The 139603-nt window shown below is 48.7% G+C and overlaps 6 protein-coding genes and 1 pseudogene across 14 annotated transcripts in view; 3 read left to right on the top strand and 4 right to left on the bottom strand.

Moving 5' to 3' along the window:
- The window catches only part of LOC148107890 (galectin-12-like), a 10602-nt gene extending 5500 nt beyond the window's left edge, over window positions 1-5102 (top strand). For 3 of the 5 annotated variants that reach the window (XM_087854969.1, XM_087854972.1, XM_087854967.1), the window contains 3 exons: window positions 525-613; window positions 3562-3715; window positions 4257-5102. In XM_087854969.1, coding sequence (XP_087711095.1) covers window positions 525-613; window positions 3562-3715; window positions 4257-4403 — 390 coding nt within the window. In that variant the 3' untranslated portion in view covers window positions 4404-5102. The remainder of the gene's footprint in view (window positions 1-524; window positions 614-3561; window positions 3716-4256) is intronic. The other 2 variants (XM_087854970.1, XM_087854968.1) reach the window with 1 other exon arrangement.
- A 13508-nt stretch (window positions 5103-18610) lies between these two features.
- LOC123794535 (phospholipase A and acyltransferase 4-like) lies at window positions 18611-26229 on the top strand. The gene is made up of 4 exons (XM_045800705.2): window positions 18611-18763; window positions 21948-22056; window positions 23044-23312; window positions 24681-26229. Exons 1-4 carry the CDS (start codon window positions 18755-18757, stop codon window positions 24777-24779), a joined length of 486 nt encoding a protein of 161 aa, XP_045656661.1. The 5' UTR covers window positions 18611-18754; the 3' UTR covers window positions 24780-26229.
- Window positions 26230-36366: 10137 nt separating this feature from the next.
- Window positions 36367-43752, bottom strand: LOC123794534 (phospholipase A and acyltransferase 4). 2 transcript variants are annotated; one of them, XM_087854966.1, is made up of 4 exons: window positions 43068-43167; window positions 40307-40415; window positions 39051-39319; window positions 36367-37676 (listed from the first exon to the last, which is right to left on the bottom strand). In XM_087854966.1, exons 1-4 carry the CDS (start codon window positions 43164-43166, stop codon window positions 37578-37580), a joined length of 576 nt encoding a protein of 191 aa, XP_087711092.1. In that variant the 5' UTR covers window position 43167; the 3' UTR covers window positions 36367-37577. The 2 variants fall into 2 exon arrangements, with proteins under 2 accessions (XP_087711092.1, XP_045656660.1); XM_045800704.2 differs by lacking the exon at window positions 43068-43167 and adding an exon at window positions 43600-43752 and having other exon boundaries at window positions 36368-37676.
- A 14064-nt stretch (window positions 43753-57816) lies between these two features.
- LOC123794533 (galectin-12) lies at window positions 57817-67441 on the bottom strand. Of its 4 annotated transcripts, none has more exons than XM_087854965.1 (9): window positions 66827-67441; window positions 64859-64947; window positions 64519-64732; window positions 63582-63701; window positions 63023-63061; window positions 62370-62396; window positions 61750-61838; window positions 58648-58801; window positions 57817-58106 (listed from the first exon to the last, which is right to left on the bottom strand). In XM_087854965.1, the coding sequence occupies exons 2-9, from the start codon at window positions 64897-64899 to the stop codon at window positions 57960-57962; spliced, it is 831 nt and encodes a 276-aa protein (XP_087711091.1). In that variant the 5' UTR covers window positions 64900-64947; window positions 66827-67441; the 3' UTR covers window positions 57817-57959. The 4 variants fall into 4 exon arrangements, with proteins under 4 accessions (XP_087711091.1, XP_045656657.1, XP_045656656.1 ...); XM_045800701.2 differs by having other exon boundaries at window positions 58648-58798; window positions 66621-67436; XM_045800700.2 differs by having other exon boundaries at window positions 66621-67320.
- A 6798-nt stretch (window positions 67442-74239) lies between these two features.
- Window positions 74240-93090, top strand: PLAAT5 (phospholipase A and acyltransferase 5). The gene is made up of 7 exons (XM_087855214.1): window positions 74240-74330; window positions 75010-75145; window positions 76515-76623; window positions 79510-79618; window positions 81876-82138; window positions 83629-85975; window positions 88819-93090. The coding sequence occupies exons 1-6, from the start codon at window positions 74240-74242 to the stop codon at window positions 83719-83721; spliced, it is 801 nt and encodes a 266-aa protein (XP_087711340.1). The 3' UTR covers window positions 83722-85975; window positions 88819-93090.
- Window positions 93091-96310: 3220 nt separating this feature from the next.
- LOC148107888 (organic anion transporter 7-like) lies at window positions 96311-100791 on the bottom strand (annotated as a pseudogene).
- Window positions 100792-109463: 8672 nt separating this feature from the next.
- Window positions 109464-136327, bottom strand: LOC123789794 (organic anion transporter 7-like). Its single transcript, XM_045793719.2, has 10 exons — window positions 135645-136327; window positions 134811-134914; window positions 123902-124056; window positions 123256-123424; window positions 122369-122492; window positions 115594-115709; window positions 114160-114374; window positions 112678-112786; window positions 112011-112214; window positions 109464-109638 (listed from the first exon to the last, which is right to left on the bottom strand). The coding sequence occupies exons 1-10, from the start codon at window positions 136044-136046 to the stop codon at window positions 109578-109580; spliced, it is 1659 nt and encodes a 552-aa protein (XP_045649675.1). The 5' UTR covers window positions 136047-136327; the 3' UTR covers window positions 109464-109577.
- Window positions 136328-139603: the final 3276 nt, after the last annotated feature.

Here is a 139603-nt window from a genome sequence, read left to right as displayed (position 1 = left end):
ACCTCCCTCCTGGGTCACCTGGTGGGAAATGCCCTCAGCATCAAGCTTCCCCCTTCCTTCATAGACACCTGCGGGCTGCAGTGGGCCAGGCAGCTTCAGGCTGAAACCCCAGCCTCGTTTTACCTTTTCTCCATTTATTCTGCATACAATTATTTGCTACTCTTCTGTGCCAGGCCCGGTGCCGGCTCTAGGATAGAGGGACCAGCCAGTCCCAGCACTCCAGTTGCTCGCAGGCTGGTGGGAAGACAGACCGGTGAACAGGACATTACAGTTCAGGGTGCAGCAATGGGGGATGTGTCTGGTGCTCCTGGGCCCCGGGAAGGGGGGCGGCCACTGAGCTCAGCCCTGAAAGGCCAGGGAGAGCCGAAGCCTGCGGTAGATGTTTGGTGAATGAGCAGAGCTGAGTGTCCTCTTGGCTGCGGGCCTTGAGGCCGACTTACCAGCCCCAGGGCTCCCCTGGGGGCAGCCGCTCTCCCCAGACCCCTGTGTGCCCCCCTTCTCAGTCATCTCCCCTCTTCCTACAGGAGCTGCCCTGCTCGCGTGCCCTCCCCCGGGGTCTCTGGCCCGGACAGGTCATCGTACTGCGGGGGCTGGTCCTGCCGGAGCCAAAGGAGTGAGTATCCAGATGGAAGGGAGGGAGAGGCAGCTCTGATGGAACACGAGCTCTACAAGCGTCCCCTCTGCCATCTCCAACACCGCTGCCCCATCGTGGAGCTTGTGGTTGGAAGGGTGCTCAGTGCTCAGTCCCACCAACTGAGCACTGGTCGGTGCTCGGTGCTCAGGCTCCCCCCGCAGCCCTGACAGCCCCAATTCTGGGAGTACCTTCCCCGCCTGTCCCTCTGGTCAGGCCAACCAGCCTCTCATCGCAGGTGCCAGCTCAGGCCTCCGGAAAGGTCCTTTAAGGGCTCAGGCTGAGACCCAGAGAGAGAATTCAACCTCCCAGGGTGACAGAGTGCCCTAGTTTCCGGCGGGGGCGGGGGGAGGCCCAGAGCCAGGCAGGAGGGGCTCAGAGCCACACACCAACTACCGGGACGCTGCCTCACCTCTCCCACAGGGGGCGCTCCTGCTCAGCTTCCCCAACCTGCAGGCTCCAGGCTGCTTTCGCTTTCTTTTTCCTTCCTTTTTTCCTTCTCCCCTCTCCTTCCTTCTTTCCCTCCTTTCCTTGCTGGAATTGCGTTGGATGTCGTGACTTTTCTGGGCCAGGTCGCCTGGGTCTCACTTCTGCTGAGGACACTTACTGCCTCTGTGCCCCTTCAAGGAAGTTACTTTTCCTTTCTGTGCCTCAGTTTCCTCGTGTGTAAAAAGAGGTAATGATTAGTGCCAGCTTCGGGGGTGGTCTGCATGCTTAGAACTGGGCCAGGCGCATCGTAAGCGCTCGACAAATGTCATCAAAATGGTCTCTGTGGAGGGGCAGGAGGGAAGGGAATTGCCCTGTCTTCTTCTGTTTCGGTTTTGTTGTCTGGAGTCACTGACCTCACTAAACTCTTGCCCTGCCTGCTCTTTCTGGAGCGGTCCTGTGAATTCTGGAGCAGGCATGCAGCACAGCCCCGGGCAGCATGAACCTCCAAAGCCCGGCACAGCGGGGCTGGGGTCTGGCTTGTGCCTCTTATAAACTGTGTGGTCTTGGGGAAGTCACGACACCTTTCTGAGGCTGGAGTCCTGAGTTTCCCCATCAGAATAAAAGGAGAAAGATCATCTCAGTCCTAGAGGGAAAATGAAAAAGTTCCCAGGGGTAGAAAGAACACTGTCCCCCCAAAAAACTTGGGAGACGTGACACCAGGTTCATGTCCTAGCTCAACGTCGAATGGTTATTATTAGGGACGCGGCAGGTGACTTAACTGCTCTCTCTCGGGGACCATGAATTCACACGCCCTCCGAGGTCGGACAGGTGACATAAATAGTGAAGCCCTGGTTGGGAAGGGAACTTGGAAAGAGTATTTCCATAAAGCCACTCAGGCCGGACCTTCTGATTATTTTACAAAGAGAAGCTGGAAGCCATCTTTCATATAAACTTTCCCAGTTTGGGCACGTGGTATTGCTTTGAAGTTGAAGAACACTGTGGATCCGCCAGGACATTTCTACAGGGCCACTTCCGCCACAGGCCGCCAACATCAAGACTTGGCGTTCAGCCAGCCCGCAATAAATGCTGTTACTGTTGTTTTCTGGAAGCGACTGTGGCTTGAATTGGACAGAGGGAGTAGGAGTTGGAGGGCAGGGAATTCGTCTGCATTAAAAATCCGAACTTCCCTCTCCATCCTTCCTCGCAAGCACCGGGCAGGTGGGCGGCTGCACCTGCTGAGAGCCAGCACGGAGCTCCGCTAGGGCATCTGGAAGGAGTCGGTTACCTGGCCCAGGGCTGTGCTGGACAGGGATGAGGTTGCGGGGTTGGGAGTTGGGGGCGAACACCGAGGCCTCCAGGAGTTCCAGGCCAGTGGGAAGGGCATGGGCTGGTGCTAGAGGCTCCGTGCGGTGCACTCTCCAGGGCCCCTGCCTTCCAAGCTTCTTCCCAGTGGTGAGCCCTTGCTGGCTCCTTCCCAAAGCTGGAAAATGTCTGCGGCATCCTCCTAGAACACATCCAGCTGGAGTCCCTGAAAGACCCGCCCAGGGCACACTAACGCCCCCTTTTACCCCTGCCCTTTGCCTCCCGGTCTTCCAGCGATCAGGCTCTTATCCACCTCTTATCAGGCTCTTATCCTCGGCTTCCTGCCGAGGTCTCAGGCAACAGTTGAAGGGGTGTTGTTTCAAAGGTGACTTTGGAAACTTCCTGGACATAAAACAGAATCCGGCTGCCTTATGAGGGGTAGGTGCCAGGCAGCAGAAAGGCACCCAAATCTGGAGCCCTGCACTGTTGCCAGCCCGAAGCCCCGCAGCTATTACTAGTGACAGGGCCAGCCACGTGACTTCCTGTCCTCGTCAGTTACACGGGCTGCTGAACCTCAAGGCCCAGGATTTCTGGGAGGGCTCCGGAAATCTACTGTGTGCCAGGCACTCGCTCGATTCCACGTACATTATCTCCTTTGTTCCTTCCGTGGCCCTATGAGGGAGGTATTGTATTCGAGAGTGACATTTGTTACACATGCCCGGTGCTGTTCTAGCACTTTACACAGGACGACTGGTGAGGCAGGTACTCTTCTCCCCATGCTACAGATCAGGAAACTGAGGCACAGAGACGTGAAGTGACCTCCCCAAGGTCACAGGACTGGAAAGAGCAGAGCAGGGTTGAAGCCGGGTAGCCTGGCTCTAACCCCCACGCTATTTGCAAAGCACTTCAGGCGATACCTAGCATATAGCACCCAATAAATGTTAGTTACTATTAATATAATGCTCCCCATCTCGAGGAGGGGAAAAGGAGGCTCAGGCAAGGTAATGTGCTCCCCAGGGTCCTCCGGCCAGTGGGTGGCAACGTGGGGATTCAGTCTCGGGTGTGCCTGAGACTCGCTCAGGTGTCCCCACCCCTCTGAGGTGCCGAATCTTCCAGCTGCTCTCCCACATCCATCCCTGAGCCCAGGATCCAGCAGCCACGGCTCAGAGGAGTCAGGGAGCCCCTTCTGCCCCTTCTAGCAGCTTCACATTGAGCCTGCGGGACCAGGCCGCTCACGTGCCCGTGACGCTCAGGGCTTCCTTCGCAGACAGAACCCTGGCCTGGATCTCACCCTGGGGGTGCAAGAAGCTGATCTCGGCCCCCTTCCTCTTCTACCCGAAGCGATTCTTCGAGGTCAGTCAGAGCCAAGTGGCCCGGTCCCTCCGGGGCGGGGCACAGAGCAGCATTCCCATGGGGAGACAGGGGTGCATCCTAGGGATAGGGGGGCAGAGGATGTGGGGCTGGGAAGCCAGAGCCCGCCAGGAGAAGCAGACTTCCACGCCATGGCTCTCAACCCTCCCTACGGCTGCCAGCGATCCCACTTCCAAAAAAGGGATTTAATTAATCAAAGCAGACCCTGGCATTAGGGTTATCAAAAAAAAAAAGCTCCCTTTTAAGGACTCCCAAGTGCAACCAGGGCTGAGAACCAGTGCGCGAGGGCAGGCGATGGGCACAGATGGTGAAACTGAGGCCCAGGGCTGGGCTGATCCTTGTGGAAGGTCGCAGTGATCTGGTGACAAGCTGGGTGCCCCAGTCCTGTTCTTTCCCACCACCAGGTGCCCCGTGGTCCCGGTCTTTGTGACCCTGAGGGGAGGGCTCGCTGGGTGGGGCGACAGGCAGGCGGTGGACCGTCCGTCTGTCTGGAAACCTGCACACCCCTCCCGGCCTTTCCCAGGTGCTTCTCCTGTGCCAGGAGGGAGGCCTGAAGCTGGCGCTCAACGGGCAGGGCCTGGGGGCCACCAGCCTGCGGCAGCAGACCCTGGAGCGGCTGCGGGAGCTCCGAATCAGTGGCAGCGTCCAGCTCTACTGCGTCCACTACTGAGGAGTGAGCCGGGGATCCCGCCAAGGAAGGGAGGGGCCCACCCAGGCCCGGCGCCCCTCGGTGCGGCTCCACTCTCCTCCCTTCCTGGAACCGTGTGCCTGTCACCACCACCTGAGTCTGCAGGGGCTTTGGGCCCCACAGCAGAGGGGAGGCCCCAGAGCGAGAAGGCTCCTCAAAGGCAGTGGCTCCCTCCGCCAGGAGCCTGGGACTTGGCTCCATCCTTCCTGCAGGGCTGAGACAGTGGGCAGGTGGAGCAGCCCAACAAGGACAGTGGCTGAGGGGTGCCCGGGTGGCTCAGTCAGTTGAGCATCCGACTCTTGATTCTGGCTCAGGTCAGGATCTCAAAGTCATGAGATCGAGCCCCGCATCCAGCTCCGTGTTCAGCAGGGAGTCTGCTTGAGATTCCTTCCCTTCCTCTCCTCTGTCCCCCCCTCCGCCCTTGCTCTCTCCGAAATAAATAAATAAATAAAATCTTTAAAAAAGAAAGGAAAGAAAAAAACTGCGATTAAATTGGGTATTAAGCCCCAGTTTGGGGACTCAGTCTAAGTGACACCATTTGGGGTCACTAAAAAGTGACACTTTTTTAGCCACCTCAATAAACTCAACTTAAAGAAAAAGACTAATCCAGAGGGGTGCCTGGCTGGCTCACTTGGAAGAGCGTGTAACCCTTGATCTCAGGGTCATGAGTTTGAGCCCACATTGGATGTAAATATTACTTAAATAAATAGAAACTTAAAAAAAAAAAACGAGTAGTCTGTGGAAAGTAAGAACATGATAATCATTCAGAGCTAGTTCAATTAATTAATTTATGAAACGATTAGAGAAAGAATCTTGCTTTCATTACTTAAATATTAAAGACACTCTGTTAGAAGTGAAGTCAAAGCTGAAATACGTTCCAAAGCCATCTCCGGGACTGAGACACAAACACTTTCAAAGTCAGATCAGCTCCTTCCACCCGCAGCCCCTCCCTGACCGTACATTTCAGACATCTGGGGAGTTTTTAGAACATGCTGGTTCCTGGTCCAAACCCGAGACCGATGAAATCAGAATGTCTGGGTGTGGGGCCTGGGCCTCAGAATATTTTAAGAGCTCCCGGGAGATTCTGACATGGAGCCAGGTTTGAGAATAACTATTTCAGGCCTTGAAGACTCTGGAAATTCCCATACCCTTTGACATATGAAATATCTCCAGGAAAGAAGGCGCCTCCCGCGGGGCCAGCACAGCCCTTGGTAGGGACTAGTGACCAGACAGCTGAGAGCCAGGCTTGAAAGATGGGACCCAGCCTATGGGAGGGCAGGGTAGAGGGGAAGATAAAGTAGCAATGCCAGAGAAGGTGGGGACACCCCAAATTAGGGAGGCAGGACCCTAGTACATACCAAGAGCAGGAGGGAGAGTAGAGAACGTGGCAGACTCAAGGTGACGGGATCTATGCTGATGAGCTTAAGGTAGGCCCCGGGACCTCTCTGAGCCTCGGCTCCCTCCACTGCAGAAGGGGGATGGTAAGTCATCGCTCTGATCGCCCCACAGGGCTGTGAGGCTCACATGTGAGCAGCCCTCTCCGTTTTCCTGCACTTTCCCACACATTCCATTCCGGTAAAAACCCTGTGAATGTAGACAGGATAAGGAGGAAGCGAGGCAGACTGGCCCAGTAGCTTATCAGAAATCACAGAGCTGGGCTGAGGATGCCAGAGTTGGAAGCAGCCCTTCCCGTCTCCTGGTCGGTGCAGGCTCTCGGGGCTCTCCGCCGACTAGCCCCCTGAACTCGGTTCCCGAAGCACACAGCCTGAGCTCAAATCCTGCTGCCTGCACGAGCTTAGACGTCCCGGCTTTGGGCAAATTCCGCGTGTTCGCATGGAGAGGTACGGGCAGTCACATCAACCGAGCGGGATGGTGGTGAATTTATAAGTCAAAATTACTTTAAATGCCTCATACTGAGTTGGAACTCAATGAATGGTGGCTCTTGCTGGAAATGTGAGAAATGCCATGCTGCCCCCCCCGCCACGTTGCCAGCATCCCCTCCCCCAGCACGAGCAGAACCCTAGGAGATGGGGCCTCACACCCAAAGTGTGTCACCTATGGGGACATATCTCAGATGGGTGACGAAGTGCTCACCATTGCTTTCCAGAAGTGTGGACGTCTTCATTCAACGATCTCTCCCTCACAGAACTGATGACCTTGTGTGGACCTTGTCCACACGCCGGGTGGGGGGAGCGGGTTGTTGACCTGGTTGCTTTAAGATGTAAAGAACTTACTGGGAATCATAGACAGATGCACTCTCGACTCTGGGGGAATCGCTGTGGCACCAGGAGTTGGAAGCAGAACTCACAAATTCTGGAGAGCCAGGCTGACACTGTGCCGACCGTTTTGCAAACAAGTTCTGTTTGGGACCCAAGCAAGGGCTTGCCAACAACAGCGACAACAAAAAACACATTCCGACTGATGTACAACAAATCCCATCCTGTAGAGAATAAAGGTCCAGAGTCTTTTTATTTCCAAAGAATCCAAGGTACTCAGTAGGAAAGAACATAGTATTACGAGTCCGTAGGCACACGCTCGGGCTTCTAAAGCCAACAGCTGATGTTTAAACAGAAAATCCTTCCCTGCTTGCAGGGGCCATGTTCCCGTCTCCCATGTGGATGGCCCCGCGCTCATAGCCACTCCGAAAATTCTCAAGCAGGTGTCTGGGTCTGGAACTTGGCCTGCTCCGCGGTGCATGGGAAGAGCAGCGATGTGCGAGCGCTCGTCGCGGGAGGGATGCCCAGCCCCACTGTCCCTCTCACAGGGCTCCCTTCGGGCAGGCGCTAGACACTGGAGTCTGGGAAAAACGACCTGCTCTCCCACCCCAAGTCGTGGAAAAGGAGGGGGTGTCCCGGGAGTACACATTCGTTCAGATGTGTGTTCACACGCACGTGCGTGTGGGGCTGTGTTTCTGCATGTATGTTGTCGTGACACCATATGTCCCAGCATCTTTCCAACGTGTCCTAGCACCGCGGCCAGCCAAGGCAACATTGGGAAGTCCATGCTGAGCCCCTTTCCTCCTTGCAGACTGACTAAGGGCCAGCACACCCCACCCCACCCCGCTCATGCTGTCCATGACGACGTCGAGGCCCCTTCTTAGATCCTCTCCTGGCCTCGGGCTGCCTTTCTATCTTGGCTGATGTCCTGACAGCCAGCTTGGCCAGGGAGCAAGAACTCGTGCGTCACACAGCTGTAGGAAGTGGGGTGGACTTCTGCCAGCCAGCCCTCCCATCCACACAACCTGAGGAAGAATCGTTGTCCTCCCTCGTTCAGAGGCAGGAACCGGGCTCCCGGACTGCAGTGATTTGCTCAAGGTCACTTGTGTGAAAAGGCTGAGCTGGGTCTCTCCTCTGCTCACATCTCCCACTAGTGGCCCCATGGCCCTGTCTTCCACACCCCGCTCCTTGTCAGTGTTCGACCCAGGACGCCCCAGCTGCAAGGATCAATGCCTTTTCTGTTCCTCTTTTGCCTACATTCCTGATCTAGAGAATGATATCCTGCACTCCAACCCCTCATTCCAGGTTTCCCAATCCCAAAAGAGGGCCAACCTAAGTCCACCATCTCCCTCACAACCCCTTCCCTCCAACCCACCTCCAACTCTGCCCCCGGCACCTGTGTTCAGCCACAAAGTCCAGTCAATGCTAACTCCAGAAGTTTCTCCTGAATTCTCCTCCTCGTCCATCTCCCACCCTCTGACTTGGTTCAGTGCAGTCGCCATCCCTGCCTCTGTGACCCCCACAGCCTCTTGACCAGCCCTCCTGTCTCCTGTGCCTGCTACCCCACATCCAGTCTCCCCAAGACCCATGGTGGCCTTCCCAAAGGGCATATCTGGCCATGACCTTCCCATGGCCTCAGGGCACGGGGCACGCACTTTGGGCAGCTCACAGGTGCCCAACCCTCCTGACCAAACCTTCCTCAGCCCTCCTCACCCTGGATGCCCTCTGCCCCCGGGCTGACTGGTTTGCCCTTCTCCTCACCACAGAGCTGGCTCCTGCCTCCGCCCCTCCGCACAGCTGGCCCTCCAGTCGTCTTGCCCACTCCTCCCTCCTCTTCTCCGCCACACCGCCCAGCCCTCTCTGAGCAGCTGCCCTCGGCACCCAGCCTGGCTCAGCGGCTACTCTCTGGGTCCCCAGGCGCTGGGACCTGCCCCTCCCTTGGCACGGATCACGTCCTGCGGGGATCCCTGTGTCTGTCTGCACCTCCCTCTGCACTTCGAGCTCCACTGGGCAGGATCCTGGGTGCTGCCCCCGGCCCCTTCCTCTCCAGCAGCTATGATGGGCCTGGCCTGGAACGGGGCCGAGGGAATCTACATGGAAGAGGGGCTGGAGGATGAGCGGGGCCAGGACCCGGGGCCCAGCTCCTCCCCTCTCTCGGCCAGGGCACAGCAGGTGCAGGAGGGGCAGACACAAGGGGTGTATTCACTTCCTCTCTAAATATAGAAGACCACAGCCGGGGCGCTGCCAACAGGAACCAAATTCGGAGCTTGTTCTCTATCTGGATGAGGAAACGGGGCAGTTCCCTTCCAGGGCTAAGCCAGATGGCCTTTCTTTCTCCAGATTATAAAATATGCCTTCCAGGAATTATTCCGTTTCCTGGAGTAAGTGTATAAATCTGGCAGTGTCGTCCGGCGGTGTGCCACTGAGCTGAGACCCGGCCTCCTGCAACGTCCACGCGGCAGAGAGGGGGCTGCTGGGACTGGGTGCGTCACAGCCTGGGCAAGACTGGGCTGCAACTGAGAGGAAAGACCGTGGAAGGAAGGGGAGGGACAGAGGTGCTGTTGGGGGGAGTGAGAAGCTCCAAACCCTGGCCAGGAGCAGAGGCAGGCAGGGTGGGGATTAGTTCACCTCCCCGAGCCCCAAGGCTTCCCCCCTAGAGGCTCCTTTGTGAACTGAGTGTGAGCAAACTGGGCCCCCAAGGCCCAGACAGACACAGCTTCTAGAACAGGGAGCCAGCTCCCTTCACATATCACTCACCGTGCCTCCCCTCCTTACACGCCAGGCGTGCAATCGAGTCCTGTGGACACAGACAGGAGGTAGCCCCACAGCAAAGACCTCATAGCCCCCCAGGGAAAGCAGACTTTCATATAATAACGGAATTTTCACACGAGTTTTCAAAATAGCAGCTGGTACCCCCTCTCCCCAAGACCAGCAAAGCAGACCGAGGGAGCCAACCCACTGTAGATTTTCCCTTGGAAGCAAGAGGACTGGGCGTAGACATCAGGAAGGGGAGGCTGAGCGAGGCTGGCACCTGCTGGTTTCCTGCCCCGCCTTCTAGATGAAGTCCGAGAATACCGCTTCTGGGTTCATTCTGCCCTGCCCAGGGTCAATCACGCACTAACCAAGCAATGAACAAAACTCTGAAACCCAAGAAATGACCATGATGGCCCATCACCCAGGGACCCCTGACACACAGAAGCAGAAGAGAAATAGTGCCCCTGGGCAGTCATTGTCGAAGCCAGCACGACATTCCTGACTCCCCCACCTGAGGATTTCATCAGCGATGCAGTGCTAACGAGCGACCCCGAGAGCTCGGAGGCTTAGCACGACAAACGCTTCCCGTAACCTGGGGGCTGGGGGTCCGCTGAGATTCTTCTGGGCTCCGCTGAGTTTGCCTCGTGGACTTCAGGCCTCCAGCACCCGGGTTTCAGGCCGGGATCCCGGCTGAAGGGGCAGCCTCTAGCTGGGACACGTGTTCCTCGTGACCGAGGGCTCACGAGCTGAAGCTGAGCCTGACCACGTATTCTTACTTAAACCTTCTGCTCGGATGTGGGAACGGCCATGGGCGCTCCTTTGCTCCCCTTGGCCACAGCAGATCCCACGCCCAAGCCTGATCAGTGAGGAACGTGGACAAGTGACATGATAATGGCAGGGAGATAGAAGCTATTACTGTGACGGAGCATAATGGGGGGAAAAGAATCCCATCTACCGCAAGGACATTCTTTCCACAGCCCTTCAGAAACTGAACTCTCGGGAAGTGTTTAGCTGGAAGGGACTGGAGAGTGACAGGTGGAAGGCATGGCATCCACAGCAAAAGCACAGGTGGGATCTAGGTTAGGTTCTTTGGGGCACAAAGTATTCACTGCATTCACTGGAACATCTTTAGCTAAAAGTAACAAAGTTAAACTACAATGGATTCAGCAGTGAGGAGATATTACTATCCCTTGCTTATCAAGAAGTCAAGAGATGGGAACATCCACGGAATCAGCCTGAGACGCAGGAAGATACATCTGGATCTCTACAAATGAACATCTCCAGCGCTGAGTATTGAGGTACTAAGCGGGGAGCCATGAAACCGCGCACAGATTTCGGAAGATAAACGGAAGGGGGAGGGAGCCGCTGCGTTCAGGCGGCGGGAAGCGGTAGCCACCTGCACAGGGGAGCGGGCGGACTCGCGGACCAGCACCCGCGAGAGAGCAGCCTGAGACCGTGAGCCAGGAGCACGCGCCACCAGACTGAAACGGAGCTCCGGTGTGCTCACTGGAACCAGACTGAGACTGGGAGCTCCAGAGCGCGCGGGGGCGGCTGGTGGCTGGCGGTGTTAGAAACACAAAGGACAGAGACGCGCCGGCCCTGGAAGTGAGGGCTGGGACGCTGGGTGTGGGGCGCACATCCCAGGACGCTGCAGGGTTGAGCAGCACCAACAGAAACAGAGTTAAAGTGACCAGAACATCAGTGGAGAAAGGTCCGCAATCCCTCTGTTCTGAGACAGAGGCTGAGATTCGGCCACTGCTGCTCTGACTCTCAGAAGAGGCACAGCAAACCACCAGGGAAAGCCGCCAGAGAACAAAAGCCTGGAAATACCGGCTCAGAGAGTGCCCATCCCCATCCCCCCTCGCAGGGGACACGGAGACTCTACCCAAACAGGGTTGCCTGAGTATTGGCGCGGCAGGCCCCTCCCCCAGAAGGCAGGCTGAAAAATCAAGAAGCCCACATCCCTAAGATCCCTATAAAACAAGGGCGCACGGCCTGGGACCCAGTCAATAATTTGGGCTCTGGACAACCCCGCAACCTCTCCTCATCAGAATGATGAGAAGGATAAGTCCCCCTCAGCAAAGAAAAGACAATGAGTCTGTGGCCTCTGCCACAGAACTAATGGATATGGATATAAACAAATTATCAGAAATGGAGTACAGAGTAACAATGGTCAAGATGATGTGTAGACTTGAAAAAAGTATTAACGAAAATGTTAAGGAGAATATAGAATCTCTAAGGGCAGAAATGAGAGCAAATCTGGCAGAAATAAAAATTCTATGAGCCAAATGCAGTCAAAACTAGAGGCTCTGATGGCCAGGGTCACTGAGGCAGAACGTATTAGCAATTGGAGGATGGGTTAGTAGAAGAAAAAGCAAAAATAGAATCTGGACTTAAAAAAATCCACGCCCACAAATGTAGGTTATGGGAGATCACTGACTCAATGAAACGATCCAATGTCAGAATCATCGGCATCCCCGAGGGGGTGGAGAAAAACAGAGGTCTAGAAGAGATATTTGCACGTCATAGTGCATTTTGCAAATATTAGATCCAAGGATACAGTATTGAAAGCAGCCAGGGCAAAGAAATTTCTCACGTACCAAGGCAAAGGTATCAGAATTACGTCAGACCTATCTACACAGACCTGGAATGAGAGAAAGGGTTGGGGGGGCATTTTTAAAGCTCTTTCAGAGAAAAACATGCAGCCAAGGATCCTCTATCCAGCAAGGCTGTCATTCAGAATGGGTGGAGAAATGAAGACCTTCCAGAATCGCCAGTCATTGGCCAATTTTGTAACCACGAAACCAGCCCTACAGGAGATATTAAGGGGGGTTCTATAAAAGTAAAAAGGCCCCAAGAGTGATACAGAACAGGAAGTCACAATCTATAGAAACAAAAACTTTACTGGCAACATGGCATCATTAAAATCATATCTCTCAGTATTCAGTCTCAATGTAAATGGCCTAAATGCTCCCATAAATGCCACAGGGTTGCAGATTGGATAAAAAGACATGACCCATCCATTTGCTGTCTACAAGAGACTCATTTTGAACCTAAAGATACATTCAGACTGAAAGTAAAGGGATGGAATACCATCTTTCATGCCAATGGACCTCAAAAGAAAGCTGGGGTAGCAATTCTCATATCAGACAGATTGGATTTTAAACTAAAGACTACAGTTAGAGACACAGAAGGGCACTATATTATTCTTAAAGGATGTATCCAACAAGTGGATATGACAATTATAAACATATATGCCCCCACCAGGGGAGCAGCAAGATACACAAGCCAACTCTTAACCAGAATAAAGAGACATACAGATAAAAATACGTTAATAGTAGGGGACCTCAACACTCCACTATCAGCAATAGACAGAGCACCGGAGCAGAAAACCAACATAGAAACAAGAGCTTTGAATGCCATACTCGACGAGTTGGACCTCATAGATATATATAGAACACTACACCCCAGAACCAATGAATACTCATTCTATTCTAATGCCCATGGAACATTCTCAAGAATAGACAATGTTCTGGGACACAAAACAGGTCTCAAACGATACCAAAAGATTGAAATTATCCCCTGCATATTCTCAGACCACAATGCTCTGAAATTGGAACTCAACCACAAGGAAAAATTTGGAAGAAACTCAAACACTTGGAGACTAAGAACCATTCTGCTCAGGAATGACTCGATAAACCAGGAAATCAAAAATCAAATTAAACAATTTATAGAGACCAACAAGAATGAAAACACAACGGTCCAAAACCTATGGGACACTGCAAAGGCAGTCCTAAGAGGGAAATACATAGCCATCCAAGCCTCACTCAGAAGAACAGAAAAATCTAAAATGCCGTTTTTATATTCTCACCTCAAGAAGCTGGAACAGCAACAGAGGGACAGGCCTAATCCACGCACGAAGAAGCAGTTGACCAAGATTAGAGCAGAAATCAATGAATTAGAAACCAGAAGTACAGCAGAGCAGATCAACAGGACTAGAAGCTGGTTCTTTGAGAGAATCAATAAAATTGACAAACCACTGGCAAGACTTATCCAAAAGAATAGAGAAAGGACCCAAATTAATAAAATTATGCATGAAAAAGGAGAGGTCACGACCAACACCAATGAAATTGGAAGGATTATTAGAAACTTTTATCAATAGCTATATGCCAATAAATTAGGCAATCTGGAAGAGATGGAGGCCTTCCTGGAAACCTATAAACTACCAAGACTGAAACAGGAAGAAATTGATTTTTTAAACAGGCCAATTAATTATGAAGAGATTGAGTCAGTGATAAACAACCTTCCAAAAAACAAAACTCTAGGCCCGGACAGTTTTCCTGGGAATTCTACCAAACATTCAAAGAAGAAATAATACCTATTCTCTTAAAGCTATTTCAAAAAATAGAAACAGAAGGAAAGCTACCAAACTCATTCTATGAGGCCAATATTACCTTGATCCCCAAACCAGGCAAAGACCCCATCAAAAAGGAGAATTACAGACCGATTTCCCTAATGAATATGGATGCCAAAATTCTCAACAAGATCCTGGCTAACAGAATCCAACAGTACATTAAAAGGATTATCCATCATGACCAAGTGGGATTCATCCCTGGGATGCAAGGGTGGTTCAACATTCGCAAATCGATCAGTGTCTTAGATTTTATCCAGAGGAAAAAGCCAAAAATCATATGATTCTCTCAATAGATGCAGAAAAAGCATTTGACAAAATACAGCATCCTTTCCTGATTAAAACCCTTCAGAGTGTAGGGATAGAGGGTACATTCCTCAATCTCATAAAAACCATCTATGAAAAGCCTACAGCAAATATCATTCTCAATGGGGAAAAGCTGGAAGTCTTTCCCTTAAGATCAGGAACACGACAAGGACGCCCACTCTCGCCACTATTATTCAACATAGTACTAGAAGTCCTTGCAACAGCAATCAGACAACAAAAAGGGATCAAAGGTATCCAAATCAGCAAAGAAGAAGTCAAAACGTCTCTCTTCGCAGATGACATGATACTCTACATGGAAAACCCAAAAGAATCCACTCCCAAACTATTAGAAGTTATAGAGCAATTCGGTAATGTGGTGGGATACAAAATCAATGCTCAGAAATCAGTTGCATTTCCATACACGAATAATGAGACTGAAGAAAGAGAAATTAGGGAATCCATCCCATTTACAATAGCACCAAAAACCATACGTTACCTTGGACTTAACTTAACCAGAGACGAAAAGGGTCTATATTCTAGAAACTATAAATCACTCTTGAAAGACATTGAGGAAGACACAAGAAGATGGAAAAATATTCCATGCTCATGGATCGGAAGAATTAACATAGTTAAAATGTCCATGCTACCCAGAGCAATCTACACTTTCAATGCTATCCCAATCAAAATACCAATGACATTTTTCAAAGAACTGGAACAAATAGTCCTTAAATTTGTATGGAACCAGAAAAGGCCCCGAATCGCCAAGGAACTGTTGAAAAGGAAAAATAAAGCTGGGGGCATCACAATGCCGGATTTCGAGCTGTACTACAAAGCTGTGATCACAAAGACAGCATGGTACTGGCACAAAAACAGACACATAAACCAATGGAACAGAATAGAGAACCCAGAAATGGACCCTCAGCTCTTTGGGCAACTAATCTTTGATAAAGCAGGAAAAAACATCTGGTGGAAAAAAGAGAGTCTCTTCAATAAATGGTGCTGGGAAAATTGGACAGCTACATGCAAAAGAATGAAACTTGACCACTCTCTCACACCATACACAAAGATAAATTCCAAATGGATGAAAGACCTCGATGTGAGACAGGAATCCATCAAAATCCTAGAGGAGAACATAGGCAGCAACCTCTACGACATCATCCACAGCAACCTTTTTCATGACACATCTCCAAAGGCAAGAGAAACGAAAGAAAAAATGAACTTGTGGGACTTCATCAAGATAAAAAGCTTCTTCACAGCCAAGGAAACAGTCAAAAAAACTAAGAGGCAGCCCACGGAATGGGAGAACAGATTTGCAAATGATACTACAGATAAAAGACTGGTATCCAAGATCTACAAAGAACTTCTCAAACTCAATATGCGAGAAACAAATAAATAACTCATAAAATGGGCAGAAGATATGAACAGACACTTATCCAATGATGACATACAAATGGCTAACAGACACATGAAAAAATGTTCAAAATCATTAGCCATCAGGGAAATTCATATCAAAACCACACTCAGATACCACCTTACGCCAGTTAGAATGGCAAAAATTGACAAGGCAAGAAACAACAATTGCTGGAGAGGATGTGGAGAAAGGGGATCCCTCCTACATTGTTGGTGGGAATGCAAGTTGGTACAGCCACTCTGGAAAACAGTGTGGAGGTCCCTTAAAAAGTTAAGAATTGAGCTACCCTATGACCCAGCCATTGCACTACTGGGTATTTACCCCAAAGATACAGACGTAGTGAAGGGAAGGGCCATATGCACCCCAATGTTTATAGCAGCATTGTCCACATTAGCTAAATCGTGGAAGGAACCGAGATGCCCTTCAACAGATGACTGGATTAAGAAGTTGTGGTCCATATATACAATGGAAAATTACTCAGCTATCAGAAAGAACGAATTCTCAACATTTGTTACAACATGGACGGCACTGGAGGAGATAATGCTAAGTGAAATAAGTCAAGCAGAGAAAGAATTATCATATGATTTCTCTCATCTATGGAACATAAGAACTAGGAAGATCGGTAGGGGAAGAAAGGGATAAAGAAAGGAGGGTAATCAGAAGGGGGAATGAAACATGAGAGACTATGGACTCTGAGAAACAAACTGAGGGCTTCAGAGGGGAGGGGGGTGGGGGAATGGGATAGGCTGGTGATGGGTAGTAAGGAGGTAACTTGCATGGTGCACTGGGTATTATATGCAACTAATGAATCATCAAACTTAACATCAAAAACCAGGGATGTACTGTATGGTGACTAACATAATATAATAAAAAAATAAAAATAAAAATAAACACCTTTAAAAAAATTAAATGGAGATGAGACCGATTAACAGGAGAAAATCAAATTTAATTTTGCGCATATGGGGAATCCACACAGACATGGAAATTCCAAAGTCAGGCAAAATGAGGTATACACGTCATTCTGAACTAAGGCAGGGAGGGGTCTGGGTCTGAAAGAAGACATGTGCTTCATCGGAAGCTCTGAAAAAGTAAATGTTTGGTAAATAAATATTTGCAGGACCTACCAGAGACAATGGGACACAGAGGACATTGATCAAACAGGCGTTGCTAGGCTCCTCCCTGTTCACCATACCTAGCTCATAGTATAATGCACTTATCTATGCGATAGCTCTCCTGCTGGAGCAGGACTCCTCATAAATTCTCTTAGGCATTTGTGGGAGAGGCAAAGAGCTCTTTCTGAATCTACTCCTGAATCTGATTGCCTTTAACTGAAAAATAATCTTCATGCCAAGGTGGCCCATCTTAGGACAGCCTGTCTTTGGCCCCTCCAGACTTGTAGGCTCCTTTTAGAAATAACCCTCACTTGGAAGCGGCGGGTAGTGCTGGCCAAGGCCAAGGCCAAAGGAGCCAATAGACCTTGGACCGTCAGGAGCTCTGGTCCAAAGAACCTGGAGCCCGGGGATGATGTTGGCAGAGGTGATGGCCTTCCTGAGCCCCCCAAGCGTAAGTTCATTCTCATGGGATCTCTGCTCACAGCAGCAAGCCTCCTGTATTCTCTGCCAGCCGCTGAGTCAATGCCCCCGCTTTTCCTGCAGGATCCCGTAGGGAACCGGTCTGATTGTCTGAAAACCCGCGCCAGCCTCTTTGCACCTTTCTAATAAGGCTGTTGTGACAGTGCGTGGGATGTAGGCGAGCGCATCTTACGTGCTGTTGGCCTAGCCAATGGCCATCTCCCCGTCCCCACCCCCACCCCACACGGTCGCTCACCTTCTCCCAGGCGCACAGAGCCCTGCTGTGCACGGGGCAGCAGGAGCCCCTCCGCAGCTCCACGGGATGTACCGGGAGTGGTCTGAGCCTGCCAAGGAGGCCCTCGATTGGTTTAGGAGAAGAAAGGTGACCCAGGTCCGGGCAGTGAAGGGCGGGAGTGAGACCGTCAGGGGATGATGGGAAAGCTTTTACTCCCAGAAACCAAGAGGCAAGCGATAGGTGGTACAGTCGGTTGGGTGTCCGACTCTTGGTTTCAGCTCAGGTCCTGATCTCGGGGTCATGATATCGAGCCCCGTGTCAGGCTCCAAGCTCAGCACAGAGTCAGCTTGGGACTCTGTCTCCCCTTCCTTCGGTCCCTCCCCCCATGCTCACCCACAGGCATGCGCGCTCTCTCTCAATCAAATAAGTAAATAAATCTTTAAAGAGAGAGAGAGAAGTGATGAGCAACATCTCCCTTCACTGCTTTTGGACATTGCCAGGTGAAAATGTGCCCCTTGAGCCTGCTGCAGCCACAGGGGACGAAGGGGGCCAGGCTCCAGGTGGCTTTGAAACGGTAGCAGGACTAATTCCATCTTGAATTCGGTTTGCCTTGAACACGTCTCCCTCCCTTGTCGGTCCACAGTGGAACTATTTGCACACTGAAAGCCCGTTGGGGGAACTAGCTGACCTTTAAATTGTAATGGGAGCACTGAATTAAGACAGAACACACTGCACAAAATAAACCAGTCAGCACTTTCTTGCATGTCACTCCTGAGCCTTAATTACTATGAGCTTATCGTAATCAATTCCGTTTACAGTTTCTTAGGGAACTTGAAGAACCTGGCCCATGTTTATTGAAGACGTTTGATTGATTGGTCAAGCCGTGGTGGAGCTGTGGCTGGTCTCTTTTCCGTTCCTCTTCTCCTTTTAAAGCCCTGCCTGCATGGATACGGGACAGTGGTTTTTTGGGGACATCAGTATACCATCGTCTCGGTTTGCCGGCTTTCTTGAGAAAAATCGCTTTTCTTGCCCCAACACTTTGTCTCTCTCCATTTATTGGCCTGTCCTGCAGTGAGCAGATCGGACCCGGGTTCAACAACAAGCCACAGTGATTCTGTCTTTTGAGTCACGTAAGCACCGGCGCTTCCATTTAGAGCAAATGTTTAGTATCCCTGGGGGAAAAATGTTTATGTGGCTCCTGGGTGACTCAGCTGGTTACCAGTCTGACTCTTGACCTCAGATGAGGTCCGCATCTCAGGATCAGGAATGTGAGTCCTGCTTTGGACTCCAACCTGGGTGTGGAGCCTACTATAAAAAGAAAAGATTCGTCTGTGATAGTTTTTAAATAGTATCAAAAGGAAAGTGAAAGCAAAACTCTCAACTTTGGTATAAAAGTCGGTCCACATGTAGCAGGACAGCAGACACGACCATGGCTGAGGTAAGCCCCTGGAACTTTCTATTTGCGGCTCTCCAGCAGCAGGGCAGCCCCCTCCTGTAAAGGCCTGAGTCTGGGTGTCTGGTCTGGGCCACACTGAACTCCAGAGTTTGGAAAGGCTTTTGAAGGAGGTTATGGAAAAGTCTTGGGTGTTTCAAAGTCCCTATTCCTGCAGCACAGTGAGGGCTTCGGTCCCAGTGAGCCTCCCCTCTCATCTCAGCATGGGGGGCTCAGGGGCTCTCGGGGAAGGAGCTGTGGCTGCCTGGGGGCTTGGCCCGCCTGAGCTGGGAAGCACCTGGTGTTTGGGCCGAGGGGGGTGACCAGAATTGGGGATCCCCAATGTGCCTGTCTCCCTCACTGGGAGAGTTCAGTGCCTGCTCAGTTCTCTCCTTCTCTCTCCTCTTCCCTCTTTGGCATCTGTCCTGCCTCGGTAAGGATGCTTCCATTCCAGCTTTCTGACTCCGGATCTCCCTTCCTGTCGGCCCTGATACGCAGATCCACAAAAGATCCAGGCAGAGGCAGGTCGGACTCCGTGGTTCGTGTGCACTGAAGGGGAAGGAGTTGAACTCAGGCAATTCGGGGAAATGAGGCCATTCTGGGAAGAAGCTGCCCACTCCGCACACCTGAGGGCCTGGGGTGGGGCCAGGGCCTGATTGCTGCCAAAAGAAATCCGCCTTTGTTGCCTGGGCAGCTTCTCCTCCTCAAGGCGGGGCCCGGGGTCACATTTGATCGGCCACCAGCTACTGTGCAGGGTGTCTGGCCCTGATCCTAGCCAGACGTTGACGCTCAGAGTGAAAAATCCCCTTTTGATTCCCCCATGGCGACCATCCCTGTGCCTGCTGTGCCCTGGCCGAGAGGGGAGGAGCTGGGGCCCGGGTCCTGGCCCTGCTCATCCTCCAGCCCCTCATTCACGTAGATTCCCTTGGCCCCGTTCCAGGCCAGGCCCTTCACAGCTGCTGGAGAGGAAGGGGCCGGGGGCAGCACCCAGGATCCTGCCCCAGTGGAGCTCAAAGACCAGAGGGAGGTGCAGACAGACACAGGGATCCCCGCAGGATGTGATCTGTGCCGAGGGAGGGGCAGGTCCCAGGGCCTGGGGACCCAGAGAGTTGCCGCTGAGCCAGGCTGGGTGCTGAGGGCAGCTGCTCAGAGAGGGCTGGGCGGTGCGGGGGAGAAGAGGAGGGAGGAGTGGGCAAGACGACTGGAGGGCCAGCTGTGCGGAGGGGCGGAGGCAGGAGCCAGCTCTGTGGTGAGGAGAAGGGCAAGCCAGTCAGCCCGGGGGCAGAGGGCAGCCAGGGTGAGGAGGGCTGAGGAAGGTTTGGTCAGGAGGGTTGGGCACCTGTGAGCTGCCCAAAGTGCGTGTCCCATGCCCTGAGGCCACGGGAAGATCATGGTCAGATGTGCCCTTTGGGAAGGCCACCGTGGGTCCTGGGGAGACTGGATGTGGGGTAGCAGGCACAGGAGACCAGGGTGGGAGTGGGGGTCCAGTCAAGAGGATGTAGGGTCCGGGCACCTGGCTAAGTCAGAAGAGCATGTGACTCGTGTTCTTGGAGTGGTGAGTCGAGCCCCATGTTGGGTGTGGAAATTACTAGAATAAATAAAATTAAAAAATAATAATAAAGGCTCAACTTCATGGAGTGGGGTCAGGTCTCAGATTCAGGCGCAGAGACTGCCCTGATGAATTCAGAGGGTGAGAAGTGGACCAGATGAATTCAGGAGAAAGTCCGGGGTCGGCCTTGGTTGTTGGATGCTGGCATGACCAAGAGGACTAAGGAAAGCTGACCACGGGTCTCTGGTTAGGTGGCCTGCACTGAGAGGGAGCGGTGTGTGGTTTGCTGAGGGCAGGCCCAGAGAGGGAGAGAAACTGAAACATTCTCAAATCAGATGCTGTGGCCCCCTGGGGTGACGGTGGGGGACACTGAGGAGCAGGAAAGAGGTGTGGAGGGGGAGGGAGGCAGGGAAAATCACGGGGAGAAGGGGCAGCTCAGCTGAGTGCTCTTGGCCAAGCCCCTCTCTCTGATCTTCAGTTGCCCACCTGAGCAATGGGCTGATGCTTCCTTCCCCTGGGGCTGCGGGAAAAGTGCCCACAGAGGCGAGCTTTGTGCACGCTGGGTGTAAGCCCCCAGGGCCGGAAGCTGCCAGCCCTACAGAGCCTCGGGTCCCCTCAGGTTGCTGTCAGCTCGTGTCTGTCATGTTGGCACCTCCAAGGGCGGGTGTCCTGGGACTGGAGGGGATGGCGTCTGAGGAGAGGCAGGTGTCTGTCGCGGCCGTGGACAAGGAGGGCCAAGAGGTGTGACGAGGACCTGCGAAGGGTCGAGAAGCTGGTGACTCTCCTCTCTGACTGCTGGGGAGGGGTCTGGGGCTCCCAGGCTCCGCGAAGGGGTTTTCATCCAGGTGGTCAGGTCCACACTCTCAGGAGCAGGTGTGCAATGCGCCTGCACACGCACACTCACAGCCTCGGTGTGCACCTGCATCTGCCCGACACACACACGCAACCCCAACGTATACACACACAGATGTGCGCCTGCGTACGCCCGACACACACGCAACCCCAACGTATACACACACAGATGTGCGCCTGCGGACGCACGACACACACACGCAACCCCAACGTATACATGCGCAGATGTGCGCCTGCGTACACCCGACACACACACACACACACACACACCACCCCAACGTATACACGCACAGATGTGCGCCTGCGTACGCCCAACACACACACGCAACCCCAGCGTATACACACGCACAGATGTGCGCCTGCGTACGCCCGACACACACATGCAAACCCAACATAGACACTCACGTAGTTGTGCATGGACAAGGAATACTACACTCAGAACACACATACACCACATGTGCATACACACACTTGTGTTCCCTCACCCACACCCTGTACAACACGAGTGCACACATACATACATAATAATACACGCACGCTGAACAAATCTCCACTCTCCCGTTCCACAAGGTCCATTTCTCCAGGCTTCCAGCCCCCGGTTCTTCAGAACCTCTCGAAGTGACAGCAGGATGAGGACCCCACAGGGGCCAGGGGGGCCCCTCCCACTGCAGGCTCTCACCAATGATGAACATCACGCAGTGGGGCCCCGGCCAAGCTGCAGGACCCCAGCTGGGCTCTTGAATGTTGCCTAGAAGGCTGCCTACACCATCCTGGGTTTTTGTGTTGCAGTTTGGTGAAGAACCCAAGCCCGGAGACCTGATTCAGATTTTCCGCATTGGCTATGAGCACTGGGCCATCTATGTGGGAAATGGTTATGTGATCCATCTGGCTCCTCCGAGTAAGCGCTGTTGGAAATACTATTTTCAAAATATTTGGTACCATCATGAGAACAATTAGAGGAAAGAGCTGAGCCAGGGAAACCTGACTCGGTTTCTCCCTGAGCTTTTGTGAGCAGACCGTACATCCATACCCCGCTGAGTAATTGAGCGGAGTCCCATAGGTCTGCGGGCGGGAAGTCACGTGGAATGCACATTCCAAGGATGGGGATGAGATGAGGAGCCTCTGATTGCTGGAGACCAGCTCATGGTCACTGGTGGTCACATTGCCTGGATGACCTCCCCACCACCAGTATTCTGATTTTCTTTCTTTTTTTTTAAAGATTTATTTTTATTTATTCGACAGAGATAGAGACAGCCAGCAAGAGAGGGAACACAAGCAGGTGGAGTGGGAGAGGAAGAAGCAGGCTCATAGCAGAGGAGCCTGATGTGGGGCTCGATCCCATAACGCTGGGATCACGCCCTGAGCCGAAGGCAGACGCCTAACCGCTGTGCCACCCAGGCGCCCCAGTATTCTGATTTTCAAATGGAGATAATATATACCTCAAAAATTAAGAGGTGATGAAGTAATACATGGAAAGTAAACAGTGTGTGATCAAATAAATTGGATCTCTTTCTGAAATGCACACATGCACAAAATTGAATAAATAGTAAATATTTGACTATCACTGTTTATAGTGGCAAAAATCTTTGAACAACCCAAATGTTCAATAATAGAGCTGGATCAGATCGATGACCCATATCCCTGTGATGGAAGACAATGCCACTGCGTATGCAATCATGCCATTCTCTGACTTGAAAAAATATCCACAGCCTGTTCAGTAAAAAGAACAAAATCTGAGAATGCTCCAATCGCATTTGTGAAAAGACAAACATCAGGGCCTCAGTAGAGCACTCCCTTGGTTCTCTTCCTCGTCCCGCCCCTTCTCCCTCCCTGTCTCGCCTTCCCCTGCAGCTCCCCGTGACCATGGTGGTGTCTCTGATTCCAGGTGAGTACCCAGGGGCTGGCTCCAGCAGCGTATTCTCTGTTCTGAGCAACAGGGCGGTGGTGAAACGGGAGCGCCTGAAGGATGTGGTGGGGGGCTGCCGCTATAGGGTCAACAACCTCTTGGATGACAAGTATACACCACGACCTGTGAACCACATCATTTACTCTGCAAAGGCGAAAGTTGGTCAGGAGATAGAATACAGTCTTCTGCGCAGGAACTGTGAGCACTTTGTCACCGACCTGAGATATGGTGTGCCCGAGTGCAGACAGGTAAGGTCCTCTTTGAGACGATCCGTCTCCCTCCTGGTGGTCCCCTTGGGGTGGCGGTGACCAAGCTGTGCAGGCAGAGGGAAGAGTCACCATGCCACACTAGCTGGGAGTCAGGAGGTCTGAGCTCAACTCTTCAATCAGCCTCTGATGCACGCGGCTCTGTGGACAGGTCACTCCCTCCCTGGGCCTCAGTTTCCCCATGTGTGGGAGGAGGAGTTGGATGGAGGACCTCTGGAGGCCTGCCAGCTGACCTTCTAGGATCCTTCACCTCTAGGATCCACACTAAAGGCAGCTCTTGATGCCCCGAAGGGATGTCAGGAAGAGTGTGGGCCAAGCCAGCACCATGACAGCTCTCCTAAGGCCCCGGAGAGCACTCAGGCAAGGGATGCTCAAGGTCCATGGGCCTGTGTACGAGCTCAAGGATTCGTTTATGGAAGATCTGGGGCACAGCTTCCATGCCCACCTATTCTGGCTTCCACGTTTCTTGTCCCCAAAACGCACCGCTAATAAGTGGCAGAGGCAAGATTCCGACCCCAGCTGTCGTTCTCTGGAGTCCCCACTCCCTACCCCCGAACTGCAGCACCTCCAGGGCTAATAATTGAAGGTAGAGCGACACCACCACTCTGAGTTGTGTCATTTCTTTAAGAACTCCTAAAGAGCACCTCTGTGCCTGGCAGAACCAGGTGTGGGGGATGCAGCGAGGAACAAGACGAGTGACACACGTGAGGTCCTTGCTCTCCTGGGGGGCACAGGTGTGACATGGGAAGATTCGAGAGCCGTTCCTGAGCCACCTCGCACTTGCTGCACGGGCTCCCTGATGGCCGCAGGCTCTCAGCCATCCCACCTGCATCTCCTGGGCCTTCCCACCCCGCGCTCTGGGGATTCAGGTGCTTTAAATGCCCAAAAGTGGTTTGAGTTGCCTTCAGGCCCACGTACAACCCTGGCCAACGGGCTCCATCCAGCGGTTCTTTTCCCTTCCAACCCTCTTCTCCCCGTTTCCCTGCCAAAGTTTGTTGTTGTTGTTGTTGTTTTTAAAAATTTTATTTATTTATTGAACAGAGAGCGAGAGAGCACGAGCTGGGGGAACAGGGAGAACAGCAGAGGGAGAGGGAGAAGCAGTCATCCCCTGAGCAGGGAACCTGATGCAGGGCTTGATCCCAGGACCCTGAGATCAGGACCTGAGCCGAAGGCAGACGCTTAACCATCTGAGCCACCCAGGCGCCCATCCCTGCCAGTATCTGTAGACTCCTGAGTTTGTCAAGTGGGCCAAGGGGCCCGTGAGTTCCCTTGAGCTGAATGTTCTTGTTGAATGTACAGCCTGTCTTCGGATTCCTGACAGAGTGTGACCTCCCCTCCACTCTCCTGCAGGTCAGAGATGCCGTCGTGGCGACTGGCATCGCAGGAGCGGGCTTAGCACTCGTTGCCGCCTTTGCACTCATGGCAAGAAACAACAAGCAGAAGCAATAAGCTGAGGGGCCCGTCCGGTCAGCAGGGACTTTACACATGTACGGGGTCTGGTTGGGCCAGAGCTTTGGTTTGTGGATTTCATTCAGTTTTATAATAAGGCTTATTTTTACAGAATAAAATAAAGCCCAACAGGGGAGCCCTTTACTGGAGGAAACTCAGCAAGAACTTCCTGGTGTGAAGTCTGTGGAGGGCGCGGCTGGGCTCCGGGACTGGCCACACCAGGTGGCGCCCTGGGCCTTCGGTGCTTTTCTCTTGCTTTCTCTCTGGGGCTGTGTTCCTGTCTTGCAGGAGCCCGTCCAGCTCCAGCTATTTCAAGTCGTGGGTATTTCTGGGTGTGGGGAGACGGGGGAGCAGGGGGAGACACGCGGCCCTGGCTGAGAGGCAAGCACAGGAACCATCAGACAACCAGGACCCTTGGCCTGGAACTGGAGGCAGCCGGCTTCTCGACTCCGCGGCTGGAGTCCGTAAGTTCCGCAGAGTCAAAACCAAAGCTCAGCCAAGCTCTTCCTGGAGGAAACTCAGTCTCATGAAGTCCTCTCCTTCTCCCTCAGCTCTGCACACCTTTCCTCAGCCTCGTCGCGTCCACCCCCAGCCCTCCTGCTTCCTCTCCACGTGGGCAGCTTGCAGACACACACACACAAGTACAAAACCCACGCTCTCTCTGTGTAATTCTGAAATCCAAAAAGCTCTACAAACCCAAGTTAGGCGGCAAACTCCCTTGAAGGAAAACCCGCCTAGAACGGATCTGAGGCTTTTCGTAAGCTTCATGTACCCCATTTCGTGACTCGGTCACGCCTCTCACTGCAGAAACAGCAGCATGTTTCCTTAGGAGCAAACACCTGAGCGCCCATTCCCATCCTTGACCTCATGCACCATATTTTCTATCGGAAACCCAAAAAATATCAAATCCCAAAACACACGTAGTCTCAAAGGGTTTGCGTGAGCCTTGTTGTCCCATGTTTCTTATTTCCTGTAGAGATAGCTAGGTGTTTACAAAGAAACAGAACACAAAGGCTATATTCAAACCTGATATGTGGTTACCTTGGGGACCGGGAAGGGGGACTTCAGTTTTAACTGAGGCGTCCTGAGTGTTTGCAAGAACGACATCATTTCTTATTGCATGGAGCACTGGGCGTTATACGCAAATAATGAATCATGAAACACGACATCAAAAACTAAGTATGTACTGTATGGGGACTAAGCTAACAAAATAAAAATTATTATTAAAAAAAGAAAGAACAACATCATTTCTCATTTCATCATATTACGCTATTAACTCTTAAAAATACAGAAACGACCAGAGTGACAGATGTCATCTTACTAATGATAGAGCTAAATGCAGCCTCTAGGAAGAAGGCATAGAGGGAAGGAGGGTCTCCACCAGGAAACGCTATTGGAAACAGGGTCTTCACAGAGGTAATCCCGTTAAGACGAGGTCATCAGGGTGAGCTCTGGCCAACATGACTGTGTCCTTATCAGAAAAGGTAACACAGGGACGCCTGGGTGGCGCAGTCGTTAAAGTGTCTGCCTTCGGCTCAGGGCAATATCCCGGCGTTCCGGGATCTAGTCCCACATTGGACTCCTCTGCTGGGAGCCTGCTTCTTCCTCTCTCACTCGCCTGCTGTGTTCCCTCTCTCGCTGGCTGTCTCTCTGTCACATAAATAAATAAAAAAAAAATCTTTAAAAAAAAAAAGAAAAGGAAACGTAACACAGACACAGGGAGAAGAATGCAATGTGAAAAGAGACACATAGCTGGCTGACAGAAGCCGAGACTGAAGGCCTACGGCTAATGCCAAGGAACGCCGAGGACGGCCAGCGAACCAGCAGGAACGAGGACGGGGCAAGCACAGACTCTTCCCCACAGGCCAGAGAGGGTGCGGCCCTGTGGACAGCTTGAGTTCTGACGGCTGGACTCCGGAACCGCGAGACCATAAGGCTGTGTTGTCTGAAGCCCCCTCGTCTGTGGTACGTTGTCACAGCAGGCCTCACACAGCACCCGGGCCTACTCAGCGTGACCTCTCACTGACTGACAACACGGTCTACCTCAGACGTGAGTGTGTCTACAGCTCGGGGTCCACTGCCTCACACAAGCTAGTTGTCCAAAACAACGTGCAAGAGGAAGGAGCCTAGAAAGAAGTTTCAGGTGACAAGGTGTCAAACTCAAGTTTTGACGGAAATGTTTCAGGAGCAACAGCTCCCAACCCCGGGGTCGGGACACCAGAGTAGAACCACAAGTTACAAAGTGTAAGCCAAAGTGAGGAATTCTTTTCTTTGCTTTTTAAAGGAATTGAGGTTAGACCTAACTCACAGTAATCCCCATAATAAATGACTCTCTCATCCCGGTGCATGCTGACCTGTTTCCTTTTTTTTTTTTTTTTTTGAATGTAAAATGTTAATTTATTTTTTTTTATTAATAATGATTTTTTATTATATTATGTTAGTCACCATACAGTACATCCCCGGTTTTCGATGTAAGGCTCGATGATTCATTAGTTGTGTATAACACCCAGTGCACCATGCAATACGTGCCCTCCTTACTACCCATCACCGGTCTATCCCATTCCCCCACCCCCCTCCCCTCTGTAGCCCTCAGTTTGTTTCTCATAGTCCATAGTCTCTCATGTTTCATTCCCCCTTCTGATTACCCCCCCTTTCTTTATCCCTTTCTTCCCCTACTGATCATTCTAGTTCTTATGTTCCATAGATGAGAGAAATCATATGATAGTTGTCTTTCTCTGCTTGACTTATTTCACTAAGCATTATCTCCTCCAGTGCCGTCCATGTTGTAGCAAATGTTGAGAACTCATTCTTTCTGATAGCTGAGTAATATTCCATTGTATATATGGACCACAACTTCTTAATCCAGTCATCTGTTGCAGGGCATCTCGGCTCCTTCCACGATTTAGCTATTGTGGACATTGCTGCTATGAACATTGGGGTGCATATGGCCCTTCTCTTCACTACGCATGCTGACCTGTTTCCTGAACGTCAGTGGGACGGGGGGATCAGAAAGGCGTGCCAAGACTGGGGGGAGGTTAAGATGGCGGAGGAGGAGGGGACCCTAAGCTCACCTGGTCCCTGGAATTGAGCTCGATAGTCGGGAACTCGTTCTGAACACCTGCAAAACCAATCGTGGATCTGAGAAAAGAAACGGGGCAAACCTACAGATAGAAAAGTGACCACTTTTGCGAGGTAGGCGGTGTGGAGCCTTGAATCTGGGGTGACATGTTGGAGGATAGGGCAGGGGAGGTAGCGCTGCTCTTTGGAAAAGAAAAGATTGCAGTCCAGCTCTTTCATTTAATTTTTTCCCGTGTGGCATGTCCACTGCATTAGACGGCGTCAGGAACGGTGAGGGAGAGGGGGATGCTGTCCCTCCACCTGCCCCTTACCTGGCCAGCCCCCGTCTGCGCTGACGGCCCACCCGTGAAGGGAAAGGGGGCCGGCACCTGCGAGGGGCCTGCTGTGGCCCCGGAACCAGCTCTGTGAGCCGGAGCTTGGCCCCCGCGGTGGCAAATCAGCTGAGCGGGCACCTCCCTGCCCAGTTGGCGCCTCACGGTAACCACGGAGACGTCTGAGCGCCTGCGCGTGAGCCACGGCCCCAGGCCTCCCCCTCGGCTGCTGACCAAGCAAACCTCAGACCGATTCCGTCGCAACCGAGGCACCGATGCCACACGTGCTCCCCGAGGAGGCAGCGAGCCCCATCCCGCCTGCTCTGAGCTCAGAGAGGAGATGAGGAGAGGCCAGGCCCTGGGCGCTCGCCCGGGTGGCCCAGCCGGGGGGAGTCTGACTCTTGACTCTGATCAGGTCTGGATCTCAGGGTCGGGAGTTGGAGCCCCGCTTTGGGGTCCAAGCTGGGTGTGGAGCCTACTTTAAAAAGAAAAGATTCCTATGTAGCAGTTTTTAAATAGTGTCCGAGGGAAAGTGAAAGCAAAACTCTCAACTTTGGTATAAAAAAATCGGTCCACATGCCACAAAAGACCCCACCATGGCTGAGGTAAGCCCCCTGGAACTTTCTATTTGCGGCTCTCCAGCAGCAGGGCAGCCCCCTCCTGTAAAGGCCTGAGTCTGAGTGTCTGGTCTGGGCCACACTGAACTCCAGAGTTTGGAAAGGCTTTCGAAGGAGGTTATGGAAAACTCTTGGTTGTTTCAAAGTCCCTTTTCCTGCACGACAGTGAGGCCTTCGGGCCCAGTGAGCCTCCCCTCTCATCTCAGCGTCGGGGGCTCAGGGGCTCTCGGGGAAGGAGCTGTGGCTGCCTGGGGGCTTTGCCCACCTGAGCTGGGAAGCACCTGGTGTGCGGGCCGAGGGGGGTGCCCAGGACTGGGGAAGTGAGGGGATCCGCAATGTGCCTGTCTCCCTCACTGGGAGAGTTCAGTGCCTACTCAGCTCTCTCCTCCTCTCTCCTCTTCCCTCCTTGGCATCTGTCCTGTCTCAGTAAGTATGCTTCCATTCCAGCTTTCTGACTCTGGACCTCCCTTCCTTTTTTCCTTTTTAAGATTTTATTTCTTTATTTGACACAGAGAGAGAGCACAAGTAGGGGGAGCTGCAGACCAAGGGAGAGGGAGAAGCAGGCTCTCTGCTAAGCAGGGAGCCCGAACCGGGACTGGATCCCAGGACTGTGGGCTCATGGCCTGAGCTGAAGGCAGATGCTTAACTCACTGAGCCACCCAGGTGTCCCATGAATCTCGCTTCCTGTCGGCCCCTATGTGTGGACACCCACGGTCCAGGCAGGGGCGGGCCAGACTCCGTGGTTCGTGTGCACTGAAGGGGAAGGAGTTGAACTCAGGCAATTCGGGGAAATGAGGCCATTCTGGGAAGGAGCGGCCCACTCCGCACACAGGATGGCCTGGGGTGGGGCCAGGGCCTGATTGCTGCCAAAAGAAATCTGGCCTTTGTTGCCTGGGCAGCCTCTCCTCCTCCAGGCGGGGCCCAGGGTCACATTTGATCGGCCACCAGCTACTGTGCAGGGTGTCTGGCCCTGACCCTAGCCAGACGTTGATTCCCAGAGTGAAAAATCTTCTTTTGCTTCCCCCATGGTGACCGACCCTTGGCCTCCTGTGCCCTGGCCGAGAGAGGGGAGGCGCTGGGCCCGGGTCCTGGCCCCGCTCATCCTCCAGCCCCTCTTCCATGTAGATTCCCTCGGCCCCGTTCCAGGCCAGGCTCTTCACAGCTGCTAGAGAGGAAGGGGCCGGGGGCAGCACCCAGGATCCTGCCCCAGTGGAGCTTGAAGCACAGAGGGAGGTGCAGACAGACACAGGGATCCCCGCAGCACGTGATCCGTGCCGAGGGAGGTGGCGGTTGGGCCAGGCTGGGCTCATGGTCTACGGGCCAATGTAGGAGGTCACAGGTTTGCTTATGGAAGATCTGGGGAACAGCTTAACCCCCTCCCACCCTTCCAGGCTGCCACGTTTGTCCCCAAAACACAGCTAGGAAGTGGCAGAAGCAGGATGCCAACCCCAGCTCCTTCTCTGGAGTCTCCACTCCCCACCGCCGAGCTGCAGCACCCCAGGGCTCCAGGTGCAGGAGACTGAGTGGATGCAGGCCCCAGAGGAGAGGAGGGTGAGGACGGGAGGAGCAGGTGTGAGGAGGGAAAGGAAGATCTTGGATGTGGTTGGCGATGCGTGGCCATTAGAGCTCCCGGTGGCGATGTTGAGTTGCAGTACGACCTCGGAGTCTGGAGCTCAGAGCTGAGGTGGGGCTGGCGACAGAAGTTTCCAGGCTGCAGGGTGCAGCACTCAGTGGACCCAAACTTCGCTTCCCGTGGCCACGGTTTCCGGAAGCGTCTCCTCAGCTTCTGCTGCAGCCCCTCCCTCCACAGGGCTGCAGTGTGGCCCAGACTGCAGAGCAGTTCCCAGGCTCAGCCCCGGAGCTCTGCTGGACCCCAGACACAAAGCACAGGCCTTCCTCCCTTCCCACTGGTCAGGAACAAATGGGGTCGCCCAGCAAACTCGCACAAAAGGATACCCCCCGCCCATCCGCTCGTTGTCAGAAGCCCAGACAAGACCACCACGCAGAGGCCTCCTGGAATCCATGTCTCCCAGGAAACGGGTCCCCGTGACTCAGCCAGCACCTTCCTGGGAGAGGACTCTGGGCTGGCAGCTCTGAGGGGGGGAGAGGGAGTGTAGCCTCCAGGCCCCTGGAAGGGAGGGAGAAGCTGCCTGCACTTGCCTGGGATGCTGACAGGGCTCCTCAGGTTCAGGCCACACCTGCCCTGACTTGGGGATGGGCCGCCCTGGCGATGAGCCTTCTAGGCCTGTTTGGAAACTTTCTTTTGGAGAGGTGATCCCCAAACCAGGGACAGCCCGAAGGAGCCACAGATCTGTGGCGGCAGAGACCCGTGCTGACACCCCAGGGCTCCTCTGTCTGCGGGACCCTCGCCCTCGGGCCACCTAGGTTCTGTCTCCCCTTTCCCTCTCTCACCGGCTCCTGGATGGGCTGATTGTGCCAAGTCCAAAGAGTCAGTGAGTGTATCTGCACAAAGGGCTCCACCCTATTTTTATAGACTTCTGAACAGAAAGAAGAAAGGGACATTCATTTTCACGTGGTGGGTTCTCCCAGCAATTTCGAGCTGAGTGACCTTGGGGAAAGCTCTTGGCTCTCAGAGCTTGGGTCCCGCCTTCTCCGGGATGGGGGTAACGAGCTCTTCCCAGTGGTGTTGTCCGGATTCAGTAGGGTCATGTGGAGAAGTCACCCCCCAGGTGTCTGGTGCCCAGCTAGTAGTCAATGGATGGTCTACATCCTTCCATCAAGACTCACCACTCTTGTCACGACACATCATTCATTTTACCGTCGGGCTGCCAAAAAACCCAAACGCAACCACTGAATTCTGTCCCTCCGTACGCACTACCACCTGGCGCTCGAACCCCCTGACTCTGCGTACACAGTTCCCACATCTTCCCGAGCCCCTCCTTCACTCAGTCCACATTTAGCTTTCTCTGTGAGCTCCCAGTCTGGTGCTCATCGTCTGTGAGGAGCACGTGGACGTGTGCTCACTTTCCCTGCCGAAACTGCCAGGGCTCCAGCTGCCCCTAGGTTGAATGCTGAACGTCAGCCACCTCGATTTTTAGGGCAGTGGAACTACTCCGTACGAGGGTGTAATGATGGGTACGTGTCATTACACACTTGTCCAGACCCACAGAGCGTACAACCCCAAGAATGGACCCAAAGGCGAACTGTGGGCTTTGGGGCTTTATGATGTGTCATAAGGTGCAGAGAGCTCCCGCACACCCCTTGCTCGCCCCGTGCACAGCCTCCCCCACTATAAACATCCCTCAGCAGAGGGTCCACTGTTGTTAGGGCTGATGACCCCACACTGCCACAGATCTGTGGCTCCTTTGGGCTGTCCCTGGTTTGGGGATCACCTCTCCAAAAGAAAGTTTCCAAACAGGCCTAGAAGGCTCATCGCCATGGCCGCCCATCCCCCAGTCAGGGCAGGTGTGGCCTGAACCTGAGGAGCCCTGTCAGCATCCCAGGCAAGTGCAGGCAGCTTCTCCCTCCCTTCCAGGGGCCTGGAGGCTACACTCCTCTCCCTCCCTCGGAGCTGCCAGCCCAGAGTCCTCTCCCAGGAAGGTGCTGGCTGAGTCACGGGGACCCGTTTCCTGGGAGACATGGATTCCAGGAGGCCTCTGCGTGGTGGTCTTGTCTGGGCTTCTGACAACGAGCGGGATGGGCGGGGGTATCCTTTTGTGCGAGTTTGCTGGGCGACCCCATTTGTTCCTGACCAGTGGGAAGGGAGGAAGGCCTGTGCTTTGTGTCTGGGGTCCAGCAGAGCTCCGGGGCTGAGCCTGGGAACTGCTCTGCAGTCTGGGCCACACTGCAGCCCTGTGGAGGGAGGGGCTGCAGCAGAAGCTGAGGAGACGCTTCCGGAAACCGTGGCCACGGGAAGCGAAGTTTGGGTCCACTGAGTGCTGCACCCTGCAGCCTGGAAACTTCTGTCGCCAGCCCCACCTCAGCTCTGAGCTCCAGACTCCGAGGTCGGACTGCAACTCAACATTGCCACCGGGAGCTCTAATGGCCACGCATCGCCAACCACATCCAAGATCTTCCTTTCCCTCCTCACACCTGCTCCTCCCGTCCTCACCCTCCTCTCCTCAGGGGCCTGCATCCACTCAGTCTCCTGCACCTGGAGCCCTGGGGTGCTGCAGCTCGGCGGTGGGGAGTGGAGACTCCAGAGAAGGAGCTGGGGTTGGCATCCTGCTTCTGCCACTTCCTAGCTGTGTTTTGGGGACAAACATGGCAGCCTGGAAGGGTGGGAGGGGGTTAAGCTGTTCCCCAGATCTTCCATAAGCAAACCTGTGACCTCCTACATTGGCCCATAGACCATGAGCCCAGCTGGCCCAACCGCCACCTCCCTCGGCACGGATCACGTCCTGCGGGGATCCCTGTGTCTGTCTGCACCTCCCTCTGTGCTTCGAGCTCCACTGGGGCAGGATCCTGGGTGCTGCCCCCGGCCCCTTCCTCTCTAGCAGCTGTGAAGGGCCTGGCCCGGAACGGGCCGAGGGAATCTACATGGAAGAGGGGCTGGAGGATGAGCGGGGCCAGGACCCGGGCCCAGCGCCTCCCCTCTCTCGGCCAGGGCACAGCAGGCCCAGGGACAGTCGCCATGGGGGAATCAAAAGGGGATTTTTCACTCTGGGAATCAACGTCTGGCTAGGGTCAGGGCCAGACACCCTGCACAGTAGCTGGTGGCCGATCAAATGTGACCCTGGGCCCTGCCTGGAGGAGGAGAGGCTGCCCAGGCAACAAAGGCCAGATTTCTTTTGGCAGCAATCAGGCCCTGGCCCCACCCCAGGCCATCCTGTGTGCGGAGTGGGCCGCTCCTTCCCAGAATGGCCTCATTTCCCCGAATTGCCTGAGTTCAACTCCTTCCCCTTCAGTGCACACGAACCACGGAGTCTGGCCCGCCCCTGCCTGGACCATAAGTGTCCGCACATAGGGGCCGACAGGAAGTGAGATTCATGGGACACCTGGGTGACTCAGTCAGTTAAGCATCTGCCTTCAGCTCAGGCCATGAGCCCACAGTCCTGGGATCCAGTCCCGGTTCGGGCTCCCTGCTTAGCAGAGAGCCCGCTTCTCCCTCTCCCTTGGTCTGCAGCTCCCCCTACTTGTGCTCTCTCTCTCTCTGTCAAATAAAGAAATAAAATCTTAAAAAGGAAAAAAGGAAGGGAGGTCCAGAGTCAGAAAGCTGGAATGGAAGCATACTTACTGAGACAGGACAGATGCCAAGGAGGGAAGAGGAGAGAGGAGGAGAGAGCTGAGTAGGCACTGAACTCTCCCAGTGAGGGAGACAGGCACATTGCGGATCCCCTCACTTCCCCAGTCCTGGGCACTCCCCTCGGCCCGCACACCAGGTGCTTCCCAGCTCAGGTGGGCAAAGCCCCCAGGCAGCCACAGCTCCTTCCCTGAGAGCCCCCGAGCCCCCCACGCTGAGATGAGAGGGGAGGCTCACTGGGCCCGAAGGCCTCACTGTCGTGCAGGAAAAGGGACTTTGAAACAACCAAGAGTTTTCCATAACCTCCTTCGAAAGCCTTTCCAAACTCTGGAGTTCAGTGTGGCCCAGACCAGACACTCAGACTCAGGCCTTTACAGGAGGGGGCTGCCCTGCTGCTGGAGAGCCGCAAATAGAAAGTTCCAGGGGGCTTACCTCAGCCATGGTGGGGTCTTTTGTGGCATGTGGACCGATTTTTTTATACCAAAGTTGAGAGTTTTGCTTTCACTTTCCCTCGGACACTATTTAAAAACTGCTACATAGGAATCTTTTCTTTTTAAAGTAGGCTCCACACCCAGCTTGGACCCCAAAGCGGGGCTCCAACTCCCGACCCTGAGATCCAGACCTGATCAGAGTCAAGAGTCAGACTCCCCCCGGCTGGGCCACCCGGGCGAGCGCCCAGGGCCTGGCCTCTCCTCATCTCCTCTCTGAGCTCAGAGCAGGCGGGATGGGGGCTCGCTGCCTCCTCGGGGAGCACGTGTGGCATCGGTGCCTCGGTTGCGACGGAATCGGTCTGAGGTTTGCTTGGTCAGCAGCCGAGGGGGAGGCCTGGGGCCGTGGCTCACGCGCAGGCGCTCAGACGTCTCCGTGGTTACCGTGAGGCGCCAACTGGGGAGGGAGGCGCCCGCTCGGCTGATTTGCCACCGCGGGGGCCAAGCTCCGGCTCACAGAGCTGGTTCCGGGGCCACAGCAGGCCCCTCGCAGGTGCCGGCCCCCTTTCCCTTCACGGGTGGGCCGTCAGCGCAGACGGGGGCTGGCCAGGTAAGGGGCAGGTGGAGGGACAGCATCCCCCTCTCCCTCACCGTTCCTGACGCCGTCTAATGCAGTGGACATGCCACACGGGAAAAAATTAAATGAAAGAGTTGGACTCCAATCTTTTCTTTTCCAAAGAGCAGCGCTACCTCCCCTGCCCTATCCTCCAACATGTCACCCCAGATTCAAGGCTCCACACCGCCTACCTCGCAAAAAGTGGTCACTTTTCTATCTGTAGGTTTGCCCCGTTTCTTTTCTCAGATCCACGATTGGTTTTGCAGGTGTTCAGAACGAGTTCCCGACTATCGAGCTCAATTCCAGGGACCAGGTGAGCTTAGGGTCCCCTCCTCCTCCGCCATCTTAACCTCCCCCCAGTCTTGGCACGCCTTTCTGATCCCCCCGTCCCACTGACGTTCAGGAAACAGGTCAGCATGCACCGGGATGAGGGAGTCATTTATTATGGGGATTACTGTGAGTTAGGTCTAACCTCAATTCCTTTAAAAAGCAAAGAAAAGAATTTCTCACTTTGGCTTACACTTTGTAACTTGTGGTTCTACTCTGGTGTCCCGACCCCGGGGTTGGGAGCTGTTGCTCCTGAAACATTTCCGTCAAAACTTGAGTTTGACACCTTGTCACCTGAAACTTCTTTCTAGGCTCCTTCCTCTTGCACGTTGTTTTGGACACCTAGCTTGTGTGAGGCAGTGGACTCTGAGCTGTAGACACACTCACGTCTGAGGTAGACCGTGTTGTCAGTCAGTGAGAAGTCACGCTGAGTAGGCCCGGGTGCTGTGTGAGGCCTGCTGTGACAACGTACCACAGACGAGGGGGCTTCAGACAACACAGCCTTATGGTCTCGCGGTTCCGGAGTCCAGCCGTCAGAACTCAAGCTGTCCACAGGGCCGCACCCTCTCTGGCCTGTGGGGAAGAGTCTGTGCTTGCCCCGTCCTCGTTCCTGCTGGTTCGCTGGCCGTCCTCGGCGTTCCTTGGCATTAGCCGTAGGCCTTCAGTCTTGGCTTCTGTCGGCCGTCTGTGTGTCTCTTTTCACATTGCATTCTTCTCCCTGTGTCTGTGTTACCTTTTCTGATAAGGGCACAGTCATGTTGGCTTAGGGCTCACCCTGATGACCTCGTCTTAACGGGATTACCTCTGTGAAGACCCTGTTTCCAATAGCGTTTCCTGGTGGAGACCCTCCTTCCCTCTATGCCTTCTTCCTAGAGGCTGCATTTAGCTCTATCATTAGTAAGATGACATCTGTCACTCTGGTCGTTTCTGTATTTTTAAGAGTTAATAGCATAATATGATGAAATGAGAAATGATGTTGTTCTTTCTTTTTTTAATAATAATTTTTATTTTGTTAGCTTAGTCCCCATACAGTACATCCTTAGTTTTTGATGTCGTGTTTCATGATTCATTATTTGCATATAACGCCCAGTGCTCCATGCAATAAGAAATGATGTCGTTCTTGCAAAAACTCGGGGTGCCTCAGTTAAAACTGAAGTCCCCCTTCCCGGTCCCCAGAGGTAACCACATATCAGGTTTGAATATAGCCTTTGTGTTCTGTTTCTTTGTAAACACCTAGCTATCTCTACAGGAAATAAGAAACATGGGACAACAAGGCTCACGCAAACCCTTTGAGACTACGTGTGTTTTGGGATTTGATATTTTTTGGGTTTCCGATAGAAAATATGGTGCATGAGGTCAAGGATGGGAATGGGCGCTCAGGTGTTTGCTCCTAAGGAAACATGCTGCTGTTTCTGCAGTGAGAGGCGTGACCGAGTCACGAAATGGGGTACATGACGCTTACGAAAAGCCTCAGATCCGTTCTAGGCGGGTTTTCCTTCAAGGGAGTTTGCCGCCTAACTTGGGTTTGTAGAGCTTTTTGGATTTCAGAATTACAGAGAGAGAGCGTGGGTTTTGTACTTGTGTGTTGTGTCTGCACGCTGCCCACATGGAAAGGGAGCAGGGGCCTGGGGGCGGACGCGAGGAGGCCAAGGAAAGGTGTGCAGAGCAGAGGGAGAAGGAGAGGACTTCATGAGACTGAGTTTCCTCCAGGAAGAGCTTGGCTGAGCTTTGGTTTTGACTCTGCGGAACTTGCGGACTCCAGCCGCGGAGTCGAGAAGCCGGCTGCCTCCAGTTCCAGGCCAAGGGTCCTGGTTGTCTGATGGTTCCTGTGCTTGCCTCTCAGCCAGGGCCGCGTGTCTCCCCCTGCTCCCCCGTCTCCCCACACCCAGAAATACCTACAACTTGAAATAGCTGGAGCAGGACGGGCTCCTGGAAGACAGTGAACACAGCCCCGGAGAGAAAGCTAGAGAAAAGCACCGAAGGCCCAGGGCGCCACCTGGTGTGGCCAGTCCCGGAGCCCAGCCGCGCCCTCCACAGACTTCACACCAGGAAGTTCTTGCTGAGTTTCCTCCAGTAAAGGGCTCCCCTGTTGGGCTTTATTTTATTCTGTAAAAATAAGCCTTATTATAAAACTGAATGAAATCCACAAACCAAAGCTCTGGCCCAACCAGACCCCGTACATGTGTAAAGTCCCTGCTGACCGGACGGGCCCCTCAGCTTATTGCTTCTGCTTGTTGTTTCTTGCCATGAGTGCAAAGGCGGCAACGAGTGCTAAGCCCGCTCCTGCGATGCCAGTCGCCACGACGGCATCTCTGACCTGCAGGAGAGAGGAGGGGAGGTCACACTCCGTCGTGAATCCGAGGACAGGCTGTACATTCAACAAGAACAGCCAGCTCAAGGGAACTCACGGGCCCCTTGGCCCACTTGACAAACTCAGGAGTCTACAGATACTGGCAGGGATGGGCGCCTGGGTGGCTCAGATGGTTAAGCGTCTGCCTTCGGCTCAGGTCCTGATCTCAGGGTCCTGGGATCAAGCCCTGCATCAGGTTCCCTGCTCAGGGGGTGACTGCTTCTCCCTCTCCCTCTGCTGTTCTCCCTGTTCCCCCAGCTCGTGCTCTCTCGCTCTCTGTTCAATAAATAAATAAGATTTTTAAAAACAACAACAACAACAACAACAACAAATTTTGGCAGGGAAACGGGGAGAAGAAGGTTGGAAGGGGAAAGAGCCACTGGATGGAGCCCACTGGCCAGGGCTGTATGTGGGCCTGAGGGCAACTCCATCCACTTTTGGGCATTTAAAGCACCTGAATCCCCAGAGCGCGGGGTGGGAAGGCCCAGGAGATGCAGGCGGGATGGCTGAGAGCCTGCGGCCATCAGGGAGCCCGTGCAGCAAGTGCGAGGTGGCTCAGGAACGGCTCTCGAATCTTCCCATGTCACACCTGTGCCCCCCGGGAGAGCAAGGACCTCACGTGTGTCACTCGTCTTGTTCCTCGCTGCATCCCCCACACCTGGTTCTGCCAGGCACAGAGGTGCTCTTTAGGAGTTCTTAAAGAAATGACGCAACTCAGAGTGGTGGTGTCGCTCTACCTTCAATTATTAGCCCTGGAGGTGCTGCAGTTCGGGGGTAGGGAGTGGGGACTCCAGAGAACGACAGCTGGGGTCGGAATCTTGCCTCTGCCACTTATTAGCGGTGCGTTTTGGGGACAAGAAACGTGGAAGCCAGAATAGGTGGGCATGGAAGCTGTGCCCCAGATCTTCCATAAACGAATCCTTGAGCTCGTACACAGGCCCATGGACCTTGAGCATCCCTTGCCTGAGTGCTCTCCGGGGCCTTAGGAGAGCTGTCATGGTGCTGGCTTGGCCCACACTCTTCCTGACATCCCTTCGGGGCATCAAGAGCTGCCTTTAGTGTGGATCCTAGAGGTGAAGGATCCTAGAAGGTCAGCTGGCAGGCCTCCAGAGGTCCTCCATCCAACTCCTCCTCCCACACATGGGGAAACTGAGGCCCAGGGAGGGAGTGACCTGTCCACAGAGCCGCGTGCATCAGAGGCTGATTGAAGAGTTGAGCTCAGACCTCCTGACTCCCAGCTAGTGTGGCATGGTGACTCTTCCCTCTGCCTGCACAGCTTGGTCACCGCCACCCCAAGGGGACCACCAGGAGGGAGACGGATCGTCTCAAAGAGGACCTTACCTGTCTGCACTCGGGCACACCATATCTCAGGTCGGTGACAAAGTGCTCACAGTTCCTGCGCAGAAGACTGTATTCTATCTCCTGACCAACTTTCGCCTTTGCAGAGTAAATGATGTGGTTCACAGGTCGTGGTGTATACTTGTCATCCAAGAGGTTGTTGACCCTATAGCGGCAGCCCCCCACCACATCCTTCAGGCGCTCCCGTTTCACCACCGCCCTGTTGCTCAGAACAGAGAATACGCTGCTGGAGCCAGCCCCTGGGTACTCACCTGGAATCAGAGACACCACCATGGTCACGGGGAGCTGCAGGGGAAGGCGAGACAGGGAGGGAGAAGGGGCGGGACGAGGAAGAGAACCAAGGGAGTGCTCTACTGAGGCCCTGATGTTTGTCTTTTCACAAATGCGATTGGAGCATTCTCAGATTTTGTTCTTTTTACTGAACAGGCTGTGGATATTTTTTCAAGTCAGAGAATGGCATGATTGCATACGCAGTGGCATTGTCTTCCATCACAGGGATATGGGTCATCGATCTGATCCAGCTCTATTATTGAACATTTGGGTTGTTCAAAGATTTTTGCCACTATAAACAGTGATAGTCAAATATTTACTATTTATTCAATTTTGTGCATGTGTGCATTTCAGAAAGAGATCCAATTTATTTGATCACACACTGTTTACTTTCCATGTATTACTTCATCACCTCTTAATTTTTGAGGTATATATTATCTCCATTTGAAAATCAGAATACTGGGGCGCCTGGGTGGCACAGCGGTTAGGCGTCTGCCTTCGGCTCAGGGCGTGATCCCAGCGTTATGGGATCGAGCCCCACATCAGGCTCCTCTGCTATGAGCCTGCTTCTTCCTCTCCCACTCCACCTGCTTGTGTTCCCTCTCTTGCTGGCTGTCTCTATCTCTGTCGAATAAATAAAAATAAATCTTTAAAAAAAAAGAAAGAAAATCAGAATACTGGTGGTGGGGAGGTCATCCAGGCAATGTGACCACCAGTGACCATGAGCTGGTCTCCAGCAATCAGAGGCTCCTCATCTCATCCCCATCCTTGGAATGTGCATTCCACGTGACTTCCCGCCCGCAGACCTATGGGACTCCGCTCAATTACTCAGCGGGGTATGGATGTACGGTCTGCTCACAAAAGCTCAGGGAGAAACCGAGTCAGGTTTCCCTGGCTCAGCTCTTTCCTCTAATTGTTCTCATGATGGTACCAAATATTTTGAAAATAGTATTTCCAACAGCGCTTACTCGGAGGAGCCAGATGGATCACATAACCATTTCCCACATAGATGGCCCAGTGCTCATAGCCAATGCGGAAAATCTGAATCAGGTCTCCGGGCTTGGGTTCTTCACCAAACTGCAACACAAAAACCCAGGATGGTGTAGGCAGCCTTCTAGGCAACATTCAAGAGCCCAGCTGGGGTCCTGCAGCTTGGCCGGGGCCCCACTGCGTGATGTTCATCATTGGTGAGAGCCTGCAGTGGGAGGGGCCCCCCTGGCCCCTGTGGGGTCCTCATCCTGCTGTCACTTCGAGAGGTTCTGAAGAACCGGGGGCTGGAAGCCTGGAGAAATGGACCTTGTGGAACGGGAGAGTGGAGATTTGTTCAGCGTGCGTGTATTATTATGTATGTATGTGTGCACTCGTGTTGTACAGGGTGTGGGTGAGGGAACACAAGTGTGTGTATGCACATGTGGTGTATGTGTGTTCTGAGTGTAGTATTCCTTGTCCATGCACAACTACGTGAGTGTCTATGTTGGGTTTGCATGTGTGTGTCGGGCGTACGCAGGCGCACATCTGTGCGTGTGTATACGCTGGGGTTGCGTGTGTGTGTTGGGCGTACGCAGGCGCACATCTGTGCGTGTATACGTTGGGGTGGTGTGTGTGTGTGTGTGTGTGTGTCGGGTGTACGCAGGCGCACATCTGCGCATGTATACGTTGGGGTTGCGTGTGTGTGTCGTGCGTCCGCAGGCGCACATCTGTGTGTGTATACGTTGGGGTTGCGTGTGTGTCGGGCGTACGCAGGCGCACATCTGTGTGTGTATACGTTGGGGTTGCGTGTGTGTGTCGGGCAGATGCAGGTGCACACCGAGGCTGTGAGTGTGCGTGTGCAGGCGCATTGCACACCTGCTCCTGAGAGTGTGGACCTGACCACCTGGATGAAAACCCCTTCGCGGAGCCTGGGAGCCCCAGACCCCTCCCCAGCAGTCAGAGAGGAGAGTCACCAGCTTCTCGACCCTTCGCAGGTCCTCGTCACACCTCTTGGCCCTCCTTGTCCACGGCCGCGACAGACACCTGCCTCTCCTCAGACGCCATCCCCTCCAGTCCCAGGACACCCGCCCTTGGAGGTGCCAACATGACAGACACGAGCTGACAGCAACCTGAGGGGACCCGAGGCTCTGTAGGGCTGGCAGCTTCCGGCCCTGGGGGCTTACACCCAGCGTGCACAAAGCTCGCCTCTGTGGGCACTTTTCCCGCAGCCCCAGGGGAAGGAAGCATCAGCCCATTGCTCAGGTGGGCAACTGAAGATCAGAGAGAGGGGCTTGGCCAAGAGCACTCAGCTGAGCTGCCCCTTCTCCCCGTGATTTTCCCTGCCTCCCTCCCCCTCCACACCTCTTTCCTGCTCCTCAGTGTCCCCCACCGTCACCCCAGGGGGCCACAGCATCTGATTTGAGAATGTTTCAGTTTCTCTCCCTCTCTGGGCCTGCCCTCAGCAAACCACACACCGCTCCCTCTCAGTGCAGGCCACCTAACCAGAGACCCGTGGTCAGCTTTCCTTAGTCCTCTTGGTCATGCCAGCATCCAACAACCAAGGCCGACCCCGGACTTTCTCCTGAATTCATCTGGTCCACTTCTCACCCTCTGAATTCATCAGGGCAGTCTCTGCGCCTGAATCTGAGACCTGACCCCACTCCATGAAGTTGAGCCTTTATTATTATTTTTTAATTTTATTTATTCTAGTAATTTCCACACCCAACATGGGGCTCGACTCACCACTCCAAGAACACGAGTCACATGCTCTTCTGACTTAGCCAGGTGCCCGGACCCTACATCCTCTTGACTGGACCCCCACTCCCACCCTGGTCTCCTGTGCCTGCTACCCCACATCCAGTCTCCCCAGGACCCACGGTGGCCTTCCCAAAGGGCACATCTGACCATGATCTTCCCGTGGCCTCAGGGCATGGGACACGCACTTTGGGCAGCTCACAGGTGCCCAACCCTCCTGACCAAACCTTCCTCAGCCCTCCTCACCCTGGCTGCCCTCTGCCCCCGGGCTGACTGGCTTGCCTTTCTCCTCACCACAGAGCTGGCTCCTGCCTCCGCCCCTCCGCACAGCTGGCCCTCCAGTCGTCTTGCCCACTCCTCCCTCCTCTTCTCCCCCGCACCGCCCAGCCCTCTCTGAGCAGCTGCCCTCAGCACCCAGCCTGGCTCAGCGGCGACTCTCTGGGTCCCCAGGCCCTGGGACCTGCCCCTCCCTCGGCACAGATCACATCCTGCGGGGATCCCTGTGTCTGTCTGCACCTCCCTCTGCTCTTTGAGCTCCACTGGGGCAGGATCCTGGGTGCTGCCCCCGGCCCCTTCCTCTCCAGCATCTGTGAAGGGCCTGGCCTGGAACGGGGCCAAGGGAATCTACGTGAAAGGGGGGCTGGAGGATGAGCAGGGCCAGGACCCGGGCCCCAGCTCCTCCCCTCTCGGCCAGGGCACAGCAGGCACAGGGATGGTCGCCATGGAGGAATCAAAAGGGGATTTTTCACTCTGAGCGTCAACGTCTGGCTAGGATCAGGGCCAGACACCCTGCACAGTAGCTGGTGGCCGATCAAATGTGACCCCAGGCCCCGCCTTGAGGAGGAGAGGCTGCCCAGGCAACAAAGGCGGATTTCTTTTGGCAGCAATCAGGCCCTGGCCCCACCCCAGGCCCTCAGGTGTGCGGAGTGGGCAGCTTCTTCCCAGAATGGCCTCATTTCCCCGAATTGCCTGAGTTCAACTCCTTCCCCTTCAGTGCACACGAACCACGGAGTCCGACCTGCCCCTGCCTGGATCTTTTGTGGATCTGCGTATCAGGGCCGACAGGAAGGGAGATCCGGAGTCAGAAAGCTGGAATGGAAGCATCCTTACCGAGGCAGGACAGATGCCAAAGAGGGAAGAGGAGAGAGAAGGAGAGAACTGAGCAGGCACTGAACTCTCCCAGTGAGGGAGACAGGCACATTGGGGATCCCCAATTCTGGTCACCCCCCTTGGCCCAAACACCAGGTGCTTCCCAGCTCAGGCGGGCCAAGCCCCCAGGCAGCCACAGCTCCTTCCCCGAGAGCCCCTGAGCCCCCCATGCTGAGATGAGAGGGGAGGCTCACTGGGACCGAAGCCCTCACTGTGCTGCAGGAATAGGGACTTTGAAACACCCAAGACTTTTCCATAACCTCCTTCAAAAGCCTTTCCAAACTCTGGAGTTCAGTGTGGCCCAGACCAGACACCCAGACTCAGGCCTTTACAGGAGGGGGCTGCCCTGCTGCTGGAGAGCCGCAAATAGAAAGTTCCAGGGGCTTACCTCAGCCATGGTCGTGTCTGCTGTCCTGCTACATGTGGACCGACTTTTATACCAAAGTTGAGAGTTTTGCTTTCACTTTCCTTTTGATACTATTTAAAAACTATCACAGACGAATCTTTTCTTTTTATAGTAGGCTCCACACCCAGGTTGGAGTCCAAAGCAGGACTCACATTCCTGATCCTGAGATGCGGACCTCATCTGAGGTCAAGAGTCAGACTGGTAACCAGCTGAGTCACCCAGGAGCCACATAAACATTTTTCCCCCAGGGATACTAAACATTTGCTCTAAATGGAAGCGCCGGTGCTTACGTGACTCAAAAGACAGAATCACTGTGGCTTGTTGTTGAACCCGGGTCCGATCTGCTCACTGCAGGACAGGCCAATAAATGGAGAGAGACAAAGTGTTGGGGCAAGAAAAGCGATTTTTCTCAAGAAAGCCGGCAAACCGAGACGATGGTATACTGATGTCCCCAAAAAACCACTGTCCCGTATCCATGCAGGCAGGGCTTTGAAAGGAGAAGAGGAACGGAAAAGAGACCAGCCACAGCTCCACCACGGCTTGACCAATCAATCAAACGTCTTCAATAAACATGGGCCAGGTTCTTCAAGTTCCCTAAGAAACTGTAAACGGAATTGATTACGATAAGCTCATAGTAATTAAGGCTCAGGAGTGACATGCAAGAAAGTGCTGACTGGTTTATTTTGTGCAGTGTGTTCTGTCTTAATTCAGTGCTCCCATTACAATTTAAAGGTCAGCTAGTTCCCCCAACGGGCTTTCAGTGTGCAAATAGTTCCACTGTGGACCGACAAGGGAGGGAGACGTGTTCAAGGCAAACCGAATTCAAGATGGAATTAGTCCTGCTACCGTTTCAAAGCCACCTGGAGCCTGGCCCCCTTCGTCCCCTGTGGCTGCAGCAGGCTCAAGGGGCACATTTTCACCTGGCAATGTCCAAAAGCAGTGAAGGGAGATGTTGCTCATCACTTCTCTCTCTCTCTTTAAAGATTTATTTACTTATTTGATTGAGAGAGAGCGCGCATGCCTGTGGGTGAGCATGGGGGGAGGGACCGAAGGAAGGGGAGACAGAGTCCCAAGCTGACTCTGTGCTGAGCTTGGAGCCTGACACGGGGCTCGATATCATGACCCCGAGATCAGGACCTGAGCTGAAACCAAGAGTCGGACACCCAACCGACTGTACCACCTATCGCTTGCCTCTTGGTTTCTGGGAGTAAAAGCTTTCCCATCATCCCCTGACGGTCTCACTCCCGCCCTTCACTGCCCGGACCTGGGTCACCTTTCTTCTCCTAAACCAATCGAGGGCCTCCTTGGCAGGCTCAGACCACTCCCGGTACATCCCGTGGAGCTGCGGAGGGGCTCCTGCTGCCCCGTGCACAGCAGGGCTCTGTGCGCCTGGGAGAAGGTGAGCGACCGTGTGGGGTGGGGGTGGGGACGGGGAGATGGCCATTGGCTAGGCCAACAGCACGTAAGATGCGCTCGCCTACATCCCACGCACTGTCACAACAGCCTTATTAGAAAGGTGCAAAGAGGCTGGCGCGGGTTTTCAGACAATCAGACCGGTTCCCTACGGGATCCTGCAGGAAAAGCGGGGGCATTGACTCAGCGGCTGGCAGAGAATACAGGAGGCTTGCTGCTGTGAGCAGAGATCCCATGAGAATGAACTTACGCTTGGGGGGCTCAGGAAGGCCATCACCTCTGCCAACATCATCCCCGGGCTCCAGGTTCTTTGGACCAGAGCTCCTGACGGTCCAAGGTCTATTGGCTCCTTTGGCCTTGGCCTTGGCCAGCACTACCCGCTGCTTCCAAGTGAGGGTTATTTCTAAAAGGAGCCTACAAGTCTGGAGGGGCCAAAGACAGGCTGTCCTAAGATGGGCCACCTTGGCATGAAGATTATTTTTCAGTTAAAGGCAATCAGATTCAGGAGTAGATTCAGAAAGAGCTCTTTGCCTCTCCCACAAATGCCTAAGAGAATTTATGAGGAGTCCTGCTCCAGCAGGAGAGCTATCGCATAGATAAGTGCATTATACTATGAGCTAGGTATGGTGAACAGGGAGGAGCCTAGCAACGCCTGTTTGATCAATGTCCTCTGTGTCCCATTGTCTCTGGTAGGTCCTGCAAATATTTATTTACCAAACATTTACTTTTTCAGAGCTTCCGATGAAGCACATGTCTTCTTTCAGACCCAGACCCCTCCCTGCCTTAGTTCAGAATGACGTGTATACCTCATTTTGCCTGACTTTGGAATTTCCATGTCTGTGTGGATTCCCCATATGCGCAAAATTAAATTTGATTTTCTCCTGTTAATCGGTCTCATCTCCATTTAATTTTTTTAAAGGTGTTTATTTTTATTTTTATTTTTTTATTATATTATGTTAGTCACCATACAGTACATCCCTGGTTTTTGATGTTAAGTTTGATGATTCATTAGTTGCATATAATACCCAGTGCACCATGCAAGTTACCTCCTTACTACCCATCACCAGCCTATCCCATTCCCCCACCCCCCTCCCCTCTGAAGCCCTCAGTTTGTTTCTCAGAGTCCATAGTCTCTCATGTTTCATTCCCCCTTCTGATTACCCTCCTTTCTTTATCCCTTTCTTCCCCTACCGATCTTCCTAGTTCTTATGTTCCATAGATGAGAGAAATCATATGATAATTCTTTCTCTGCTTGACTTATTTCACTTAGCATTATCTCCTCCAGTGCCGTCCATGTTGTAACAAATGTTGAGAATTCGTTCTTTCTGATAGCTGAGTAATTTTCCATTGTATATATGGACCACAACTTCTTAATCCAGTCATCTGTTGAAGGGCATCTCGGTTCCTTCCACGATTTAGCTAATGTGGACAATGCTGCTATAAACATTGGGGTGCATATGGCCCTTCCCTTCACTACGTCTGTATCTTTGGGGTAAATACCCAGTAGTGCAATGGCTGGGTCATAGGGTAGCTCAATTCTTAACTTTTTAAGGGACCTCCACACTGTTTTCCAGAGTGGCTGTACCAACTTGCATTCCCACCAACAATGTAGGAGGGATCCCCTTTCTCCACATCCTCTCCAGCAATTGTTGTTTCTTGCCTTGTCAATTTTTGCCATTCTAACTGGCGTAAGGTGGTATCTGAGTGTGGTTTTGATATGAATTTCCCTGATGGCTAATGATTTTGAACATTTTTTCATGTGTCTGTTAGCCATTTGTATGTCATCATTGGATAAGTGTCTGTTCATATCTTCTGCCCATTTTATGAGTTATTTATTTGTTTCTCGCATATTGAGTTTGAGAAGTTCTTTGTAGATCTTGGATACCAGTCTTTTATCTGTAGTATCATTTGCAAATCTGTTCTCCCATTCCGTGGGCTGCCTCTTAGTTTTTTTGACTGTTTCCTTGGCTGTGAAGAAGCTTTTTATCTTGATGAAGTCCCACAAGTTCATTTTTTCTTTCGTTTCTCTTGCCTTTGGAGATGTGTCATGAAAAAGGTTGCTGTGGATGATGTCGTAGAGGTTGCTGCCTATGTTCTCCTCTAGGATTTTGATGGATTCCTGTCTCACATCGAGGTCTTTCATCCATTTGGAATTTATCTTTGTGTATGGTGTGAGAGAGTGGTCAAGTTTCATTCTTTTGCATGTAGCTGTCCAATTTTCCCAGCACCATTTATTGAAGAGACTCTCTTTTTTCCACCAGATGTTTTTTCCTGCTTTATCAAAGATTAGTTGCCCAAAGAGCTGAGGGTCCATTTCTGGGTTCTCTATTCTGTTCCATTGGTTTATGTGTCTGTTTTTGTGCCAGTACCATGCTGTCTTTGTGATCACAGCTTTGTAGTACAGCTCGAAATCCGGCATTGTGATGCCCCCAGCTTTATTTTTCCTTTTCAACAGTTCCTTGGCGATTCGGGGCCTTTTCTGGTTCCATACAAATTTAAGGACTATTTGTTCCAGTTCTTTGAAAAATGTCATTGGTATTTTGATTGGGATAGCATTGAAAGTGTAGATTGCTCTGGGTAGCATGGACATTTTAACTATGTTAATTCTTCCGATCCATGAGCATGGAATATTTTTCCATCTTCTTGTGTCTTCCTCAATGTCTTTCAAGAGTGATTTATAGTTTCTAGAATATAGACCCTTTTCGTCTCTGGTTAAGTTAAGTCCAAGGTAACGTATGGTTTTTGGTGCTATTGTAAATGGGATGGATTCCCTAATTTCTCTTTCTTCAGTCTCATTATTCGTGTATGGAAATGCAACTGATTTCTGAGCATTGATTTTGTATCCCACCACATTACTGAATTGCTCTATAACTTCTAATAGTTTGGGAGTGGATTCTTTTGGGTTTTCCATGTAGAGTATCATGTCATCTGCGAAGAGAGACGTTTTGACTTCTTCTTTGCTGATTTGGATACCTTTGATCCCTTTTTGTTGTCTGATTGCTGTTGCAAGGACTTCTAGTACTATGTTGAATAATAGTGGCGAGAGTGGGCGTCCTTGTCGTGTTCCTGATCTTAAGGGAAAGACTTCCAGCTTTTCCCCATTGAGAATGATATTTGCTGTAGGCTTTTCATAGATGGTTTTTATGAGATTGAGGAATGTACCCTCTATCCCTACACTCTGAAGGGTTTTAATCAGGAAAGGATGCTGTATTTTGTCAAATGCTTTTTCTGCATCTATTGAGAGAATCATATGATTTTTGGCTTTTTCCTCTGGATAAAATCTAAGACACTGATCGATTTGCGAATGTTGAACCACCCTTGCATCCCAGGGATGAATCCCACTTGGTCATGATGGATAATCCTTTTAATGTACTGTTGGATTCTGTTAGCCAGGATCTTGTTGAGAATTTTGGCATCCATATTCATTAGGGAAATCGGTCTGTAATTCTCCTTTTTGATGGGGTCTTTGCCTGGTTTGGGGATCAAGGTAATATTGGCCTCATAGAATGAGTTTGGTAGCTTTCCTTCTGTTTCTATTTTTTGAAATAGCTTTAAGAGAATAGGTATTATTTCTTCTTTGAATGTTTGGTAGAATTCCCAGGAAAACTGTCCGGGCCTAGAGTTTTGTTTTTTGGAAGGTTGTTTATCACTGACTCAATCTCTTCATAATTAATTGGCCTGTTTAAAAAATCAATTTCTTCCTGTTTCAGTCTTGGTAGTTTATAGGTTTCCAGGAAGGCCTCCATCTCTTCCAGATTGCCTAATTTATTGGCATATAGCTATTGATAAAAGTTTCTAATAATCCTTCCAATTTCATTGGTGTTGGTCGTGACCTCTCCTTTTTCATGCATAATTTTATTAATTTGGGTCCTTTCTCTATTCTTTTGGATAAGTCTTGCCAGTGGTTTGTCAATTTTATTGATTCTCTCAAAGAACCAGCTTCTAGTCCTGTTGATCTGCTCTGCTGTACTTCTGGTTTCTAATTCATTGATTTCTGCTCTAATCTTGGTCAACTGCTTCTTCGTGCGTGGATTAGGCCTGTCCCTCTGTTGCTGTTCCAGCTTCTTGAGGTGAGAATATAAAAACGGCATTTTAGATTTTTCTGTTCTTCTGAGTGAGGCTTGGATGGCTATGTATTTCCCTCTTAGGACTGCCTTTGCAGTGTCCCATAGGTTTTGGACCGTTGTGTTTTCATTCTTGTTGGTCTCTATAAATTGTTTAATTTGATTTTTGATTTCCTGGTTTATCGAGTCATTCCTGAGCAGAATGGTTCTTAGTCTCCAAGTGTTTGAGTTTCTTCCAAATTTTTCCTTGTGGTTGAGTTCCAATTTCAGAGCATTGTGGTCTGAGAATATGCAGGGGATAATTTCAATCTTTTGGTATCGTTTGAGACCTGTTTTGTGTCCCAGAACATTGTCTATTCTTGAGAATGTTCCATGGGCATTAGAATAGAATGAGTATTCATTGGTTCTGGGGTGTAGTGTTCTATATATATCTATGAGGTCCAACTCGTCGAGTATGGCATTCAAAGCTCTTGTTTCTATGTTGGTTTTCTGCTCCGGTGCTCTGTCTATTGCTGATAGTGGAGTGTTGAGGTCCCCTACTATTAACGTATTTTTATCTGTATGTCTCTTTATTCTGGTTAAGAGTTGGCTTGTGTATCTTGCTGCTCCCCTGGTGGGGGCATATATGTTTATAATTGTCATATCCACTTGTTGGATACATCCTTTAAGAATAATATAGTGCCCTTCTGTGTCTCTAACTGTAGTCTTTAGTTTAAAATCCAATCTGTCTGATATGAGAATTGCTACCCCAGCTTTCTTTTGAGGTCCATTGGCATGAAAGATGGTATTCCATCCCTTTACTTTCAGTCTGAATGTATCTTTAGGTTCAAAATGAGTCTCTTGTAGACAGCAAATGGATGGGTCATGTCTTTTTATCCAATCTGCAACCCTGTGGCATTTATGGGAGCATTTAGGCCATTTACATTGAGACTGAATACTGAGAGATATGATTTTAATGATGCCATGTTGCCAGTAAAGTTTTTGTTTCTATAGATTGTGACTTCCTGTTCTGTATCACTCTTGGGGCCTTTTTACTTTTATAGAACCCCCCTTAATATCTCCTGTAGGGCTGGTTTCGTGGTTACAAAATTGGCCAATGACTGGCGATTCTGGAAGGTCTTCATTTCTCCACCCATTCTGAATGACAGCCTTGCTGGATAGAGGATCCTTGGCTGCATGTTTTTCTCTGAAAGAGCTTTAAAAATGCCCCCCCAACCCTTTCTCTCATTCCAGGTCTGTGTAGATAGGTCTGACGTAATTCTGATACCTTTGCCTTGGTACGTGAGAAATTTCTTTGCCCTGGCTGCTTTCAATACTGTATCCTTGGATCTAATATTTGCAAAATGCACTATGACGTGCAAATATCTCTTCTAGACCTCTGTTTTTCTCCACCCCCTCGGGGATGCCGATGATTCTGACATTGGATCGTTTCATTGAGTCAGTGATCTCCCATAACCTACATTTGTGGGCGTGGATTTTTTTAAGTCCAGATTCTATTTTTGCTTTTTCTTCTACTAACCCATCCTCCAATTGCTAATACGTTCTGCCTCAGTGACCCTGGCCATCAGAGCCTCTAGTTTTGACTGCATTTGGCTCATAGAATTTTTATTTCTGCCAGATTTGCTCTCATTTCTGCCCTTAGAGATTCTATATTCTCCTTAACATTTTCGTTAATACTTTTTTCAAGTCTACACATCATCTTGACCATTGTTACTCTGTACTCCATTTCTGATAATTTGTTTATATCCATATCCATTAGTTCTGTGGCAGAGGCCACAGACTCATTGTCTTTTCTTTGCTGAGGGGGACTTATCCTTCTCATCATTCTGATGAGGAGAGGTTGCGGGGTTGTCCAGAGCCCAAATTATTGACTGGGTCCCAGGCCGTGCGCCCTTGTTTTATAGGGATCTTAGGGATGTGGGCTTCTTGATTTTTCAGCCTGCCTTCTGGGGGAGGGGCCTGCCGCGCCAATACTCAGGCAACCCTGTTTGGGTAGAGTCTCCGTGTCCCCTGCGAGGGGGGATGGGGATGGGCACTCTCTGAGCCGGTATTTCCAGGCTTTTGTTCTCTGGCGGCTTTCCCTGGTGGTTTGCTGTGCCTCTTCTGAGAGTCAGAGCAGCAGTGGCCGAATCTCAGCCTCTGTCTCAGAACAGAGGGATTGCGGACCTTTCTCCACTGATGTTCTGGTCACTTTAACTCTGTTTCTGTTGGTGCTGCTCAACCCTGCAGCGTCCTGGGATGTGCGCCCCACACCCAGCGTCCCAGCCCTCACTTCCAGGGCCGGCGCGTCTCTGTCCTTTGTGTTTCTAACACCGCCAGCCACCAGCCGCCCCCGCGCGCTCTGGAGCTCCCAGTCTCAGTCTGGTTCCAGTGAGCACACCGGAGCTCCGTTTCAGTCTGGTGGCGCGTGCTCCTGGCTCACGGTCTCAGGCTGCTCTCTCGCGGGTGCTGGTCCGCGAGTCCGCCCGCTCCCCTGTGCAGGTGGCTACCGCTTCCCGCCGCCTGAACGCAGCGGCTCCCTCCCCCTTCCGTTTATCTTCCGAAATCTGTGCGCGGTTTCATGGCTCCCCGCTTAGTACCTCAATACTCAGCGCTGGAGATGTTCATTTGTAGAGATCCAGATGTATCTTCCTGCGTCTCAGGCTGATTCCGTGGATGTTCCCATCTCTTGACTTCTTGATAAGCAAGGGATAGTAATATCTCCTCACTGCTGAATCCATTGTAGTTTAACTTTGTTACTTTTAGCTAAAGATGTTCCAGTGAATGCAGTGAATACTTTGTGCCCCAAAGAACCTAACCTAGATCCCACCTGTGCTTTTGCTGTGGATGCCATGCCTTCCACCTGTCACTCTCCAGTCCCTTCCAGCTAAACACTTCCCGAGAGTTCAGTTTCTGAAGGGCTGTGGAAAGAATGTCCTTGCGGTAGATGGGATTCTTTTCCCCCCATTATGCTCCGTCACAGTAATAGCTTCTATCTCCCTGCCATTATCATGTCACTTGTCCACGTTCCTCACTGATCAGGCTTGGGCGTGGGATCTGCTGTGGCCAAGGGGAGCAAAGGAGCGCCCATGGCCGTTCCCACATCCGAGCAGAAGGTTTAAGTAAGAATACGTGGTCAGGCTCAGCTTCAGCTCGTGAGCCCTCGGTCACGAGGAACACGTGTCCCAGCTAGAGGCTGCCCCTTCAGCCGGGATCCCGGCCTGAAACCCGGGTGCTGGAGGCCTGAAGTCCACGAGGCAAACTCAGCGGAGCCCAGAAGAATCTCAGCGGACCCCCAGCCCCCAGGTTACGGGAAGCGTTTGTCGTGCTAAGCCTCCGAGCTCTCGGGGTCGCTCGTTAGCACTGCATCGCTGATGAAATCCTCAGGTGGGGGAGTCAGGAATGTCGTGCTGGCTTCGACACTGACTGCCCAGGGGCACTATTTCTCTTCTGCTTCTGTGTGTCAGGGGTCCCTGGGTGATGGGCCATCATGGTCATTTCTTGGGTTTCAGAGTTTTGTTCATTGCTTGGTTAGTGCGTGATTGACCCTGGGCAGGGCAGAATGAACCCAGAAGCGGTATTCTCGGACTTCATCTAGAAGGCGGGGCAGGAAACCAGCAGGTGCCAGCCTCGCTCAGCCTCCCCTTCCTGATGTCTACGCCCAGTCCTCTTGCTTCCAAGGGAAAATCTACAGTGGGTTGGCTCCCTCGGTCTGCTTTGCTGGTCTTGGGGAGAGGGGGTACCAGCTGCTATTTTGAAAACTCGTGTGAAAATTCCGTTATTATATGAAAGTCTGCTTTCCCTGGGGGGCTATGAGGTCTTTGCTGTGGGGCTACCTCCTGTCTGTGTCCACAGGACTCGATTGCACGCCTGGCGTGTAAGGAGGGGAGGCACGGTGAGTGATATGTGAAGGGAGCTGGCTCCCTGTTCTAGAAGCTGTGTCTGTCTGGGCCTTGGGGGCCCAGTTTGCTCACACTCAGTTCACAAAGGAGCCTCTAGGGGGGAAGCCTTGGGGCTCGGGGAGGTGAACTAATCCCCACCCTGCCTGCCTCTGCTCCTGGCCAGGGTTTGGAGCTTCTCACTCCCCCCAACAGCACCTCTGTCCCTCCCCTTCCTTCCACGGTCTTTCCTCTCAGTTGCAGCCCAGTCTTGCCCAGGCTGTGACGCACCCAGTCCCAGCAGCCCCCTCTCTGCCGCGTGGACGTTGCAGGAGGCCGGGTCTCAGCTCAGTGGCACACCGCCGGACGACACTGCCAGATTTATACACTTACTCCAGGAAACGGAATAATTCCTGGAAGGCATATTTTATAATCTGGAGAAAGAAAGGCCATCTGGCTTAGCCCTGGAAGGGAACTGCCCCGTTTCCTCATCCAGATAGAGAACAAGCTCCGAATTTGGTTCCTGTTGGCAGCGCCCCGGCTGTGGTCTTCTATATTTAGAGAGGAAGTGAATACACCCCTTGTGTCTGCCCCTCCTGCACCTGCTGTGCCCTGGCCGAGAGAGGGGAGGAGCTGGGCCCCGGGTCCTGGCCCCGCTCATCCTCCAGCCCCTCTTCCATGTAGATTCCCTCGGCCCCGTTCCAGGCCAGGCCCATCATAGCTGCTGGAGAGGAAGGGGCCGGGGGCAGCACCCAGGATCCTGCCCAGTGGAGCTCGAAGTGCAGAGGGAGGTGCAGACAGACACAGGGATCCCCGCAGGACGTGATCCGTGCCAAGGGAGGGGCAGGTCCCAGCGCCTGGGGACCCAGAGAGTAGCCGCTGAGCCAGGCTGGGTGCTGAGGGCAGCTGCTCAGAGAGGGCTGGGCGGTGTGGCGGAGAAGAGGAGGGAGGAGTGGGCAAGACGACTGGAGGGCCAGCTGTGCGGAGGGGCGGAGGCAGGAGCCAGCTCTGTGGTGAGGAGAAGGGCAAACCAGTCAGCCCGGGGGCAGAGGGCATCCAGGGTGAGGAGGGCTGAGGAAGGTTTGGTCAGGAGGGTTGGGCACCTGTGAGCTGCCCAAAGTGCGTGCCCCGTGCCCTGAGGCCATGGGAAGGTCATGGCCAGATATGCCCTTTGGGAAGGCCACCATGGGTCTTGGGGAGACTGGATGTGGGGTAGCAGGCACAGGAGACAGGAGGGCTGGTCAAGAGGCTGTGGGGGTCACAGAGGCAGGGATGGCGACTGCACTGAACCAAGTCAGAGGGTGGGAGATGGACGAGGAGGAGAATTCAGGAGAAACTTCTGGAGTTAGCATTGACTGGACTTTGTGGCTGAACACAGGTGCCGGGGGCAGAGTTGGAGGTGGGTTGGAGGGAAGGGGTTGTGAGGGAGATGGTGGACTTAGGTTGGCCCTCTTTTGGGATTGGGAAACCTGGAATGAGGGGTTGGAGTGCAGGATATCATTCTCTAGATCAGGAATGTAGGCAAAAGAGGAACAGAAAAGGCATTGATCCTTGCAGCTGGGGCGTCCTGGGTCGAACACTGACAAGGAGCGGGGTGTGGAAGACAGGGCCATGGGGCCACTAGTGGGAGATGTGAGCAGAGGAGAGACCCAGCTCAGCCTTTTCACACAAGTGACCTTGAGCAAATCACTGCAGTCCGGGAGCCCGGTTCCTGCCTCTGAACGAGGGAGGACAACGATTCTTCCTCAGGTTGTGTGGATGGGAGGGCTGGCTGGCAGAAGTCCACCCCACTTCCTACAGCTGTGTGACGCACGAGTTCTTGCTCCCTGGCCAAGCTGGCTGTCAGGACATCAGCCAAGATAGAAAGGCAGCCCGAGGCCAGGAGAGGATCTAAGAAGGGGCCTCGACGTCGTCATGGACAGCATGAGCGGGGTGGGGTGGGGTGTGCTGGCCCTTAGTCAGTCTGCAAGGAGGAAAGGGGCTCAGCATGGACTTCCCAATGTTGCCTTGGCTGGCCGCGGTGCTAGGACACGTTGGAAAGATGCTGGGACATATGGTGTCACGACAACATACATGCAGAAACACAGCCCCACACGCACGTGCGTGTGAACACACATCTGAACGAATGTGTACTCCCGGGACACCCCCTCCTTTTCCACGACTTGGGGTGGGAGAGCAGGTCGTTTTTCCCAGACTCCAGTGTCTAGCGCCTGCCCGAAGGGAGCCCTGTGAGAGGGACAGTGGGGCTGGGCATCCCTCCCGCGACGAGCGCTCGCACATCGCTGCTCTTCCCATGCACCGCGGAGCAGGCCAAGTTCCAGACCCAGACACCTGCTTGAGAATTTTCGGAGTGGCTATGAGCGCGGGGCCATCCACATGGGAGACGGGAACATGGCCCCTGCAAGCAGGGAAGGATTTTCTGTTTAAACATCAGCTGTTGGCTTTAGAAGCCCGAGCGTGTGCCTACGGACTCGTAATACTATGTTCTTTCCTACTGAGTACCTTGGATTCTTTGGAAATAAAAAGACTCTGGACCTTTATTCTCTACAGGATGGGATTTGTTGTACATCAGTCGGAATGTGTTTTTTGTTGTCGCTGTTGTTGGCAAGCCCTTGCTTGGGTCCCAAACAGAACTTGTTTGCAAAACGGTCGGCACAGTGTCAGCCTGGCTCTCCAGAATTTGTGAGTTCTGCTTCCAACTCCTGGTGCCACAGCGATTCCCCCAGAGTCGAGAGTGCATCTGTCTATGATTCCCAGTAAGTTCTTTACATCTTAAAGCAACCAGGTCAACAACCCGCTCCCCCCACCCGGCGTGTGGACAAGGTCCACACAAGGTCATCAGTTCTGTGAGGGAGAGATCGTTGAATGAAGACGTCCACACTTCTGGAAAGCAATGGTGAGCACTTCGTCACCCATCTGAGATATGTCCCCATAGGTGACACACTTTGGGTGTGAGGCCCCATCTCCTAGGGTTCTGCTCGTGCTGGGGGAGGGGATGCTGGCAACGTGGCGGGGGGGGCAGCATGGCATTTCTCACATTTCCAGCAAGAGCCACCATTCATTGAGTTCCAACTCAGTATGAGGCATTTAAAGTAATTTTGACTTATAAATTCACCACCATCCCGCTCGGTTGATGTGACTGCCCGTACCTCTCCATGCGAACACGCGGAATTTGCCCAAAGCCGGGACGTCTAAGCTCGTGCAGGCAGCAGGATTTGAGCTCAGGCTGTGTGCTTCGGGAACCGAGTTCAGGGGGCTAGTCGGCGGAGAGCCCCGAGAGCCTGCACCGACCAGGAGACGGGAAGGGCTGCTTCCAACTCTGGCATCCTCAGCCCAGCTCTGTGATTTCTGATAAGCTACTGGGCCAGTCTGCCTCGCTTCCTCCTTATCCTGTCTACATTCACAGGGTTTTTACCGGAATGGAATGTGTGGGAAAGTGCAGGAAAACGGAGAGGGCTGCTCACATGTGAGCCTCACAGCCCTGTGGGGCGATCAGAGCGATGACTTACCATCCCCCTTCTGCAGTGGAGGGAGCCGAGGCTCAGAGAGGTCCCGGGGCCTACCTTAAGCTCATCAGCATAGATCCCGTCACCTTGAGTCTGCCACGTTCTCTACTCTCCCTCCTGCTCTTGGTATGTACTAGGGTCCTGCCTCCCTAATTTGGGGTGTCCCCACCTTCTCTGGCATTGCTACTTTATCTTCCCCTCTACCCTGCCCTCCCATAGGCTGGGTCCCATCTTTCAAGCCTGGCTCTCAGCTGTCTGGTCACTAGTCCCTACCAAGGGCTGTGCTGGCCCCGCGGGAGGCGCCTTCTTTCCTGGAGATATTTCATATGTCAAAGGGTATGGGAATTTCCAGAGTCTTCAAGGCCTGAAATAGTTATTCTCAAACCTGGCTCCATGTCAGAATCTCCCGGGAGCTCTTAAAATATTCTGAGGCCCAGGCCCCACACCCAGACATTCTGATTTCATCGGTCTCGGGTTTGGACCAGGAACCAGCATGTTCTAAAAACTCCCCAGATGTCTGAAATGTACGGTCAGGGAGGGGCTGCGGGTGGAAGGAGCTGATCTGACTTTGAAAGTGTTTGTGTCTCAGTCCCGGAGATGGCTTTGGAACGTATTTCAGCTTTGACTTCACTTCTAACAGAGTGTCTTTAATATTTAAGTAATGAAAGCAAGATTCTTTCTCTAATCGTTTCATAAATTAATTAATTGAACTAGCTCTGAATGATTATCATGTTCTTACTTTCCACAGACTACTCGTTTTTTTTTTTTAAGTTTCTATTTATTTAAGTAATATTTACATCCAATGTGGGCTCAAACTCATGACCCTGAGATCAAGGGTTACACGCTCTTCCAAGTGAGCCAGCCAGGCACCCCTCTGGATTAGTCTTTTTCTTTAAGTTGAGTTTATTGAGGTGGCTAAAAAAGTGTCACTTTTTAGTGACCCCAAATGGTGTCACTTAGACTGAGTCCCCAAACTGGGGCTTAATACCCAATTTAATCGCAGTTTTTTTCTTTCCTTTCTTTTTTAAAGATTTTATTTATTTATTTATTTCGGAGAGAGCAAGGGCGGAGGGGGGGACAGAGGAGAGGAAGGGAAGGAATCTCAAGCAGACTCCCTGCTGAACACGGAGCTGGATGCGGGGCTCGATCTCATGACTTTGAGATCCTGACCTGAGCCAGAATCAAGAGTCGGATGCTCAACTGACTGAGCCACCCGGGCACCCCTCAGCCACTGTCCTTGTTGGGCTGCTCCACCTGCCCACTGTCTCAGCCCTGCAGGAAGGATGGAGCCAAGTCCCAGGCTCCTGGCGGAGGGAGCCACTGCCTTTGAGGAGCCTTCTCGCTCTGGGGCCTCCCCTCTGCTGTGGGGCCCAAAGCCCCTGCAGACTCAGGTGGTGGTGACAGGCACACGGTTCCAGGAAGGGAGGAGAGTGGAGCCGCACCGAGGGGCGCCGGGCCTGGGTGGGCCCCTCCCTTCCTTGGCGGGATCCCCGGCTCACTCCTCAGTAGTGGACGCAGTAGAGCTGGACGCTGCCACTGATTCGGAGCTCCCGCAGCCGCTCCAGGGTCTGCTGCCGCAGGCTGGTGGCCCCCAGGCCCTGCCCGTTGAGCGCCAGCTTCAGGCCTCCCTCCTGGCACAGGAGAAGCACCTGGGAAAGGCCGGGAGGGGTGTGCAGGTTTCCAGACAGACGGACGGTCCACCGCCTGCCTGTCGCCCCACCCAGCGAGCCCTCCCCTCAGGGTCACAAAGACCGGGACCACGGGGCACCTGGTGGTGGGAAAGAACAGGACTGGGGCACCCAGCTTGTCACCAGATCACTGCGACCTTCCACAAGGATCAGCCCAGCCCTGGGCCTCAGTTTCACCATCTGTGCCCATCGCCTGCCCTCGCGCACTGGTTCTCAGCCCTGGTTGCACTTGGGAGTCCTTAAAAGGGAGCTTTTTTTTTTTGATAACCCTAATGCCAGGGTCTGCTTTGATTAATTAAATCCCTTTTTTGGAAGTGGGATCGCTGGCAGCCGTAGGGAGGGTTGAGAGCCATGGCGTGGAAGTCTGCTTCTCCTGGCGGGCTCTGGCTTCCCAGCCCCACATCCTCTGCCCCCCTATCCCTAGGATGCACCCCTGTCTCCCCATGGGAATGCTGCTCTGTGCCCCGCCCCGGAGGGACCGGGCCACTTGGCTCTGACTGACCTCGAAGAATCGCTTCGGGTAGAAGAGGAAGGGGGCCGAGATCAGCTTCTTGCACCCCCAGGGTGAGATCCAGGCCAGGGTTCTGTCTGCGAAGGAAGCCCTGAGCGTCACGGGCACGTGAGCGGCCTGGTCCCGCAGGCTCAATGTGAAGCTGCTAGAAGGGGCAGAAGGGGCTCCCTGACTCCTCTGAGCCGTGGCTGCTGGATCCTGGGCTCAGGGATGGATGTGGGAGAGCAGCTGGAAGATTCGGCACCTCAGAGGGGTGGGGACACCTGAGCGAGTCTCAGGCACACCTGAGACTGAATCCCCACGTTGCCACCCACTGGCCGGAGGACCCTGGGGAGCACATTACCTTGCCTGAGCCTCCTTTTCCCCTCCTCGAGATGGGGAGCATTATATTAATAGTAACTAACATTTATTGGGTGCTATATGCTAGGTATCGCCTGAAGTGCTTTGCAAATAGCGTGGGGGTTAGAGCCAGGCTACCCGGCTTCAACCCTGCTCTGCTCTTTCCAGTCCTGTGACCTTGGGGAGGTCACTTCACGTCTCTGTGCCTCAGTTTCCTGATCTGTAGCATGGGGAGAAGAGTACCTGCCTCACCAGTCGTCCTGTGTAAAGTGCTAGAACAGCACCGGGCATGTGTAACAAATGTCACTCTCGAATACAATACCTCCCTCATAGGGCCACGGAAGGAACAAAGGAGATAATGTACGTGGAATCGAGCGAGTGCCTGGCACACAGTAGATTTCCGGAGCCCTCCCAGAAATCCTGGGCCTTGAGGTTCAGCAGCCCGTGTAACTGACGAGGACAGGAAGTCACGTGGCTGGCCCTGTCACTAGTAATAGCTGCGGGGCTTCGGGCTGGCAACAGTGCAGGGCTCCAGATTTGGGTGCCTTTCTGCTGCCTGGCACCTACCCCTCATAAGGCAGCCGGATTCTGTTTTATGTCCAGGAAGTTTCCAAAGTCACCTTTGAAACAACACCCCTTCAACTGTTGCCTGAGACCTCGGCAGGAAGCCGAGGATAAGAGCCTGATAAGAGGTGGATAAGAGCCTGATCGCTGGAAGACCGGGAGGCAAAGGGCAGGGGTAAAAGGGGGCGTTAGTGTGCCCTGGGCGGGTCTTTCAGGGACTCCAGCTGGATGTGTTCTAGGAGGATGCCGCAGACATTTTCCAGCTTTGGGAAGGAGCCAGCAAGGGCTCACCACTGGGAAGAAGCTTGGAAGGCAGGGGCCCTGGAGAGTGCACCGCACGGAGCCTCTAGCACCAGCCCATGCCCTTCCCACTGGCCTGGAACTCCTGGAGGCCTCGGTGTTCGCCCCCAACTCCCAACCCCGCAACCTCATCCCTGTCCAGCACAGCCCTGGGCCAGGTAACCGACTCCTTCCAGATGCCCTAGCGGAGCTCCGTGCTGGCTCTCAGCAGGTGCAGCCGCCCACCTGCCCGGTGCTTGCGAGGAAGGATGGAGAGGGAAGTTCGGATTTTTAATGCAGACGAATTCCCTGCCCTCCAACTCCTACTCCCTCTGTCCAATTCAAGCCACAGTCGCTTCCAGAAAACAACAGTAACAGCATTTATTGCGGGCTGGCTGAACGCCAAGTCTTGATGTTGGCGGCCTGTGGCGGAAGTGGCCCTGTAGAAATGTCCTGGCGGATCCACAGTGTTCTTCAACTTCAAAGCAATACCACGTGCCCAAACTGGGAAAGTTTATATGAAAGATGGCTTCCAGCTTCTCTTTGTAAAATAATCAGAAGGTCCGGCCTGAGTGGCTTTATGGAAATACTCTTTCCAAGTTCCCTTCCCAACCAGGGCTTCACTATTTATGTCACCTGTCCGACCTCGGAGGGCGTGTGAATTCATGGTCCCCGAGAGAGAGCAGTTAAGTCACCTGCCGCGTCCCTAATAATAACCATTCGACGTTGAGCTAGGACATGAACCTGGTGTCACGTCTCCCAAGTTTTTTGGGGGGACAGTGTTCTTTCTACCCCTGGGAACTTTTTCATTTTCCCTCTAGGACTGAGATGATCTTTCTCCTTTTATTCTGATGGGGAAACTCAGGACTCCAGCCTCAGAAAGGTGTCGTGACTTCCCCAAGACCACACAGTTTATAAGAGGCACAAGCCAGACCCCAGCCCCGCTGTGCCGGGCTTTGGAGGTTCATGCTGCCCGGGGCTGTGCTGCATGCCTGCTCCAGAATTCACAGGACCGCTCCAGAAAGAGCAGGCAGGGCAAGAGTTTAGTGAGGTCAGTGACTCCAGACAACAAAACCGAAACAGAAGAAGACAGGGCAATTCCCTTCCCTCCTGCCCCTCCACAGAGACCATTTTGATGACATTTGTCGAGCGCTTACGATGCGCCTGGCCCAGTTCTAAGCATGCAGACCACCCCCGAAGCTGGCACTAATCATTACCTCTTTTTACACACGAGGAAACTGAGGCACAGAAAGGAAAAGTAACTTCCTTGAAGGGGCACAGAGGCAGTAAGTGTCCTCAGCAGAAGTGAGACCCAGGCGACCTGGCCCAGAAAAGTCACGACATCCAACGCAATTCCAGCAAGGAAAGGAGGGAAAGAAGGAAGGAGAGGGGAGAAGGAAAAAAGGAAGGAAAAAGAAAGCGAAAGCAGCCTGGAGCCTGCAGGTTGGGGAAGCTGAGCAGGAGCGCCCCCTGTGGGAGAGGTGAGGCAGCGTCCCGGTAGTTGGTGTGTGGCTCTGAGCCCCTCCTGCCTGGCTCTGGGCCTCCCCCCGCCCCCGCCGGAAACTAGGGCACTCTGTCACCCTGGGAGGTTGAATTCTCTCTCTGGGTCTCAGCCTGAGCCCTTAAAGGACCTTTCCGGAGGCCTGAGCTGGCACCTGCGATGAGAGGCTGGTTGGCCTGACCAGAGGGACAGGCGGGGAAGGTACTCCCAGAATTGGGGCTGTCAGGGCTGCGGGGGGAGCCTGAGCACCGAGCACCGACCAGTGCTCAGTTGGTGGGACTGAGCACTGAGCACCCTTCCAACCACAAGCTCCACGATGGGGCAGCGGTGTTGGAGATGGCAGAGGGGACGCTTGTAGAGCTCGTGCTCCATCAGAGCTGCCTCTCCCTCCCTTCCATCTGGATACTCACTCCTTTGGCTCCGGCAGGACCAGCCCCCGCAGTACGATGACCTGTCCGGGCCAGAGACCCCGGGGGAGGGCACGCGAGCAGGGCAGCTCCTGTAGGAAGAGGGGAGATGACTGAGAAGGGGGGCACACAGGGGTCTGGGGAGAGCGGCTGCCCCCAGGGGAGCCCTGGGGCTGGTAAGTCGGCCTCAAGGCCCGCAGCCAAGAGGACACTCAGCTCTGCTCATTCACCAAACATCTACCGCAGGCTTCGGCTCTCCCTGGCCTTTCAGGGCTGAGCTCAGTGGCCGCCCCCCTTCCCGGGGCCCAGGAGCACCAGACACATCCCCCATTGCTGCACCCTGAACTGTAATGTCCTGTTCACCGGTCTGTCTTCCCACCAGCCTGCGAGCAACTGGAGTGCTGGGACTGGCTGGTCCCTCTATCCTAGAGCCGGCACCGGGCCTGGCACAGAAGAGTAGCAAATAATTGTATGCAGAATAAATGGAGAAAAGGTAAAACGAGGCTGGGGTTTCAGCCTGAAGCTGCCTGGCCCACTGCAGCCCGCAGGTGTCTATGAAGGAAGGGGGAAGCTTGATGCTGAGGGCATTTCCCACCAGGTGACCCAGGAGGAAGGTCACTCACCAGGCTGGGGCTCTTCAGCAGGAAAGGCTGTCAAGGGGAGAAAGAAAGAGAAAGGGGACATAGAAACCATGCGGTGTTTGTTCAGTGAAGGAAAGCTTCTCAGTATTATTATTAAGAACTGGGGGGATCTGGGGCTTGTCTCTCTCAAACGCAACACAGGTGAACGGTTAGAGTCCCGGGGGGCCCCTCTTGGATTCAGCAGACACTAGGTCTGGAAGAACGGGGAAGAACAGGACAGAGGGTCTGGCATTCACTTATTGTGTGGCCTTGGGCCTCATCTGTCCCCCTGTCCTGCGGGCTGACCCTGGCTGCCTCTGCCGGTTGCTGAGGACAGAAAGCTGCAACTTGGCAGGATCTTCCGATAGGAGTCCTGGGGCTCTGCCCATCCTGGGCAGCAAGCCCACCCCGTCCATCTTCCCAAGCTGGCCCCAGCTCGGGCTGCCAGAGGAGAATCCAGGCTTGCCAGCTACCGGGGGTTGGGGGTGGGGGACAGGATCCATGGCAACTGCCCAGTGAGGGAAGGGCAGCTGGCTTTCGCCAACTTGGGCGGCAGCCCCGTGACCGGCAGGTCCAGCCGGGGGAGATGGGAGCCCCGGTGGCTCAGCTAGTGTGGCCGGAACCACAAGGGACAACCTTGCTCCCTGGAGACTCACGTATCCAACCGGGTACTCGCTGCCGCCCTCTGCAAACGGCTGTCAGGAAAGAGGAAAAGCATCACGAGGGGTTCAGGCCCGCTGCAGGCCCTGTGAGTCATTCCCGGAGCTCCCGCCCCCTGCCCTTGCCCGGGAGGTGGGCAGAGGCTCGCTTTGGTAGCTCCTCATTCTCCCTGGAAGCCTTGCCGGCCGTTCTCAAGCCTGGCATTTGAACATGCGGATTCCTAGGCCCCTCCTCACACGTGCTGATCTGAAGGTCTGGTGGCAGGTCCTAGAAATCTGCACTTTTAATAAGGCGCTCTGGGGCGAATGACAGAGCTAGCTGCTGTTTGGGCCCCATGGCTCCAGGTGCGCAAGCGGGTCACCTCCTGGCCATTGCTCTCGGGTCCCCTTCGGTGGGCACCCTCTGCACCCCACTCGTATCCCACAACTTGCTGGATCCCCTCCACCTTGGGTAAAACGGGTGTGACAGGGCCTGCCTGGGGCAGCGGGGTGGGGGGTCCTGGGCCCGCCCAGGCACCAGGGGAGGACAGGGGCCGTTGCCACTCAGGGAACTCACGCTGATGTTCAGGAATCCAACGGCCTCCACCAGGATGTCACCAAATATGCCCAGGGTGTCCACACGAGACAGCGGGAGCCGGTAGCGGTAGTGGAGAAAGTGTTGTCCGTTCACACTCACCTGGAAGGACGGACAGACAGACAGCTCAGCAGCACTGAATCCGCACTAACGTGCCTGGCGTCGCTGGGCGCTCTGACCTGAAATGTCCCTCGTTTCACTTCAGACCCACTCTGAGAGGCAGGCACGTTGGACAGACGAGGTGCCCAAGGCTTGGGGAGCTTCCGGGACCTTCCCAAGTTTGCCCAGCTGGCCTTGGAACCAAAGCCCCTGTCACTCTCCCTCTGCCCCTGCCATGGCACTTGCCCACACCATCCCTCTGCAGCAGCCTCAGCCCCAGGAGAGGAAATGGGGGTTCAGGAGGCCGATGACCCCTCCCCCCTCCCCCCACTGCCTGTTCCCACCAGCTCCCCTTTCCCCTGGAGAGGTCGAGGTCCTGGCATCTTCCTGGCAGGAGTTCCCATCCACGGAGAAAGGCTTGAAGTGGAGGTCTCTGTCCCTGCGCCCCGCCCCCCTCCACTGAGGCCCAGAGATGGGGAGGATGTGAGGATCCGCCCCATGAGGACCTACCCAGCGGATATTTAGGGGCTAGAACAGAGCCCAGCATATTGCAGGCGCTCTTGAAGAGCTTGCTAGGACGATGGCAGTGGGGGCCTCCCCAGGGCCAGGCGCGGGAGACCTTTCTTGCCACCCCGGGTCCCAGGCCACGTGGGCCCCAGGCAGCTTGGGACGGGGCTGGGCGGCTGCTCTGTCCTCTCGGTTCTCAGGCTCTCCCGGCGGGTGACACCCCTCCTCAACAGTGACGTGGGGATTTCGGCAGAAGGAAGGAGCAGTGGAGGGATGCAGGTCCTAGACACAGACGCCCATCCCTTCCCCTCACCTTCATCTCCTCATTTCCGAAGAGAAAGAGGATGAGGAAGGGCGCCCCTCTCTGCAGGGGCAGACGGGGCCACCGGGCCTCGGCCTGCCAGCGCTCCAAGCGCAGGGTGTTGCAGATGACATGCGGCTTGCTGGTGTGGAAGCGCGGGTTGAAGTGGATGGCGATATCCGGCCGGGGGTGCAGGCTGCAGCCGCACTGAAAGTCCACCTGGAACCTGGTGAGAGGTGCTCTCGAAGGGGCACCCCTGGTCGGGAACCCCGAGACCCCGAAGGCAGAGAGGAGCCTCCAGCTCGATGCCGCTGGGGCTGAGCTCCAGCTCCCGCGCGGAGCACCCCCTTACCTGTGTGCCTTTAGAGGGACCACTCCCTGTAGCATGACCATCTTGCCCGCGCGCAGGCCACCGAAAATTGTCGTGACATAAGGAACCACCTGAACAAGGGGAGAAAACTAGCCATATGCGGCTGGAGAATAGGTCTTACGAGGGAGCCCCGTGCCAGGTGGGCAGGTGGGGAGGGAAGAACAAGAAAACTCCACTCTCCTGCCCCAAACAGAAAACGTCCTGATGGGGAAATACTGGGGTTCTCTTCCACCTTCTCCCCTTTCCCAGACTCTCACATGTCAAAGCCACATTGCCCTGGGGAAGCCAAGTTCAGCTCCATCGCCCACTTAGAACACCAGCCCTGCCCCTCTCCCTAGCTCCTTGGGCTCTGTGAGACTGGCCCTGGCCTCCAGAAGCCTGGTATCAAGATCCTGATGACTGTTTACTGGCTGGAACCCAGGAACTGGGGGGGCGGGGAGGTGGGCAGAAGGCTGGACAAGTTGGGACCCTGATACGGACGCCTGGAGAGACACCCAACAATGGCCCCGCCTACCTTCCCAGGCTCACCTCGCCCCACACAGAAGCTGTGCCCAATTCCTAAAGCGCAACACACAGGTTTACAGCTCCCTGCCTTTTCGGGGCGCTTCCTCTGCTCTCCCTCGGCTCTGTAAGATCCAACTGGACTTTCAACGTCCTCTGACACCTTCTCCAAGCGCTGCCTGCTACGGTGACTGCGTTTTTCCTTCTCTCCCCTGTGTTCCCAGGACACTTCACTGGCATGGCTAGCTTGGCCATTGGCGGGCTCATGGGGAGACCAGGGGGCTGGCTGTTTCTGCTGGAGGCACAGGCCACTTGGAGCAGAAGCCCTGCCTTTCCCTTCTGTGCTCAGCGCCTGGCCTGGCACAGCGTGGGCTCTGCATAGGTGTTTGCGGAACGATTGTGGATGTGTCCCAGGTGTATACGGGTCGGCATAACACAAGACTGCCTTCCACGTGTTGTCCGAACCATCTAGAAGGAGCTGAGCCCCAACAGTGCTGCCCTCTAGGTAGGAGCTCGCAGCCTGCAAAGCGAGGAGGGGCTGCAACCTGGGCAGCTGCTTCGCCCCATTACTCAGGCACCTGGGGAGGTGCCGGAGCTCCTGGCTGTCTGAGGGCCCACAGCTCAGCCAGGCTCAGCACCTCAGTCCCTCCCACTTCCCAGGCTCTAGGACTGGCTGGTAATATTTGCGGAGCTGATGCAGCTCTCCCGGAGGGAGAGGGCCAAGTCAAGAGAAAGTGATAATTAGCGTTCATTAATGAGAGGGCAGAATACGCTGGGCATTCAGCCTCCTGTAAAGCAAGGCCAGACTTCGGAAAATCCGCGTGAGGGGAACCCACACCCAGCCCCCCGTTGGAGGTTCCAAGCTGACTCTCTTCCAGGCTGGAGATGAGACCACCCAAGATGCTCAGTGCCCCCCCACCCCAAGGATACTACACAGTAGCCCCGGATCCTCCCAGCCCCCCGCCAGGCATTAGCAGCACAGCTCTGACTCCAGGCTCTATTACTTTTAAAATGTAAGGACCCTGTGAGCCCATCATTCTCACCCAGGTGGGAATTAGCTGCTCAGCCACTCCGCTAAGCTCAGGAGGGCCTTCCAGGTCCATGAGCAGGTGTCGGGGGAGCTGGGCCCAAGACCCAAGGCCTCTCCACCCACCGCCTGGGAGGAGTGTGAGTCCAGCTGGAGTGGGGGAGCGGTGGGGGGGGGGCTGAGACCTGGAGGTTCCAGACCAGAGTGGCTGCTCACCGGGTGGAAGACTGGCGGCTGCAGGATGAAGGGGTCAGGAAGTGGGTCCAGTTTTTCTCCAGGTGACATGGGGCGTGGAGCGCCTCCAACTCAGCCTGCAGATCCAGATTCCAGGAGCCCTGGCCCTGCCCCCACTGGCCGGACTTGCCTTTCCCAGCCAGGATCTGAGGGGCCAGGGCAGCAGCTCCCCCAGCTGTTCGCCTCACCTGCGCCCAGCAGGGTTCCAGTGCCCCTTGCAGCAGGCGTGAGAGGCAGGTCTGGGCAGCGGTCCGCCCCTGGTCCACACCCCAGATCCGGTCCCACCAGCTGGCCTGGGGCTGTCAGCAGAAATCCGGGTCCAGGAGCCAGAAGCTTGAACTAAGCAACTAACTAACCAGCACCCCGGCCTCCAGCTGCACTTAGATCTGAAGCACGGAGCTGTTGCAGAGGGAGGTTAGAGGCAGGCTCTTTTAGGGCCTGCAAGGGTTTGTGGTTTCCTGGGCTCCCATCGGAGCCCTCCCCAGTCAGAGGCCCCAGTGGTGGCACACGTGGGCAGGTCCCAGGAGAAGCCCCGCCCCAGCTGCTTGGATATCATGGGGTGGCTACTGGTTCCTGACTCCCCTTCCCACCTGAGAGATTTTCATTCCCCTGGCTTCCGTGCCCGTTCCCCCACTTTTCTCCCTTTTACATGATTTCTAGTCCCCTGAGGCTCCATTTCAGCTTTAGCTAAAAATGCCAGGGCCCAGCTGCGGTCACCAGAAAGGAGGTGGAAGATGGTGAGGAAGGGGCTGGAAGAGAGGAGGGCCCCCCCACCCCGGAGGCTCAGAAGAGGCAGCGAGGTTCAGTGGGCCATATACTCCACCCTGAAGGTGACCCGAGTTCTCGCTCAGCCTCTGCTCTAACATGCTGTGTGCCCTGGGCCAAGTCACTTGCCCTCTCTGTGACTCCCTTTGCTCAGCTCTGTATTGAGAGGGTGACTCCAGAAGAGTGTCTTCACAGGAGGTCTGTGTTAGGGGTGGGCCCAGGTATCTGCCTTTTAATCAAGATCCCCCAGGATTCTTTGGACTAGCGTCGCTCCAGTTCTGGCTCAAATTCCAGTAAAGCCTTCCCTTTAAAAGGCAGCACAACCCCTCAACTTTATCCTGATTTGGGAGGTCCCAGGATCCGAGCACCCTGTCAGACTTGGAGGCAGGGAATTCCTGGCAGCACTCCAGGCTGGACAAAGGCTCCAAGGCCTGGGGAGCTGAGGGAAGAATAAGGCTGCTCTGATGGCTAGGCAGGTGCAGGGTCAGCTCTGGGGAAAAGCATCTGAGCCGGGCCTTCTCAAGTGTGGCATCAGTGAGGCCTGGAAGCTTGTTAGAAATGTGTCCTTCTGGGCCCCACCCCAGACCTAGGAAAGAGGAACCTCTCTGGCAGGGGGGCCCAGGAATCTGCATTTTCGCATACTCCCCAGGTGATTCTGTTGCATATCGGTGTTTGAGAAGCACTCACTGACTTAGGCTTTAATGGGCAGGGCTTGGGGTACAGAACCAGGAAGTTTGCTCAGGTCTTGCTGGGTAGGAGGAGCTGGGCTGCAGATGGTGCTTTGTGTGGGGAAATTCGATCTTGGTGCGGTGCGTTCAGACAGAATAATCTACATACCAAGGAGGAGAAACCAAGGTGGAGAATCCCATTGGGCAAGGCAGGGGGCCCTGCCCTTGGGAGGCAGGCCTGGGTCCTGGTCCCAGCCTCACAGTGCCCATCTTTAGGCCCGAGGCAAATGTGCCCTGCCCCCCTCCCCAGCCCAGCCTCAGTCTTCAGTCTGAATCAAGGCAGGAGGTGGCATAGCAAAATAGCACCGACTGGGCTCTTTAAACACACATGTTCATTTTCTCACACTTCTGGAGGCTAGAAGCCCAAGATCAAGGTGTCCGCAAGGATTTTTTTTTCCTGAGGCTTGCAGAGCGTTGCCCCTTGATCTGTGTGTTTGTGTCCTAATCTCTTCTAAGTAGACCAGTCATATGGAATTCTACCCCTATGAACTCATTTGACCTTAATCACCCTTTTTAAAAAGGCCTATGTCCAAATATAGTCTCATTCTAGTTCCTGGGGGTTAGGGCTTCAACATCTGATTTTGGGGGGCAGAGCACCATTCAGCCTATAACAGAGTAATAGCTATATCTGGTCTCACCCTGGCACCCCAAGACCGTTGCAGGGGTCAGGAGTGGGGGCTGACTAGGCGGCGAGGCAGGAGAAGGAAGGAGGTGCTGCATTTCATTTCTCCTGGCCCCAGGTTTTGACAGCTGGGAGAATCTGGCAGGGCTTAAAGTGTATCTCCAGAGCTTGTTGAATATGGAAGGTTCCAGAATCAGGGAGGGCCTTAGTGTCTGTTGGTCTGCCCAGGGGTGGGAGGGGGCAAATCCCTCTTCCTGAGCCAGAGGGAGGCGAACTTGTGGGAGAAGGGAAAGGGCTGATGATGACCCTGACCCTGACAGGACGGGGGATTCCCCTGCCCCAGGCTGGTGCCCCCCACCCCACCCCAGCTCCCTAGACCTGGGCTTGTCCCTCAGAGTGCTGATCATAACTGGTCATTATACATCTAAGAATTGTCTAATATTTGTCTCCCCCTCCCCCTACTTTCTGACGATAAATTCCATGAGGGCAAATTTATACTTAACCCTCAGCAGCAAGCAATGCCTTGCTCGGTATATTTAAAGCACTTGCTCAGGGACGCCTGGGTGGCTCAGCCATTAAGCATCTGCCTTCAGCTCAGGTCATGATCTCAGGGTCCTGGGATCGAGCCCCGCACTGGGCTCCCTGCTCGGCACGAAGCCTGCTTCTCCCTCTCCCACTCCCTTTGCTTGTGTTCCCTCTCTCGCTGTCTCTATCAAATAAATAAATAAAATCTTAAAATAAATAAATAAAGCACTTGCTCGGTGTATTTAAGGAATGAATGATTGGGAGTCGTGGTTTCTGGCTCCTATGAGGCCACCAGCTCCTTCTGTCTCTCCTCCAGCAGGTGTGGAGTCCTGGCCCAAGCATACACTAGGCAGGTGCTCTTCTCACTGGCCACAGATCCTGACTGAGGCAAATTTATCTATTTATCTATGAGTAACCAATTAGTAGCCAGGGAATCATAATCTGCGGTCGGGAATCTCAGGGTGCCCCCCTCTCCCCCATTCTTTGATCCAGCAACTTCTTTCCCTATCCCTGCTCCTGAATGGGTGTAACTCTGGGCCTAGGGAGAGACTTATACCCAGATTCACCTACTTTGGTCTACATCTTACCCCCTTCATCTATCTGGTTCCCTTCTAGGTCACTGGAGAGTGTCATGGATCCTCTTTCTCTCGGGACAAGTTTTGCACCACCCTGGAACAGAGTGTGAGCAGAAATCCCGGACAGGAAGAATCAACAGAACTGGATAGCTGGCTGATGAGAAAGAGGAGGGAAAGGGGCCAAAAAAAAAAAAAAAAAAAAAAAGCTTCCAGCATCTTGAACCAAAGGATTGGAAAGAGTCTGGTGTACTAATGGAAAACAGAGAAGCTGCAGGTATAATCTGGAGGGTGGGAGCTGGCTAATTCCAGTCAGGACCATTTTGGAGGAGGGGGACGGTGCAGGAAATGGCCCAGACAGGGGATGTTTAGTTCCTGAACATTTGTTAGTTTATATGTTTCTAGGAATTTATCCCTGTCTTCCAGATTGCCCAATTTGTTGGCATATAATTGTTCATAATATTCTCTTATAATTGTTTTTATTTCAGTCAGCATCTGTTGAGGGAATGAAGGTGCTGTGGCCTGAAAGCATGGTAATACACTCTGGAGAGACAGTTTCAACTTATTTGGATGCTCTTCTGCCCTGGGAGGGAGTTTTTGTGGCTGCGGCCATTTTGTATGACGAGGCGTTGTGGTCATTACAGGAGGGGCAATCACTCTCGCTCTCAAGCAGATTTCAGTCTAATTGGAGAGAGACCACATACCAATAGGACAAAGCCAGCTGCTTTTTATTTACCTTTATCCCCCCAAAGAGATCGAACCATCTGAATGGAAATACTGTAAAATGGGGGAAGAGCAAGCATCACCCGTAACCTCAGTAGGCTAACACAACCCTTCTCATTCTTTTGATGTTTATCCTATGAACCTTCTTCCCTCCCCCACGGAACATAAGTTTATGGACGAATCTCAACCAAAAACGTGACGTAGCTTGATTTTTTTCCACCCACGGCTCTTGACCATGTAGGTTGACTCTTTCTTTCCTGCTGGGTTCCTGTCACTTTGCCATCACTTTTGGTTACTGAAAGTCAATAGAGTTTAGCACTGGTCATCAATGTTGGTGACACCATAGAAAGAAACAGAAGCAGACATATTTACTTCCTGGAAGGGCGACTGGGGTCCTCATCGGGGCACCGTGAGAGTCAGAAGTGAATCACCAAAGATCTTCATGACAGGAGCTCCAAAGGGCTATGTTTTAAGAAGAAGAAAGATGACCTCAGAGGGAAGGTCTGCAATGCAGGAAGGAGTGATGAGCAAAGGTAGTGGCGAGCAGGCAAATCTATACCCGTGTCTGTGTAGTATATGAATGGTGATAAAGGGAATTCAGGCTTTAAAAAAGGGTAAAATTAAAAGAACACAGGAGAGGAAGACAGGGGCGAGTGTTCTACGTCCTTGCATTGTTGTAGAGGGGTGTTTAAGATATTACTTTTAGACTTTGAGTATGCATGGTAAAATTTCAAGGGCAATAAAAAAAAAGAATAGAGTGTAAACTTCCAAAAGAGTAGAGGGAAAAATGTAATATACCAAAGATCAAAACTTCATGGGGGGTGCCTGGGTGGCTCAGTCGTTAAGCATCTGCCTTCAGCTCAGGGCGTGATCCCAGCGTTATGGGATCGAGCCCCACATCAGGCTCCTCTGCTATGAGCCTGCTTCTTCCTCTCCCACTCCCCCTGCTTGTGTTCCCTCTCTCACTGGCTGTCTCTATCTCTGTCAAATAAAAGTAAATAAAATCTTAAAAAAAAAAACAACTTCATTGAAAGATGTTAAAGAAGACCTCACAACCAGAGATAATATGTAATCAGTTGGCAGATTCCATTTTGTAAAGATGTTGAAATTGCCAAATTGATATACCGACTCAATGTAATTTCAATCAAAATGTCAACAGAGTATTTTGAGCAATTTAGCAAGCTAATATTTATGGAAGGGCAAAAAGCCAAGAAGCTTCTGTGGAAGACTAAGGGGATGGGGAGAGGAGTCTGGAGAATTCCATATATCAAGATTTATCCTAAAGATAGAGTGATTAAGATCACATGATAGGAGCACAAAGACAGACACATTTACCAATGGAGTAGAATATAGCCAACGATTTTCTTGCTCATTCACTAAAGCCTGACACATGACAGAGGTGGTCTTGCTCATTCCTGGGGGAAGAAGAAACTATGAATATGCCAGGCTGACATAAATCATATGGGGATTATTCATATGGGGAAAAATCAATTCCAGGTAGTTTAAATGAACAAGACAAAAGTTTAAAAGTTCTACAAGAAAAGATAGAAGAATAGTTTTCTGACTTCAGAGCAAGAAAGAACTTCATGGCAAGACACAGAGTGCTAGCTACAAAAAAGGGGACTGATAAGCTCTACTTCATTAAAGTTAATAGCTTCTCTTTATCGGGAGACTCCATAAAGAAAGTGAAAAGACAAACCATGACCTGGAAGAAAATACGTGTAAGCAAACACGACTGACAAAGGAGAGCGCCAAGAACACATACACGGCCTCAACACGCTAACAAGAAAACAGCTCCATCGAAAACTGGGCAAAAGACATGAACAGGCACTTTTTACAAGAGGAAATCTAAATGGCTGATACATATATGTAAAGGTTTCAATCTTAGTGATCAGTGACATGCAAATTGAAACTTCCAGTAAGACTTCTTAGTAAAATACTAGTTCTATCCATTTACCTGGAGAAAGCAAGCATGACAGTACTAAGTGCTGGAGAAGATGTAAATCCCCAAGAATGCTTACACATGGCTGCTAGAAGTGAAATTGGCACCATCACTTGGGAAAATGTTTTAGTATTCTGTTGTAAAGTTGAATATTTACATACCTTCCCAGGTACTAAATTCTGTAGAATCTCTTGTGTGCATCCGTCAGGGCACAATTTGGGTTCTTTTCAATAGTTTCTAATTCCAAATTAGGAAAAAATCATGTGACTTTATCACCAGGTCGATCAATTGTGGTATATTCACAGAATGGAATATTTTCCAGCAGGGAAAATGAATTACAGATGTATACAGTACTATGTATGTATTATGGAAACAGCCTTGAAAGAAGCAAGTTGCAGAAGATAGCATACAGCATACCATTTTTATAAAGCTTCACATATGCAAAATGAAATGATGTAGGAGGAGTACAAAGAAGGGATTTTAAAAAGCTATCTTAAAAAGCAAGGGCATGAGAGTGCCTCGGTGGCTCAGTTGGTTAATCGTCTGCCTTCAGCTCAGGTCATGATCCCAGGATTCTAGGATAGAGCCTGGGAAGGGCTCCCCACTCAGGGCTGAGTCTGCTTCTCCATCTCCCTCTGCCCCTTGTCAGGCTCTCTCTCTCTCTCTAATAAATAAAATCTTAAAAAAAAAAAAAAGAGCAAGGGCATAATAGACACAGGAGTGGGGAGAGGTTATCTCTGGCAGAGGGAGGCAGGGAGATGGGATAAGGGAGGGACACAGGCAGGAGCATCTGCGCTGGGTACGTTCCTGTTCTTAAGTAGACTGGTGTGTTCCTGGGGAGTAATCTTACTGTGTTTCACAACTACATGTATTCCATGTGCTTTTTTTTTTTTTTAAGTAGTCTCAGCGCCCAGCCTGGAGCCATCCCTGGGCTAGAACTCACGACCCTTATATCAAGACCTGAGCCCATATCAAGAGTCCCACAGCTAACCAACTGAGCCACCCAGGGGCCTTCCATGTGTTCTTTTGTATATATTATATATATTACATAATTAGTTACATAACATAGAATTTAAGTTATATAAATAATTCAAATAAAAACTTTGGTTTTTTTTTAAGATTTTATTTATTTTTTTGACAGAGAGAGAGAGCGTGCGCGCACACAAGCAGGGGAGAGGCAAAGGGAGAGGGAGAAGCAGGCTCCCCACTGAGCAGAGAGCCTGATGGACAGGAGACTTGATTCCGGGACCCTGGGATCATGAACTGAGCCCAAGGCAGACGCTGAACCGACTGAGCCACCCAGGCGCCCCTCAAATAAAAACTTTGAATCCCTCAAGATCTTAACTCCCCAGCGTGCCTCCCAGGCCCTCCTAATCTGGCATCAGTGCGTTAGTTGCTCAGTCGGCTTCTGCAGCCACGTCGGATGGCACCTCCGGCCTCTGTGCCTACTGCTCTCCGTTACCTTCCACCCCCGATGACCTCCGCCACCGCCTTTCCTGGGCCTCTAAGCGCCCCTCTGAGCGCCCTCTCCATTCCCTCCCCCGTGCGCACGGCGCCCGCGCGCCCCGCCGTTTGCTGCGCGCCCCGGGTTCCCAGCCAGGCGCCCCTCCGCCCTAGGCAGGGCCTCATTGCGCCTCGCCAGCGCCCTCCACCGCCCCCCCCGGCTCCGCTAGCCCCAGGCAGAGCCGACTGGGCCCGGTCAGGCGCGGAGCCGCAGCAGCGGGATGGGCCTCACCCCGGCCGCTAGCGGGGAGAGCAGGCACCGCCTCTCTCGCTTCTCCCGGCCCCGCCCCGGCCCCGCCCCTCGAGCCCCAGGTAAGCGGCCTGGGGACAGGCCACCAGCCCCAGGCGGTTCAGCTGTGCCCCTTAGGCCCGGCCACAGGAACCGGGCTCCTCCCCACCGAACCGCGGCGCCGCGGCCCGCAGGCCTTACTTGGGGGGGGGGTGGTTCTCAGGTCCAGCGGGCCGTCGGACCCCCGGAAAAGGCACCAGAGTTGCCTTCAAGGCTTCTTCTCCTAGCTCCGTGTGGGTCCTGCCAATGCCCCTTAACCGGAATGAGCACATACTGGGGAATGACCTTCTGTTGGTAATTCAATCAAAGCGAGCCAGGCGTCCAGTGTCTCTCTCGGGGATCCAGCCTCCGACTCTACTTCGGGTGGAAGTGGAAGCAGAGGTGGCTGCTCCCCAGCAGAGCTGACCGTGGCTCTAGGGCTCTGAGGCCTCAGAAGCTCCTGCGCTCAGGTTTAGCCCCCAGATTTCTGGGATCTCACCTCATCCTCTCCCAGTTTCATCCGTGGGAGTTCCAAAGTCTCTCCTTCCCAGGGGAACGGAGCCCTCTCCAGCACCTAGTCCCACCATCCCCCTCCTTTACCCCCAAACTGGTGGAGTGCTGACCAGGCCAGGCAGGGTTCTGGACTGGAGCTCTGAGCCCACCTTCACAGAGACGTCAAGGTGCTGGCTCTGACTCTCCCTTCACAGATCTGGCTCCCTATAGGAGGCAGCTGTGGTTTAAATAGCATCTTCTTCCCATCCCCCAACCCCCTAGAAGAACCATCTCAAGCGTTGGTCCAGCTCTCTCCCAAGGAGCCATGGCAGGGAGCCTCAGAGCTGAGCAGAAGCATCCAGGAGGGGTAAGAGTCTCGCTGTGGAAGGACTGGGTCTTAGGGAGGGGAAGCCTTTGAAGAACCAACTCTGATGGCAGTTATATAAAGCAAACCCTGAGGGGTTTCCATAGGAACCAGCCTACACCACCCCCCAACCAGTGAAGGGAAGGCTGGTGTGCTCCAGACAGCAGATTACCACCAGGCCTGGGGCCCACTGATGAGACCTGCCTGGTAGCAGTTTCTAGCCCCAAGACCTCCAGAACCCTAAGAACTGGCTCTTTCCACGTGGCCACTCGGTCTCACTAATGAATGCTGTGATCTTGCAAATTTCCTCAGTTCACTTTCATTTCACTTTCATTTCAGTTTGCTTCTTTTTAAAATTTCAAGGGTCTGAATGTTCCCCCAAAGAGCTATACGCCACCCCCATACACTGTACTTTGGAGAAGAGGTAAAGCGTGGGGGAAAGGCAAAGAAAATGCCAGTTTGGGTTGGTAATGTACTAGACGTGTGTGCCCACTCTCTCCTTTACCCCCTCGACAACTCTGCGAGACAAATGCTCTCATCTCTATTTCGTAGATAATCGAACTGGTGTTCAGACACATTCATTTACTAGCTCAAGCTTGGGCAGCAAGGATCAGAGCCAGGGTTCAAACCCAGCTCTTTTTTTTTTAAGATTTTATTTTATTTTTTAAGTAATCTCCACATCCAACGTGGGGCTTGAACTCACAACCCCGAGATCAAGAGTCACAGACTCTAGCACTCTACTGACTAAGCCAGCCAGGAGCCCCAAACCCAGGCCTTTGTGACCCCAATATATTTCACTGTACTATCCCAAAGCATATTCCTGCCTTTGGTTTCAGTCCTCTGCTAACAACGTTTTGGTTCAAGGGACAAAATATACGGATTTCTCTCACGATACTTGCAGTTATAGTATTGAGGCTTAATGCGATTTCTCAGAAATATGGAACTAGTTGTTGGAAGAAACAGCTCAAGCGTTTAAGGGGCTTGCCTCTCCCAGGAGGATGGGCAGAGAGAAGGGAGGGAGCAGAGGCCAGCTGCATTTCATTAGAAGCCATTACGTACCGTTACCAGTTTTGTAAAGCTATGTGCAAGTCACTTTCATAAACATGGAAGAAAGATGATCAGCTATTTAAAAAACCCTGAAAGCTGCTCACTGCTCTCATTAGCAGTTTAACACTCCTCGGAAAAGCAGTCAACGGTGATTACTTTGTGAGGCTGCTAATGGCGCGGTTCCGGAAACAAGCTTCAGGGAAGATGTTTCCTAGGGTCTCGAAATTGAAAGAGCTCTGAAAATCACAGATCTGAAGTAACGCAGAATTTCCAGTAATTGTGAAGTAGTGTTACTTGTTGATTCTATGATCACAAAATTCATTAGGGAGAAGCCGGTAGTGAACTTGGAGACCACACCCAAGCAGAAAAGAGCGGAGTGGAATTCAGCCCCGAAGCCTGAGAGTGCTGGGACCTTAACAAAGCAAGCCGCGGAGGTGAGTGTCCCAAGAGCTCTTAGCCACATCTTTACTGCGACTTCTCTGCAGACTGTGTTGTACTTTATTTAGACTGTGTGGCAGGTGGAAGTGCATACTGATTTGGGATGTTGGTTGTGCCTTAAAATTTTTTTAAAACAGCTTTGTTGAACCCTGATGAGCTTGACTGGAGCGTAACTCCAGAGCTACAACTGACATTCGATAAAATGCAACATGGTTAGAATATATGCTTGGCTAGGTTTGGTATAGTATGTGCGAATCCGTGAAACCATCACCGCAATCAAGATGGTGAACATCTCCGTAACTCCCGAAACGTTGTTTCCCTTTGTAAATCCGGCCTCTTCTCGCCCCCATCCCCGGGCAGCACCTGGTCTGCTTTTTGTCACTATACATTAATTTGCATTTTCTAGAGATTTATGTCAACGGGATCATATCTTCTGTGCTCTTTTTGTCCGTCTCCTTTCACATAATTTCATGTAATTATTTGAAGTTATATCCATATTGCTGCATGTGATTAATAGTTCATTCTGTTTTATTACTGAGTAGTATTCCATTGTATGGATACACTATTGTTTATCCATTCACCTGTCGATGGCCATTTGGGCTGTTCCCAGTTTTTGGCTATCACAAATAAAACTGCTGTGAACATCAGTGTGCAAGTCTTTGTATGGACATATGTTGTCTTTTCTCTTGGGTGAATAGCTAGCAATGAAATGGCTAGATCATATGGTAGATGTATTTTTTAAATATTCTATTTATTTATTTGGAGAGAGAGAGAGAGTGATGGGGAGGAGCACGGGGAGAGAGAGAATCTCAAGCAGTCTCCCTTGCTGAGCACAGAGCCCTGATGGGCTCAGTCTCACGACCCTGAGATCATGACCTGAGCCAAAGGCAGATGCTTAACTGACTGAGCCACCCAGGCGCCCCCCATACGGTAGTTGTATTTTTCAGCTACTGTTTTCCAAACTGGTTGTGCCAGTTTACATTCCCACCAGCAGAGCGTGAAAGTTCCAGTTCCTCCACACCCTCATCGGCATTTGGTATGGCTAGTCTCTTTAATTGTAGCTATCCTCATGGGCCTGTAGGGATCTCATTGTGGTTTTAATCTGCATTTCCCCAATGACTAACGATGTTGAACATCTTCCATATGTATCTTCCTTGGTGAAGTGTCCAAATCTTTTTGCCCATTTTTTCCCTTGGTTTCTTCAGAAATTCTGTGTGCGAGCCCTTCATCAGATACGTGTTTGCAGTATTCTCCCTCAGTCTGTGGCTTGTGTTTTCACTCTCTTAACAATATCTTCTGAAGAACAAAATTTTTAAATTTTGATGAAGTACAATGGAGGGTGGTGATGGTTACACAAATTTTGTAAATTGCATCTCAGAAAAGAAACAGGTAGAAAGCCCCCTTGTACTTCTGTGAATTTCTGCCAGGCAAAGGGCTGTCCTCCACCAGGGAAATAGAGCTGGGAACTGGGAGGCGAGATGCAGCTTTGAGCAAATTAGACTAAAGCTGGCAGATTGTGCTTAAGTGACAAAGCCGCTGTCAAGCTGATGGGTGGGTGGGGCGGTGTGATGGGCTCCCTCGGGCTCCCCAGGCTCTGATTGCCCAGCTCGCCTTCTCAGGAGTTATCAGTGAGCAGGACTTCTGCCCAGGACCCCTCCTGGACACCCTTAGGGACAGTTTGGGAGGGATGCATATTTACAGAAGGAGGGGATAGGAGAGTTCTTTTTCTTCTTCTTTCTCTTTTTCTTTCTTCTTCTTCTTTTTTTTTTTTAGTTTGGATTTGCAATTGCAAAGCTCTGGGATTTCTTTTCTTTGTTTGTTTTTATTATGGTAAGACCACTTAACATGAGATTTAACTTCTTAATAAATTTTTAAGTGTACAATACTATATTGTGCACACACACACACTGTCTCCTCCCCAGGCTTCTTTGAAGAGACAGAGTATCAGCATTCTGGGTCCAGCCAAGAGATAGAAATTAGATTAAACAGGGGGAAGTTTACTTCCAGGAGATTAAACAGGGGGAATCTACTTCCAGTAGATTAAACAGGAGGAAGTTTACTATAAAGAATTGTTAAACTGTGTATGAGTAACTACAAGAAATGAAGAACCTCGATATGGCCTCCCAGGGCTGAGGGACAATACTCAGGGAAGGACAGGCTTGGAAGGACTTCACACCTCCTTAGAGGGGAGAGCAGAGAAGTTTGGTTTGCCCAGGCTGGGGTGGCATTGTAACTCCTGGGCAAGTACAAACTTTTGGAGTGTAGGCCGGGGGCGGGGGTGTTGTCAGCAGGTGGTTTGAGCACGCAGAGGAGGGGGGACCCCTCTGGACCACACGTGGTCCACATGGGAGACGTGCAGAGGGAATCAAGACACAAGCAGGCGCTGGAGGCGTCGGCACTGCTTTCTCTGTCAAAGGGCTCAGAAAGGTTATTATTGGAGGGTTCTGGCTCAGGCAGAGCTCCACCAGAAGTCCTCACACCCCCACTACTGACCATCGCCCTCCCCATCCCCTGCCCCAAGCCAGACTGCAGGGGAACCCTCTCCTCTTGCAATGCTTAACGACGCGCTCATTTTCAAGGAGAAAAGCTTAAAAGAGTTCGGGCACATTTCACGGAGCTTAGCTGAACGGTGCATTTGGAGCCCAGTGGCAGTACGTCGATAGGTGGCACAGTTAGCCTCTGTGGCTTTAATAACTCCAGTGACAGTGTGTGTGGGGGGTCTTTGGTCTTGCCTGGGAAGGAAGCGTCTGGCAGCCTGGATTTCTAGAAAGTGATGAAAACCAGTGTCTTCAGGCCGAGCTGTAGCTAATCCCCAAACAGGGTCTCCGGAGCTCCGGGGCCACGTGCGGTTTCTTTATGTTATCTTATTTCTCCCGTCACAGGGCAAACCCAGACCCAGACCCGGAGACCTGATTGAGATTTTTCGAATCGGCTATGAGCACTGGGCCATCTACGTGGAAGATGACTGCGTGGTCCATCTGGCAGCCCCGAGTAAGGGTGGATACTCTATTGACATATTGGTATTGATAGTGAAGTTAGCGGAGTAAGACATGCATGAGCTCTTGTTTCTCAGCTGCTTCCCTTCATTAACAAGCACACACGCAACGCGTTCCCGGCCCTTAGTCGACTGGGTGACGGAGCTCGATCTCTGTCTGCCAAACATACCGAGTGTCCAGCGCCAAGGGAGAGGCAATGCACAAGGTGGCCCCGTGTTCGCTGAGCCTCCCTATCCTTCCTCTTATTTCGGAGGCTTCCCCAGGAGGGGTGCAGATGCCTCCATGTTCCGATGGCCCCCAAATGCGGCTCCCGGCTTCCTGATGGCTTGGGCACGTCCTCCCTGGCTCATCTCCCTGCTCTTTCTGCCTGTCCCAGGCTGCTCCCGCCTCAGCGTGGACACAACCTTCTTTCATTCCTCAAGGTTGCCTAACACAAGGCTGAGATCCAACTGGTGGCTAGTTAAAATTTAGTGGAGATTTGATGGGAGAACGGGGTGATGGTAGAAGATAGAACAGGAGACACAGTGAGTCACAGGAGTCACCTCCCTCGAAGAGACTGGGAGGCGCTGGGAGAAGGGGAGGCTGGGGGACACCACTGCTTATGGTCTGATGCCTTTTCAATGTTGTATCCTGTGTGAGTACTGCCCACTCAGGATGACCCTGACAAAGGGCACTGAGACCAAAGGCCCTCACCCCCCGGGCTCCATCCTCCTCCTTGGGCTCCCCCACCACCCGGGCTCTCACCTGCAGGGAGCCCCTCCCCCTTGCCCCGCCTACATGCTGAGAAGGTAAAAAGTGCTCCATGTCACCTCCACATCCCCTAAGTCCAGGAGCCTCCCTCTTGTATAACCAAGGAGGTCGCTAACTCTTATGTCCCCACCCTCCCCATCAGATCTTTCTCTAAAAATGAATTCTGTTCCTGAAAGCTGAATTGCCCGCTGCAAGCTTTCCTAAAATCAGCAGATATTCTTCAAGTACGTAAGAAGAGGACAAGGGACATTTTTTGTTCTCGGTCGACTTTTGCAGGGGAGGGTACACGCATTTGCCTATCCATATGGTCAGAGCAGAAAAACGGTCTTGGTTTTATATTACGACGGCCCTGGCTTTGGGCGGGTTCTTCACCCTCTCTGAACATCTGTCTCCTCTAGGGACTGAATATGACAATATAGTTCCTCTCAAATCGTTCTTTTTTCAAATCTGTGGAACCTGTTTTTGAATCCCAATATCTGAGTGGGGAGAAAGGCAGTGTGGCTCTGGGCGGAAGCTGAGTGGGTGGCACCCAGGGCCCTGTCTGCGTGGCGTCCCCTGTGCCCAGCCGAGGCTGCAGAGGGAGGCAGGTCACAGAGCCCCATGCTAGCCCCGCAGCCAGGAGCGACGCTCACACGTAAGGGTGCTTAGCACACGTTTGTGAAAATTACTGAAGTCTGGTTAGGAAAGCAAGACTCAAGTCCTAGGACTTGGTCAGGTCCGTATACTACGAATGGAATCTGGGGTCCCACTGTAAGGTACTTCTAGAGTTTTATGAGGAAGATCGCTGACAATGGGGCGTGCAGTGCAGGGCAGAAGTCTCCTGGGAAAGGTGGTTCCGGGCAGCCACACACATCTGGGTGGTTCAGTCGGTTAAGCGTCTGCCTTTGGTTCAGGTCATGATCTCAGGGTCCTGGGATCGAGCCCGACATCGGGCTCCCTGCTCAGCAGGGAGCCTGCTTCTCCCTCTCCCTCTGTAGCTCCCCCTGCTTGTGCTCTCTCTGACACTCTCTCTCTCAAATAAATAAATAAATAAATAAATAAATAAATAAATAAATCTGAAAAAGAAAACAAAAAAAGAAAGTGAAAAGACAAGCCGCAGAATACAAAATGCATTTGTAAACACAGATCTGACACGGTTCTACTACACAGAATATGTAAAGAATTCTTACAATTCAATAATAAAGAGACAAATAACCCAATTTTTAAAACGGGAGAAGGATCTGAATAGAAATTTCTCCATAGCCAATAAGCACTTGAAAAGATGCTCAACATCATCGGTCATTAAAAAAAAAAAAGGCTGAGAGGCAGGCTGATATCCAGGCGACAGGTGTCTTCCTGGGGGCAACTCACCCCATCCAGCTCCCCGTCCTCGGCCACGCCTTTGATAGAAGCTGACGCCGAGGCCTCGGAGGCAAGCAGCTGGACCCGCATCTTAGAGCGAGCCAGGGCTCTGCCCCGCTGTCCCTCGCAGCTTTCCAGCCTCTGCTCATCTTGGGCTCTAGGTGAGGAATTCGAGGCCGGCAGCATCACTTCCGTCTTCAGCAACCGCGCCGTCGTGAAGTACAGTCGTCTGGAGGACGTGCTGCACGGCTGCTCCTGGAAGGTCAACAACAAGCTGGACGGGACGTACCTGCCGCTGCCCGTGGACCAGATCCTCCAGCGCACAAAAGAGATGGTCAACAAGATAGTGCAGTACAGCCTGATCGAGGGGAACTGTGAGCACTTTGTCAATGGCCTCAGATACGGTGTGCCCAGGAGCCAGCAGGTAGGGCGCCTTTTGCTGGGACGGTGGCTTCTGGCTGAGCTGTCTTGGGGCTCGTCATCGCATCAGTGATCAGAACGGTGGTCAGTGGTTTCATGCTCTTTGTGGTGCTGGTGGGCTTCCACTTCGGCAGGACCCGACGGGTCTATTAGGCCATGGAGGAGCGCAAAGGCTCCGGGCTGCAGACCTAGGACCCTGGGGGTCCCGGCTTGGCGATGGGTGTCCTTGGTCAGACCGTTTTATTTCTGAGCTGTTTGTTCTCTTACAAAACAGGGATAAAGTGAGGTTTTCAGCTACCTCTGGCCCACAGACATGTTTTGCTTGGACAAATAGTGTTGTTTTTTTTTAATTTGTATTACTTGCCAACATTTAAAAACATAGAAATTTTATGTAGAAAGATCTGGATTGACAGCCTTTCTAGAACAACTCATTGATCAGGCCATCAGGCCCCTGTTCCTGTTTGGTGACACCCCGTGGGGCCGAGCAGTGGCTGCTTCTTTAGATGGGACGTGTGCGGGTTGGCGTGCCACCTGCCAGCCTCGCCCACCTTACCTGCCTGGTCCGGGCTGCATTCGGGCTCGTGACCCCCCACCACCCAGGGCGGGGATAACCCGGTGAGGCACAGTCTGTGCGTTCAAAGCTTTGGACAATAGCTCTAAATACGTGTGACGACTTGAGCAGCCCTCATTCCTATTTGATCCTTACTAAAACCCCATGAGAGGAGGGGGGGTGTATTTATTATCCCCTTTTTAATAGATTGAGAAATGATGAATTAAAGGAGGAACATCATTTTTCTGCTTTTTTTCTGTGGTTCTTATGTTCTCTGGGGTCGCTGGGCTCAAATCCCAACGCTGGTCTCTCTGCTATTGGCGAGTGGGTGCGAGCAGGTCACGCACCCCTCCCCCTCCACTCTCTGCACCTTCCTCCTTTATATTCTGTCCTCTCCCGGCCTGTCCTCCATTCTGCGGAGGCCTGGCTCCAGTGCGGGAGGCTTGGAGGCTCTGGTGTAAGGGCTCTCCCGTCCCACGAGCATTTGTACATGACAAGAGGCCCCAGGGACCAAATGGATGATAAGGGGCCTTCTACGGAGGAGACACGAATTCCTACCGTGACTTTGTCCAAGCGAGTTCTCCTCCTTGGCTCTCAGATTCCCTGTGTGTAGAGTGACGACCTCAGTGGCTGAGCCGCTCCGAGGTCCTTTGCCTCTGAGCCCTACACGAGAGGCAGATACCTGGCCTGAGGGAGGAAGGGGGCGAGGAGCTATGGATGCCCCCGGGGGGACAGGGAGTGCATCTGCCTGGGATGTCCCTCTCGGGCCATCCTGCCTTCTCTAGGTCCCTTGCAGCTCTAGGATCTTTGGTAATGGAGGCTAGCACAGGTGGCTTCCTCCTCCAGGCAGGCCGGTTGCTGAAGGGGAGTGGTGCGGTAGGGGCAGGGCAGGGCACGAGCCTGGGGTCACCCCTGAGAGTCCTGTGAACCGGTCTGCTTTGCAGGTAGAGCACGTGCTGATGGAAGGCGCCAAGGCTGCGGGCGCGGTCATCTCCGCCGTCGTGGAGAGCATAAGGCCCAAGCCCGTAACTGCCTGAAGGCGCTCGGACTCCCAGCAGAGGAAGAAATGCTGCCATCCGCAAGGACCATGTGCCTCCTTGCCTCCCCTTGCCTTCTCTCTCCATAGCCCGACTCGAGAAAACTGTGAGCTTCTGGAAGAATCTAGAATGTATCCAATTACCCCTCCAGAAATACATCCAATATATGTGATCACAGATCCGTGGACTCTCGGGGTGAGAAGAAGCGAATATTTATTAGTACGTAACCGTGAGAGGCCAGGCACCGTGCTAGGCCTTTGGCAGGCTCGTTATCTCCCTCCCTGTGGGAAGGGCCTTGCTCGTTTCTCAGGCTGACTCTGGTCTGTGATGTTTGAATCCCACCTAAGCCATCCGGGAAACCTCTGCTGGAACATTCCCAGGAACGGAGAGCTCTTTTTCAGAAGTTCTTGTTCTTGAACTCGAATGTCTCCGGCTTTTTTGCATTTGCGCGAACCCTGCTCTTTCTGACCCGCAGCGCTGTGCGGGGGAGGAGACTTGACGGAAACTCAGTACTTGCTATTCAAGGCCATCTGGGCTTAATCCAAAATCCCAAATCCCACGCCGGCCTCACTCCTTGTTGCTTAACACCCTCTGCTTTAAAGTATAATCAACATTTACTTGGCTTTTCTACCTTAGAATCATCAGAAGATTTGAAACTGGTATTTTCACTGATTTCAGACGAGTATTTAAAATAATTTCCTCAGTGGACTTCTGTGCTCATGAGGGAGAGGAAGGAGCAATTTTTGGGTGTTGACCGCTGTTGGCCTGACGGCAGATCTAGAATTATGACCAGGGATGGTTGGTGCCCGTTGAGAGCTGAAGGCATCTGGGAAGGGACTCTCAGAATGGCTAGGAACCGGGGCGCCTGGGTGGCTCGGTCGTTAAGCGTCTGCCATCAGCTCAGGTCATGATCTCGGGGTCCTGGGATCGAGCCCCACATCGGGCTCCCTGCTATGCGGGGAGTCTGCTTCTCCCTCTGCTTCTGCTGCCCCCCCCACTTGTGCGTGCGCTCTCTCTCTGTCAAATAAACAAGTAAAATCTTAAAAAAAAAAAAAAAAAGAATGGCTAGGAACAAGCACAGGATGGAGAGCCCAGAGCATTTCACACGAGATCTGTTAGGATCGCCCATGAGCCTTTCTCCTATTTGGACAAAGCAGACCCGCAGTGAAACTCTTCCATTACCGCCCCCCCCCCATTCTTTTCTTAGCATCTGAACTTGGCTGCATCCTCCTATTCTCTAGGCGCTGGAGTCTGGGTGTGTGTCTCTGTCTTCCATCTGCCCTTCCCAATGGCCTCTCTCTCTGCTTTGCATGGCTGTTCCGGGGGGTTGGTAGGCAGAGCATATGCCCTTATTTCTGTGGATTGTGATGAGGATAAAGCCCTTATTACCCTGAGTCCCTCCAATCATCTCCTCCCCGCCCCCCAGAATCCGCTGAGTTCCCGATGCCACTTCCTTCAGCTCCTCCTTTGTTATGGTCCAGGTGGAGACTTCCTTGGAAGTAAAACCCAACCACCAGGAATGTATGTTTTATAAAGTATGTTCCTCTTAGTTTTTTTTTTTTTTTTAAGATTTCATTCATTTATTTGACAAAGAGAGACAGTCAGCGAGAGAGGGAACACAAGCAGGGGGAGTGGGAGAGGAAGAAGCAGGCTCCCAGCGGAGGAGCCTGATGTGGGGCTCGATCCTGGAACGCCAGGATCACGCCCTGAGCCGAAGGCAGACGCTTAACGACTGAGCCACCCAGGCGCCCCGTTCCTCTTAGTTTTGAATTAACTTGGTCATGTATCCGTGAACGTTTTGATTCTGAAGGTGACTCTGACCTCCCAGACCATAGCAATCATTAATCCAAGAAACCGGATGTTGCTTGATTTACAAGCAGTCAACTCCCCCACGACAGAGAGTGTTCAGTAACCTCTACACTAAGGGCTCACCCATCTCCCGCTTAGTCACTTCTGTGGCTCCTTTCGGTTTGCACCCCGTGGGGCCAAGGGCCTCAGGTGCCTCTCAGGGTTTACGTTCTTTCATTCATCCAACAAACATTTTTGAGCGTCTACCACGTGCCACGCCCTGGCTCTCCCCGCCTTGGCCTGAACCCAGGAGCAGCGCTCAGGGACAGCAGCGAGAAGCCGAGTCGGTTGGAGGGACACGAGACAGTGGAGCACGGGGCGGAGACCACCTGCTGGACAGCCGTCTTCTGCCTCCCAGCTGCCCAAGAAGCCTCGAGCTCTGGAACGCACACCCTATACTTGGCAGGTGGGGGGTGGGGGCGCGGGGAAAGAGGGTTTCTGAAAGTGCTGTTTACAAACCTGGAGCAGTTTCTGCCTTCTAGGGTCAAAAGTGAGATATCTGCTTTGCGTGGAACCACTCAGGTAAACCTTTCCAGTCGTGTAGCTGTGAGGCTTACACCTGCCGTTCCGGGAGATCCTAAGGGAAAGTCATGGGAATGCAAATGTTGCTGAGACGTTACACACGGATCTCTTGTTCGTGTGCTTTTTTTTTTTTAGTGCTCCTTTTCCCTTTGGGGGGTGGGCGAGTGGGGTCAGTGGTGGGGTTGGTTCCCTGGGCACATCCGGGGAAAGTCAGGGAACTTGACCATGCTGGGTTCCTTCGCGGTAGGGAGCCCAGTAGTCGTGACACATGAGCCAGCAGGGCCCGCGTGCTTTCTGGGTGTTTTGCCTGCGGATGGAAAGGCTGACTTCGGGAAACACTGAATTCGCTCTGCAGACAGTATTAAGATGGTAAAGGGATCTGGTTTCTCCGGCTGGGAGTGGGAGATAGGGAGCGGAAACCATGTCAGTCAGGAAAACGTACCAACTGAGTAAAAGGATGAAGCAGCAGGCCAGAGGCTGGGAGGAGACAGGGACAGAGGGGAGTCCCCGGCGACGTCAACAGTAGAGATAAGCTGCTCCCCAGTGTCTGCCCAATGCCCACCATCACCTTTTGTTATTCTCAAGCCCTGATTTGAGAAGGGGGATGAAGGGCCAGGGGACCAATAGCACCCAAGAGAGCGACTGCTACAGAGACAAGAGGCCCAGGGACCGCTGGAGGGGGCCCGTCAGGGGGGGTTCCAGGTTGATGCCCTTGGGAAAACCTTGGGAGGGAACTGGGTCTCCTGCAGTCATGCAGGAGGGGAGCTTGGTCAAAAAGTGAGAGTTTATTATTATTTTTTATGGAAATGTATGTATTTTTAATTTAAAATTCTTTTTTTAGTTCAAGTATAATTAACATACAGCCTTATAGTCATTTCAGGTGTACAATATAATGACTCAGCAATTCTATAGATGACTCAGTGCTCGTCACTGTAAGTGCTCTCCTTAGTCCCCTTCACCTATTTCACCCATCCCCCCTCCCACCTCCGCTCTGGTAACCACCAGTTTGTTCTCTGTAGTTAAGAGTCTGGCTTTTGTTTCTCTCTCTTTTTTTTTTCCTTTGTTTTGTTTCTTATATTTCACCTATGAGTGAAATCATGTGGTATTTGTCTTTCTCTGTCTGACTTATTTCACTTAGCATAATACCCTCTTGATCCTTCCATGTTGTTGCAAATGGCAGGATTTCATTCTTTTTTATGGATAAGTAGTATTCCATTGTATATATATGTCACATCTTCTTTATCCATTCGTCTATGAATGGACACTTGGGCTGCTTCCATAATCTGGCTATTGTAAATACTGCTGCAATAAATATAGGGGTACATGTGTCCTTTTTTTTTTTTTTTTTGAGAGAGAGAGAGAGAGAGTGCAAGTGGGGGGGTAGGACAGAGGGAGAGAGAATTTTAAGCAAGCTCCATGCTGAGTGCAGGGCTCCATCTCCTGACCCTGAGATCATGACCTGATCCGAAATCAAGAGTCAGACTTGGGTTGCCTTTGGCTCAAGAGTCAGTTAAGTGTCTGCCTTTGGCTCAGGTCATGATCCCAGGGTCCTGGGATTGAGCCCTACATAGGGCTCCCTGTTCAGTGAGGAGCCTGCTTCTCCCTCTCCCTCTGCTCCTCCCCCGACTTGTGCACTCTCTCGCTCTGCACTCTCTCTCTCTCAAATTAAAAAAAAAAGTCAGGCACTTAACTGACTGAGTCACCGAGGTGCCCCACATGTATCCCTTTGAATTAGTGTTTTGGGATTTTGGGGGGTAAATACCCAGTAGTTGAATTACTGGATGATATGGCAATTCTATTTTTAATTTTTTAATGAAGTTTTAAAATTTTAATTCCAGTATAGACGACATACAGTGTTATATTAGTTTCAGGTGTACAATATAGTGAGTCAACGATTCTATACACGACTCGGTGCTCACAATGATAAGTGCACTCCTTGATCCCCATCCCCCCCCACCCAGCTCCCCTCTGGTGACCACCAGTTTGTTCTCCACGGTTAAGGGTCTCTTTCTTGGTTTGTCTCTCTCTCTTCCCTTTGCTCATTTGTTTTGTTTCTTAAATTCCACATATGCGTGAAATCCTATGGTATCTGTCGTTCTCTGACAGACTTATTTCACTTAACGGTAATCCTCTCTACTTCCATCCTTGTCGTTGCAAATGGTAAGATTTCATTCTTTTTTACGGCTTATTTTTAAAAATTTTCGAGGACCCTCCATCCTGTCTTCCACAGTGGCCACACCAGCTGGCATTTCCGCCAACAGGGCACGAGGGCTCCAAAAAAGAAAGATTTTCGAGGGAAGTCTGGCTTTCGAATCTGTGGGACTCGGGTGTCATGCCGCACAGGGTCCGGCCCAACGTAAGGGCAGGGGGAACTGAACGCACTAACTCCTGACGGTCAGAGACCATCCTGATGCCTTTCCTACCGTCACTTTAGCAAAACAATAAAAGGTCATGCAAACTCGGGGAAGGCTCTGTGAGCCATTTAAGGTTCTGTTCTCTCGAACTGTCTGTTCCCAGCGCTGTTGAAGCCATCTGTCACACAACTGTTTGTGGACACCACGGCTGCTTCCTGGCACAGAGGAAGTGGTTTGGGTTTGGTTTGGGGGGTTTTTTTGTTTTTGTTTTTTGCTTGATTATGGTGGCTTTTTTTTTTTAATCTTTTGGTGACTCAAATTATTCAGTTTGCTCGGTTAAATGTAAAAGATTAATTTTTATGTTTGCTTTCAGACAGTTTGCTTAAAGTTCAACCCCAAAGGTAAAGCATATCTGAGTCTGTAGCCGCGTGGGGGATGCTTTGTGAATGACTACATCCGGGTACTTCTGCTTCTGCTTCAAAAGAAAGGCTTTCGAGATAATCAGCAGAGGCCACAACAGGCTTCCTTCACCCTGGCCTGAACCCACAAGCAGGGGTCAGGGGGGCAGTGAGGAGTTCTGAGTCAGAAAGACAAGGCTCCTGAGGCTCCCATGTCACAGCCGCAGAGCCCTCTCTCCAGGGATGATGTCATCGAGCCGCCAGGGTCTACGCGGGATAAAACTGGAGCAGCTCTGGGCGAGGCGGGGCCCAGAGCTCCGCGCAGGCAGCAGGGGGTGGCGGTGGAGGGCTGCGTGTGCTGCAAGAGAAGCCTCTCAGACGTGCTCTGCCGACCGTTGATAAAAATGCAATACCAAGACGAACGACAATAATAATAGTGACATTCACGGAGCGTGCATGCCGTTCTAGGCACTGTTTTAAACGCTTTAGAACCTCCCTTGACCCCATGCTGCATGCGTTTCTTACCTTCCCTGCAGACTCTGTGGCCACTGAAACTGCTTTCCCCGCTCGATCCGCCTGATTCAGGGCTTTAAGTGGGTAAATGTTGATAGCAGTAATGTCTCCGCTTAGCGAAATAAGGACATTGAGGTCAAGAGCTGCTTTATTTAATTTATTTTTTAAAGAGCTGCTTGGTAATGAACCCAGAGATAACTAGGGGAAGAGAGTGCGTAAGGCCCAAAGATGCATAATGAGGACAATGTGCAGGGTCAAGGATCGCTTCATCCGCGGGGCCCACCAAGCAGAGGCGGAGTCCGCACGTCATCCTAACAGCAGACCGGACCTCGGCTGGTAGGTGGGCAGGAGTAGAGATGAGTGGGGAGGATGAACTTTTGCAGCTGCTCTGTGCCGCTTTGGGCTGGAGGCGCTCTGCTGTGTTTACCCACGTGCAGTAATGACTCACAGGGCTGAAGCAACAAGGTGTGTCCTCTTTACAGGAGGTGGAGAAAAACTCCGTCTGGGGAGGGACGAGGGAGTCACAGGACATCAGAATCTCTTTGGTACGAATCAGTCCTTCAGGATTGATGTGACGGAGAGCATCAGCTCGAAGAGACTCTGCAAGGCAGGGCTCAGGACGGGTGGGGAGGGGGAGGCTTAGCCAGCCTCGTCCCTCAAGAACATACACCCACACTCCACGCCCGAGGGCCCTGGCAGATACATAATATTAAGAAAAGTGCAGAGAGATGCATATATATCGTAATTGATCCGTCATCCTCCAAATATGGGGAAATAATCTGGGAGAGGCTTCTCGAAGTCTTTTTCTCTAGATATTCCCAGAGTTGCAAGTAGACCTGTCTTAGGGCTTTCTTGGTTGCCAAGGATGGAAAATTCAACAAAATAACATAAGCAAAGCGAGGAATTCTGGTTTAAGTGACTGTCAAATCCCGGAGCAGATGAGGACAGCTCGATTTAGGGCTTCATGACATTGGCTTTAAAATAACGTAATGGGCCAGTTCTCCAGAACCATGTGATTATTGCGGATTAGGAAGTGAAGGACTCAGGTAACCAGAAAGAGCAAACGACTACAGTACACCGTCTGATCTTAGATGCTTGCTTGCTTTCTTCTGATAGGACCCAGAACGTGCTCTGATGCCCCAAAGCTGATCTGTCCATCCAGACTCACGGCTGGTCTTCCTTAGAGAAGCTTCATATGTAGCAAGACACGGGTAGTGCCTGTTAACAGATTTCCCCCTTAGGTTATTCCATAGAAAATGTGTATTTGAAGGTTTACAGTTTTTGTGGCTTCCGTTCAATGCCACGTTGTAGAGTGTCTACTGTTGCAGATCAGGCTCCCTGGGATGCAGACTCTGAGACAGAGGTTTGCCTGCAGGAAGTTCGCTGGGGGAGAACGAAGCAGCAGGACTAGGCGGAGAGATCCCAGCCACGATGCGGTCACAGCAAAACTAGGGAGCTTCGATGGCCCCGCAGGGCTGTCCTGCAGTGAGGCCAAAGGGGCTGTCCTTTAATAGGGGGCCCCTCTATTTATTGGCTTGCGGTTGCAGACTGTCAAGAACCAGGGTTGACGCTCCCAGAGAGGGTCTCAGGTGGGAGCTGCCAGCGGTCAACTCTCCTAGCAGGTGGGAAAATGGGAAATTCATCCTTCAGTCCTGAAGACCGTGGGGAGTGGACAGGACACCACACATGGAGGCCACCCATGGCAGTTTCTACCACACTTAACATTTTCTGGGAGCCCTGATGGTTTCTGGGGAGTCAACGATAAAGAGACCCCCGAGAAGTTCGGCGAGTGGAGGAGATGCCCACGGGACAAGAGACCGCCGTATTGCCCGCCCTCCGCATATGCTGTCAATGCGATTCTGTTGGCAAATACGAAAACGATTTCTGTTTTGGGGGTGTTTGGAGTTTACTCAACACCGGTGTCAGAGTCGCAGATGAGACTTCCTTTAAAGCCAAGTAACTAGGCTGTGCGAAAATGTAACTTCGAAAAAATAGAACTTTCCGTCTGTTTAGATTCCCAGTGCTGCCTGAGGGCAGACAGGATCGGCCCTCAGTCATTTCAGGTTTAAACCTAGCCATTTCCCCGTATTTTCTTTCTTTTGCCCACGGATGATACCTAAGTGACACGGAAGAGGGTGGAGTCCGGTCTGTTTCCTCTCCCCCATTGCTTGCATCTGCCAAGGATGAACTCTTCCTGCCGCGTGCGACTGTCGCGTGCACCTTGCGGAAGAACCTATGGTTCGTTCATTTCCCACAGGTGCAGTTTACACCACTTTCCACTAGGGGGCACCCTCCTCAAGACGCTGAAACTCCTTCCATCACTTCTCAGCTCCCGCTGTTCTCCTGGCCTATCCGCGGCTGCCATCGGAGGAGACTTGGGTCTCTCATCACACCCTTCCTGGGGTGCAGCCGTCCATATTCTGCTGCTTCCTTACCTTTGTGGCAGGGGAACATCTGGAGTGCTGTCAAGAGACAAACGTTTTCCCTGGGAGTTGTGCGCGAGTTCTACTCTCAGTTCACCTATTTTGGGGGAGAGGGGGGGACAGGATCTAGCATATTTGTCACAGGAAATAGGTCATATTTTAAGCCCTTCGCCCTCTATATGGCAAAATTATTTTCAGTAATAATCATGAAATAAGCAAATAATATTCATAGCCAGAATAGATAGTGAAAATTTTTTTCATTGAATTTTGAATATATAACCAAGCAAGTAAAACAATTGAATAAAATAAAACAACTGCTACAAAGTACCACTAATACAGTGCATCTCCTTACACCTTTGCTCAATAGTTTTTATTCAACCTTGTAGTTTGAACTTGATTCTTTGGTTACACCCCGATATATTTTATGTAAATAATTGTCCAGTAAGTAAATTAGAACAAAACCCACACACGACAAAGCGGAAACATCAGCAAAAGGTACAATAGAAGGAACCACTGTTGTGCCGCTTATGTAATTTTGTTTTCGTAATTTGTTCTTTAGTTTTAAAAGAGTTAAGCACTTAAAAAAATGTGAGTTCCAACTGGAAAATATGATTCAAATTCAGTAAAAACTTTCATTGCATAAAATGAAATGTTCACCTGCCAAACAAAAACGTGACATCTCACAGTTGGCATTGTTGCACTGGTGTAAATTTTAAACACAGATAAGACTCCAGGCGGCCACAGAAAAATGACGTAATTTAAGTAGTTCAAGTTCAAGTTCGTTATTTTTCCAATCACTATGCTTTCATCATTTATTTGAACCCACTATGGAAAGGCAGGAACATGTCGTGCCACAGGGACTGAAGACAGGCTAGTGCCCAAAGTGAGCTGGTATGATTCTGAATCCTCAAGAACTCCTTGAAAGGGATGAGTGTGAGTCCAGGTACCTGTAATCAACCGTAGGGCAGTCAGAGCCCGAGTCAGTGCCCATGCGGATACAGTACCAAGTGGTAAGTAACAAAACTGATGTCTTATTAAAACTTAGCAGTACTCACCTCAATTGTTTAGAACTTGGACTGACAGGGGCGCCTGGGTGCCTCAATCGTTAAGTGTCTGCCTTCAGCTCAGGGCCTGTCCCAGGGTCCTGGGATCGAGACCTGCATGGGGCTCCTTGCTCCACTGGGAGCCTGCTTCTCCCTCTCCCACTCCCCCTGCTTGTGTTCCCTCTCTCGCTGGCTGTCTCTATCTCTGTCGAATAAATAAATAAATAAATCTTTAAAAAAAAAAAGAAAGAAAGAAAAACTTGGACTGACAAAGTATTTTTTGGGTGGGTAGGAAGAGTTTATCACTTATTTGTTTGTTTGTTTACTTATTTTTTATTATGTTATGTTAGTCACCATACAGTACATCATTAGTTTTTGATGTCGTGTTCCATGACTCTTGTTTGCGTATAACACCCAGTGCTCCATGCAATACGTGCCCTCCTTACTACCCATCACCGGGCTAGCCCATCCCCCCACCCCCCTCCCCTCTGAAACCCTCAGTTTGTTTCCCGGAGTCCATAGTCTCTCGTGGTTCATTCCCCCTTCTGTTTACCCCCCCTTCATTTTTCCCTTCCTTCTCCTACCGATCTTCCTGCTATTTCTTATATTATTTAAAATTGCTGAAGCATGGTGATCATAAAACAGAGACTGACTTGGTAAGTTTTGTTGATTGTTTTCAAATGCTCTCCATGAATGCACCTCTTTATACCCTTGACTTCCTGATAAGTGGGACAAATCATTCTATTTTGGATGGTGGGGCGTGAACTCTGATCAGAGTTCTGGGTGAGCTCCGACTCTGCTGTTGCTTCCTCTCAGTCCTTCCCCAGCTCAGAAGGACTTCAGCTAGTCTTTGGGTTGAAGGGATGGCCTGGAGGACAGGACTAGCTAATATTTGGACAAAGATTTCCGAACCCAAAGTAAATAATTTGCTGATTTATTTTAACATGTTCCCTCCCATGACATGATAACTCATGTCTGATTTAATGACTCATTTCTAGCTGCTTGACCTGAAAAGAAAGGCCTTAGGTAGGATGATCATAAAAGCAAAACTGAGACACTTTTGGTAGTAAAGGGGGACCCTGGATAATTATACCAGGATAACAAGTGTGAGCTGGACAAAGCAGGATGTACAATCAGTCTAGTGCATACGTGAAGAAGTTAAATGAAGGGTGGTGTGAGTGTGTGTGTGTGTGTGTAGAAAAGATAAAACAGGAGTTATTACTTAAAAATATTGTTTTGCATAAAAATATAACATATAACACTGCTAAATACCCCAGGCCTTTTAAATACATTTTTGAAGATATAGTTCTAGCATTCCATGTATTATTTTATTTTTTTTATTTTAAAAAAGATTATTTATTTGAGAGAGAGAGAGTACAACAGGGAGGGACAGAGGGAGAGGGAGAGAGAATCTCAAGCAGACTCCTTGCTGATTGTGGAGCCTGATGCAGGGCTCAATCCCACCACCCTGAGATCATGACCTGAGCTAAAATCAAGAGTTGGTCACTTAACTGACTGAACCACCCAGACTCCCCTTAAAGTCTTTATCTAGTAAGATCATTTTCTGAGCTTCCTTAGGGATGGTTTTTGTTGGTTTATATTATTCCTTTGAATGGGTCATACTTTCCTGTTTCTTTGCGTCTCTTGTGATTTTTTTACTATAAACTTAACATTTGAATCTTAACATGGTAACACTGGAAGTCAGATTTTCTGCCTTTCCCGGGGTCAGTGCTTAAAAAAAAACACCCAAAAAACTGTTACAGGATGTTTCTATGATAGAGATCAACTCAAGATGAAAACTTAAGGTCTTTTTGCTTCTTTTCTGAGCCTGAACTTTACCTGAGCATGAACGGTGATGTCTAGATTTCCTTGTATATGTGGTTGCTTTCCTTAAAATAAGATTTAAAACAATTTTTTAAAGTAATCTCTACAGCCAACATGGGGCTTGAACTCACAACCCCAAGATTAAGAGTTTCATGCTCTACTGACTGAGCCAGCTGGGAACCCCTATGTGGTTGCTTTTGATTGTCCTAGTTGTTAAATGTATAGCTCCCAGAAGGGGAAAGGGGGGGGATGCTGTTTCTTTAAATCTCTTGGGAGCTGCTTCAGCCTGTGGGGTCTGTGGTGATGGCAGCCTGCCTCTATGTATGCACCTCTGTGATCAGATGTGGGAACTGAACTCATCTGAAGGGCAAGGTCCTTTTTGCCCATCCTGGCTCCCCATAGCCTGTTCCAGGAATATGGGCATGGCTACCTACCAGGACGGGTGTTCCTGATGGTAGCCAATGCCGCGCTAGTGGCTGAAATTGACTAAAATGAAAAAAATTGATCGGCCAAGACTTTACCTGGAAGCTATAAGCTTTGAACAGATTCTCTATTTTTTTAAAGATTTTATTTATGTATTTGAGAGAGAGAGAGAGAGAGTGAGAGAGAACAAGTGGTGGGGAGGGGCAGAGGGAGGGAGAGTGAGAGAGAAACCGACTCCCCGTGGAGCAGGAAGCGTGATGTGAAGCTATATCCCAGAACCCGGAGATCACGACCTGAGCCAGTACTTTTGTTGTCCAGATGAAAAGAGGGATTCCTGGTGCTTCCTACTCTCCCGTCTTCCAAGATATCACTTCCTACCTAATTCTTTTTCAATCTTTGTACCGCTGACAAATGCCCATGAAGACCTGTGGGACACTGTCCTCTGGAAACCTCACGATCCATGGACTGGCCACCATCCTTCAAGGCGAACAATAGGTTCCACCTGTTCCTTCTCATGATAGGGCCTCAAACATTTCATTAGGAAGGGGGGTGTGGCTGGATAAGCCAATAATATTAGGGATGATTTCTTTGGAATTTCCTTTGTGTCTTTCCCACATTCCTACGGTTTATCCTATCTGTGTTTTTTTGTTTTGTTTTGTCCTGTCTCTTGGAAGGCATTTTGCAGATGAAAAATAGAAGAAGCTTGTTAAGAACGACTGACTTTGCTTTCAAAACCTAAAGTCCCCAGGGAAAACTAGAGGTTCTCCAGAAGAGGTAGTGAGAGAGAGAGGAAAGAAGTTGAGTGTTTGGGAAGAGTGGAAAGCGGGCAGGGTCTCCCGGCTGCTGCCCGTTCACAGATTTCAAACGTGCCAGCCTCCACAATCTCGTGAGCCAATTCCTTAAAATAAAAGTCTCTCTGTCTATGTACACATTCTACTGTTTTTTTTCCTCTGGAAAATCAGAATCAGATTAATACAGGCCCACAGGAATCAGCCGTTCCAGAGAGCTGACTGCATTCTCTGGGCTGGAGGCTGCCAGGGTCTGAGGGATGACAGTCCAGTGTTTGGATCTGTGAGTGTTCGTGAAATACCTTCAAGGTGTGTTTGTCACCCTAAGGCACCCAATTTTGGCGTCTTCACCACTAACCTTACTGTGCAGGCTGGGAAGACGTAGTCTGTGTGATCTGAGGAGCTGTGGGGGAGTCTGAGGTCAGTATCAGGAGAGATGGGGCTGCAGCTAAACCAAAGACATCGGCCACCTGGAATAGTCTCGGTCTGAGCCTGGGGGACGTTGGGTTCAACATGCCTTGCCTTCCTCATCAGAGACCTAGAGTACACAGCTCCCCTAAGGGACAGCCAGAGGGCTTACTCACTCCTTTTCCACATCCTGGATGAAGTCAGGCAGAGGCTGATTCCTGGTTTCAGGAAGGAGGAGAACAGCAAGGCCAGAGAGGATGGGGAAGACGCCATACACGATCCAGGGCAGGTGGGGAGAATACACGGTTAGGACCATCAAGAGGGGGGCCAGGGCTGCTCCAAGTCTGCAGCAGTTCCCAAGATTCCTGTGGCTGTTGCTCTTGGGGTGCAAACAATAATATAAAATATATAGTGACTGTCCACACGTATAATTTGTGGTTTATTATTTTGCTTTCGCTATGGGAGATGGCACATCAACGTGTTTAGACCCATGGGAGGTTGATGACATCCTCTTGCTTTGGAAACCTCTCTTATTGGCTAACAATTTTTTTTCAAGTTCAACTGTGCATTAAGACGCAATTTGGTGGTTAAAAAAATACCATTAACCATAGCGTCTTCCCTTGGTGTGACTCAGAAGATCACACGAGAATGTTACATTAAACGACTTAATCCAATGCCTGGCAAAAACTCAGCTTTCAATAAAATTTAGGTATCATTTTTCTTATTATTGTTACTATTATAATTGATGCTTTTGACAACAAACTCATCTTGGTTCTCTTCTACCCATAAGTGTCCATTCACTGGGAAATGTCTGTTTCGATCCTGAAAGAGCATCAACAGATTCATACCTGATTGTGGCGGGGATGAGTTCACTTCCATGTGTGGAAACAGTGGTGACAGCGGCAGGAGAATCTCCCCGTCCCAAAGCTCCCGAAACCCCTCACAGAGTCTGCATTGCTGGAGAGAAGAAGACCAGTGTGACTCAAAACATCTGAGCTGAAAGAATCAGAATCCATCAAATTACAAGCAAAAAAGGCCTTGTTTGGGAGATGCTTTTGCGCTTCTAAAATACACTGACTGTGGAGAAAGTGCACAGAGGCAGAGCGCGGGCAGTGGCTAGTCTGCCGAGAAGCGGGACTGACCTACGTCATCTGGCTGGGGGTGAATAAAAGGGTCTGAGTTATTTCATCCACCTTTCTTGTGTATCAGATTTGCCAGAAAAGAAGAGAGGGGAAACTGAGGCCAGCAGGAGCTGCTTTCATTGATTCAGTCGAGTGTCTCGTCTGCCCTTCGTGTAGAACTCAGGGCTGCCCTGTGAGCCGCGACCGAGTGTGGAAGATTCCTCCGTGTCTTCCAGAGTTTAACCCCTCGGTGCTTATGCCATGTTGACATGGCACTAGTATTGCAGAAGGGAATCATAAAATAGCAACTCCTGGGAGCCTGGGTGGCTCAGTCGGTTGAATGTCTGACTCTTGATTTCAGCTCAGGTCACGATCTCAAGGTCTTGAGATTGAGCCCCACAACGGGTTCCGCGCTGGACGTGGAGCCTGCTTAAGATTCTCCCTCTCCCTCTCCCTCTGTCTCTCCCTGCAGCTCGCTCTCCCCGTTACAACACTGGAGCGGGCTCTGTTGTAAGACAGCAGACTTGCATCATTGCTGACGTTCAGTATGAGATGTGGAGCCCGGATCTGGGGTCCTGTAAAACACACAGCTGTGCTGGGAGTTAGGTGGAGCCTGCGAACCACCCTGGTCGCCCCATTCGTTACATATAAAATCATCTCATTTAGTAAAAGAGATCGAAGAGAGCCTCTTAACGGCTTAATGCCTTGTTCCCACCGTGGACTCCTCTCCTTGAAGACAAGGAATTTTTATTTTCTTGCTGTCAGGATGACATCCCTAAACCAGAGCGGCAGTTACCGCGACCTGAGAGAAGGCACCCGAGTGCCGTACCGGAGAGTAAATGTTCGCTGAAGCTATCGTAACAAAATAGAGCCCAAACTGAGAAAGACAGTATTGTGTTCTCCCGTGGGATCCAATGACAAGCTCCAGACCCTCCACACTTTCTATATAAAGTGTTACTGGCCAAAATACAAGTGATCAATTACTGTCCTGGAGAACCCACCGGCAAGAGGTGGCATCAGTTTCCAGACACTTCCAAGATGTGATGAAGTCAATCATAGAGCTAAGCTGACCTTTGCTCACCTGGGTTTCTCGTCCAGGCAACGTAATGGCAGAAACTGTGCTCACCCCCCGACTGGTTTCGGGAAATCCTTGGAACACCATCCTTGCTTCCCTTCTGGCTTCAGATCGGTGGTCCATGCAATCCCTGCGGAATGCCGAGAAGCTGTTTTCTACCCCGTGCTCTCTTCTCACCTCGGGGCACAAATGTGATGGCTAGAATGGAGATTCCCAGCAGGAACATAAAAATCATCTGGCTCACTCGTCGGCCCAGGTGATTCATTGCCAAAACTCCAGCCCAGTTGCCTGGAAGGTTGACGAAGCCAGAGAGAATCTGGAACAGGAAAATAATTTCCCGCACGTGCTGGAGGTGGGGAGTCAGGCCATAAGCGAGTACCGCAGTGGCGAGTCTGTGGTAAACAAAAGAGGAAAGACAGGTGTCATAAGGTTTAGATGCTCTGTCCTAAAAACGATAATTTGAGCTAGGAAGCCACGGTGGGTGTTAACATATAAAGGCATGGTCTGCTTTGCAGCATATTCGTGTTGATTGTGTTTTCTTATTTTCTGTATTTTTGAAACTCTGCCATTTTCAGTCTTGATCCTGGAGAGACTGCCTCTCCCAGGGTTGGCTAATTCATAGAGAGAGCAAAAGACCCCCCTGTAAGTCCACCTTTGATACACAAACCACCAACCCCGAGCCCACGCTCCAACCACCTCCTTTACCAAGCTTACACACTATGTCAATATTCCCCCTCTCTAAAATCCCAGGACAAGGTACTGGACAACTGGGGACCACCACTTTAGCCCAGAGCCCATCAGAATTCTTCAAACCATTCAGTCCTAACCTTACTGGGGGACCTACCGTCTTCTGTTCCCACCAAAACTGCAGTAAAGATGCCGGGCCGCGCATTCACCTCTCTGCTTCCTGAATGACCCTGGTGCTCTCCACATGGCCCTGTCTGGACTGTCATGCCTTCTCTTTCTAGGGATCTGTGGGTATAAACTTCCTTCATGACAATCATTTCCAAGTGTGCCTGTCTCGCCGTACCTGATTAAAACTAATCTCTGGGTACAGTTTAAACACACTTTCTTTGCAAGGTAATGATTTAAAAGTTATCATAAAATACTGGTATGATCATGGAGGTTATAATTGTTGATAAGCTTATTGGAGGGGTGGGGAGTTTTGTGGTGGAGGATACATAATGGGACCCTCTAGAGTTTTGGAGTTTTTTCTGATATTTTCCTCTGGGTGATGGTTATGTAGTCACATATGGAAATATTAATTGAGCTGCACTTTACTATTTATAATTGTACCTCAGTTGAAATGAAAATGAACAAGGGAAGGAACTTAAAGCGAGGTCTGTCCTTGATTGAAGATCTCAGCATCATCTCCAGTGACGAGCCTCATAGGGCCCCGTGATAAAACTCCTCATTATGCAATTTGTTTTGTGTTGGTCTTTTCATTACCTGTTTTCTACCTCCAAACAGCAATTACCTTTGTGGCTTCCTCACATTTTATTTCAAATCTGTCTCTAGAGCATGTTGTATCCTCTGAAATAACAGACAGAAAAATATCTCCAGTATTTGAACATTCCTGCAAAGCCTACCTCACAGAGGACAGGGCACAGATTCCTTTATGCAGGTTGAATGCGTGGACCGAGTCACACATGGAAGGTTTTATCTTTGCTGCCTCCAGGTCCTTCTGCATCTCACAACCTTCAACGACAACAGCAAGAAATCACTCAGTTTTCACAAAAGGTAGGCATCGCGAGGTCCATAATAGAGGATAAGACAGATGGCTTATTTTTCTGTATCCTGCAAAATACAGCCATTAAAGACACATTGATAAGTGTAAAAGTGCTATGAAAGGTGAATTGGGGGGTTAGAGGGGACTGAGGGAAATTATGTAGTGACAATGACATTTTAATGTGAGACTCTGGTGGGCTGCAGGGCCTCAGAACGGGTGTATAGGATAGAGATTTAGATCGGGATGGGGACCAAATGAAGAGTAACTAGGATTATGGTCCAATGCTTCATTTTTATCAAATAGGCGTGACAACTGGGCTTGGTTCTCAGTTGACTGCTTTTAGTAAAAAAAAAAAAAAAAAAGTTTATTTCAGGAAAGAGGATAATTTCCCGAGAGCCTATATTTTGGTTCTTGGGTTTACCTCTTGCAGAGAAATCTTGGCATGCTGTGCTCCATGAATGAGATGGCTAGAATTAAATCTGAGAAAGAGATCAGTGGAGAGCTAGGTGTAGTATGATTTACACCCAGATTTTATAACCTGGCCTTATATGATGGCTCTACAACATGCTAGGTATATACCTTGAGGAAAGTAACAGGACATCTCTAAGCCTCAGCTTCCTTGTCACTAAAAAGATGAATAAGAAGGGATGCGAGAATGCTTTCATATCGCCAAATCAATCAGCATGATACATCACTTTAACAAAGTGAAAGATAAAAACCATATGATTATCTTGGTAGATGCAGAAGCATTTGACGGAATTCAACATTCTTTCATGATAAACATTCTCAGCAAACAAATCCACAGCTAACATCTGTTGCATTTCTGTGCACTAATAATGAAGTAGCAGAAGGAGATATTTAAAAAACAATCCATTTACAATTGTACCAAAAAGAATAAAATACCTTGGAATAAATTTAACAAAGGAAGTGAAAAACTTATACTCTGAAATCTACAGGACATTGATGAAAGAAATTGAAGATGACATAAACAAATGGAAAGATGTATCATGCTCACAGATTGGAAGAATTAATATTGTTAAAATGTCCATACTACACAAAGCAATCCACAGATTCAATGCAATCCCTATCAAAATACCAACCATTTTTCACAGAACTAGAACAAATAATCCTAAAATTTGTATGGAACCACAAAAGACCCCGAGTAGCCAAAGCAATCTTGAGAAAGAAGAACAAAGCTGGAGGTATCACAATCTCGGATTTCAAGATATATTACAAAGATGTAGTAATCAAAACAGTATAGCACAAATATAGACACATAGATCAATAGAACAGAATAGAGAACTAGAAATAAACCCATGCTTGTCTGGTGAATTCATCTATGACAGATGAAGCAAGAATATACAGTGGGGAAAAGACAGTCTTTTCAATAAATGGTGTTGGGAAAAGATATAAAGAACTCATACAACTCAACATCAAAAAAGCCCCCAAATAATCCAATTAAAAATGGGCAGAAAACATGAACAGGCATTTCTCCAAAGAAGACATCCAGATGGCCAAAAGAAACATGACAAGATGCTCAACACCACTCATCACCGGGGAAATGCAAATCAAAATCACAGTGAGATATCAGCTCACATCTGTCAGAAAGGCTAGTATCAAAAAGATAAGAAATAACAAGTGTTGGCGAGGACGTAGAGAAAACAGAACTCCATGCACTCTTGGTGGGAATGTCAATCAGTGCAACCACTGTGGGAGACAGTGTGAAGTTTCCTCAAAAAATGAAAAATAGAAATACCGTATGCTCCAGTAATTCCACTACTGGGTATTTACCCAAAGAAAACAAAAACACTAATTTGAAAAGATATATGTGCTCCTATGCTCATTGAAGCATTATTTACAACAGGCAAGGTATAAAAGCATCCCAAGTGTCCATCGATAAATGAATGAATAAAGAAGATGTGATATATGTGAGTTATGGAATATTACATATTTCCAGAGATAGAACAAAAGCTGCCATAGGTAGACACTCACTACATATACCATAAACGAGAGTGTGTGGATGAATGAACAAATAGGGAACACTCTTATGCTCTCTTCTATGCAGTCACTAATTCTTCCTTCTACCGGCTTTACTGTTCTGAAAAAATGGCTGCCATACCATTAGTTGGAAAGGCATGGATTAGTTTTTATTACTTTTTCTTACACATAGTGAGACCAATATACACTCTTTAGAATTGTTAATACTCAGTGCTTCCTGCCTCCATTGAGCCAAATGTGTGTTCAATACTTTCAGCAACAGCGTATTCCCTTCTAACATTAACCCACGCGATATTGACACCCATTGAGAACCAGGAAAGTGAGCTTGGAAGACCTGTGAAGGTCCAAGGAAGACCTTCCATTCCCCTTGTGGATAATAACTAATATAGACATCAGGTTATGTCTTCCCATAACCCATATCCAGCTCTCTTCCTCCTCACGCCCATGGCCAGGGCATCACCAGCATTCTACCTTCCATTCCTGCGTGCAGCTTTTCTAAGTTTCTTTAAGCCCTCCTCAGGTTCTTTGGTGATCATCAGCCACAGAGAAGACTCTGTCACCCACCTGAGCAAAGAAGACAGAGGTGCAGCCAATTCTCATGTGCCCATTTTTCACGTATTCTTTGTCTTGAGATGTAGAGGCCCTCAGAACATACCACCCCAAATATGCTGCTCTGGCTTATTGATTATTTTGAGCTGAAGGCACGTGAGAAACAGCAGATGCAGGAAGAGCTCCAACCTCCCTCTTTCTACCTAAAAGTAGGTCGTGAAATTTCCCATGACAAAGATGTCCTTTCTGTGCCAGGAAAAGAAGAACATTTTTATCAGTAGATACTGGGAGTTGATGCTGAAAAGGACCTGTACAAACTTAATAAAACAAGTCATAATAAAATGACTTTTCCCCTTAGTTTTCCCATACATTTTCTACTCGCTGTCTCACAAATTGCTGCCTCCAGTCCCAGGCCCTTTGTTTTGTCTCATCCCTTACAGTTTACTGTTTGTTTATGTGTGTGTGCATGTGTGCATGTGTGCGTGTGTGTGTGTGCGTGTGTGAAAAAGGTATATAAGCTTTTAGGGCTAATGGCTTCTTTGCATTTTCATTTCCCTTCTTTCTTCTTTTTCTTTTCTTTTCTTTTTTCTTTCTTTCTTTCTTTTTTTTTTTTTTTTTTGCTTTCTTCTTCTTTTTTCTCCTTTTTTCCTTAATTTTTTCTTTTTTTTTCATTTTCCTTCTGAAGACTCCTGTGCACTTGTAAAAATATGAAATGAATTTGTATGTATTTCTCCTGCTCATCTGTCGTATGTCAGTTTAATTCTTAGGCTACCCACAGAACCTAAAAGAGTAGAAGGAAATTTTCTTCCCCTGCAGATAGATGCCTTTCCTCTCCCATCTAATACCCATTGCTGTTCAGTTATACCAGAAAACATTTCATCTTCTTCTTCTTGTACCATAACTAGGAAAATATGAGGATGACCCCCTCCATGCAGTGCACCTTCACTGCCTGGAGTACTGACTTGGAGTTATATTGGTTCCCCTTTTATTTGGGGGAGGTGCCAATTTTAGCAAATATAAGTACAGTGTGCCCAGATTAATTTGTATTCAAATGAACGGTGAACTTTAGTATAACTATGTTCTATGCAATACTTTGGACATACTTACAATAAAATATTCTTTGTTATGTATCAGAAATTTGAATTTAATGGGACATCCTGTATTTTATCCAGGTAGCACATAAAAATACGGAACCTCAAACAAGTAGAAATGTCACACAAGCAAAGAAAAATTTTCAGAGTGACTATGTGCCATGAACCATTTGAGATATTATTATAAAAAATTGTTGTTTGCCTGAAATTCAAATTTAATTTAGTGTCCAGAGATATTACCTGGCAACCCTGTCCGTTCGGCTTCTCAAATCACACAGATCAGTAAAGCACATGCTCTGGTGTTGACCAAGAACAAAACAGAATCCACATACCCTGGCTCCATGCATCTTTCATTCCAGGATCCTCTAAGACTGAGAGCTTATTCCTTAAAGACAGAAAGATGACAAATAATGTCACAGAAACCACCAGCTGGAAAGTACACCAGCCTTGAATGGCAAAAGCCAGACCTCGTAAGTTTAAATGTCCGAAACCACTGATACAGATTACCGGAGTCATTCCCAGGGCTTGGAATCGGGGCGCTGTCCATTCTACAACTGAAAAAAAAAAAAAAAAAACCACGAAAACACAAACAGGACTCGAAGTTCAAACAAAGGCGGGATGTCAAAGTCAGAGTCAAGGCTTGGAAAGTGCACAAGGCCAAAAGTGTTGACTTACTGAGCATAACACTGTTTGCAAAAATGGTCATGATAGAAAGTCCAGCCAAGAACTGCAGTGAGCAGAAAATGAGGAAGGCGAGCTGGGGGAAACATCGCATGAGAAGTAACCTCCCCAACCTGGGGGACAGGTACAGGTTAGATTATGGGAATAATAACAGCCTTTGGCAAAAAAATAAGTGTGAAGAAAGGGCAGGCTTTGGAATTTAGGTAACGTTTTATCCAGTGAAATTTGACGCTTGAAACTTTAAAGAATCAACAGTGAATCAGCAGCTGATCTTCCCAGAAGCCACCCTCCTGTTCATACAGATACTGAGTATAAAAAGTTTCTTCCCCAATCTGTTACCAGGAGATCTTTGACACCAGTTGAAACCAAATAAGAAACAAGTTGCAATAATGGAATTTTAGCCCATAATAAATACTTCTTGTATGAAGAGATGCAGTTAGCACAGGACAAAGTCTGTACAGTGGCTGGCACACAGCAGATCCATATGTGTACTGGGGTCTCTGGGACCCCGCAAGCTAGGGGCTAAGCTGATGCAAACAGTTTCCTTCTGTTACTGATTTCTAGTCTCACACCACTGTGGTCTTGATATGCATTCGATCTTCTCGTACTTGTTTTGTATCCTAACATATGATCTATGCTGGAGAGCATTCCGTATGTGCTTGAGAAGAATGTGTTTTCTGCTGCTGTTGATGGAATGTTCTCCATATGTCTATAAAATACTTAGGTCCATTTTGTATGAAGTATACTCTAAGTTCAATATTTCTTTATTGATTTTCAATCTGGATGATCAACCCATTGTTGAAAATGGGGTATTTTCACCCCCTGCTATTATGGTATTGTTGTCTTCTTCTCCCTTTGTATTCGTTAGTATTTGCTTAAGATATTTAGGTACTATGATGATTGGCGCATATTTTTTTCCTAGGTTTATTGAGATTTAATTGACAAACAGCACTGTATAAGTTTAAGGTATGTAGAATAAAGACTCGAATTTCATACATTGTGAAATGATTGCCACAATAAATTTAGTTAACAGCAATCATTTCATACAGATACAAAAAGAAAAAAATTTTCTTGTGTTGAGAACCTTTAGGATCTATTTTCTTAGCAACTTTCAAATACATCATACAGCAGTGTTAACTCTAGTCATCCTGTTGTACTTATGTACCCCCAGTACTTATTTATCTTATAACTGGAAATTGTTCCCTTTGACCACCTCCATCCAGTCCCTCCCACTGCCCCACATCTGATAACCACAAATCTGATTTCTTTTTCTATGGGTGTCTTTCTGTTTTGTTTTGTTTTGTTTAGAGCCCACATTAAGTGAGACCGTACAGTATTTGTCTTTCCCTGTCTGACTTATTTCACTTAACATAATGCTCTCGATGTCCATTTACATTGTGGTAAATGGCGGGGTTTCCTTCTTTTTTTCCGGCTGAATGGTATTCCATTCAACTTCGTTATCCATTCATCCATTTATTGTGTCTTTGTTTCCTTCAGCTATATACCCAGAAGTAGAATATTTAGATCATATGGTAGTTTTATTTTTAATTTTTTGAGGAATCTCTTTTGCCTCTCTGTATAAACTTTAGAATTAGTGTTGATATTTACAAAATAATTGGCATAGATTTTGATTTTGATGCATTGGGTCTGTAGATGAAGTTGGGAAGAACTGACATCTTGAGGGTCCTTTTAATATTGTGTAGGAATAGGGAAGGGCTGTTGTTACAGACATTATGCAGTCTCCAGTAAACTGTTTCTAGTCTGTGACAGTGAGCGTGGCTCATTATTTTCTTCTCTTTACCCAATTATTTATTGCTTCTATGATCCTAAAGGGGGCGTGGCAAATAATAATCTGGATGACATTGTATATGACTCAAGGTCAATGTCTCTGATCAGGGTTCATAATAAAATTTTTAATCATCATCAAAAGACTTGAATGCGTCACCAATGATTTCCTTTCTCCAAACTCTGAGATGTAGTGTCTTTCCAGTCAGGAATATGTAGAGTGACCATAAAATTTTCATCCTCAGTGGGATACTTTTTTTTTTAAAGATTTTATTTATTTATTTGACAGAGAGAGAGACAGCCAGCGAGAGAGGGAACACAAGCAGGGGGAGTGGGAGAGGAAGAAGCAGGCTCATAGCGGAGGAGCCTGATGTGGGGCTCGATCCCATAATGCCGGGATCATGCCCTGAGCCGAAGGCAGACGCTTAACCGCTGTGCCACCCAGGCGCCCCTCTTGTTGATGTTCTGTCTGGCTGATCTGTCCCTTGCTGATAGTGGGTTATTGAAAATCTATAGTTACTGTATTGTTGTCTGTTTCTCCCTTAAGACCCATTATTGTTTCATGTATTTCAATGCTTAGGTGTTGGAAGCGTATATATTTATGATTATTATATCTTCTTGATGTATTGATCCCTTTGATATCATATAATAGCACTTTTTTGGTCTTTTTTTACCTCTTTGGCTTGAATTCTATTTTGTTTGATATAAGTGTGGCTACACCTGCCTTCTGGTTTCCACTTGCTCGGAATATCATCTTCCACACTTTCACTCTTGCAGGCAGTATACATTTGGGTATTATTTTTTTTAAATCCATTCAGCCACTCTGTGCCTTTTGATTTGTGAGTTCAATCCATTTCATCTAGGGTAATTATCAATAGGTAAGAATTTACTACGGCCATTTCATCTTTTGCTTTCTAGTTATTTTGTTTCTCCCATGTTTCTTTTTCTTGTTTTTGTCTACTTTAGTAAGTTCGTGGTTTTCCATGGTGATTCGTTCAGTTTCCCCTTTTATTTATGTTTTGGGTCTCTGCTCTAGATTTTTGCTTTGTGGTTACTGCGAAGTCCACATAAAACATCTCATAAAATAATCCTTTTTCTGTTGATAGCAATTTAATCTTCATTTACTTATCAAGTTTCCTTCCCTTCACCCTTCCTCTTTTATGTTTTTGATGTCATGGTCATGTCTTTTTTTTTGAGGGGGGAGGGGCAGAGGGAGAGAGAGAATTTTAAGCAGGCACCATGCCCATCGTGGAGCCCAATGCTGGGTTCGATCTCAGGACCCTAAAATCACCACTGGAGCTGAAACCAGGAGTCTGACACTTACCCTCCTGAGCCATCCAGGCACCTCTCATTTCCTCTTTGTATCCAAGGTTACCAGCAATACTGCTTCGTAACTGTTATATGCTGAATAAATGATTGCTGAATTAATTAAAGATTTTTAGAGCTCTTTATAATGACACCATTCAATGTTTTAAGCAGTTCTACAGCATGTGTTATTTTATAATTCTGCCATTAATTAACAAATTTCTATTTACAAATCTTTGCTCTTTTGGAAAATAAAAGTTGGTATTTTATTTTAGTTTGAATGTCTTTAAATTCCAGTGGTTTTGTACAGTTTTGCATTATTATGAGACTTTTCTTTTGAAAATTATATGCTCCTGTCTTTTGACTATTTAATATTGAATTATGTATTCTTTTCATGAATGTTTATTAGATATACATATTAATATAGAACCATTTTGAAAATTTTTAATTTGGCTTTTGCAATTTTTTAGAGTAGGGAAGGGGCAGAAGGAGAGGGAGAATCTTAAGCAGGCTCCACGCCTAGCTCAGAGCCTGACGCAGGGCTCAATCTCACAACCCTGAGATCATAACCTGAACTGAAATCAAGAGTCGTACGCTTAACTAACTGAGCTACCAGGTGCCCTGCAATTTATTTTTGACGATTCCTTATCATGTTTTAAAATATTGCATTATTCTTTTTAAGCTTAGAATACAGAGACTTATAAAAAAAAGAAAATAAAAATCTCATAAAGGTACACCATTAGAAGTTAACAGCTTTAATCATTTTTATGAATATTCGTCTAGATTTCTCCTATTTCTCTAGGGCTGGTCCAACAGAGGTTTTAAATGAGAGTTTAGTCCAATCTATCTCTACTTACATTTCTGGCGTTTGCTTTACTATTCAGAACAGGTTTGTAATTCCAAGATTTTATAGCCAGGTTTCATATTGAATAACTTGGTTTAATTGTTCTAATATCTTTTCAATCACATGAAGTATTTTTTTTTTGGTTCAGAGAATGAAGTTAAATTATTAAGCATTTATTTATAAAGTCAGTTAATGGTACTTATTATGTAATTATTTATTTCTACCACTGATTTATGATGCCCTAAGTATCAAACTTCAAGTGCCCAACATGCTACCATATCATTCTTTTTTTTTTAAAGATTTTATTTATTTATTTGACAGAGACAGCCAGTGAGAGAGGGAACACAAGCAGGGGGAGTGGGAGGAAGAAGCAGGCTCCCAGCAGAGGAACCTGATGTGGGGCTCGATCCCATAACGCCGGGATCACGCCCTGAGCCGAAGGCAGACACTTAACGCCTGCGCCACCCAGGCGCCCCTACCATATCATTCTGGACTTATTTGGATTTGTAAATACATCTGCTCTTCATGTTTTAGACCTATTGTCTCTCATTCTAGCATATGCTGCCCCAAAAACCTGCCCCACCCTCCCTCCATGAACCTCATTTTTCTGAATCATTTAGTCTATTATTAATTTGTAGATACATGTGGAACTCTTTTTCGAGTTGTCCCAAAAGAATGGGGTTTTCCATTGTAATAACTCCATCAATTACTCTACCAATTAATTGGGGCAGAATCGAAGTTTTTTAATTCTATTCTACCTTTCTATCCAAAAACATGCTAGAGGTCTACAATTTTACACATATCTTACTATGATTCCTTTTAAAATATTAGGACTTTTAATGTATAGAATTGTCAAGTCACTATGCGGTACACCTGAAACTAATAACATTGTATGTCAAAGAGACTTCGAGAATAAAAAAATGTTTTCAAGTATTATGGCTTTTCTCAAACTTCTCATTATGATTAATTGTAGATATTTTATATATATATTAGTACTGCAATTGTGAATAAGATCCATGATTCCATTATATCTTTTTATTTTATTTATTTTCAGATCTTTCCAATATCTGGGGATGATCCTGATTTTCCTTCCTCTGTCTTGCTCTCTGATTAGCAGTTAGTTCCTGGAACTCCTTAAAACTGTGTCACTTTCATGAAGGTATCTTCTTTCTTTGCTTTGCTTAGACCTTCTCTCCTGGTAAAATACAATGAGACCAACAAACAAGCACAAAAATGAGAAGACATCAAGTCAGCATCTACGTGCTGCATTCTTTAGAGAAAACTGATCCTTGACCCATCAGTTTTGATAAAAACCATGACCCCTGCCCCAAGGATTTGAGTTAGTTTTGGGAAGGCAGCTTCCATAGTTTGAACTCTCACTCTCATGTTCGGAGGTCAAGGGATCTGGATGCCAAAGGATTTGGAAGAGGCAAAGGTGATACAAAAAAGTTTAAAAATCCTTTCCAATTCTTAATCATTTAAAAATGGCTATATTTTCTTTCTTCCTTTCTTTCTTTCTTTCTTTCTTTCTTTCTTTCTTTCTCTCTCTCTCTCTCTCTCTCTCTCTCTCTCTCTTTCTTTCTTTCTTTTCGAGTAGGCTCCATGCCCAACATGGAGCCCAATGTGGGGCTTGAACTCATGACCCTGAGATCAAGACCTGAGCTGAGATCAAGAGTGAGATGTTTAACTGATTGAGCCACCCAGGCACCCTTCCACCCTTCCTTCCTTCCTTCCTTCCTTCCTTCCTTCCTTCCTTCCTTCTTTCCTTCCTCCCTCCCTCCCTTCTTTTCTTTCGTCCTTCCTTCCTTCCTTCCTTCCTTCCTTCCTTCCTTCCTTCCTTTTTTTCTGGAGTAGGCTCCATGCCCCCAAAATACCTATATATATATTTTTAAATTATTTATTTATTTGACAGAGAGAGAGACAGCCAGCGAGAGAGGAAACACAAGCAAGGGGAGTGGGAGGGGAAGAAGCAGGCTCCCAGCGGAAGAGCCTGATGTGGGGCTCGATCCCAGGACTCTGGGATCACGCCCTGAGCCGAAGGCAGACGCTTAACGACTGAGCCACCCAGGCGCCCCAAAATACCTATATTTTAAATTGGGCATTCTTCAGCATCCCAAAAGGTTAAGCAAACCCAAAAAAAAATGTGCATCACGTGTGCTATATCACAAACTATGTTTTCGAGAGCATCTGAAATCTTGTTTGTACATGTATCTTGGTCATCTAGCGCCTACCATTGATCTACAAACCAAGAAAATTCATGGTCTTACCATTTTTAAAAACTCAAAAATTAAGACGTCCAGAAGAAAATTTCAAAGTTAGATATTACCATGTATATGAAAGAACAAGAAAACAAACTCTTTCTAACACTCTTAATATACTGGAGAAATTGTTTCTCTCACTCTCGGATTTCCATTTAACCTTACAGGTGAAAGACTTTGTTGAACTTCATAACATAACGACTGTTAAAGTGAAAATGTCAAGTAAAAGGGAAGCCCTCCATCTGAAAAAAGACTGAACAATGATGCCCTCAACCTTAAAGGCTTTAAACCTGCCCAGAAATCCACCTCACTAGGTGACGTTTCCCTCTGCCTCCTCCTGATTAAGCTTGCTATTTGTTTGAATGCACGAGGATTCAAGATAATACAATTTCTTGTTCTGTGTAAAACCAAACAACCTATATTTACTCCTCCTTTCCCTCTTTTCTCAGCAGTTGCATTCCCAGTGGGAACCAGCCGGTCTGGATCTCAGAGGCAGCCCAAGGGGACTGCATTGTGCGTAGATTCCAGGACTCCGGGGATGATGACCGCCTGAAGGCAGATGAGACGCACTGCCACCTGGGGGAGGGGCTCCTGTCGACTCCCTGATCCCGTTCAGATCCTTCAGTGACCAGGGAAGTCCTCCGCAGCTCTGGGGAACTTACTGCACTCCCCCACACTCCCCCAGCTGGGGGCTGCCGGGATCTGAGGGGTGACAGTCTGGTGTCTGGGTCTGTATGTGTCTGTGAAATACCTCCAGGGTGTGTTTGTCACATGAAGGCACCTATTTTTTTCACTAACCTACTGATGAGGGCTGGGCAGAGCCGGTCTGTGTGACCTAGAGAGATGCGGGGGAGTCTGAGGTCGGTGGGAGGGGAGGTGAGGCTGTAGCTAAATCATGCCCTGACCACGTGGCCTATGTTTAGGTCTAAATCTTTCCCTGGGAGGGGCAGCGGCTGGCTCCATCCGTAGGGAGGGCCACTTGGTCTTGGGTCATGAGTTCAAGCCCCACATTGGGCATATAGCTCACAAAAAAAAAAAAAAAAAAAAAAAATCATGGGGGCGCCTGGGTGGCTCAGATGGTTGGACATCTGCCTTCAGCTCCGGTCATCATCTCAGAGTACTGGGAGCGAGCCCCACGTCCGGTTTCCGGCTGGGCAGGAAGTCCGCTTCTCCCTCTCCCTCTGCCTCTCCCCCTGCTGGTGTTCTCTCTCTCTCTCTCTCTCAAATGAATAAATAAAAATTTTTTAAAATTCATTAATCTTTCCCAGGGGAATGGTGTCTTGCTTTCTTCATCAGAGGGCTTACTCACTCCTTTTCCACATCCTGGATGAAGTCAGGCAGAGGCTGATTCCTGGTTTCAGGAAGGAGGAAAACAGCAAGGCCAGAGAGGATGGGGAAGACGCCATACAGGATCCAGGGCAGGTGGGGAGAATACACGGTTAGGATCATCAAGAGGGTGGCCAGGGCTGCCCCAGTATTAGCAGCGATTCCCAGGATTCCTGCAGCTGTTGCCCTTGGAGTGCAAACAATACAAAAATAATTTGGTCTAAATCCACGCAGGTAATTTGTGATTTATTATTTTGCTTCGATTATGGGAGATGTCACAACAGTGTTTAGATCCATGAAGGTTGACCATATATATACTCTTACATTTCAAATGTGCTCTCTTATTTGCTGGCAATTTCTTTCAAGTGCACAAGTGCATTAAGACATACTTCCGTTATTAAAAAAAATACTCTTATCCCTAGCACCTACCATTGAGTGGTTCTGTAGATTATGTGAGGTGATATGTTAAAAAATAACACAGTGCCTTGCCAAAGTCAGATTTTAATAAATTTGGCTCTAATTTTTGTTCCTATTAATACTATTATAATTGGTGCTTTTGATATCACTCCTCAGTGTTCTTCCCACTGTGAGTGTTAATTAGCTGGGAAAGGTCTGTTTTGACCCTCCTAGAGCTTCCATGCGATTTGTACCTGATTATGGTAGGGATTAGCTCATTTCCATGGGCAGAAGAACACATGATCGCTGCTGAACAAACTCCTACTCCCACAGTGGACAAAGTAACGCGCAGGGTCTGCATTTCTGGAAAGGAAGACCAGTGGGACTCAGGAAATCAGAGCTAAAGGAATCACCAGCCGCCAAATTACAAGTGAAAAAGAAGAATTGGAGATGTTTGCATGTGTTAAATACATTGTAGAGAACGTGCACAGAGGCAGAGAACAGTGTAGTGACGAGTAGCTAAGAAATGTGACTTACCTGTATGTTACAACTTAACAGAGAATAAAAAACCTGAGTCATTTTATTACCTCTCCCTTCTACATCAGAGATTTGCCGAAGACGAAGAGGGAAACTTGAGTTTGCTTTCATTTATTTTGTCCAGTGTCTCCTCTGCCTTTCATGTATAAAGTAGGACTCCATGTGAACAGTTACCGGGGGACGTAAAGCTCATTGATGCCCTTGAGAAGTTTAAAACCTGAGTGCGTACACGATATCGACGTGGGGCTAGTACTGTGGCAGAGAGTAATAAAACCGTTGTCTTAGGTTATGGGTAAGCTGGACGGTAGCTTGATCTAGAGTAATATTTGAAGATCTAAGAATAAAGACCTGTATCAGGCAAAAAGTGTTGGACTTTGGAAACCTCTGAAGGAAATCTCAGAGTCAGTTTTCTACTCAATAATTAAAAAAAAAAAAATCTCACGAGAGCGTTACAACATTGGAGTATGCTCTGTGGTAAAGGAGGAAACATGCACCCTTTCTGACATCCGAGATGAGGGCAGAGCTACCAGTCTGGGATGCTGTAAGAGACACAGCTATGCTGGGAGTTAAGCAAAGCATGGAACCACCTCTTCATTACATAGGATCATTTAATTTAGTAAAACTGACTCTGAGAGAGGCTTTAACTGCTTCACTCCTTGTTCCTATTGCATACTTCTCTGCTTGAAGACAAGATAGTTTTATTTTCTTGAAATCAAAAAGTCTTCCCTAAACCACGATTGCAGTTACGGTGACCTAATACAAGACACACAAGTGAATATATGTAGACATCAGGAGTAAATTGTCACTGAAGGTGTAGTAATAAGAAAGCAAATGGACCGAGGAAACGACGGTATTGTGTTCTCAGGTGAGATGCAATTAACATATATCGGACACAATACTGTCATTTACAAGTGTGGTTAGGCAAAGCCAAAAGGGCAAGTGATCAATTGCTCTCCTAGAGAAACTTTTAGGAAGAAACGGCACGAGGTACTTCTCAGATGTGATGAGGAAAGCCCTAGAGCTGAACAAGCTTTTACTGAGCTTAGACTCTTTCCCAGCTGCTTAGTGGTAAAATCTGTCCTAAATCTTCAGATCAGTGTCGGGGAATCATTAGAACCATATTCTCACTTTCCTTGTGTGAGTCCAGTCCCCGAGTCCCTGAGACATTTCCTTTTTTTCAACCTGTGCTCTTTTCTCACCTTCAGGGAGAAATGTGGCGGTCAGAATGGAGATTGCAAGTAAGGACACGAAAATCATCTGGCTTACTCGACGGCCCATATGATTCAGTGCCAGAAGTGCAACATAATTGGCGGGGAGGTTGACCATGTTAAAGAGAAACTGGAACAAGAAAACATTGTTCCCAATCTGCTGGAGGTGGAGAAGCAGGCCATAAAAGGGCATGTAGATTGCAAATCTGCAGCGAACAAAAGAAGGATAGATGTCATTACATTTAGACCCTAGCCGCTATAAACGACAATCATAAATATCGTCAGACAGGCGGCCAGTGGTTGGTGTTCAAGTACAAAAGGCATGATCTGTTTTGTAGAATATTCTACCTGGTGATGATTTAAAAACTGTCATTAAATATTGCATAATGATGGAGGTCATAATGGTTACCTTTTTTGGTGGGTGGGGGGTATTGTTCTTAAGAATACATAATGAGGGGGGCGCCTGGGGGGCTCAGTCAGTTAAGCATCTGCCTTCAGCTCAGGTCATGATCCTGGAGTCCCTGGATCGAGCCCCGCATCAGGCTCCATGCTCAGCAGGGAGTCTGCTTCTCCCTCTGCCCCTTACCCTGTTTGTGCTCCCTCTCTCTCTCGATTTCTCTCTCTCAAATAAATAAATAAAATATTAAAAAAAAAAAAAAAAGAATATACTGAGGCCATCTAGGGTTTTAGAGTTTTTTCTATATCCTGATTTGGGTGATGGTTGCATATTTACATATGTAAATATTCATCAAGCTATATACGTTGGTGCACTTAAACAATTTTTTTAAAATTTATTTAATTACGTGATCTTCACACCCAATGTGGAGCTCAAACTCGCAACCCTGAGATCAAGAGTCACATGCTCTTCTGGGGCGCCTGGGTGGCACAGCGGTTAAGCGTCTGCCTTCGGCTCAGGGCGTGATCCCGGCGTTATGGGATCAAGCCCCACATCAGGCTCCTCCATTGTGAGCCTGCTTCTTCCTCTCCCACTCCCCCTGCTTGTGTTCCCTCTCTCACTGGCTGTCTCTATCTCTGTCAAATAAATAAATAAAATCTTTAAAAAAAAAAAAAAAAGGAGTCACATGCTCTTCTGACTGAGCCAGCCAGGTGCCCCAACTGCTTGTAATTTTATCTCAGTTGAAGTGGAAACAAACAAGTGAAGAAACTTAAGCGAAAATCTCTACTGTGATTGAAGTTCACAGCCTCCATTTCCAGGTGCTGAGCCTGGTAAGGTGACATAATAAAGAAAACTCATTGCACAATTAGTTCTGGGTCAGTCTTTCTGTAACGAAAAAACACAATTATCTTTCTGGCTTCCTCATGTTGCATCTCCAAATCTGTCCCTCCAACACGGTGTATCCTTTGACAGGAATAGATTCATGTCTCCACGATCTTAATATTCTTCACACACGGTGTGAAGCCTACCTCACGAAGGACAGTAAGCAGATCCTTCTGCGCAGGACAGGTGTGCGGAACAAGTCAGGCACGGAAGGTTTTTTCTGTGCTGCCTCCAGCTCCTCCTGCATGACGGCTCTCAAAACCTTCAACAACAACCACCACAAGAAACTGTTGAGTTGTCACGCAATGTGCGCACTGGGAGGTCCCCACGGAGGATGCTCTAGACCACTTGCTGTCATAGTTAGTAGCAAATCGAGACAGCAAAAATGCACTGACATGTGAAAGGTGAATTAGGGAGTTAAAGGAGCCTCAGGAAAATTATGTAGCAGCAAGGACTTTTTAAACACAAGATCTGAGTGGGCTGCAGGGCATCAGAAAGGGTGTGTATGTTCGATATTCAGATCAGGAAGGGAATCAAACGTGAGTTACTTGGATTCAGGTCCAAAGCCCCATTTATGCTAGAGAGACCCGGCAGCTAAGCTTGGTTCCCAGCCGGCCGTCCTTTGCAAAGAAACTGTTTATTTCAGGAAAAATGACATCTCCTGAGAGCCTTTATTTTGGTTCTTCATTCAGTCTCTTGGAGCGAAATCCTGGCATATTGTGCCTCCATGAAGGAGAGGCCTAGAATTCAATCTGAAGATAAAACCAGGGTGGGATCTTGATGTAGAATTATTTATACTCCAGTTGGTTATAATCTGGAGTTACTTAATGGTCCTGCAACATGCTAAGCGCATACCTTGCAGATGGTGATTATTTCTAAACCCCAATTTCCCCATCATAGAAGGAGGAGGAGGAGGAGGAGGAGGAGGAGGAGGAGGAGGAGGAGGGAGGTGGAGGAGGAGGAGATGGAGGGGGAGAAGAAATACATAGAGAAAAATAATAGCACCTTTTTCATGAAGACTTTCTAGCCATACATGAGGTTGTAAATACGCAGACGGAGTTATATCCAGCACGCCTCAGCTACTTATTAATTATTCCAATAATATTGACTTAATTCTCATCCCACCTTTACAAATGAAACAACACCATGGAATCCACTGGAAAAATTCCATGAGGAAGGGACTTTAGAGAAATGTAAGGTCACCTAAGTGAGGACATACCAGATCAAGAGTGTCTTACAGGTGCAGAGCCAGCTCAAGCAGCAAAATGCTGGACTTATGTTTTTGGAAGAGAAGAGTCAAGACAGCATCTCCTTCCTAAAACTAACACCAGAAACCCATGACCGGGGGCCATTGTTATGGGTAGTATTCTAAGAACGGGCTCCAAGGATACCTTAAACACGGGCCAGAGGAGGTCTCCCATGCCTATGAGACTGGCCTCAAATCATATCCAATATCAGGGGAACATTTGGGAGATGCTGAGGTTATTTCACACTGGCCATTCATTCTTGGTGAGCAGGGATGTGAGTTGCATTTCCAGAAGAATTTAGTGAGGTGATACCAGGTCATTTATGGGAACTCAAGGAGCTCCCCCTACCTGCTAAAATTATTATTCAAGGAAGAGGAGGCCTATATTCAAGTTTCCCAGACAAACAAAGCTTTAAAAGTTCGTCAGCACGAGAGGCACCTGGGTGGCACAGTCAGTGAAGTGTCTGACTCTTGGTTTCAGCTCAGGTCATGATCTCAGGGTCATGAGATCGAGCCCTGTGTGAGGCTCTGTGCTCAGTGCAGAGTCTGCTTAAGATTCTCCCTTCCTCTCCTTCTGCCCTCCCCTGCACATGTGCACGCACTCTCTCTCTAAAAGTAATTAATCTTTTTTTTTTTTAAGTTCATCACCATTAAACTGGCCTTGTGAGAAATGTTAAAGGGACTTCTTTAAGTGGAAAAGGAAAGGCCATAGAGGTGAGAAAATTCTGGAAGGAAAAAAATTTCATGAGTAAAACCAAACATACAGTAAAGGCAGTAGAGTGATCACTTACAAAGCTAGTATGAAGGTTAAAAGATAAAAGTAGTAAAATCAGGGGCGCCTGGGTGGCACAGCGGTTAAGCGTCTGCCTTCGGCTCAGGGCGTGATCCCAGCGTTATGGGATCGAGCCCCACATCAGGCTCCTCTGCTATGAGCCTGCTTCTTCCTCTCCCACTCCCCCTGCTTGTGTTCCCTCTCTCGCTGGCTGTCTCTATCTCTGTCGAATAAATAAATAAAATCTTTAAAAAAAAAAAAAAAGGTAGTAAAATCAATTATATGTAAAGAATCAGTTATGGGGGCTCGCACAGTAATTAGATGGAAAATACGGCAATATGTACATAAAATGGGGAGAGGTAAATAAAAATGAAATTCTTTTAGAATGTGTTCAAACGTAGGTGATCATCACCTTAATACAGACTACTGTATCTTTAGGGGCTATACACGAACCCCACGAAAACCATACACCAAAACCCTGTACTAGATACACAAAAAATAAAGAGAAAGAAAGCCAAGCACATTTAAAAAAAGTCCTCTATTACAAGGAAAGAGAACCAAAGAAGGAGAAAGGAACAGAGAAGGACTACAAAACAACCAGAAAACAATGAACAAAATGGCAGTAAGTACGTATCTATCAATAATTACTTTAAATGTGAATGAACTAAATGCTCCAATCAGAAGACGTGGGGGCAGAATGGATCAAGAAAAAAAAAAAAAAGGCCCATCCGTATGCTGCTTACAAGAGACTCACTTCAGACCTCAAGAAGCGTGCAGACTGAAAGTGAAAGGATGGAAAAATATTCCACGCAAATGGAAGGGAAAAAAAAAAAGCTGGGGTAGCAATACTTAGATCAGACAAAATAGACTTAAAAACAAAGACTGTAGCAAGGGACAGAGAAGAGCATTACCTAATGGTAAAAGGGGTTCAATGAGAGGATATAACACTGTTAGTGGGAATGTAAATTGGTGCAGAAAACAGCATACAGGTTCCTCACAAATTAAAAATAGAAGGGCACCTGGGTGACTCAGTCAGTAGAGCGTCTGACTCTTGATTTCAGTTCAGAGCATGATTTTAGGGTCCTGGGATTAAGCCCCACATTTGGCTCCATGTTCAGCAGGGAGTCTGCTTGAGGATTTCCCTCCCTCTCCCTCTGCCCCTGCTCTCGCTCACGTGCACCCTCTCTCTCTCTCTCTCTCAAATAAATAAATAAATAAATAAATAAATCTTTTTTAAAAAATTAAAAGTAGAAATACCATAGGATCCAGTAATTCTACTACTAGATATTTATCCAAAGAAAACAAAAAACACTAATTCAAAAGGATACGCTCCCCTATATTTATTGCAGCATTATTTACAATAGCCACGATATGGAAGCAACATAATATCCACTGATAGATGAATGGATAAAGAAGATGTGGTGTGTGTATAATATATGTATGTATATAATGTATATCCATAACGGGATATTACTCAGCCATCAAAAAAGAACGAGATCTTGCCATTTGTGGCAATCTGGATGAACCTAGAGGATATTGTGCTAAGTGAAATAAGTCAGACAAAGACAAATACCATACACTTTCACTGACATGTGAAATCTAAATAACCAAACAAAAAGAGAAACAGATCAATAAATACAGAGAAAAAACTGGTGGTTGTCAGAGGAGTGAGAGGTGGGGGGATGGGCAAAATGGAAGAAGGGGAGTGGGAGGTATAGGTTCCCAGTTATGGAATGAATAAGTCATGAAGTAGAAAGTACAACATGGGGAATATAGTCAATGGTGGTGTACTAGCATCGTGTGGAGACAGTAGCTACACTCGTGAACATAGCATAACGTATAGAGTTGTTGATTCACTATGTTGTATACCTGAAACTAATGTAATGTTGTGTGTCAAATAGTCCTCAATAAAAGAAAGAAAAAGCAAGCACTGGTTGTTATACGCAACTGATAAATTATTGACTACATCTGAAACTAATGATGTACTATATGTTGCCTAATTGAATTTAAATTTAAAAAAGACCATGAGAGACTATGGACTCTGGGAAACAAACTGAGGGCTTCAGAGGGGCGGGGGGTGGGAGAATGGGATAGGCTGGTGATGGGTATCAAGGAGGGCACGTATTGCATGGTGCACTGGGTGTTATATGCAAGTAATGAATCATGGAACTTTACATCAAAAACTAGGGATGTACTGTATGGTGACTAACATAATATAATAAAAAATATTATTATAAAAAAATTTAAATAAATAAATTTTAAAAAGAAAGAAAAAGCAATCCTAAAGTTCTTATGGAAACACAGAAGACCCTTACAATCAAAGAATTTTTGAACAGGAACAAAGCTGGAGGCATCACATGTTTTGATGGCAAAATATATTACAAAGCTACAGGATGGTACTGGTATAAAAACAGACATAGCCCAATGGAGCAGAATAGCAATAAACGCAGCACACACAGTCACTTGATCTTGGACAGTGGTGCCAAGAAGTCACAGTGGGGACAGGATAGTGTCTTCCATGAGTGGTGTTTTGGAAAACTAGATATTGACATGTAAAAGAATGAAACCGGGAACTTATCTTATGCTGTACACAAAAATCAACTCACAAAGGGTTAAAGACTAAGATGTAAGACCTGAAACAAGCAGAGAACAGAATGGTATCTGCCAGATGCTGGGGGGTGTGGGAAATGGAGACATATTTGTCAAAGAGTATGAGGTTTCAGTTATATGAGGTCAATCAGTCCTAGGGATCTACTGTATATCATGGTGTCTATAGTTAGAATACTGTACTATATATTGAAAATTTGCTATTAGTGGGTTTTCTATTGAGTGTTATCACAAAAATAATGAATAAAGAGGGCAGGAGAAGTTTTAGGAGATGATGGATACGTTTTATAGCGTAGGTTGTGGTGCTGACGTTTGGATGGGTACTTATCAGATACATCAACTTGTCTATATTAAATATGTACAGCTCTTTGTATGTTAATCATACCTCAATAAAAATTTTTTAGATTTTATTTAAATTCAAGTTAGTTAACGTATACTGTATTATTAGTTTCAATGGTAGAATTCCATGATTCATCACTTGCATCAAGTTGTTTCAAGAAAAATCCTTCAGATGTGCCATTGAACATGTTTCCGGAGATGTTTTATTGCTCCTCCTTGACTGTCTAGACCCTAATCCTCTCCTTTTTCAATTAAACAAGGGAGATGATTTTTCCTTGTCTCTATGAGAATCCTTTCCATCTCCCTATCATCGCAAACAGAAAAGTTAAACCCCAAAGAATTATAAACAGGATCTTGAGATATTTGCACCCACGTGTTCACTGCAACACGATTCACAATAGCCAAACCATGGACACAAACTAAATGTCCATCAGTGGATGAATGCATAAAGAAAATGCGGCATATACATACAACAGGATATGATTCATCCATAAACAGAGGAAATCCTGCTAGATGTTACAACAGATGAATCTTGAGGACATTTTGTTATATGAAATAAGGCAGTCACAGAAGGACAAATATTGCATGATTCCATTTATATGAAGTATATAAAATAATAAAACAATAAATTGAATGGTGGTTACCAGGGACCAGGGAGAAGGAATATGGGAGATTGCTGTTCAATGGGTATAGAGTTTTAGTCATGCAAGATGAAAAAGTTTTAGAGATCATTGTACTTAGAGTTAATGATACTGTATCGTACAGTTAAAAATTTAAGAAGATAGGGGCGCCTGGGTGGCACAGCAGTTAAGCGTCTGCCTTCAGCTCAGGGCGTGATCCCGGCGTTATGGGATCGAGCCCCACATCAGGCTCCTCCGCTGGGAGCCTGCTTCTTCCTCTCCCACTCCCCCTGCTTGTGTTCCCTCTCTCGCTGGCTGTCTCTATCTCTGTCGAATAAATAAATAAATAAATAAATAAATAAATAAATAAATAAACTTTAAAAAAAAATTTAAGAAGATAGAGCTCATGTGTTAATTTTAAGATGTCTTGATTTTTCTCTTATTAATACTAAAGTTCCTTGAAACGTGGAATTCTGACCCATACTGCCATGCACGGTCAAGCACCATGACTGACACATTATAATTTTTTGATAAATAATGTATATGTTCATGACATGATGAATGCTTTACTTAATGATCCACAGCAGTATCTGCCTTCCAGACCCCGGGCGGGGGGGTTGGGGAGAGGCATTTCCACTCAGTCATGCTCTTGGAACTTGTAATAAGTAGAATGTAAACTCCACAAAGCAGAGATTTGGACTCTTGTGGCCAATACAGTATTTCCTGGAGAGAACAGAAGGGGCCTCGGGAGTCACGCGTAAATACCATTAACGGAAGACTGTATGACCAAGTTAACACACTCTATTCGGCACAGTCCCTAAGCCTCCCTTCTACTGGTCTTACTATACTTGAAAAAGGCCATCAGGATATGAATGGAAAGAAATGGCTTTGTTTGGATTACTTCCTCTAACACATACACAATTTTTTTTTTTGATGTAGTGTTCCATGACTCATTGTTTACGTGTAACACCCAGTGCTCCTGCAATACGTGCCCTCCTTAATACCCATCACTGGGCTAGCCCCTCCTCCACCCCCTCCCCTCTGAAACCCTCAGTTTGTTTCCCGGAGTCCATACACAATCTTTACAATCGTAAACCCTAAGAGCTATCTGCTCCTGTTGAGTAAAAATATCTGTGTTCAGTTCCCAGCAACAGGATATCCTCCCTTTATATTAACTCAGACAATGTGGACAGCCATTGACAACCAGAACAATGAAGTAAGAAGACCCATAGCCAGACTCGTGTCCCCACCCTTTATTCACCTTATGGACACCAACGAATGCCTATGTCAGGTCACAGGTTCCCTACATCCCATAACCCACTCCCATTCCTGTTCACCTCCATGGTGAGGGCTTCTCCCGCATTCTTCCTTCCATTCCTGTGTGCAGCTTTTCTCAGGACCTTTAAGCCCTCCTCGAATTTGTTGGTGGTAACCAGCCATCGAGCAGACTCCACCAGCCACCTGATCAAAGAAGACAGAGGTGCAGCCAAATCTCTCATGAGTCCATATTCTTTGTCCTGAAATGCCTCTCCCCTCCCATCTAATACCTACCTCTTGTTCTGATATACCAGAAAATACAAACTTCTGATCTCTCGTACCCTAACTAGAAAACTGCAGGATGACCTCTCCCCATGAGGTACATTTCCACTACTGGCGATATAAAGCAGGAGTCACATTGCCCCTTCAGTCTTATGCTGGGGAATATTTCCAGGTTTGGCAAATAAAAATAATGTGCCCAGTTAAATCTGAATTTAAATAAGCAGTGAATAGGAGTAATTCTTGAGCATAACTATGTCCCGTGCGATATTTTGGACCTTCTCCCACTGAAAAAGTATTTGTTGTTTCTTTGAAATTTTACTTGAATGAGACACCCTGTATTCTATCAGGCTAGTAAATAAAAATACAGAACTCTCAGATAAATAGAAATTTCCTATAAACTACGAATAATTTTTAGTGTAGCTATGTGCCATGCAATATTTGGAATAATATACACCAAAAACTGTTGTTTACCTGAAATTCAAACTTAACTGAGTGTCCTTGATATTATCTGGCAACCCTACCTGTTCAGCTTCTTGAGTTGTACATAGGACACTTATTAGGAGAGCATGTGTTCAAGTTCTTCACTAAGAACCAAACAGAATTCTTAGGACCTGACTCCATGGACCTTGCATCCCAGGATCCGCTAAGATAAAGGAAAGATAAAAGATAAAAAGAAAGCTTATACCTTGACAAAAGAAAAGAGGCAAATAATGGTACAGAAACCACCAGCTGAAGGGTGTGCCAGTCTCGAATGGCAAAAGCCAGTCCTCCCAGGATGATCTGTCCTATGCAAGAAGTACAGATTGCCACTGTTATTCCCAAGGCTTGGAATCGGGGCACGGTCCATTCCACAGCTGAAAGAAAACACAAACAGGATTTTGACGTCAAAGTTGGAATCTCATAATGCTAAGCAAAATAAGTCAAGCAGAGAAAGACAATTATCATAGGGTTTCACTCATTTATGGAACATAAGAAGTAGGAAGATTGGTAGGAGAAGAAAGGGAAGAAGAAAGGGGGGGTAAACAGAAGGGGGAATGAACCATGAGAGACTATGGACTCTGAGAAACAAACTGAGGGCTACAGAGGGGAGGGGGCTGCGGGAATGGGATAGACCCGTGATGGGTAGTAAGGAGGGCACATATTGCATGGTGCACTGGGTGTTATACACAAGTAATGAATCATGGAACATTACATCAAAAACTAGGGATGTACTGTACGGTGACTAACATAATATAATAAAAAATTATTATAAAAAACTTTTTAAAAAAGTTGGAATCTCAAAGTCAAAGTCACGGCTTGGAAAATGTCAAAGATGCAAAGCGCTTACTTACTCAGCATAATAGTGTTGGTTATGATGTTCATGGCAGAGCAGCCAGCCAAGAAACGTAGCACGCAGTAAATGACGAAGGTCGGAGCAAGGACAGTGCAGGTGTCAGCAACGGCCAGCTGGAGGAAACACCAACGGAGAATGAACTTCCTCCCAAACCTGAGGAACGAGAACAGGTTAGATGGGGGGGTAAGAACAACCTGATAGGAAAATAAACAAAAAGAAGGCACACTGGGAAAGTGAGTGCATGTTTCAATGAGGGAACTTTGACCTTGACATTTGAAAGAATCGACAGCTAGTCAACAGGAGATCTTCCCAGAAGCAACCCTCCTGTTTGTAAATAGGTACCAAGTATGTCAATACTTCTTCCCCAGCCTGTCACCAGATCTTTGAGACCAACGGAAGCCGTATGAGACGGGTTGCAATCCTGGAAATTTGAACACATCACAAAGGTCCGTTGTACTAACACAGGCACTTAACACAGCAGAGTCTGTGCAGTGTCTAGAACACGAGGGAGCTGCTATGGGCTGAGCTGCATCCCCTGCCCCCACCCCAATTCATATATTGAAGATCTAATACCCAGTGAAATGGTATTTGGAGATGGGCTTCGAGGGAGCTAATTTGGTTTTGATGAGGTCATGAGGGTGGGGTCCTTATGATGGGGTTAGTGCCCTTTTACGAAGAGCAATTGCTCTCCTCTTTCTGCCATGTGAGGCTATCACAAAAAGACAGCTGCCTTGAAGCCAGGAAGACAGCTCTCACCAGACACCAAATCTCTCTGCACCTAGATCGTGGACCTCCCAGCTTCCAGAACTTGAGAAAAGAAACTTCTGTTGTTTAAGCCATCTGGTCTCCGGTGTTTCATTGTGGTAGCCTGAGCTGACTAAGATAAGCTCTAACTCTGTACTTGGGACTCTGGGACCATGTGGGTCCTGGATAAGTGATATGAAAGGAACACCCAAGGAACAATACAGCAAAGTTGCTGATGGGTTACATTAGAGCCCCTCTCTGCGATGTCTGGCTTTATAGGCCTGGAACAACACACTTCCCTAAAATAAGAACGGAGCCACAACTCGGAGAACTTTGAGTGAGTTCTCAGAGGAGAGGATTCGGTAAGATGAGCATAAAGAAACAGAGAAGGAGAGGGTATTTTTATTTTATTTTTTGAAAGATTTTATTTATTTATTTGAGAGAGAGAGAGAGAGAGCAAGCAGGGGAAGTGGCAGGTGGAGGAGAAAGGAGAAGCAGACTCCCTGCTGATCAGGGAGCCTGACATGGGGCTCGAGTCTAGGACCCCGGGATCATGACCTGAGCCAAAGGCAGATGCTTAACCAGCTGAGCCACCCAGGCACCCCAGTGAGACGGTATTTTTGAAAAGGAAGGAGAATTCTGTGTTTCACAGTTTTCTGGAAGAGAGGACCTTTCTCTGGACAATGAGGATGAGACACCTGTGCCGATTCTGTTTGACCAGTAGTAGACAAACAGTGGGATTGGACAAAAACCCTGCAATCCTTGCTATGCTTGCAGAATATTTCCATTATAATGCAGTGTTAAATCTTTTATATTCTGAGTATTTATATTAGACACATTTGTATTTCCACTCAAAATGGAATAAAATCTAGGTAAAGAAATGCTATGATTAATGACATGACATAATAACAATTATTGGGGAGTCTGGTCCATCACAATGAAAGGCAGCTGTAAGAGGCATCATGCACTGGTATCTCGGGGGCGCCTGGGTGGCTCAGTCAGTTAAGCGTCTGCCTTCAGCTCCAGATCATGATCTTGGGGTCCTGGGATCGAGGCCCACCATCGGGCTCCCTGCTCAGCAGGGAGTCTGCTTTTCCCTCACCCCCTGCTGGTGCTCTCTCTCTCCCTCAAATAAATAAACAAAATAAAAATCTTTAAAATGTAGTGATATTTAGAGCCACAGGCATTTGGCAACAATCTGGTTGTCCATCACCAAAAAATGGATGAAGAGCTTTGTCATGGATCTTCACTGTGGACACCGTGTAGCAATTAGAAGAATGAACTAGAAGTACACATAGGAACGTATATGCACCTCAAAAAACATTGCATTGGGTGTACCAAAGAAAAAGAATGAGATAATAACACATTTACATACATATGTGAATTAAAATATATGTAAACCAATGTCATTTATTTTGAAAAAACACATATGAATTTAAAGAAATATAGCTAGTGCGTTATAATGACCCCTATAGGGAAGAAGGAATTGGGATTGGGGCATAAGGAAAAAATGAAACAGATACATACATACATGAAAGGAATTAGTGGCCAAACTAATGAGGATGCTGTCTCATGAAATGAGTATAGTTCAACCATCTGTGGTTTATAGTCAAAGGAAGAGAAATTTGTGCTGTGCAAAATATTAAGACTATTGTTTCATTAATTATTAATTGTGCAATTTGGCTGTATGTTCACCATTGCTTTTTTTTCTTTTTCCAGATGCAGAGGAAGATGACTCTTCCCAGCCTTATATTTAAGTCAGAGTCATACATCTGCATTCTGACCATGAATTGAGGACAGAAGTGACCAAGGCCACTTCCAGACCTGTCCATACAAGGTCCACTTGGGTCCTGCTCATTCTCTCTGACAACATGGCTGGAAACAAAAAAAAGTGCAGATGAAAAAGTCACACAATGGAAGATTCTGGTTCTCTGAGCCACAACTCAGAGGATGGGGGCCACATGACCCACACCACACTGTGAGGACAGTGAAAATCATGATTTTATTAAAATCCCAATTTTGTGTCTGGGATTCTTACTGTAACTAGCTACCTTGGCCAACACGAGAATGTTTGAATAATTGTGTTTGATAAAGATAACTGGAGAAGCTTCATATGTTTTCTTTTTTGGTATAGGTTTCTCAAATTTATTTTGAGAATAAAAATAAAAAGTATTTTATTTGAGGGGTGCCTGGATGGCTTAGGCAGTTAAGTGTCCCACTCTTGATTTTGGCTCAGTTCATGGTCTCAGAGTCGTGAGATTGAGCCCCAAGTCAGGCTCTCCGCTGGGTGTGGAGTCTGCTTAAGATTCTTTTTCTCCCTCTTCCTCTGCCCCTCCTCCCGAGACTCTGTCTAAAAAAAATTTTTTTTAATTGGAAAAGAAAACATCATGTAGAACTGTAAACATATGTATAAAAAGAGGTTACAAAATTACATATGGACTTTTACCAGTTTTATTTAAAACACATATTTCTGATGTATGTGGCTCCCACTTGAGTGGACTTGTTCTTAGCTCTATTTTGAAAGTTGTCAAATATGAAAGTTTAAATGAATACTATAACGGACACTGCTATAAATCTCAAGCAGATGCACCACTAGATAGCATTTTGCTATATTTGCTTTATTTCTTTGCCTTTGTGAATACACACACACACACACACACACACACACACCACACACGAACTCTTTTCTGTTGAACCATCTGAATGGCAGCCACAAATCACGTGACACATCACTTCCATTTTTTTTTTAGCATGCATGTATAAAAAATACAAGTAGTTTCTAGGGGTGCCTGGCTGGCTCAGTTGGTTAAGTGTTCGACTCTTGATTTTGGCTCAGCTCATGATTTCAGGTTCTCGAGATCAAGCCCTGTGGCAGTCTCCGTGCTCATCGGGGAGTCTGCTTGAGATTCTCTATTTCCCTCTCCGCCTGCCCTTCCCCCCCAACTAAATAAATAAATAAATATTTAGCATCTCCTTGCTTGCCCATGTATTACCCTTTAATGGGAGGGTCATGGGAAGAAGGCAGCTTGGGTATTTGTTAGCTGAGCGTAATCTTGGCTAGGGGGTTATATTTGGGACAGATTGTTTTCAAGCAGGTCCATACTCAACACTGTTTTCCTCTACTTGAGATCTCCTGCTGCCTGACTAACAGGCACTTCTGGGTTATTACTGTATGTGCTTCATTTCCTATTTTCCTTCATCTCCCTAAATGGTATCAGTGTGTATCCATTTGCTCTGGATGAAGATACAGATACTCCCATCATTTTTCCTAAGGATTATTTTGATAGCCTCTTAGATGCTTTTCCTACCACCACTCTGGCTCTCCCTCCCACTTAATCATCAATGAAGCATCAGGAATGAGGTTTAAAAGATCCTATCATAATAATCATCTTAAAAGGCTCAGATGGGTACATTTCAGGTTCCAGGAGTAAGGTCTTAAACCCTACTGCTTGCCTTTCGCTCCATCAGCAAAGACACATGTACAGAACACAAAAAGCAACTAGCTGAGCTCAGTTGAGAGTGAAGATAGATTGTGGCGGGGAGTGTTTTCTCTCTCCGAAGAGGGCAGATGGACACCAATACAAGGAAGATCCTATTTCCACAGCTATTATCCTGAAGTGAGGTGCAATTCACACGGTAAGTGAAGGGAGTGGCATATATCTTGTGATCTGTGGAACCAGGTTACAGATGGTGGGAAGCTGGGAACATCGAAGAGAGTGAGGGTCCCAGCAAGGGAAAGTGACAAAGAGAGCATCCTTAAACTGTGTCTACCACGCATCCCCTAAATAGCCCCTGGAGCATGCATCTGCAGAAAGCAGGTCAATATAGACAAAGATCTGAACTGAGCTTGGAGTTTCTGCATAAGAAATAGATTCCAGGGGCCCCCGGGTGGCTCAGTCGGTTAAGCGTCTGCCTTCGGTTCAGGTCACGATCTCAGGGTCCTCGGATCAAGTCCCGCATCAGGCTCCTTGTTCAGCAGGGAGCCTGCTTCTCCCTCTTCCTCTCCCCCCACTTCTCTCAAATAAATAAATAAATAAATAAACAAATAAATAAATAAAATCTCAAAAAAAAGCCCCAAAATAGATTTTAGTTCAGTCCGAGGCTTGAAAATTATCTGCTAAAATGAAGGAATCAGTATGACTGATGAGTAATAACGGAAAATGGAATCTTCACAACTTCATATTTATAATATTCAAGATATAATTCGTAATATCCCGCTATGTGAAGGACCAAGAAAATGGAACTCCATTTCCTAGAGAATGGAAATCTTTTGGCTCTTCTGCCAAAAGTAGACAAAGTTTGGGACTAAGCAGCAAGGATTTTCAAGTGGTACTATAACTATCCTCAAAGAGAGAAATCAACTATGATTTTAACGTATGAAATTCAAAGCTTAGAAATGGGCCTTCTCAGAGAGACGGCAACACAGGTAAGCTAAAGTTATTGAAATTCAAGAGCTGAAAAAGCAGTTTCTAATACGAAAATTTACTGGATGGACTTAACAATCCTGTGGACACAAGAGAGAGACTACTTGAAGATAGATCAATAGAGGCTGCAGAAGATGAAGAACAGAAAGAAATAATGGTTTAAGAAAGTGAAAAAAGAGCCTCAGAGCACTGTTACACCAGGAGGTGGGACGTAGTTCCTGTAAAGAGCCAGGTAATTAGCATTTTAGAAGTTGTAACCCACGTTTTCTTATTTGTCTGTCTTTTTTAAACTACTTTTTGTATTTCTTTTTTTCAGATAGACTATTTTTAGAGCAGTTTTAAGTTGGCTGCAACATTGAGCAGAAAGTACAGAGATTTCCCATATATCCTGCTCCCATGTACGCACAGCATCCCTACCTATCAATATCCTGCACCAAGTGAGACATTTGATACAATGGAGCCTACAGTGATGCATCATTATCCCCCAAAGTCCATAGTTTACATTGGGGTACATTCTTGGTGTTGTACATTCTATGGTTTTTGACAAATGTATAATGACATGTACCCACCATTACAGTATCCTGCAGAGTAGTTTCACTGCCCTAAAATCTCTGTGATGTGCCTATTAATTTCTCTCTCCCTGCCCACCACTCATCTTTTTACTGTCTGTACAGTTTTTCCTTTTCCAGAATATCATATAGTTGGAATCATGCAGTGTGTAGCTTTTTCCGATTGGCTTTTGCGTGGTATGCATCCAAGATTCCCCCATGCCTTTTCTTTTTTTTTTTTTTTTTTTTAAGATTTTATTTATTTATTCGACAGAGATAGAGACAGCCAGCGAGAGAGGGAACACAAGCAGGGGGAGTGGGAGAGGAAGAAGCAGGCTCCTAGCAGAAGAGCCTGATGTGGGGCTCGATCCCAGAATGCTGGGATCACGCCCTGAGCCGAAGGCAGACGCTTAACCGCTGTGCCACCCAGGCACCCCAGCTGCGCCCCATGCCTTTTCATAGCTAGATTGTTCATTTATTTTTAGCACTGAACAATATTCCATTGTCTGGATGTATTACGGTTTACTTATGCGTTCACCTACTGAAGGAAATGTTGGTTGCTTCCAAGGTTTGGCAATTATGAAGAAAGCTGCCTTTTCAACTACTTTCTTATTTTATCAACTCTTTGTTTTTAAGTCTTTTTTTACTTTCATTTTTACATTTACATATTATAGATATATTTTTCATTTTTGGCTTCCTTTCACTGTATTCAATTTTATTTTTGTATATATATATATAAATTTTGCTTTCTTTACAATTTTGGGGTTTAGGGTCTTCTAACAAACAGACCAAAATACACCCAGGACCAAGTGGATAACCCTGTTTTGTCCACCTGGGAGATTATATTCTCTCTTTTTCCCCTTTGTTTGTTTGCTTGTTTCTGATCTCTTCGGATTTGTCTAGTGTATATTTCCCTTGGGTTGTGGTTGATATTTTTGATTTTGTTCTCTCATCGATCCATTCTTCTCTGGGCAAAATGACTAGGAGGAATTCACAACAAAAGAAAGAAGCAGAGGTAATACTCTCTGCCACAGATGTAATTGATATGGATATAAGTAAAATGTCAGAGCTGGAATTCAGGATAACAATTATAAAGTTACTATCAGGATATGAAAAAAGCATAAAAGACTTTAGGGAATCTCTTAGTGCAGAAGTAATATCTAATCAGGCCAAAATTTAAAGTGATTTAACTGAGATGCAGTCTAAATTGGATGCTCTAACAGCTAGGGTAAATGAGGCAGAAGAGAGAGTCAGTGACATAGAAGACTAGATAATGGAAAGGAATGAAGCTGAGGAAAATACAGAAAAACAACTAATGGACCATGAGGGGAGGCTTTGAGAAACCAGCAATACCATAAAGCGAAACAATATTAGAATTATTGGGGTCCCAGAGGAAGAAGAGAGGAGGAGAAGGTATAGTTGAGCAAATCATAGCTAAGAACTTCCCTAATCTGGGGAAGGAAACAGGCATTCAAGTCCAAGAGGTAGAGAGAATGCCTGCCAAATCAATAAAATCAATAAAAATAAAAAAATAGAAAAAAGAAAGAAGAAACTAAACAGACCCACAAGAAATATTAAAGGGGATCCTGTAAGCGAAGAGAGCCCCAAAGTAACATAGACCAGAAACAGAAACAATCTACAGAAACAGAGACTTTACACGTAATACAATGGCACTAAATTCATATCTTTCGATAGTTACTCTGAATGTAAATGCACTAAATGCTCCAATCAAAAGACACAGGATATCAGATTGGATAAAAGAGCAAGACCCAGCCATATGCTGTCTACAAGAGACTCATTTTAGACCTAAACGCACCTCCAGATTGAAAGTGAGGGGGTGGAAATCCATTTATCATGCCAATGGACATCAAAAGAAAGCTGAGGTACAAATCTTCATCTCAGACAAATTAGATTTTAAACCAAAGACTGTAGTAAGGGATGAATTGGGACTCTATCTCACACTAAAGGGTTTATCCAACAAGCTCTAACAATTATAAATATTTATGCTCCTAAATTGGGAGCAGCCAATTATATAAACCAATTAATAACCAAATTAAAGAAATACATTGATAATAATACAAAAATAGTAGGGGACTTTAATACTCCACTCACAGCAAAGGACAGATTATCTAAGCAGAAGATGAATAAGGAAACAAGGGCTTTGAATGACACACCAGACCAGACAGACTTCACAGATATATACAGAACATTCCATCCCAAAGCAACAGAATACACGTTCTTCTCAAGTGCACATGAAACATTCCCCAGACTAGATCACATACTGGGTCACAAATCAGGTCTCAACCGGTACCAAAAGATTGGGATTATTCCCTGCATACTTTCAGACCACAATGCTTTGAAACTTGAACTCAATCACAAGAGGACATTTGGAAAGAACTCAAACACTTGGAGGTTAAAGAGCATCTTGCTAAAGAACGAATGGGTCAACCAGGAAATTAAAGAAGAATTTTTTTAAATTCATGGAAACAAATTAAAATGAAAAACACAACTGTTTAAAATGTTTGGGATACAGCAAAGGTGGTCCTAAGATGGAAGTATCTAACACTACAAGCCTTTCTCAAGAAACAAGAAAGGTCTCAAATATGCAACCTAACCCTACACCCAAAGGAGTTGGAGAAAAAATAGAAAATAAAGCCTAAACCCAGCGGGAGAAGAGAAATAATAAAGATTGAGCAGACATCAATGAAATAGAAACCATAAGACCACTAGAACAGACCAATGAAACTAGAAGCTGGTTCTCTGAATTAATAAGATCGATAAGCCTCTAGCCAGACTTATCAAAAAGAAAAGAGAAAGGACCCAAATTAACAAAATCATGAATGAAAGAGGAGAGATCACGACCAACACCAAAGAAATACAAACAACGTTAAGAACATATTGTGAGCAACTATATACCAACAAATTAGGTCAACTAGATATTTCATACAAATGAATACAATATCTGTCCTCTTTTGTCTGTCTTATTTTACTCTGCCTAACATTTTCATGGCTCATCCATATTATAGTATGGGCCAAAACTCTATTTCTTTTTATGGCTGAAAAGCATTCCATTGGATGTACAGATCCTATTTTATCCCTCCATCCATTGATGGATACTTGGGTTGTTTCTACTTTCCGGCTGTTGTCAATAGTGCTGTAATGACATTGTTGGATAATTATCTGTTTGAGTCCCTTTTTCAATTCTTTTGGTTTTATACCTAGCAATGGAATTGCTAGGTCATATGGTTACTCTACATTTAACTTTTTAAAGAATTTCCAAAGTATTTTTCACAGTGATTGCACCATCTTACCCTCCTGTCAGTAGACTTCCAATTTCTCTACATCCTTGTGAATGCATGTTATTTTCTGTCTTGTTTTTGTTGTTGTTGTTTTTTGTTTGTTTATTGTTGTTTTAATATTTTACTTATTTATTTATTTATTTGTTTGAGAGAGCGAGAGAGAGAAAAGAGAGCACAGAGGGAGAGTGAGAAGTGGATTCCCCACTGAGCAGAGAGCCCGACATGGGACTCAATCCCAGGACCCTGGGATCATAAACTAAGCTGAAGGCAGACGCTTAACCAACTGAGCTACCCAGGTGCCCCCATCTTTTTATCGTATTATGGCCGTTCTAGTAGGTATGAAGTGTATTTGACTGTGGCTTTGACTTACATTGCTTTCAATATCATGTTGAACATTTTTTTCGTGTGCTCTCATGCACCATTTGTCCATCTTTTTTAAAGAAATGTATATTTAAGTCCTTTGTTCATTTAAAAATTGGGTTTTTGTCAGTTTGTTGTTGAGGGTGGGGGTTCTTCATATATACTGAATATTAAACCCATTCCATTGGTCTGTTTTCCTATTTTTTGGATTATATATAATTTACAAATATTTTCTCCCATTACATAAGTTATCATTCTCTTTCTTGATAATGTGCTTTGAAGTACAAAAGTTTTTAATTTTTGATGAAGACTAATCTATCTATCAATTTTTTCATCACTTGTGCTTTTGGTGACATATCAAAGAATTCATTGCCAAACGCAAAGTTATATAGATTCACCCCCCTCCCATTTTCTTTTAAGAGTTTTATGGTTTTAGCTCTTGTATTTAAGTCATTAACCCATTTTTTGTTAATATTTATTATGGCTTTAGGTAAGGATCCAACTTTATTATTTTGCATGTGGATACCCAGTTATCACTTTGTCATTTGTGGAAAGGGCTATATTTTACCAACTGAAAGATCTTGGCACCCTTTTCAAAAAATGAATCAGCCACGGAGATATGATATGGCTTTATTTTTATTTCTGTAAGTGGGTGGTTCTGTGTTACGGAACTGTTAGAAATGGACACTCTGACTCGGAACACTTTTATAAGCTACATTTACTGTCATACCTTCAGAGTTCACAGTTTTGAGCTGACATAACAGATGGCATTGTGCTGGTAGGCGGTAAGGGAACCTTAATTCTCCATAACCCCCAGAGGAGACCGGCCTGGTGTTGGCATTTGGCTTTCTAATTTCTAAGTGGTATTGTCAGGCACAAGATACTCCAATTTCTAACACCACAAATGGTGACAGCAGTCGTCATTAGATTAATTACATGGTTGAAAACTTACCTTCAAAGCCCTGTTTTGATGAAAACAAAAATCAAGGTCACTGGAAACATGTTTTCTATACACCATCACGACACGTTGCTATGGACACAACAGTTTAGTAGGAATGTCTGCCCATCACACTTGGGAAACAGGGACATGGTGACCAGGCTCTGGAAATCCATAAGCATTCAGCTCACAGAGGCCAGGAGGGACAGAACACGGTCCCCTGGCCAAAGTCTGAAACACTGTTTAACGTATCTCCGTCTTCAAATACACTGAATCTTATGTCGTGAAACATCCTCTCTGTTCCCATAGGTAACTTTTCCCCATCTTCCTAAACAACGTGCTGTGTCACCTCCTCTCTAAACCCTGTCCTAAAATGTCCCCATGTCTGATGGAGATGCTGTTTCTGTGTCCTGTACATGGATGGCACTCACAGCTGACAAAACAGCACTCGCTACACTGACTATGATGTCCATGTGTTTCTAGATCCCTGGGGACCAAGAAAGCCCCAAGACAGTGTAATTGACAATAAGTGTGTCTTCATGGAAGAATGATGTGTTAGTTCAACAAAATACCCCAGTGATCCAGAGACACTCACCTGTCTGATAAATGGCCAAATATGATGCCTCCCACCAGCATTCCAGCCATGAATAAGAATTTGGCTATTGATTTCAGTGACTGAGATTCACATATCAGGTCCCACTGGAAGAGAAGAAAACCACCAAAGGAACACTGCATAGCGGCTTATAACCCCTCAGTGGAAACCTGATTGAAAGAACTTGAATGACTTGAAGTTTCTTTATGTCAGGCCCCCTTCTTCCTCTCCAGCTTCCTTTCCTTTGTTTTCTTTTCTTTTTTTTTCTTTCTTTCTTTCTTTTTTTTTTTTTTTTTTTTTTTTGCATTAGCTGGCCTTTATCATTCAGCTATCAGCTTAAATACAACTTCCTCCAGGAAGACTCATCTAAACCTGTTGGCTACATTAATGCCTTGCTTTATTTCGTATGAAGTGATTCTCAACCTTGGCCACAGAATGCAATCATCTGAGAAGCTTTAAACATTTCCTGATGGCAGAGTCTTACCGCAGATCTACGGCTGCTCAGGGGCACAGTCTGTGCTAGGAAGTTTTGATCAATATCCTGATGTTTCTAATTCACGAGCGTAACATTTTTAACACATTACATAAATTACTTGCTTAAACTTTGGTCTTCCTAAGAATAAAAGCCATATAATTGCAAGGCCACATCTACTTTTTAGTTCTTGGACTCATTAAATACATAGATTAATGGCATTTAATAAAGACATAGAGAACACTTGCTGAAATAATGAAAAATGACCACCTATATAGTGATTAAAGCCTTGAAGGATGTTCATTATTTGTCTGCCTCTAAACACCCAGACTGTGGACTCACAAGAGGTAAACAGGACCTGTTACCTTAGTCACGATGGTGGAGGGAAAAGAGCTTTGGTCGTACACCCAGCCATCCACACAGGGCTCCGTGTCCAGCTCACTTGTGTTGGGGAAGGTCCCATTCAGGTGAAGGAGCTGCCACTGGGGATGGATGAAGCGACGGCATTTCTCTGGCTTCAGGTGTGAGTCCAGTGGGATGGAGATTCTCAGGAGGGCATCTTGGCGGAGGATCCCAGTGCCGTTAGCAGAGACAGTGTCATTGTCGAGGATGTGGACCCAGCAGCGGTGACCAGGGACGGCTGCCGTGAAGTTCTCCAGTGAAACATGAGGGTACACCAAGAGGTTGGAGAGACAAAGGAAAACCATCTGAAGGATCTGGAATCTTCCCAGGCCTCCAACTTGTTCCAGGAGGTCCTCAAAGGCCATCAAGGCTGGACAGGCGATCCCCAGTGAAAGGCGAAATGACTATTTAGAACAATTCAAAGGGAGAAGGGTCTCCATTCACTACGTCACACCAAGCGTGTGTTGATCCTGACCCCACTTCTTCCTCAATGGGCCCCGCTTCACCTCTACCAGGACCACTGAAGCTGATTCTCCAAATTGTTTGGGGATCAGGTGGGTAGCCGTTTTCTTTAAAGTCCCAGAGAAGTATTTTGCTGAGATGTTTCTAGCAGTTGACCAGCAGCACTGTTTAAAGGTGTACTTTGTGAAAATTCTTTTCGTCAGCAGTGCCCTGAAATGGCACTGGACTTTGACCCCCACATCTGTAAATAACATAAAATAAACCTCCCAGTTCTTTGCAGACCGTGTTGCTAGTGAGACTCAAAAGGGAACCGTTTTTTGATTTTCCTGTGAAAAGTACTGAAGGTTCAGTGCTTGGCTTGTGTAGTACTGAATTTTGATGGAAAGAGTTAATGAAAATGACCCCGAGTAAACGAAAGCACGCGACGTATGGTGCAATCCTTCCCTTGTGGAAAGTGGCATTCTGCTTCACCTCAAATCAGACCAAAAATTCACATTAAAAATAAGTTAACTCGAAATGTGGGCAGAGTGGGGCGTGACTGAGGACAGAGGCTAAGCCAGTGGCAAGCTCCTAAAGAAATTGATTTTCACAGGCTTATTGATTCCTTCAGGTAACATATGTGAGGACCTTTTCTGTGCTAGGAATCCAGCAGTGGATAAGACCCTGTCCTGGTCTTATCCTGTGGTGGATGACAGAGGAACAGAAATAATGACCCTCCGACAGACATTATGAAACCTACACGTGGCTATTGGACTCTGGAGGAACTGAAGAGAAAATACCGAAACAGTCATGCTTCTTGGTATTTACCCAAATAAGGTAGAAACTTATGTCCGCTCAAAACCCTGCACACGGATGTGCATAGCAGCTTTCTTCCTCACTGCCAAAATCTGGACCCAACCAAGACGTCCTCCAGTGGGCGAAGGGGTAAATAAACTGTGGTCCATCCAGACAAGTGGCTATCACCCTAAAAGAGAAGAAAAGGGGAAAAAATGAGCTATCAAGAGAGGGAAAGATGTCAAACAGAGAAAGACAACTATCATATGGTTTCTCTCATCTATGGAACATAAGAACTAGGAAGATCGGTAGGAGAAGAAAGGGATAAAGAAAGGGGGGTAATCAGAAGGGGGAATGAAGCATGAGAGACTATGGACTCTGAGAAACAAACTGAGGGCTTCAGAGGGGAGGGGGGTGGGGGAATGGGATAGACCGGTGATGGGTAGTGAGGAGGGCACGTATTGCATGGTGCACTGGGTGTTATACGCAACTAATGAATCATCGAACTTTACATCAAAAACCAGGGATGTACTGTATGGTGACTAACATAAAATAATAAAAAAATATTTTGAAAAAATAAAATAAAATATTTTTTAAAATAATAAATAAATAAATAAATAAATAAATAAATAAATAAATAATACAATTTTGGGGGGAAAAAAAGAGAGGGAAAGACGTGGATGAGCCCTCAATGTAAATTATTACATCAAAGAAGCCCATCTGGAAAGGCTACATTCTGTTCCTTAAAGGCCATTGCGCTGTCTTGGAGAATCTGCCAGCGTGTTTTCTTTCTGCTCGTCCTGTGGCATAAACCCTCGTGCCCCAGCTTCACGGTCGAGGCTTCTGTTTTGCTGCCATTTCAAACCTACCATTGAGATACTTGGTGGGTTTAACACTTCAGCAACTGTACATTCCAAGTCACGCGTTCTCTCTACTGAGACATCCTCTTAAAGAAGTCATTGTTCCCATGTCTGTCTTTCATTCTCAGACGTATTTTGTGAACATATTTAATAGCTGCTTTGGAGTATTTTTTCTCCTAAGCCTAATATCTGGGAAAACTCAGAAACCATAATGATGACCTCATTTTAGAACATTTTCATCACCTCCCAAAAGAAAGAGTTCTATTGACTATTAACATGCAATCCCTATTACGAGCACCCAAACTCTGGCAACAATGGTATAATTTCTGCCTGGATGCATGTGTCTCTTTTTGAAAGAAATCAATCTCCTTAAGGCCTTTCCACTGTTTTTGATATGGTGTTTGTCCTTAATTTGGGAAGATGTTCAGTCACAGTTACTTTTAAGTTTCTCCTTGTCCTTTCCCTCATTCTTCTCCCTGACATTCCCATTACAAGAATATTACACTATTTGCTGCTGTCTCACAGTTACCTATTTTGTTACATTTTAAAGTTCTATCTTCACTTTGCATCTAAGTTTGGAACGTTTCCACTAACCAGCCTTCGAGCTTAGGGATTTTTTTTAATCAATTAGTTAACATATAGTGTATTATTACTTTCAGAGGTATTATTACTTTTCAGTGATTCATCAGTTGCATATAACACCCAGTGCTCATTCCATCATGTGCCTCCTTAATGCCCATCACCCGGTTACCCCATCCCCCACCTACCTCCCCTCCAGCAACCTTCAGTTTGTTTCCTAGAGTTAAGAGTCTCTCATGGTTGGGGTGCCTGGGTGGCTCAGTCGTAAGCATCTGCCTTCAGCCCAGCACGTGATTCCAGGGTCCTGGGATCGAGCCCTGCATTGGGCTCCCTGCTCTGCTGGGAGCCTGCTTCCTCCTCTCCCACTCCCCCTGCTTGTGTTCCCTCTCTCACTGGCTGTCTCTCTCTGTCAAATAAATAAAATAATAATAATAATAAATAAAATCTTAAAAAAAAAAAAAAGAGTCTCTTATGGTGTGCTTTCCTCTCTGATTTCGTCTTATTTCATTCTTCACTTCGCCATGTCCAGGCTGCTGTTGAGCCCATCAAAGGCATTCATCTTTTCCATTACAGAGTTTCTGATTTCTAGCATTTCCATTCCATTGCTTCTTAGAGTTTCCAGCTCTCTGCTGTTATTAGCTGTCTGTTCTAGCCTATTGCCTGCTTTTTTCATTAGAGCCCTTAGCATGTTAATCTCAGTTATTTTACATTCCTGGTCTGATCATTCCAAAAATCTATGCCCTGTCTGAGACTGTCTCTGAGGTTCGCTGTGTCTCTGATCCATCGGGTGGTCAGATTGAGAAAAATAGGCTTTCAGTGTGAGGTTTAATGTCAATCCAGCTAGATGATAGGCTGTGTTTAGTGTTTTCTGTATCTTATGTGCCTGAGGCTTCAATCTGCTCTAGTGTACTTGGTTTTTTTCAGCTTTGTTCTTCTCTCTTATTGCCTTTGGGTCTTCTTATATGGAATCTTCTAGAAACTCCTTATATGGAATCTGTGTCATGCAGCTCTCTCCCTGGTAATCCACTGTTTCTTGGCCCAGAGCCCTGTTGATGTGATGCTTGGATGCTGGGGAGGGAGAACATTATATAATATTATGAATACATTTATTTATTTATTTTTCTTTGGAGGGAGGGCAGTAAGAGTCCCTGTGCTGTGATCTTCAGATGAGTTTCATTATTGGTTGTTTTCTTTCTTCCTTCCTTCCTTCCTTCCTTCCTTCCTTCCTTCCTTCCTTCCTTCCTTTC

Source organism: Ursus americanus, chromosome 24 (genome assembly GCF_024610735.1).
Source record: "Ursus americanus isolate L20-20 chromosome 24, mUrsAme1.1.p, whole genome shotgun sequence".
Taxonomy (NCBI): Eukaryota; Metazoa; Chordata; class Mammalia; order Carnivora; family Ursidae; genus Ursus; species Ursus americanus.
The sequence above is the reverse complement of the archived record's forward strand: the minus strand, read 5'-3'. Positions and strand labels throughout refer to the sequence as shown.

What these genes read in the sequence shown, in the direction of transcription:
- PLAAT5 (XM_087855214.1), top strand. Translation starts at nt 74,240, where the DNA reads ATGGGCCTCACCCCGGCCGCTAGCGGGGAGAGCAGGCACCGCCTCTCT. An exon ending in TAACAAAGCAAGCCGCGGAG is followed by an intron (nt 76,624 to 79,509) that starts GTGAGTGTCCCA and finishes CTCCCGTCACAG; the next exon opens with GGCAAACCCAGACCCAGACC. An exon ending in GTGTGCCCAGGAGCCAGCAG is followed by an intron (nt 82,139 to 83,628) that starts GTAGGGCGCCTT and finishes TCTGCTTTGCAG; the next exon opens with GTAGAGCACGTGCTGATGGA.
- LOC123794535 (XM_045800705.2), top strand. An exon ending in GATCCATCTGGCTCCTCCGA is followed by an intron (nt 22,057 to 23,043) that starts GTAAGCGCTGTT and finishes CTCTGATTCCAG; the next exon opens with GTGAGTACCCAGGGGCTGGC. An exon ending in GTGTGCCCGAGTGCAGACAG is followed by an intron (nt 23,313 to 24,680) that starts GTAAGGTCCTCT and finishes ACTCTCCTGCAG; the next exon opens with GTCAGAGATGCCGTCGTGGC.
- LOC123789794 (XM_045793719.2), bottom strand. Translation starts at nt 136,046, where the DNA reads ATGGCCTTTGAGGACCTCCTGGAACAAGTTGGAGGCCTGGGAAGATTC. An exon ending in GCCTCTTTTCTTTTGTCAAG is followed by an intron (nt 122,493 to 123,255) that starts GTATAAGCTTTC and finishes TTCTTTGATCAG; the next exon opens with GTGGCTGGTGGAGTCTGCTC. An exon ending in TGCTTACTGTCCTTCGTGAG is followed by an intron (nt 114,375 to 115,593) that starts GTAGGCTTCACA and finishes TGTTCGCTGCAG; the next exon opens with ATTTGCAATCTACATGCCCT.
- LOC123794534 (XM_087854966.1), bottom strand. Translation starts at nt 43,166, where the DNA reads ATGCTTCCATTCCAGCTTTCTGACTCCGGATCTCCCTTCCTGTCGGCC. An exon ending in GGGGCAGGTCGGACTCCGTG is followed by an intron (nt 40,416 to 43,067) that starts GTTCGTGTGCAC and finishes TTTGTGTTGCAG; the next exon opens with TTTGGTGAAGAACCCAAGCC. An exon ending in GATCCATCTGGCTCCTCCGA is followed by an intron (nt 39,320 to 40,306) that starts GTAAGCGCTGTT and finishes CTCTGATTCCAG; the next exon opens with GTGAGTACCCAGGGGCTGGC.
- LOC123794533 (XM_045800700.2), bottom strand. Translation starts at nt 66,689, where the DNA reads ATGTCACCTGGAGAAAAACTGGACCCACTTCCTGACCCCTTCATCCTG. An exon ending in AGCCGCCAGTCTTCCACCCG is followed by an intron (nt 64,948 to 66,620) that starts GTGAGCAGCCAC and finishes CCCCTTGTTCAG; the next exon opens with GTGGTTCCTTATGTCACGAC. An exon ending in ACCCGAAGCGATTCTTCGAG is followed by an intron (nt 58,107 to 58,647) that starts GTCAGTCAGAGC and finishes GGCCTTTCCCAG; the next exon opens with GTGCTTCTCCTGTGCCAGGA.